Raw genomic sequence first — 142,443 nt, 5'->3', positions numbered from 1 at the left:
GCAAGATGGAACAGAGGGAAAGAAGGATTTTGGAGATGCTGATGAGGAACGTCAGGCCTCTTGAGCAAAATGATTACATTTTGCCAGTCTAAGTTTATATATTATTATTTTTTTTGCACTTCTACCTAGTGCTGGTGGATTGTCCAGGGAGAACCACACTCTTTGGTCTTTCCTAAATGAAATGTTCTGTATTACAAGAAAAAAAAAAAACTGGAATATAACTCACGTGCTATATTAAATTAAATACACAGCAGCAATTACACTAAATAGCTATAAATGTTATACATTGCTGGAAGTGACATTGCATTATTGACTAATTCTGGTTAAATGCTTTAACCTATTAAGGAGTCGTCTTGATGATGAGGAAAATGATGATGATGATAATAATAATAACAATAGTTTTATCAATATACTACATTTTAGTGATTCAACACATTACAGATACAGAAATGGCAATATTGAAAGAAGTAAAATTGCTTTCAGATACTTTGTTCCTTAATAATATATAACACCATTGCTTTCAGTAGCACTGTCCTGGTTCAAATTAACTCACGTAATCTTTTGTTCAGGGCTCAGTTATCACTTTCTGTGTCAGTCAGTGACATGAAAATGACCAAAAAAAAAAAACAAAAAAACCGCTTGATGTCTTTGCTAAGTTATTACCAGCCAGACTTCACTTCATAAATCAAGATACAGTTACCTGCTTCATATCCTTGTGTTCATCAATAATTCAGGACAAGTGATTCATAGGAGATTCAATAATAGCCTAAATGATGCTCACATCTTCTGCTCTAATCATTGGGAATATTGTGGATTTTTTACATTTCCAACCAGTAAATTTCACCTAAAGAAATATTTACAAACTCTGCGACAGTGACACTTGTATTCATCACCTGTACAACATGAAGTGCCTGCCACGTAATAAAAATGTATATATATATATATGTTCAAATGTGTGAGTTTTGTAAATTTGCAGGCAGTCAGAGGCCAAAGGGATCTTTTTTTTTTGCCTGTGGGCAGTTTGGTAACTCCAGTTAAACTTGATGCATTTTTGGACTGTGTGAGAAACTGGAGACCCAGGAGGAAACCTCACAACAACACAGGGAGAAGATGCAAACTCCACACATACTGAGCTTCAGCAGAGACTCGAATGCTAGTCCCAGAGGCATGAGGCAACAGTGCTAATCACTGCGCCACCCCGAGAAAGACATGAAACTGATATTTTTTAATTGTGAAATAGTGTATGATTCAGTGCACATGTGCCCTGTGAGGGCATCACGATGAGGATGCACCCCAGCCTTGTGCCCTAAGCTGCCTGGCATTTGGTTCCAACTGCCCCCTCCTGATCCTTCTCAGGATAAGCAATTGTGAAGTGAATGGATGTATCATATTCCTGTATAAATCTGGCTTTAAGAAAGAAAATATTACTGTTCCCACTCTCATTCTCAAAACTGACTTGGAGGATGAGCATTGTTTTTCAATACAATAGAACAAAACTTACAGAAAGGATGAATGAACAATCAATGAATGATCAAGTTCTTATTTACTGTAAATTCTACAGGATCTTTTTCTGATGAGTGTCCATCAGTCTATTGTCAGATGATGGTCATTTTTTTGGCAGTGGACCCAGGAATATAAAGTAAATACGACTGAAAAAGATTTCACATTTTATTTTCATTATACCGTTTCTGCTTTAATACTTGAAACTGAGCGTGGTTTAGCTCTTTTCAGTGCTAATGGCACGCTTGCCTGAATACTTTTACGCCAATTTAATGTTATTTTATCACACTACTCAGATGAATCTTTCATAATCCTACATGTCCCCATCACCATTATGCCTCCATAAAATGCCTATATAAAAATGGGAATCGTTTTCACGATCTAAAACCATTAGTCCTTCATAGCATGATCAGTAAAAACCATACTCAAGAATAACGTGATTTTTGAGAAACTATGCTCTGTAAATCGCCCCACAAGACCATAGCTGGTGTAAGTAATGGCCGCCCATCCAGCAAGGCTCCCTTGGGGCTCCTCTGCCTAGCATGTGGTGTCTCAGGTTGCCATTCTGTCCCAGCACATGCACAATAAAAGCAGCAGGCTGCAGTGAATCATCAGACTCCGTCCCAGACCCCCAGGACAGACCTGGAGCAGAGCCTGGGTCATTGTGCATGTATCACTCTAATGCGTAATTAGATACTGGACTATATACAGCCTCAGGTTTTTTTGCCACTTTATTCTGTTGGTTCGACCCTTTTCTTCACATGGAGCAAGATAGTTTCCCGCAAACTCCTCGCAAACTGTAAAATTTAAATGCAACGGAAAACAGAGCAACCTACAGTTCCAGTGAGGAACACAGGAAATACTGTTCAACTCAATAACTCAATACAGAACACCATTTCAACCCGTCAAAACGTTTATTGCAAAATTCAATTGACAAAAGGCTTATTTATACCATTTTATAAATATAATTTCTGCTGTGATTCTTAAATTTTCATGTATTTGTCTTTTTTATGACAGAATGCAGCTCTTAACTAGGATCAGAATGTCTCCACATCAATGCCAGTAATTTCTTATTTATTCATGATGTTCATTGTTCATTGCTTTTAAATCTCAGATACAAAGAATAAGGATCCAAGTCGAGACAAACTACCCAGTGGTCAGTGATATTAATAATTCAAGGCTGGTATACATTATATCTTGAGTGCAACTTGATTTATGTCTAATCAATGATAAATCATTTCTTCTGTAAAATAAAACTCTCATATGCCTGAATATACATCCATCCATATTACTGTTCATCCTGTTCAGGACTATGGAAGGCCGGAGCCCATGGGTGCAAGGATGGGAACAACCCAGGATGGGGCGCTAACCCCAGAACTGTTAAACTTCCAGCGGTTATTAATGGTAAACAGCTGCTGCTCTTTAATGAAGACTTTAAAATCGACACTGCATTAAGGAAATTTTAATTTACATATAAAGGCAACATAAGCCGACTGACAGCAGTGTCTGGGATCACAAGCTCCCCGCAACGTAAACCTTTCAGAGTGCAATGAATGCTGGGATAGCATGTGGAAAAAAGGGATGCTGTGACCGACTCGGGACACTCTGGGGTTTGAGATGTTGACCAACGGCACCTGGACCTTATGTTTTTCTGAAAATTTAGTCAGCATCACAAAAAAAAATAAAATTCTCCTTTCCACAGGTTGTGTGCTGTCTTCCTGTTACCACGCTGAAGTATACAAGTTTAATTCAGGCCTAACGATTCGGCAACGCATGCCCTGGGTTCTGCTAATCAAATATTCACAATTCATCATTTCGTATCAGCATGTCACGCAAAAAGAAGACCAAAAGAAAGGTACCTGCTAGATGGGGTCCAAGTAACAGGGTAGATACAGCTACACATTCCAGGCAACTCAAGAATGCCAATTACCCTCCCAGAACACCAGAAGGAAAATAAGCAAACCCCACAAAGAGCAGAGATGGGACTGGAACAGCACTACTCAAGGAAAAACTCAACTATTCGGAAAGCGTCAAACTGCAAGGCCAACTGTTCCTACGGTGGGAAAAAAAGACAGCACTCAGACAAAAAGGCAGTTAATTTATTACAACAGGAAAGTGTTCAAACAAGAGAATGTCTGGGACAGAATTAATAGTTCAAAACTGAAAGGAAAGAGGCTTACAGGTTTGGAAGACAGTAACATTCATATACAACTTAATACTCTTCTCCCTCTTCTTCGCCATCCATACTATCTGCTCCCACTTCCTCATAATCCTTCTCCAGGGCTGCCATGTCCTCCCTAGCTTCAGAGAACTCTCCCTCCTCCATACCCTCTCCCACATACCAGTGCACGAAGGCTCGCTTGGCATACATCAGATCAAACTTGTGATCTAGGCGAGCCCAGGCCTCTGCAATAGCAGTGGTGTTGCTCAGCATGCATACAGCCCTCTGAACCTTGGCCAGATCTCCACCTGGAACCACAGTAGGAGGCTGATAATTGATGCCAACCTTGAAACCAGTGGGGCACCAGTCCACAAACTGGATGGTGCGCTTGGTCTTGATGGTGGCGATGGCTGCATTGACATCTTTGGGCACCACGTCACCACGGTACAACAAGCAGCAGGCCATGTACTTGCCGTGGCGGGGGTCACATTTCACCATCTGATTGGCCGGCTCAAAGCAGGCATTTGTGATCTCAGCTACAGTTAGCTGCTCATGGTATGCCTTCTCTGCAGAGATAACTGGGGCATAAGTAGCTAGAGGAAAGTGGATACGAGGGTAGGGCACCAAGTTGGTCTGGAATTCTGTCAGATCAACATTGAGGGCACCATCAAATCGCAGGGAAGCAGTGATGGAGGACACAATCTGGCTAATCAACCTGTTGAGGTTGGTGTAGGTTGGACGCTCAATGTCGAGGTTCCTTCGACAGATGTCATAAATGGCCTCGTTATCAACCATGAAGGCACAGTCAGAGTGCTCTAGGGTGGTGTGGGTGGTTAGAATGGCATTGTAGGGCTCCACCACAGCTGTGGACACTTGAGGGGCGGGGTAGATGGAGAACTCCAATTTGGACTTCTTGCCGTAGTCGACAGACAGGCGTTCCATCAGCAAGGAGGTAAAACCAGAACCGGTACCACCTCCAAAGCTGTGGAACACCAGAAATCCTTGGAGACCTGTGCACTGGTCAGCCTGGAGAAAGAGAAAGAACAGTTTTGAGGAAAACCTAGAGGAAGGAGGAGGACTGGAAGAGAGTAAATATATAAATATGGTATAGGGCTCGGGGCGGCATGGTGGTGCAGTGGTTAGCACTGTCGCCTCACACCTCTGGGACCCGGGTTCGAGTCTCCGCCTGGGTTACATGTGTGTGGAGTTTGCATGTTCTCCCCATGTTGTCGTGGGGTTTCCTCCGGGTACTCCGGTTTCCCCCCACAGTCCAAAGACATGCTGAGGCTAATTGGAGTTACTAAATTGGCCATAGGTATGCATGTGTACGTGAATGGCGTGTGAGTGTGCCCTGCGATCGGCTGGCCCCCCATCCTGGGTTGTTCCCTGCCTCGTGCCCATTGCTTCCGGGATAGGCTCCGGACCCCCCACGACCCAGTAGGATAAGCAGTTTGGAAAATGGATGGATGAAAGGATGGTATAGGGCTCTCACCAGTTTGCGGACCCTGTCCAAAACCAGGTCGATGATCTCTTTGCCGATGGTATAATGTCCACGGGCGTAGTTGTTGGCAGCATCTTCTTTGCCAGTGATGAGCTGCTCAGGGTGGAACAGCTGCCGGTAGATCCCACTACGTACCTCATCTGAGAAGGAACAAATGTAATCATTAGCAAAGAGGCTAAGTTGGGTTCTACACTGACTCAATGTGCCCAGGAAGAGAGCTTACCAATGACCGTGGGCTCAAGATCCACAAAGACAGCCCTGGGCACATGCTTCCCAGCTCCCGTCTCACTGAAGAAGGTGTTGAAGGAGTCATCCCCTCCTCCGATGGTCTTGTCACTGGGCATCTGCCCATCCGGCTGGATCCCATGCTCCAGGCAGTAGAGCTCCCAGCAGGCATTGCCAATCTGGACACCAGCCTGGCCAACGTGGATGGAGATGCACTCACGCTGCACAACAGGGGGGAGAGAGAGAGTATGATCAAACTCTTTCAAAGCAGAGATGCAAACATTTGCCACGCTGTATTACTCAGAGTACCACAGCTTATGAACAAATAGAGCTGGGTGGTATGACCAAAAATGTATATTTTTTTTTTTTTTTTTTTTTAAGTATGACTGGGCGTTTACCACATTTTACAGGACACATTTGTTTTACATTTTTGCCACTAACTATTATTTCATTATTAGCCATTGCACCTATCCGCTACCTTAATGATAATACGTTTATTGGCTAACTGCATATAAACGGCTGATGTTAAGGTGTGCGCTGGCCAAGTTAACATTTTTCATAAGTGTTCAATAGTTCACTGCTGCTGGAACGCGAAATTTCTCATAAAGACCAGGCTGTCGGGTTTTAAGATGCTTCGCCAAGTTTGACATGCTACTTGACTTTGTTGCCACAACTTTGTAGCAGTGTTTGCATAGAGGCTTAATCGACATCCTTAGCCTTTCCATGCTCGTCCGCAAAATACTTCCAAATGGCACTTCTGCAGATTTTTTTTTTTTTTTTTTGCGAGGTGCCTTCAACTGCAGCATATTCAATGTCCGGCCAACTCGGTATGTGCGCGTTAACCAGTGTGAATGCGCTCAGCGGCTATTGAGGAGAGGATCTGCGCGATGGTGGTGCCGAGTGAAGTGCGGTGAATGAGCCAAAACCACACTGTCGGCATCAATAAGGGTGAATGAGTTTCTAATCAGATACTAATCAATAAAAGTTAGTATCTGAGAATCAATTTCACAACCCCAGTGTCTCATTTTCATCTTCCATTTCCGGTCTTTCGCGGGACATTTTTAGCAGAGAAGCAGAGAAAGAAGGTCCCCCTTGAAGTTTCCAGCTGCACCACTATCCGAACGCTATTTAAACCGATATTGCGGTATATAAAAAGGTCATATCATACTCAAACCGTTTTCGGTATGACCCGGTATACCGCCCAGCACTACAAATAATGCAAGTTGTAATTGGAGACATCTAAACCCAGTTTGGTGTTATTACAGGCAGGCAAGCTTGGGCTGTGTACACACCCCAATTCCTTTGACATTTTTTGCTTTCATGAGTGCTGGTGAGGGTGCTGTGTGGACACCCAACAACCTAACGCCCCTTAAAAGTCCCTGGACTACAGAAAACAGGAAGGCCTGCGCCACATGATTTAGCATGCCAGTGATCATATGCACCCCAGAGACCCGAATAGTTTCTGCAGTTAGAGGCCATACTTTGAAGCATAAGGTGAACCTGGTTTAAAAAGGCTGCCGTTATTCCAGTTACATGCACTTCAAACTTTCGGTATTAAGGAACATCACACCATGGATTACTCCAGGTACCACCAGGGTGGTATGTGGCTCAGTGGGTCAGACTTCTTTGCACAACATTGGAAGGTTTGCCAGTTCGAATCTTGTGTTTTGCAGAAATCACATTGCTGTTGAACTCTTGAGCAAGACCCTTAAACCCCGCCCCCCACAGTGCACTGCCCCCAAATTTTGCTCACAGTACATCTATAAAAGCAAACGAGAGAATATCCTAAAGCACTGCACAAGTGTAAAGCCACAGTGATATAGCGCTAGTATTACACATACATACCAAAGACCATAGAAATGTATATAGTGCTGCACATTCAACCATGTAAATTGATGTGTGACACAGCCTGGCATTAAGCAGTAACAATACTGCAATTGTTCTTTCCACTGGTAATCCCCTTACGGCACCTAAGAGTCAGCAGGTTTTAGCTGAACAAAGGCTTTGGCTGCAACTGCTGAGAACCAAATTTTTATAAAACTAACCCTTGAAGTGTTGCTCCATAAATCCTTCACCAAAACAATGCAGCCAGTTTTTAAGCACAAGCCCCATGACAAGAGCTTCTGGACTTTATTTCAGCCTTACAAATCTTTGAGGATTTGTGGTTTAAAAGCCCTCTTTTTTTTCCAGAATTTTTTAAAATATACATCTTGATTCAGGAATCTTGTTGGCTTAAGAATTGGCTATGATCCCAAAAACTTTACAGGCAATGAGCGATGTTTTATAAAATCACTAGAAGGCACAATTAAAAGTGACAGACAGGGCAATTACTAGATTGCAGGGTACACAGCCACTTACACGGGGTACCCTTCTCCCCTTAAATCATCCCTCTTGGGAATTAATAGGTGCAGCAGTATGAATGAAGAGCACTTGATCTTTATTAAAAGGGAAGCATTTTAAAATGTATAAATTTAGAATTTGCAAACATCTCCTCAAAGGCCATTTATGACCATTAAGTCAGATGGTATCAAATGTGAAAGATAATAAACGAATAGCTTTAGCATCTTCAAGACTTTCGACCACTACAACTGGCTGGATTCGTTTGCCTGAGGTGAGACAGCATACTGAACTGGAATCCATACTTAACTTGGACGCGCGACAAACTACAGTCGCCTATTTAGTACAGCACACGGAGAAAAGTGTACATGTGCTACATGTGTCACCGTGGACGGCGAAAGCGCGCTCATGTTCAACGTCAGCCGGCGAGCGAGCAGCTAACCGCCGGTAAACTCGGGTCACGGGGAGCACGTGATGTCGCAATCAGCGACACGGTACCATTCTTACGGGGAAGGGGGGGGGGGTGATAAGTTAAAGTTATGAAATACCGATTAGCGTTACAAGATAGGTGCGGCAGGCGAAAGGACAGCCATAAAAGGAGATCTCATCTCTGGCGCAATAACTGATGTTTAAAGAACGTACAATAATCCTACGCATTTGGAAAGGGCCTGGAATGCTAAACACGCACTACCGCGGACCGCACGGGGGATAGACTTCGGATACATCACCACTCTGAAACCGTAGTATTAATTAGCAATCAAAATTAAAAATAATCGAACAATTCACGTTTAACACAAAATAATGAAGATGGATTCACACTTACCATGATAAGGCAGAAACGATCTGGGGCGAATATGAAGAATTAAAACAACTTTTATATGCGACTCTCACTGAAAGACCGATTAGGAGTCTATAGTGAGAAGTTTAGTGAAGTAACTGGGTGGGGCAATTTATACTAACTGACAAGTTTTCGAAGAGGCGGAGCGAACTAAACTAAATTTCGCCCCTCCGCTCATAGCCCCATTCTATTGGTCGAAAGCAAAACCATTGATATCCGCTATTGGTCCGTTTAAAATTTTGAATTATAGTTGTCGACTTGTCGGAATGTACGTTGTCCGGAAATATTACCATTTACGTAAGTAAGCAGTATTTGAATGAAGAAAGCAATGAAATAGCTGGAAATGTCTGAAGCTCATCAGTAGAATCACAGCCTCGCTTTCCCTACTGTTTACCTGAAGTTTTCATCTTAAACGTTGGTGTGAGCGAATATTTTTTAAAGTTCTAGTGTTGCAATAATGTCGAGGGAGGGCCTCGAAGAGTCACATGAGGGCTTTTCGGTTGGCAGGAAACTGCAATCGTTTGACGGCTCTTAGAAAACGGGAACCAGAAGTAACGCCACAAAATGCTCTAGTAACAAAAAACTAAAATCTTAGGTTGGTTTGGGATAAATTACGCGTATAGCATGAAGTATCGCCTCAAACAGAGAAAGGCTAAAACAATGCGAAATGATCATAAAGGACCCCTGGGCATCTTTTGAAAGAGCAGGGGTGGCACCCTGATGTCCTGACTAAAATTACCCACTGCGGCCCTTTGAAATCTGTCCTCCTAATCATCACCTATATCTAACTGGTGAATTCTGTCCTGCCCCCTCACCAACTTAGGTACTGTGTGGTGAGCGTACTGGTGCAGAATGGCTGCCATTGCATCATCCAGGGGGGACTAAACAGTGGTGGGGGGTAGAAGTGGCTCCCCATTGGTTCTTTGAAGCACTTCGGGTGTAGTGAAAAGCGCGGTATAAATGAATATAAATGTAAAATTCATTCATTCATGTTGTCAGCTATCTTTTTTGTTGGGAAGATCGTTCAGGTGACTGTTCATTGTTAGGGAAGCAGCAAACGTTTTTTTTTGTAGTATGACATAATCCATACAGAAACGAATGTACCCGGAAATGCTGTCCAGCGGTCCATCAATATCTTCAAGTGCAGGATACACACCTGCATTCAACTACATTATACTTAGAGATCAAGTGGGTGTTTCACCACTAACAATGACCCATTTAAGTTATTTTACAAAGCAATAGCAGATGGAATGAAATGATCAATGAATGCATTTATAGATCATTTTTAAAATTCCTAATATTACATGGAAAGGGTAATCCTCCATATTTCGGACTGTGCCTTGTGTTATAACCCTGGATTTAATACACTGGACTATGTTGAGTTTCCAGTCCCCAGACCTCCAGCTGTGGCAGTCGTGTCTTTCTTCCCGCAGGTGCCTTTTGCTTCTTGAGGCTTCGGAAAGTTGCAAACAGGAAGGTAAAGAATATACACCTAAATTCTATTACCACTAAACCACAACTGGAGGTGGAAGGGAGGATTTTTTATTTAATTTTTTTGAAGCAGGTAGCATTATTTCAGTGGTTCTCAAAGTCGGTCCTCTGGCCCCACTGCCCTGCTTGTTTTCCAGCTATCCCTGCCCCACACACAAGTCCCAGCTGTCTTTCAGCTTCTGATTGACTGAACACACCTGATCCAGGTAATCAGCAGTGTGCAGGGCAGGGATAGTTGGAAAACAAGCAGGGCAGTGGGGCCTGAGGACTAAGTTTGAGAACCACTTCACTATACCAAGTATAAGAATTTATAAACAAAGGTATTGGAGGTCCTTTGTTGAATCTATACAGTCTGTATCACTTAAGTGAAATATTCATTATCTTGAATTATAATAGCAAAGTATACTCCAATTTAAAATGGGTACAGCTTTTTGTTGGTGGTTCCATGTTTTATTGGTCACCCATAAACATCCAATCACACAAAATAATTCATTCACATAGGACAAAGGGGCACAAAGATGAATTTATCTGTTCATCTGCTAAATTAATGCATTTTTGTTAAGCAAAGGACTGGTGGAATCAGAGTGCACGACAGTGTTTAGTAACTAAATTATTCAATTTCCATAAATTTTAATGTTGATTGCACACATAGTAAGCCAGTAGAGGGAGCCAAAGTTTGTGTTTTGTCGCTGGGTCATATCTGAGGAAGAACGCAGAATGGGTACGGCTCTATTGTTGCACTTACAAATAAGCATATACTCAAGTTCCAGAAGTATTTGTATAATTTTTGTAACTTATCTGTTTGTTTGTATGTATGTATTTTTATATGTAGTTTATTGTATTTATTTTCTCATCAAGATATCAGCTTAGACTGTTTAAGGTTTCATCATGCAATTATGACGGACTTAAAATTATTTATTCAAATAGACAACATGCAACAAAACTTAAAGACTGAAATCACATTTACGTTTTGTTTGGTGAAAACTTTGAATACAGTTACAGGTTTGTATAAGAACAGGTCCATCCATCCATCTTCTTTAACTACCTGTCCTATTCAGGGTCACGGGGAATTCAGAGTCTATGAGCACAAGGCAGGGAACAACCTAGGATGGGGCACCAACTCATTGCAGGGCAGACTCACACTCGCACACCATTCACACCTATGGGCCATTCAGCAACTCCAATGAACCTCAGCATGTTCTTGGACCATGGTGGGGAAACTGGAGTTCCCGTAGGAAACCCCACTACGACACGGGGAGACCCGGGTAGAGACTTAAATGCAGGTCCCAGAGGTGTGAAGAAATAGTATGAACCGCCGCATCGCCATGCCACACCCTACAACAGGTCCAGAGCAGAAATGTTAAGCGTTTTAAAATAGATATTGATGAGAAAAAAGTTCAAAAGGGTGGTGAGTTAGTATTCCTGAGTGGTAAGGGAGGGAGAATTCTCAAGCTGGCATGAGAGGTGAGACACATTGCGCAGGTTTTAGGTATGATGACGCTAAACCAGCAGGGCAATATGTGGATTATGGCAACACACTCATGAAACTTGCAGTATTGCCTTAATTATATTAAAGAACATGTTCTCATCCTTACGAAGATGATTACAGGGTCAAATGAGGTGAAGCTGGCTGTCTACATTATTATAAATGCTCTGCACGTGCAGGTGCTGAATAGGGAATGAGTCTTAACAGCATAATGAATTTCCTTTCACAGTCTCCCTCTGGAATAATGATATGCATGTAGAAAAGTGTTAATGTTTGCTAAAGAAGGTTGGGGGGGTGGTGCTGGGGGAAAAGGATTTGCACACCGATGCATCAAGAAAATGAAACCCGGCTCATGTGATCTACTGCAAACAGATGACATCACTGCAGCAAAATCTAGGACAAAGGGCGGTGGCTTGATGTGATTAAGGTGGGGAGGGGGGCAGGAGGATCTCGCAAGCTGGAATTCAGCTTTTATTTCCATGTTGTATCTATTCATCAGACACTGATTTTTGGCTATATACTGACTGCAAAAGCCACTCCCTGAAAACTCCATCTCACTCACTAGCACTAACCTGCCCTGACATTGTAACAGAATATCTGTTTGCATGAACAAGCTTTTAAGGATTCAGTGGTTCTATTTGTCACATGCATGGTATAGTCATACTGTAACCTCCAATCAAATGCAAATTGGTCAACTCTGTCATAATAAATAGTGAAAGCAAAATAAAAACATTGAAAGTAACTATATAATTAATGGCATAAATAAGGAAAGTTATAATGAAAAAAATAGTCTGCACTACACAGATGTACAACACATAACATTTTGGCACAAACTGTTTTTGTGATATAACAGGTCACCTAATATTCCAGTAATCGTTCACTTTATTGTCAGTGTAATAAGACATGTGAAAATGCAGGACACTACTCCATCCAAAACCCTTTGTAAAGCACAAGCTGAATAATAATTCACAATCATTCCATGGTCTTCACTCTTCAGAGGGGAAATATCAGGAAGATGGCTGTAACAGAAGACCGAATGATAGCATAATACATATAATTGAGTCTCCCTATATATAACATACTTTTTTGGCATAATCCTGATTTTCCCTGTGATGGGTTGGTGCCCCATCCTGGGTTTTTCCCTGCCTTGTACCCGTAGCCTCCAGGACAGGCTCCGGACCCCCCCACTACCCTGAATAGAATAAGTGGTTACAGAAAATGGATGGATGGATACTTCTGATTTTATTTTTTGATTTCTTGCTCCAATTCATCTTCATTCACCATGCAATACTCACTGTACAATACTCACTGTACAATGCTATTTACTATGGAATTCCAGCCGATACTTTCGTTGACCACCTTTGCACTGTTATTGTTGTTGTCTGTTATTCTTTATAATTGTCTAAATATCTTTTTACCTTCTTCCTGTGCTGATTCAGTTGTTAGTCATTTTTGTGGTATACTTCCACATTTTCTTTATTTTTTCTCATTTTTATGATGTCTAAAATCTACTGTAATATGTACAAAATAGTACAACCGCCAATTTTTCAGAGATGACCCCATGTGTAATATGTTATGTGGAATAGTAGCATCCAATCCCCACCTTCTGCCTGTGGGAAAAGTGAGAATGCTGCTCATTTCAGTGAAACATTCAACACAATCATTCCCTTGTATCATGACTTGGACTCAGCACTTATAGGTTAAAAGCTTTAGCCTTCACAAAACAAGGTCTTACAGAACACCTCAACCTGGGTCATCCATCCATCCATCATGCCAGCACTTCTGCCCCCTGGCCTCAGATCAACAGTCCAAGCACTGCTGGAAACAAGGAACCCAGGGAACATGGGTTCCTGACTAGATGGACAGCTCCAGGATGAGGTGAACCAGAAGGCAGACTCAGTTGCAGAGGAGTGAAGATCCCAGACCAGGAACCATCCTACTGAGCATGACTGTACTGCCACATACAGCTTCTACCCCATCATTAGGTTTGCTGATGACACAATGGTGGTGGGTGTCATCAGCAGTGGTGGTGAGTCAGCATACAGGACGGACATTCAGCAGCTGGAGGACTGGTAAAAGTCCAATAATCTAATTCTTACTGTCTTTTAATATGGACAAAACAAAAGAGGACATTGTTGACTGCCCACTGCACAGTGCGGGCTCTGCGATACTGTCGATCAGGAGCACCGAATTACTTGGCCTGTATTTTCTTCAGGTGCACCCGGCAGCTGACCTCACCCAGTCCCTCAATAGTGCCTTTACTTCCTATGGCGGCTAAGCTGGTCAAGTCTACCTCCCCCCATCCTCACCTAGGGCTGAGCAATAAAACAATCACGATAGTTATCGTAACATTAAAAGTTCAGTATGATTTGAGGCCCAACGCGTGACACATATCATAATGACATGACATCACTTTCTCTGAGACTGCTTGTCAGGACTGGCAATGGTGCATAAGTGCAGACACAGCGGTAAAAATAGGAATGGAAGGATTTTTTGAACAAATTCGAGAATACAATAGGGCAGGCAGGCAGGCAGGCAGACAGAAGACAAGTCAAAACAACAGGTCCACTCACTGGGGGAGCAGGTTCACTATATGGACAGAAGTATTGGGACACCTGGCCATTACACATTACATTCACATTTACAGTATTTGGCAGACGCCCTTAGCCAGAGTGACTTACATAAGTGCTTTATGACTCTGCAATGAATTTTTCCGACACTAGCTCAATAGGGACCCAGGCTATGAATACCATCTATCTGAATACTCTGTTGGGAAAGTGCAAAACTTTTTTTTTATACACACACACACAAGGAAAAGAGCTTAGAGTAAGAATACAGAAGTACTACTTCAGGTATTTCTGAAAAAGGAATGTTTTCAGTTTTCGCTTAAAGACAGTCAAGGATTCAGCTGTTCGGACATCAAGGGGGAGTTCATTCCACCAACTAGGTGCCAGGACAGAGAAGAGCCGAGATGTGTGTCTTCCTTGTGCCTTAAGGGGTGGAAAGACCGGTCGAGCAGTGCTGGAGGATCGGAGAGATCGTGGTGCAGTGCGGGGTGTGATGAGGTCTTTTAGGTAGGATGGTGCCAGACCATTTTTGGCTTTGTATGCGAGCATCAGTGTTTTGAATCGGATGCGGGTAGCTACAGGAAGCCAGTGGAGAGAGCGCAGCAAAGGAGTGGTGTGGGAGAACTTGGGAAGGTTGAAAACAAGACGAGCAGCTGCATTCTGAATCAGTTGGAGGGGAGAGATGGCGCGCAGTGGTAAACCCGCTAGAAGCGAGTTGCAGTAGTCAAGGCGTGAGATGACGAGGGACTGGACGAGTATCTAGGTAGCCTGAGTGGAAAGAAATGGACGTATCCTCCTGATATTAAAGAGGACAAACCGACAAGAACGATAAAGACTGGCGATATGTGAGGAAAAGGACAACCGATCATCCATGGTAACTCCAAGGTTGCGAGCAGAAACTGAAGGATGGATCAGGGAGTTGTCAAAGGAGATCGCAAGGTCCTGGAGGGGGGATGAGTCAGCCGGGATGTAAAGCAGTTCGGTTTTACTAGTGTTGAGTTTTAACTGGTGAGTGGTCATCCAAGATGAGATGTCTGCCAAGCATGCAGAGATCTTAGTGGAGACATGAGTGTCTGAGGGAGGGAAGGAGAGGATGAGTTGAGTGTCATCGGCATAGCAGTGGTAGGAGAAGCCATGTCAGGATATAACCTCTCCAAGAGATTTAGTATAGAGGGAGAATAAGAGAGGGCCAAGAACCGGGCCCTGAAGGACACCGGTGAAAAGACAATGTGGGGTAGATGTGGATCCATTCCATGTCACTTGGTATGTTCGACCTTCTAGGGAGGAAGCAAGCCAGCGCCATGCCAAGCCACCAATGCCAAGACTCCTATTACACCTACAGGAACTTTCATGACATCCTATTCTAAATCCACAGGCATCAATATGGAGTTGGTCCACCCTTTGCAGCTGTAACGGCTGCCACTCTTATAGGAAAGCTTTCCACAAGATTCTCCAGAAGAGCATTCATGAGGACAGACACTAATGTTGAACGTGAAGGTTTAGCTTGCAATCTCCATTCTAGTTCATCCTAAAGGTGTGTGATGGGCTTGAGGTCAGGATTCTGCACAGGCCAGTCAAGTTCATTCACACCAAACTCACCCAACCACATTTTGATGGGCCCTGCTTTGTGCAATGGGGCAGTCATGTAAAGGGCCTTCCCCAAAACATTAAGCATTATGAGTTCCCTTCATTGGAACTAAGGGGCCTAGCCCAACTCCTGAAACACAACCCTGTACCATTATCCCTTCTCCACCAAACTTAACAGTTGGCACAATGCAGTCAGACAGATAATGTTCTCCTGGCACCCGCCAAACCCAGACTCGCCCATCAGACTGCCAGACAGAGAAACCAAGCTTGTCACTCCACAAAACCCCAGAGTCCAGTGAGGGCATGCTTTACAGCACTTCATCAAACGCTTGGAATTGCACTTGGTGATGTGAGGCCTGCATGCAGCTGCTCGGCCATGAATGTACATTTTTTTGTGCTGGGGTTAATCCTAGAGGAAGTTTGGCTTTCCGCAGTTATTGAGTCAATAGAGCGTGGGCGACTTTTGTGTACTACACGCCTCAGCACTAGGCGACCCAGCTAATCTGTTTTACATTTAAAAAAATGTAAATATAAAAAGATAAGAGCGATGACTCCACCGTGTTCTTTGTCTCATTTTAGCGGAAACTTCATGCTTAGACAGAGGGTCAATATTTGATTGTCAACACTTACACATAATATACATGTAGCTCATAACCAGACATCTTTGTTTTCCTATCGTGTTACGTTATTAGCTAACGTCAGGGCTTGGTGGTGAGCCCTGAAACCGTAGGATTTAAAGCCTTCCTCTTATAAACATGCCACAGTTTAAATAGCGAACGTCTCCTACTTGGTGTTATTCCTTTGCAGTCTGCTGTACGGAGAGTAAAAATGCCAACAATACAACGAATACGGCAAAGACGTCTTCTGACAGCCGGTTTAAAAAAACAATTCCAACATCTGCTTATTGATAGACAATGTGCTGATTTGCACATCAAGCTCGCGACTTGGTCACACCCTAATTTATTAATATATGCGGACTCCGCCCACAATGCGGCAGTATATACAACAAAGCATCACGATGCTTTTCACTAGTTACTACGTCGACCCTTAGCCGTCGGGTAAAGTAACGTTATTTTCTTTCGCTGAAAACGTCAAAGAAACGGTCGTTTCTTTTTACATTATTACTTCAAGCAATCTAAACCCCCGGAAACATGGTGAGTAATTTAATGTTTTATGTAGATGTCCCACTTCATGTATTTAATACGTCCCTTGTGTTGAATTCATACGTGGCATTACAGTATGGCTTCCTACCTTTAAATTTTAATAAGATAAAAAAATGATAAACCCCAATATTAAGGCAGGATTAATTGCAGCAGAGCTGTAACTGCGGCATAGATGTGGCACAAAATATCCTACGCGCATTTTGGCGGGTCAGGAATAAACGCCCGTTTTTCGCCGCTAGTCTACATCTTTGTAGTAATTGTGAATTTTTATTAGTATAACTATTATTTTAAATAACGTTTTCGTGTGTGTGTGTGTGTGTGTGTGTGTGTGTGTGTGTGTGTACGTATAGCAGTGGGATGAGGTGCAGTAGAACCTTCGAGATAATCTCCCACATGTACTTCCTTAGAAGTACATACATATCACATACAGAAACACACACACATATATATATATGTATGTTATTAATGTGTATATATATACAATATATATATAGAAACGGAAGAAAAGCCTCTAGTCTCAAACCGGGACTTGGTCCGGTTGTGCTCCGCGTGGCCGTCGGCGCGCTTTCTCTACATTTTTAGCATATTTAAGTCTTTTCCTAAGCGATTGTCTCCTGCTCTTTGATCCCCCCCCCCATATTTCGCGGATCATCGTGACATTCTTGTCTCGTAACCGCTGATTAAAGCTTAAAAAAGCGAATAAAGCTTTTCTTCAAGGCGCGGGAAGCGCGGACTCACTCTGCACCGTGGCATATAAAAAATTACATCATTTTCACATAAATATCTCGTTTTTCACGACTGAGAGACAAAGGACCATACGGGGTTCACGTTTATTGTGCCAGCAGCTGATGAAATTTTGCCCCACCCTTTTCTATAGTTGGGATAACATGCCCTCGCCTCTAAAATGTGGTCTTCCATGTGAATAACGGGATGTAATAATTATATCAAACCGCTTAGTATATCAGTGTTTGCTCTTGGGTGTTAAAAGGAACGCGTTGATGTTTGGCTTTCGAAATTATAACGGGAATCCGAGGAATGCCGCGATATCCGTCGTCAGTCATAGTGCAATAGTGTGAACAGACGTCCTTGTGAATCAAAACTGCGAGCCCCATCGGTAATGTCCTGTTCTGTTGACTACTGGAAAATCCTTTTTATATGAGGGAAGAATGGCTCCATAAGTAGACTTTGAATATTGCGGGTTTATTTCTCTGCAGATCAGGGCGGTGCCTCTTGGAAAAAATTACTAGTCATTCATTTACTCAGCCTCTCGAGTAAATATAATTTGTTCCATACACCTTCCTAATGGCAAAATCAGGTGGTTACAGCGTAACATTTACAATGGAATGATTTATTTAAAATGTTTTTTTTTAACACTAACAGGAATGGGGTGGGATATGTTGGTTGGCATTTTAGTCACAGTAAAAGTCATTCTCAGTGTTTCCAAAGTGTGTAAAAGTAAACCATGAAAATGACCGGTTTCTTCAATGTTTTCATCATATGCTTTAAATTTGATGAGGAAAAATAATACAAATGTTCTATTTTTCTCCTCCAGCGTGAGTGCATCTCCATCCACGTTGGCCAGGCTGGTGTCCAGATTGGCAATGCCTGCTGGGAGCTCTACTGCCTGGAGCATGGGATCCAGCCGGATGGGCAGATGCCCAGTGACAAGACCATCGGAGGAGGGGATGACTCCTTCAACACCTTCTTCAGTGAGACGGGAGCTGGGAAGCATGTGCCCAGGGCTGTCTTTGTGGATCTCGAGCCCACGGTCATTGGTAAGCTCTCTTCCTGGGCACATTGAGTCAGTGCAGAACCCAACTTGGCCTCTTTGCTAATGATTACATTTGTTCCTTCTCAGATGAGGTACGTACTGGGACCTACCGGCAGCTGTTCCACCCTGAGCAGCTCATCACTGGCAAAGAAGATGCTGCCAACAACTACGCCCGTGGACATTATACCATTGGCAAAGAGATCATCGACCTGGTTTTGGACAGGATCCGCAAACTGGTGAGAGCCCTATACCATATATTTATATATTTACTCTCTTCCAGCCCTCCTCCTTCCTCTAGGTTTTCCTCAAAACTGTTCTTTCTCTTTCTCCAGGCTGACCAGTGCACAGGTCTCCAAGGATTTCTGGTGTTCCACAGCTTTGGAGGTGGTACCGGTTCTGGTTTTACCTCTTTGCTGATGGAACGCCTGTCTGTCGACTACGGCAAGAAGTCCAAATTGGAGTTCTCCATCTACCCCGCCCCTCAAGTGTCCACAGCTGTGGTGGAGCCCTACAACTCCATTCTAACCACCCACACCACCCTAGAGCACTCTGACTGTGCCTTCATGGTTGATAACGAGGCCATTTATGACATCTGCCGAAGGAACCTCGACATTGAGCGTCCAACCTACACCAACCTCAACAGGTTGATTAGCCAGATTGTGTCTTCCATCACTGCTTCCCTGCGATTTGATGGTGCCCTCAATGTTGATCTGACAGAATTCCAGACCAACTTGGTGCCCTACCCTCGTATCCACTTCCCTCTAGCTACTTATGCCCCAGTTATCTCTGCAGAGAAGGCATACCATGAGCAGCTTTCTGTAGCTGAGATCACAAATGCCTGCTTTGAGCCAGCCAATCAGATGGTGAAATGTGACCCCCGCCACGGCAAGTACATGGCCTGCTGCTTGCTGTACCGTGGTGACGTGGTGCCCAAAGATGTCAATGCAGCCATCGCCACTATCAAGACCAAGCGCACCATCCAGTTTGTGGACTGGTGCCCCACTGGTTTCAAGGTTGGCATCAATTATCAGCCTCCTACTGTGGTTCCAGGTGGAGATCTGGCCAAGGTTCAGAGGGCTGTATGCATGCTGAGCAACACCACTGCTATTGCAGAGGCCTGGGCTCGCCTAGATCACAAGTTTGATCTGATGTATGCCAAGCGAGCCTTCGTGCACTGGTATGTGGGAGAGGGTATGGAGGAGGGAGAGTTCTCTGAAGCTAGGGAGGATATGGCAGCCCTGGAGAAGGATTATGAGGAAGTGGGTGTTGATTCAATTGAGGGTGAAGGTGAGGAGGAAGGAGAAGAGTACTAAGGGTGACTGGCTTTCTGCTCTAGTACATCTCAGGCATGCTTTTTATTGGTCAGAAGTTTACATACCTTGGCATTTCTTATTAGTGTAGAGTAGTACTACCAAGTACTATCACATGAGTGTTTCACTCGTGACACCTAAATTGTAAACGAAATACTGCTTGTGTCATGTGTTGTAATATCCGATAATAACCGACCATTCTGATACTTAAATCTGGTACGTATTTCATGTGTTATGTTTGTAGTTTTCTTCTGACTGATATGCAATAAATTATTAAATTGAGTCTCATTTTTAGATTTTTATTTGACATTCTGTGATTTGTGAATGAGCACTAAGCAGCCTTACATCTGCATCTGTGTTTACATGCTTACATCTGTGCTTACATCTGCCTGGCAAACATGAAAAGCACCAGAAATCAGTTGTGGATTTGCACATATAATTAAACCTTTCAGCCTTGAATCAGGTCCGCTATCATGTACAAGTGCTTTTTGTCATTGCCGGCCATATTTGCATAGTTGACATCTTACAATCAGACTTTCCTTGTTCATTCTAGCCAGTATAGATTGTTTCCCCAATGACTGAAGTATTTTTTTATGTGTTAAACAGATTGTTAGCAATTATTCACAGGAAGTGAAGAACAGTTATTTGACTGTCTTGTGCATGCTCCACCCATGACTATGCAAATCTTAACCCTGCATCCCTCTACTGGCCACAGATACTTTAAGCTATGCTACTGTGATGTAGGGAAATAGAGATGACCCTTAAAGATTAAATCAGCCTTTTACACTTTCCGGCTAGGCAAATTTTAACGCATACTGAGTTCCATATTTCAATCTCTTCCTATTTAGACAGGAATTTATATAATTGGGGGGTTTCAATTATCTAACAATAATTTGCAATTGATTTTCCAGAGCATTTGAATAGGCAGCTACGTGTAAGGTTTATTCATTCATATGCTTGACATGATGTTGAACTACCAAAGGTGTCTGGACTGGAAACTGCATTTGACTGTCTCTATTCAAATTAGACATGGAAACAAAGATTAAGACAAAGATTAAGATAAAGTATGTACTATAACCAAAATGCTCATTGTAGGCCTTTTACCCAAATTAGCTTAGAGTGCATCTTATGGAACAATTATAACATTTAACTCTTGTTAACTTTAGATTATGATCCTTTCAGTTGGACTGCTAAGCTCCAATTCTGCAACTATGAAATACATATGATGTATTTAGTGTAATAACTCAAAAATGTCAAATATGTGCTATGAGACAAAATGAAGGAAATACAGGCAAATTATGAATGACATTGATTTTAGTAACTCTTAAACGTTAACTCCTCTGGAAGATAAAACTATTTACTTTTTGTTAAGGTCTAAACTATAAATAGGCTCAAGAGTAATATGAATGAGAAATAAGGATTGTGGTAAGTTCTTTGATATGTGGTGTGTTTAAAATAATTATCCTGCATGTTGGATGCAGAAGTAGGTGTGTCCCACTCATTCTGATTAAGATAGAAAGTTCATATTATTGTATGACTTTTTAGAATCACATTCAACTATATTCAAACATAGATTGGAAGTTTAACTTTGTAGCGTTTGCAAACATTCATATACAAATGCATATAAGTCAAATTAATAGAAACCGATTTTTTTGTCTTCCAGTTTTAACTGTTCTGTCAAAATTTACAGGAAGTAACAGCTTTGAATACAGACTGGCAGAGACACGCCTTGAGTAAAAAAATCTGTGTGCAATATGTTTTTGCATTTGTTTCTCTCACACAAGGTAACACAAACCTTTCATTAATGTGGAGTAACAGGAATGTACAGCAACAGTGTTTTCAATTATATAAAAAAAGACAAGTTTGAATAATGAAGTTTTTTATGAGTGTAAAATTTCTATAATAAAAAGATGTGGCACACACAATAAAATAAAAAAACAACATACGACAAGAACGTCAAGGTGTAAATGCCTGTTCGGTTTGACTGCTTTTTATGCTGTTAGGAAACTTAACAATAAAGCTGTATCATTTGCTAGATTAAGAAATACAGATTTTACTGAAATATTGTTTTTTTTTTTTTTTTTGTTATTTGTTGAATTTTCCTGTTGCTTCAAATACTTTAGGTTTTTCTGAAGAATGCAATAACTACTAAAATATTCATGTACTTGAAACACCACATAATTACAAAAGCTGACCCCAGCCTTGATTCATGTTAAATTTAATGATGATGTATTAGTTCACTGTGGTACCTGTGGTAACTTAATGTTTTTTAGAATATATTTATATGTATTGGGATTGAATAATTAATATTTTTGTCTAAGAAAGTACGCCCCCATGTGGCCAAAATAACCAATCTTATAAGCTGATTTGCTTTTCTTGAGTATTTTTGAAAATACCCTTCAAATGAATTCTTGTTCATGCAAATAAAAATGTAATTAATTTTTTTTGCATATGCAAATAACACATTTCCAAGTAGTTATGGAAAGTTATTGTGTGTAATTGTGCTACGTTACAAAGTTTTGGTCCATACCTCAAACATTTTATGTACCACAAATTTGTTGCTGATTAGATTCAATTACTGGGATGGAAAATAATTGCTTTCGCTCCTTCAGAAGAAGGATTAGAGAGGTGGAGCTGCAGAACAGTTCAATACACTGCAGATCTCTATTGGATCCTGTTACCAAGACCAGTGCTGCACTGCAACTTGATACGGCCTCCAGTTACCAAAACAGAGGACTTTTTTCCAGCATAATAAAGGTATAAGTGCGTTGAAGAAAATGTCTACAAAAGCGTATGTATTATGGGTATTTTCTATTTCTATTTTGCACAAATATTGCTCTGTTAAAGACTATAAAAAACATTGCTTGAAACATATCCTGCTCCATATAAAGCATTAAACTGATTATAATGACTCATGCAGAGCATACCTAAAGAAAGGGCAGGCAGGCACGTCAGTGCAAACACCTGTGAGTCGTCACCGTGGACAGTGGCACAAGCACAGAGCTGTACACTTATATCCAGCCGTGCTCAGAAAGACAAAACGCTAAAGGTCATTGGGCCTCCCTTGTACATATTTAATGTGTGTTTAATGTTAACCCTGGTTTTGTGTCAAATATTTTTTTCACATGCAGAATTAATAAAATATTGTAATCACTTGTTTTCTGGTGCTTCGATTAGGTTAATAAACAAAAAACGTTACATTGAATTTCCTGACTTAATATGCTTTTTCCATAAAGGTTTGTAAGTGAATCATGAAAGATCATTTGTGTGTGTAATGGTGTGTGCGTGTAATGGGCCCGTTAGGAATAGCTGCAGCGTGCCTTCTGACCCAGTTCACACCACCCCTCCCTGAAGAAGAGGCCGACTTTCCCCGGATGTCTGTCGGCTCAGCAGGTTCCACAGGAGCATTGGCACCGAGATTCTTCCAGAACTTTCCACCGTATCTTCCCTGAGTGGGTGGTATTCCTTGAAGCGCCTGTTTAGTATAAATCCACTCATCATCACATGACCTCAAAGCATGTCTATCCTACAGATATTCATCTATATTGAAGATAACAGCCTAACTATGACCTAATTTTGCAGGATTTTCACTCAGCTTTACAGCTGGAAAATTATCTTCAAGTACATTTATTTAGGATACTACAACGAATATATAACCATTTTAAAATTCCGTGTTTAGCACTATGCTACCTACTTTTTTTTTTATTATTACACTACTCTTTAACTTTGTAGCACTTTGAGATTGCTAAAATATAAAGTGCAATACAAATAAAATGTATTATTATTTATTATTATTACTGACCCTTTGTAACTGATTCTATAACGTTAAAGAACATTAGATTATCAAAAAATTGGTATATCAGGGTAGCATAATATGGCACAACGCAGCACAGATAAAGCTGAATGACATGGCAAGGCATTGTGGGAGTGGATGAATCACCTGTATGTGATTGCTACCGCACCAACCGCGAAAGCCAAGATCATGACCCCCAGGACCATGGCCAATGTGCCAGCAGAGGAGGGGCTGGGGTCTGTACATAAAACAAAACGTCAGACACAGCCTTGGCAGCAATACCATGGAGAGCAGGCTACCAACACTGACCGACTCCCAGTTCAGGCTACACTTGATGTTTCGGTTGATAGCCCATTCTTCACATTACCAGATCTGTTCATCTAATAATGAATTCCCATGCGGCAAGTACATTATTCCCCAGTGTCCCCCAGCAGACATAAATAATAAATAATGTTGTTTTCCCTTAGCGTGGGCACACACCTACAGTTACGCTGACTCTGGTGCTGGTAACGGCCAGGCTGACGTCGTTGGTCATGGACACGTTAATGCAGAAAACGCCGGAATCATTGAAGAACTGACGTAAAATTAGCTGGCACTCTGGGGAGGGAGCCACCGTGCTGCATTCCGTCTGCATTGGCGTGATGCAGTCTGCATCCGACACCACGGTGCAAACCTCGTTCGGCAGGCTGGTCAGGTGGTATTAATATACATATGTTAAAGACCTGAGCATGAAATGGACCAAATATGACAAGATGATAGAGGGCTGGGGCTGCCGAGATGATTTACTGTGGTAGTACAGCGGCTGTGGGGTCTCACCTCCCTTGGCAGGTCACAGTAAGATCCACAGCATTCTGCTCAATCGCGCTCAATGTCACGACGTTGGCCACCTGCACAATCTCCACGCTTTCGATCCCCTCTGGACAGGAGGAGAGAGAGAGAGAGTGTTAGAGGGAGGATGAGGGTGAATCCAATGCAAAAAGCTGAATGGAATGGAGACTGACTTACGAATAATATCTAGGTTGACAGCGAAGGAGCCGTAGCGGTAAGTGACACAGCTGTTATCAGTAGGCATTTCTGGGGCCTGCCTTTTGGCCACCACCACTGGCACTGGAGCCACTGCAGTGCCTGTCTCTACTGCTGCCTCCACCCCATTGGCCACTTCAGCTGCTGCTGTTGCTTCTGCTGACGGGTACAGGCTATGATGCTATTGACAACAGTATGGTAAAAAACCAACAAAGAAGTGTTTTGAGTGTGTATTACCTGCTGCCTCGAGTTCTAACCTCGATGTCTCAGACACTGTTGAGGCAGTGACAGAGGCCGCCGCCGCCACAGCTGGAACTGAGGCAGAAGGAATGGCAGGCTCTGCACCGTCTGCCTGGAGGATCTCCAAAGCAGCATCTTCAGCATTGACTGTAATGCCATCTCCGGCCACAGGGGCGGCAGTGTTAGCTGGCTCGTCTGGGGTGACGGTGACGGCCAAATTTCCAACAACCGGGGCTGCAGAGGCTGCGTCGTCAATGGCAATTGTGTCAATCGCACCAGCCTGGGTTGCACCTTCAACAGCTGGAGCAGGAGATGCAGTCTGGGCATCCTCAGCAGCTGGAATAGCATCAGCGTTGATGTCCGCGGCAGCTAGATTGGTGACATCATCAGCAGCTGGAAGAGAAGGGTCTACAGCTGCTGATTCGGGCAAGGCAGCCACGCCCTCACTCGCTTCTACTTCGGCGGGCTGCGCAGATGCACCCAGGGTGATGTCATCAAGAGGGACAGGCTCAGTGACATCCACAGCTAGGCCAATGTCATCAGCCTGCTGTGTGAGGTCAGGAGGATTCACTGTCAGGTCAGCTGTGGAAGCTATAATAACTGGAACTGTGGATGGTTCGGTGGAGTCTCCTTCTGAAAACACAGAGGAAACGCATCTAAGCAGCATATCTATTTGATGCATTCTTGAAATTTACTATGGGTTGGATGGAGTAATTCCTTAGTGGATTCCTGTGTCACCACTGATAGGCAAGTGTTCTTAAGTTCTCACCAGTGGTGGTTTGCTCTGCTAGAGGTGCAGAGGGCTGAGAGGTGACCAGGGCAGCAGTGGGGTTAGCAGGGGTAGGGGCATCACCTGGGGTGGAGCAACCAGCATTGGGAATGGATGCCTGTAGGACCACCTGAGGCTGGAAGAAGCCACTGGAGATGTATGTGTGAGTGACACTGAGTTCCCTGGAGATCAACGTGCCACTGCTGTCCCCGAAGTTCCAGGTGAAGGTGACGTCGGAGTCCTTTAGGTACTGGCTGGGGTCATGCAGGTTCACCGTGAAGGCGATGGCACGGTTCTGAATGAAGCTCTGATCTGCCTGATTCAAATCATTCACTTGTGCAAGTGATACCGTGAAGGGGATTTGATCTAGGCAGAGTGGGGAACAGATTTTAGGAGGGAGCTATAGTTCATCTGTTCTACAATAATACAAAAAAATAATTCTTCAACTCTGACAAATGTGCAGTGTCATAAGGAGTAGTAGTTTTGATGTCTACTAGTTCATGTTCTGTCCAATCAAACTATTGTGTGGCCTACCTGTGATGGAAAACCGTGTGATGCTGTAGCCCAGGGGAATGAATTTGTCCTTGCCACGGCAGTGATAGATGACAACCTCCATGTTGTACGACCCCTGGGCGATGTTGTCTGTGCCGATCATCAAGAAGGAGGAGGGACCATCGGCCACTTGCCAGTAACGCCCTGGGACAATAACACCCATGAGATAATGTGAGAGGAAAGGAAACCCTCTTCTCCCTCATAGCCAGACCAACTGAACACACAGGAACCTCAGGATCTGTAGTGGGCAGAAGATGTATTTAGCATCCTTCAAAAATAAAACAGAAAAGCAGCAGCTCACCCCAGGTTTTCCAGACAAACACATAGCGGGGTCTCTTCTCTGAAACCTTTGTAAAGGGAGTGCCGTCGGGAAAGACTCCACTCCAGTTCCCAGTGGTGTTTCGCTCTGGGTACACGGGCTGTCCCTGATGGTATCGTGTCCCTGCAGCATAAGGCCCAGCCCCCGGTCATCAGTATGTTGGGTTTGCAGGGAGAAACACGACGAGTCCAGCAAAAACATATTTTCCTCATGAGTTGACAAAATACAAGTGGGAGTTGAACATGCTGTGTTTGTTATAGTAACAAAAACATGATATGCTCACCTAGCAGTGGGTCACATGCTAAAAACAGACTTGGATTCAACAAAAAAGGACTTAAGACGTCGACATGAATAAGGGTAACGTGACCCTTGTTTCTCACCATTAATCGTACAGTTCTGAGCCCACACAACCTGTCCGTCAGGCTGCACGGTCTGGTTCTGTGGGAAACGTATGTCAATGTTGAAGGTGACCTTGCCACCAGATATGGTGGGTGAGTCATTCTTGGTATCAAACGTCACCTCTCCACCTGGTTGAAAAGATGACAGAGCAAATAATATGGAAGAATAATTCCCTTAAGATCATGTTTTTCTGGAAAATAGATTGAAATTAGATTTGAGTAGATTAAATTAGATACATTTCATTGATCCTGGGGGGAAATTTTTAAAGTTATTGACCCTGGAGAAAATTCTAGAAACAGGGAGCAGCAGATTTTAGACACTATGAAATATTCATTGACAGCGATTACAAAGCCATTCTCCATTTCAGCAGTTTACAGGTCAAAAAACTATAGCATTTATTATGACTAAATTGTTAAATGAATTTACAACCATTTGGACTCAGGGCATACTGATAACCCATAAAGCATGCTAAATAGATATCATCTATCATATATGGGGGGGGGGTGAAGTAATTAAATATTAACTTCCATTTATTCACCTTCTTGAATTTCTTATCCAATCAGGACTGCAGCAAGGCGGTGCCTATTGCATTATGCATACTGCACTTGAAAGAATGCAACCCAAACTGGGTGTCAAGCTGCCTTAAGACACACATGCATGTGACTGACTGGCAAAAGGGAAAAGGGAAGCAAAGGGTGATTTTCCCAATCCTCAAAATGTGAGGCAATTACAGGACTTGCTCACTCAGCCACCGATTTTTTTTTCTTTTTTTGCAGTAGCATCCAGCCGCAATAAGATAAAAACACGACACCGACAGAGACTGATCTGTAAATTATATTGTAACATGTGAAAATACACCTTTCCAGCAGTCTTTGTAGCGAGAGTCCCCGTTTTTCCACACTGGGTACATCCGTGAATTCCAGGATCGATATCGTGTAAAACTGGATTTAGTTTCTAAAAGAACAAGAATAACAAAATTCAGATTAGTCATATTTGTACTCCACTAACATGAGTATACTGTTTCAGAAAGTCCAATAAACTATTCTAAAGCATTCGTTAAAAGACCATTGTTTTTTAAGAGAGAACTTCATAAAATAACTGCCAAAGAATGTTGCAGAAAGGCTAATAGTAAATTGTGATCTAGATGCCAAACAATATATGCTCACTGTTCTCAAGCTGTTCCCATTTATTTTATACAGTTATTTGACCTGAAGAAGCTGTGTGTGTGTGTGTGTGTATGCTACCAGCACATTGGCTAGCACATAAGCTATTCCAGAGATTCTAACCTGTGAGAGTCACATGATCCCTAACAATCGCCCTCAATCCCTTTCATGTGATTATCAGCTGAGACTAGGCAGCCATAATCCTGATTTGGTGAAAGTCTCTACAGGAATCTCAGAGTCCTGGGGCTGTCTATCTGTGTGGCCCTACTTGCGTAATTAATTATGGGCGGCCAATGGATGATAAAATAATCAAAATGAAAATCAGAATGAGTCGAAGCCTTTTATATGTACAATAAAAACTAAAATTATGCGAAGAAAAAATACTTATGGATATTTACATATTTAACATTAGGGGGGTGTGAGTTTCCAATGTGTGTCCTGACCTCCTACTGAACTTTTCTGTGAGATTTACCCATCTGTCCCTCATGCAACACGGATTGAGCATATTCCTTCCTCTCCCCCTTTCAGCCCTAACAGCTGCCATTGTTGTGGTCATATTATATAATAAACAGAACTCATAAGCTGTTACAATACTCAGTATTAGTACTGTAGTGATTAATTGGTACCTACTGTTTACTCTTCTAATATACACATATTTTAAAATATGCAAACATTAAATGTCTTGTAAATGCCACAATTAATATACGGTATGTTGGTTCAACAGTGTAGCAACAGCTCAACAAGTAGCTATCAGTAAGACCTCAAGCTGGATTATCATACTGTAAAGTTCATTGAAACACACACCGGATAGGAAAACCTATATGCATTTATGGTTTTCACAAACACCATTTATTATTGCACTCGGCCATGATACATATATATCTCTGTGACTTTTCATCAAATAATACTATTTCAGATAAACTTCATTGTTTTCGGAATTTGAGTACGTAATTGTTTTTTCATATGAATACTGCATACCGAAACCGGTTTAATCAATTGATCTCACAATACACAGTTACTAAGTTAATTAAAAGGGCAATTTCCTAAAAAGATAGATAGATAGATAGATAGATAGACAGACAGACAGACAGACAGACAGACAAATTGAACCACCACTCTGGATTCAAATCCAGTCCATGAGGTTATGAGTTCAATGCAGATCAAAGTTTTTCAAAGAACATGTGACATTTACAACTGCATGTTGTAATATGAAATTGAAATATAAGCTAATTGAATGTAAATCACTCAACTTTTCTGTTTACTAAGATTCACATTTACTCAGGAATAACAAACCAAAATGATCTTCCAGGTACCATTTGTCTTTACAACCTAAAATGCAAGGCATTTGTTCCTCTGATCGTATAACATTTAATTTTATAACTAATAAGTAATTGTCAATATTATATTAAGCATTGATTTACTGAATCCAATTAAATGTCATAGCAAACTTACCGTATACTTTGCAATGTCTCCCAGGTTTATAAGCGGTTTACTCAGTTACTGAAATACCACATTCTATGACTGGGCCTAGCATCCCCCATACCATCATTTTCATATTGTTAGCCTGTTTACTCATAAGCTCGGCATTTACATTCATCAATAAAATAGTTCTGTGACCTTCCCCTTTCCAATTCATCTGCAGTCCCTAAATATATTTATTTATAATACCAGGCATATTACAGTTAAACATACTTACTTGCTGCAGCTGATGACAAGATGCAAGCAAGTGCGACAGCGGCAAGAAAGGTCCTCATTTTCTGTGTCTTTGTGCCTTAATGTTTCTAATAATCAGATGAAATAGTTTCCCTTTTCTGCATTTCAGCACGTTACCAAATCCCCTCAAGTGACTGATGTAGTCTGTGAGGTCCTCTTTAAAAGATCTGCAAAGTATTAATTAGCATAAACTTGCCCCTCACTTCTGACATCACATGATGCCTTCAACAAGGTACTTCCTACCCCTGTGGTTACCTGGGGGTAAAATACCACAAAGATTATTTGTCGCCTATAGAAATTACACCACTAAATGATAACTAGCCTAAAACTCAAAATATCCTACTAAAATGGATAATTTAAAAGTATAGATGGCTAAACGATTATAAAATATTTTATGAAACCAAAAAATATCAGTATGTTGGCACAAACAACTCCGAATTCATATTTTTAGTATTTTGAACCCACACTAACATTTCAGTACAATACTGAATATATAAATGTTGAAATTCTGCAATGGACTGGCACTTCTTCCTGGGTTATTCCCTGGCATGTTTTCATAGCGTATCGGAGAGGCTCCAGACCCCGGTGTTCCTGAACAGGACGAGTGGGAACGGAAAATACATGGATGGATGGATGGATGTTGAAATGCAACTTTAGAACAATCTGAACACAATAAAGACACTGAATTTTATTTTCAAATAAATAAAAGTAATTAAAAAAATCATCCACCCAACTTACAGTCACGTAGTCACAGAGTGTGGGGGCCTAGAGTCCATTCCAGACATCGCAGGACACGGACAGGAGATCATTCAATCACAGAAAATTAATATTATGGACAATTTAGAAACACCAGTTCATTCGATTGCAGGAGGAAACACAGGAAACACATAGAATCATGCGACTTCTAAATACACCATGCAACCTAATTAAGAAAACGCAGTTTTTTATTTATCTATATTATACATAAATTATGCATATATAAAACTGTCACATTATAATAAAAGAGACAAAATGTTATGTTTTATTGTGCTTTTATTTCTGTTAGATGAAAAATTCACTTTGGACAAGGAAAGAGACAACTTGAGGAATAAGGGCACCTAATGTAGGAGATGCACGGTGGAAGCTGATTGGCTCCCACTTATGACGTGACGCACCAGGAGCAGAGAAACAGCCCTTTCATTGATTTGCACACATTCTCTGGTGTGGGAATGTTGTGACAAAGGGGGATGATAGCAGAGTGACTTGCGTGATGGAAAAGGGAAGACAGTCATGTACGCCAAATGTTGGCCTGCCGTACTTGTGAAAGACCCCAAAGCTGTGCAAGGGGGGTCACAAGACAATGCTTTAAGAAGGCAGATCAATGGGGCCCATTTATTCCTCGCCCTGCCTGTTCTGCAGCACACACATTTCCCCCCTGGGCCATCGCTTAATCTCCCGACAGCTCATTGCATTCCATTAAACTCAAGCCCTTCTAATGTCTACACACAAATTAACTACATCTTCCAGCAGACATGACTAATAATACGCTACTTCAACATTAGATAAATTCAATATCTGGTCCTATTTGAAATAACAAGCATCAAAAACATACTAATTAAATTTTGTCACTTTATTTTTTGATATAATTATTATAGTTTGATAATATTCCGTGGTCTGGAATTCTGTAACCAAAGAATAACAAATGCTAACAAGTGAATGGGTGCCTTGTAAGGCATAAGGCAAGACTGCTTATTTTCAGTGAAAGAGAGGTCTGTTTGTAACTGTACTCCAGCAGGAGACCATAGTAAGCCCATCCATTTGGATGTCCTTTTCGGGGAAAGCAATTCATGTGACTGATCATGTGTTCTTTACTGTGCTTACAGCCTGCAAAATCCAAGCAAAGACACAGACTAAGCCCTTTTCAATACTCCGTGGCATGTATGAAAACTTCTGAATACTGTAACACAAACTGTTTAACAAATAATCAGTCATAGGGCACCTTCCAGTTTAACTTTATCGTCTACCTGAATGTGGATCTTTATGTCACAATTAAACTTTTTATTTAAAGGTAATAAATAACAGTTAATCAATTTCACCAATACAGGACTTCATGGGTTACGTGATAATAATAATGTCAAAACAGTAGCATGAGAGAAGAGAGAAGTGTGATGTTATTTTAATTTACACATAATTAATCTTCATTTATCCGGATAAGAGTGGATCGTCTATTTTGTGTAAAATCTCAATTCTTCTATCTGTTACTGGAACAAACTGAACTAAAGAGACTTAATCTTGAGAATTTCCAAGCGCATTTCGATTAAGCAGGATCAGGAATCTCTTGTGACTTCCAAATTCCCGGTATTTTGGCGTTTGAGAGAAGTTTCCCAGCATTGTTTCCAGTCGTAACAGATCTAAACGCACAAAAAGCTTCGTCAGTTGATTATCACACAGTCGTAGTATATGGTCACAAACAATTCGATTAAAGGTAAAATATATTATCTGTAGCTTCCGCCCGCGACCCAGTAGGATAAGCGGTTTGGAAAATGGATGGATGGATATTATCTGTAAAAAGGGCATAGATTTGAGCATGGACAGCAGGGACAAGTATTGTGAAGGTTTGTGTTGAGGATAACGCGAGGGTCGACGGATCCGTACCCGAGCGCAGCCAGTACTGTTTTTCATTCAAGTAACTTTTCGCGGCAGAGACTACCGCTTTCTCATTTTTAGTAGGCGGGGCTAATGATTTACCACAACCTTTCATTGGTTAAGGGACAAATGGGCGTGTCGCAGCGCCACGAAACCAACCCCATCACAATATGCCCGGCACCGCGAGCTCGGAGGGGCTGGAAGGGGGGGGGGTCACTACCCAAATCTTGATTCAAGGGGCGTGGTGAAGTCAACGCGGGAACTGGCGTATTCCGTTTCTACCGGTTTTTAGTGGGAACGGTGTCTATGTCTGAAGAAGTGCCTTTAAAAACATAAACATACGTAATGTTCCCTAATATCTTGATATTATCTTGAAGATATTTTTTGGGCTGAGGAGGAGGAGGAGGAGCAGCGGCGGTGCTTCGATTGCTCGGCGGGCGGAAGGATCCCGGTAAGGAAAGGGGGGGGGAGCGCGCGAACCACTGTCGGGGACATGGAGTCATTTCAAAAAGTGGAGAAGATCGGTGAGGGTACCTACGGGGTGGTGTACAAAGCGAAGAACAAGGTCACCGGAGAGACCGTCGCTCTCAAGAAAATCCGGCTGGACACGTGAGTGTGACTCCTGTCCTTCCCAATGGCGCTGCTGTCCGCTGCATTGGCAGCTTGTTGATACCGACAAGTTATGCAGACGTTTGTAACGGGCTAGTTGTACTGAAAATGGATTGAAGTGGCACGGAAGTCTTAGAGTTATTCTTTGGTTTTTGTATTAGATGTTCATCATGCTGGTGGTATTAGTGAGGATTAGGCAGCTGGACAATACGTGTGCCCATCCTGTAAATAAGATTCCTCGTCTGTAAGCGTTAAGTCAGCGGCCTATTGTATAGTTGGAAAGAAAGATGCTAACTTAAACAACTTTAGAGGCATTTTAACGCCACGGGGTCTGAGTTTAGAAGTGCCCAGCGCTTGGATTTAATAGTGAACTTCGCTGGGGGAACCTTTAAGGGGGGAAGCAAATGACCGTCTCACTTGCGTGCATTGCAGAATAGCTTCCCTTTCCAGCTAAACTTTGGGGTCAAATCGCAAGCCCATGTGTGCTTCTGGTGGGTTAGAAGCGGAGTACTGATGTTATTAGCCTTGTTTTGTTGCAGAGAAACGGAAGGAGTTCCCAGTACAGCCATCCGAGAAATCTCCCTCCTGAAGGAGCTCAGCCATCCTAATATTGTCAAGTCAGTGGCCGCGTCACGATTATTATTTTTTTCCATTGGTTAACGTATTGCTCGATGACAGAAGAAATCCTTGTTATTATTGACGAATGCGATGTTGTTTGGTTTTGTGAGTTGACTTTGTTTTAAAACACTTTACATTACGTATGCAGTTCTTACATTCCCAGTATTCTTTCCTGTAGGCTCCGGGATGTTATCCACACAGAAAACAAACTTTATCTGGTATTCGAGTTTCTTCATCAAGATCTGAAGAAATTCATGGACTCTACCTCAGTTACTGGCATTTCCCTCCCATTAGTAAAGGTGAGACCTGTGAAAATGAAATATAGAGAATAAAATAATGTCCGCTGTTTGGTGATCGGTTTGTTGTTGTAAGCATACTTCTGTTGATTTGCTCTAGAATAGTAAACAAGTCAACATATAGGATTGACTTGTATGGTAACCTGTCTTTCTGTTGCCAGCAGTGATTTGGTAATGAAGTTAACTTGAGTTGTGGTCTGAAGGTTGTTCCGTTATAGTTCACTTTTTGGTGCTGCATGTTGTGTATTACTGTCTACTATTTTCTAAGTTCAAAAGGTAACTGTGGTTTTTTTTTTACAGTACAGTCAAAAATGTAACATTAGGAATAATCATTATTTTTCTCTCTTCAGAGCTACCTCTTCCAGTTGCTGCAGGGACTTGCTTTTTGCCACTCTCATCGTGTGTTGCACCGTGACCTTAAGCCTCAAAATCTCCTAATCAATGCCCAAGGAGAGATAAAGCTTGCTGACTTTGGTCTGGCTAGGGCATTCGGGGTTCCTGTTCGCACCTACACCCATGAGGTGAGAAAGAAGAAACGATGTCTGGACTATCTTACAGATAATTTCAAATATTTGCATTAAAACATTATTAAACAGATGTTTAGTTGTTGGCGTGATGCTTACGGTTTCAGAATGTTTTGTCCTTTATATCTGTATTTGGGAATTGAGTGAATCTCAGCCCCCATCCCATTAGTGTTAAATTGCCAAACTAGACAGCCCTAGTCAATCTGCACAGTCGTGTATGCCGGAAAATGTTTTTTTTCTATCATGGATAGATTTCTGCCCTTTCTGTGCAGTAATGTTAAAGCTGCTGGCAATCTGTTTGTTGCAGGTGGTGACTTTGTGGTACCGAGCACCAGAGATTCTCCTTGGCTGCAAATACTACTCCACGGCAGTCGATATCTGGAGTCTCGGGTGTATTTTTGCTGAAATGGTAAATGCTCATTGCCATTTTGTGTTGTCCTTGGTGATGGCTAGTCAAACCAGTACAACTCAGCGGGGTCAATTTTCCCATCAAGTACTAAAGTAAAAAAAAACAAAAATAGTTACATGCGTTTCAATTAAGTGTTCTTCCCCCATCGGCGCGGCCATGCCCACCACACTTAACCCAAAAAAGGTGTCGCCCTACTAGAAGTATAATTAATTCATCAAGCTAGAACAGGGTGTTGCGCCCTTGATGATTTTGGCAACAAGTAAAACGTGCAACATGGACTATTTCTTTTTTATTGAACCTAATTGAAATCCACAGAAAATATTCATTTTGAAAATGAAAGCATTCCAGGAGCCTGCTATGCATAAATGCAGTCATTTTCAGGAAAACGAATCATCCATGTTAAAATTATGTAATTTATAGATCTGATTTAATGATCCCTCAACCATTTTCCTCGAATAGGCATCACCATTGCAGTTCTAAGATTTAAAGACATCTTATCTAGTTTTGTGTTATTTTGATCTTTCAACTTTACTACAACTAACCCACAATAGACAATCAGTTGGTATACAGTAAAATCCTGTTATATTTGACTGGCTTATAACAGAATATAGTCTATAACAGAAAAAGCATCGGACATAGCAGATGGTATATGATGGAATTTTGCTTATGACGGACAAACAATTTGGTCCCCAGGGCTGCTTTTAGCTGTAGTTTTGTTCGGCTATAACGAACATACAGGCTCAGCCTACAAGGTGCGTGGCGTGCCGGTGATATCCAGCACAGATACATAGTCAGGATTATTAATAGTCACGCATCTGCTAGGGAAAGTTGAATTACTACATGTACAATATAATAATCTATACCACAAGTGCGTGTGCTGGGGTGTGGCATGAGTAAATGGTGTCCTGTAGTTCTGGACATACAGCAACTCTGCATATAACAAACTGTTTTGCCAGGACCCTTGAAGTCTGTAATACTTTTACTGTAGTAAGATGTGTGTTCATTTAATTAGTTGTTCTTTATTGTCAGTTCTTTTACTCTGTAACTTAATTACAGCTGAGGCAAAATCAGCATTTTAGACAGTTTATTGTCTAACTAATTAAAAAAAAATAGACAACATTACGGTAATGAGTTTCTGGGAATGACTCATTGCATTTAAGAACAAATCTATATACTTTTGCTTTTTCCGTGTTCATTCAGAACAAATCTGTAAACTAGCAGGTATGCCAAGCCATTAGATATGATGTAAATATCAGCATTATTAGTAACATGGACTGGAGGTTTAGAATGCATTGCTGATAATATTGCAATCAGCTGCACAGTCACAACAAGTTTATATGCTACAGAATAAGCTGTGATGTATTATTCCAAACCAATTGTTGCATTAGTCGCTGCCACTAAAAAGCTACAAATCTACACAATTGCGCATAGGATGGTTACCAGTTAAACGAGCGTCCTGCTCAGGTAGTTCACTTGGGGTCCCCTTAACTAGGTTATGAAGTATATGTATATGTACAAAATTGCGGGACAGATCGGAATAAAACTGAGTGTTTCATGATCCACCCAGAAACGAGATGCATTCAGTGTTGGACGATTGACACGTATCAAGACAACGGCAACCCTGTGTTTCCCACTCTTGCAGGAGTGCAAATACATGCATTATGGCTTAGGACTGCGTGGACACTGTACTTCCTTTGAACCTACTTTTTACACGTTTTAAATGGAATCATCATTTTTTTTTAACCAACCAGTCATTTAGCCTAGTTTATTTCACCTATTAGGCATGTTGACAGTCAGATGTTACTTGAACCATGCCTAATGGTAATATATTTTGTTTATACGTAAATACTGTTGTTATGTAATTCTTATATAATATGAATCTTTGTTTGAATTGTGACATTTTCGAAATGTGTAATACATGTTGGAAACTTTAGTTTTTGTTACATGTTTGGGTCTTCTGAAAACTGCAGTATTGTGGCGCATAGTGAAAAATGCACTTAAGTGTAGTTTAAGTCAGTGGCAGAATGGGGTTAAGGGTCATTAACACGCGATGCCCAGATTTTTATGTTACTCCGCCGAAAGTGCATGCCTAGCCTGAGTGAAATTAAACCCCAAAAACTTAAGTCTGTGGGGGAATTTGCTTCAGTCAGAAAAGTGAATGGCTAAGTTGACCTTCCCTGTTCAAACAATCTTTTTTTACTTCCATTGGAGGAAGAAATAAGAAATGAATTATGTTCATTACTTCACTTTTACTCATCGGCTTGAATCACTTAACTGTACCTTTATGGAGTGTGACTCATTAATCAAGCTCTTTTTTTCTACCATTGTCATCATATGATTGCACTGACTTACAGCTAGTCTTTTCTTGCACCGTTGTTTGCCTTTTTGACCCACAATGCACTTGTCCCCCTCCCCTGCAACTGTGGCACACGAACACATGTCCTCAGAACACATGTGATGATAAAACTTGAACTTGATTGCTGCTAAAAACATCAAAATTAGATTACTTCAAATTTACTTAAGCATTACTTGCATGACAGCTGTCTGGTTTATTTTAGTAGGATGTGCTGTCTAGCTACAGGTTATTACCTGCTTCTCAGTATGCCTGTGCTTGATCTCATCCCCCCAGGTCACAAGGAGAGCATTGTTTCCAGGCGATTCAGAGATTGATCAACTCTTTCGGATCTTCCGCACTCTTGGAACCCCTGATGAGGAGACCTGGCCAGGTGTAACATCCATGCCAGATTACAAGGCCTCCTTCCCAAAATGGGCACGACAAGAGCTATCCAAAGTGGTTCCTCCACTCGATGAGGACGGAAGGGATCTGCTGGCGGTAAGCTGCATGAGGAATGTAGTTCTTTCTCTTTTTTCGTCTGTATAAAATGTTGACATCTCAGATGTCAGTTACGCATTGTATTAACTTGAAGTAGTTTTCACATGAACGTTTGTTTTTTACGATAAATCTTTACTAGAAAACAATTGCTTAAGTCCTGTTTGCATTCTATGAAACTGAGCATAACACTATTGTGCACTTTAGTTTTTAGTTTGCAGCATTGTTTACTCTGGGAGTAACACCATGGGTATAATTTGTCCTCTCTTTCTTTCTCAAGCAAATGCTTAACTATGACCCAAGTAAGAGGATCTCTGCCAAAAATGCCTTAGTCCACCGGTTTTTCCGTGACGTGACCATGCCGATTCCACACCTGCGGCTCTGAGAGACCAGCAGAGATTGGACACTCGTTGGTGGAGGAGTCTGTGCTACATTATCTGGACGCCCTCTGCTGTTTTTTATAACTGCTCAGAAGTGGACAGTTAGCCTTTTCAGAATTCAATGGACTACATTGGTGCCCTTTTACAGCGACTCAATTTCTGCAAATTTCTAGCTGTCATTTTGAATCTCTGGTTTTAAGTCTCAGTCAAGCAATAATTTTACCTTTTGAGACTGAGTGGAGAGAACTCGCATAGACTATCTAACATTCCACAACTCTGGTTCTAAATGCTCTTTGGAAGAACTCCTTGGGATTAGAAAATCACAGCCTTTTGTTGTACCGTTAATAAACTTGTATTTGGTAAAAGGGGGACAAAAAGGTTCATTTTAGCAATCTTCCATATTTGTCAGTTTATCTAGAAAATTGCTGATCAGTGTTTTTTTGCCCTTTTAGTACTTGGCTTTATGATGTAGATGTCAGTAAATGTTATAACTTTGTGGGGTAGGCACAGAAATACACAGTTCTTGTTTTAGTAAGTTTTGAAAACCATCTAGCTAATGTATAATCCTTTCATACAAAATCAACACATTGTACATTTCTCACTCATGAAATATGTTCACCTGTACAGTTTTTTTTTGTACGTATTATACGTTTATATTCTAAAGGTGGAATAAAATCAGTTTGTTCTCTTTGTAAGCGATATCCTAAGTTAAACTATTGTTCCAATATGCTATGCAGACATATGCTGTCTGTGCGTTATACTTCACACAGTATATAAGAGGAGCGTATCTGTGCTTAGGCTGCTGAGAACCGGAGCTTTTTATTTTACCCGCCTAAACTGCGTTCGCGCCAACCCCGTGACCGAAACTCGACGACGGCAGTCTGACGCCTAAGTAGGACTCTGCTTAAAACTTAAAAAAAAAAAAAAAAACTCCGTACAATTTGTAAATCTTAGATATGCGCTCTGATAAATAGTTCAGAGTGTTATGGACGCAGACTTCCACGCAATATGATTCCATTTGGCGGGTACCACACAACCATGGTAAACATAATATCTTTTATGTATACTGTACTGACTATTATGGGAGCAAGTTTGTATTGCGATAATACACAATGTAGAATAAAACTTGTTATAACCAAATTACTTTCTTGGATAACATCCAGACGCTTTACATGGTCCTGTACACCGCTAGGAAAAGCTTGGCCAAGCTGTAAGTTGGTTATCTGAGAAGGCGCCCAGTTACTCATGAGCCTCAGCTGTTGTCCCGTATATATTAGTATATTATCTTCTTTAACACAGTCCACGTCTAAGACGCTTGAAACGTGCGAAATATATACTGACAGTATGAAGTCTATACACAAAGACAGTTAGCCGGCTGTCATAAAGTGCCGGTGCTCCCAAGTGTCACCGCTAGTTGGCGGCTTACGCAACTTCCAGTCAGCATTTACCCGGCGCTCTTTAGCCCCGCGGGTTATTGGGAAACTGAGTGTTAGGACGTGGCAAGCAAAGCTCTGTCGCATTTGTCCCACTTGGGAACAATGTCCCAATGTTCATTCGCTTAGGGCAAATACTAAAGAATGGCTGTGTTCGAATTCAAGGGCCCTTTATATACACTTATACGTATGTTTTATTGTGTAGTAGTAGTGTAGTATCTCAGCACGCCTGGTTGTGTGTCGAATGGGACGAAGTCTTTCCTGGCATGAATGGTACGCTGTTTCACACATATCCGTGTGAGAGCGAAACTAAGGCTTTGTCAGAATTCAGGAGCTGCATCCTGCTAAGGCTGCATTCGAAGACTGTGTCACAGCAGCGTGACAAGGTCATATAATTTTGAAGGCTCCTTCAAATGCAGCCTGGAAATGAGTTATTTTGCCGAGATCCCAAGATTCATTGCGCGAACCTTCGAAGGACGCAGCCTACAAAAGTCCGAATACATGACAGCAATGCGACAAGGCTGTCCCATTTCGAAGGCTCCTGCCCTGCGGAGTATGCACCCGATGGATCCTTCGTATTCCAACGTATCCCAAGAGTAATTGCGCAGGAGTAAAGTGGGCGTATCCTGGCTAGGCGATAGGAGCGACGGTTCGTCACTCAAGGGTAAGGGCGGGAACAGCTGGTGACGTTTGACGACGCTGTGTGTTCGACCTTCGAAGAACGCAGCTTGCAAAGGCTACACTATCGGAGACTGCATCCTTTGAAGGATGTAGCCCCTCAATTTGGACACAATCTAGAATCACTTTACGTCCAATTTATCTCCGACTTTTCCTTTTGTGACGTTAAATGTCACATGTCCGGGATTTCGCTTTGTTTCATGTTGACATCTGCTTTCTACAGTCAGAATATATACTTTCTGTGTGCATATTTACGATGTTTTGACGCTTCTTTGCGTTCTGCCCCCGGTGTCTTTTTTTGCAAAGCAAAATACGGTCACCGTAGCACTGAAGCCTGGAATATATGCAATAGATGTATTAAGCTATATTGTCTATAGATAACTATTAGAAATGAAAAATGCAATGAAGTTAGCTTTTTATATGTATTAGTGTCTATTGAGATATTCCAAGTGCGTGCATGTATTTTTTTTTTGTATGATTTGGAAATCTAGAGGTAAGTCCTATAGTAGAGTATAGTCTTTGTACCATGCATGGTTTGTTTTTCAAAAATATGTCTATCAGGAAGCTCTGAAATAGTTGTGCTTAATGTATGTTAATACACACAGCATCAAATAAAGGTAACATACACATCAATATTTGGTTATAATTCTGAAACGGTTTTCAGGTAAACTAATAATTGCTGGGCAAATTTAGTACATTGCTTTAAGAGACATTTAAGTATTATTAACTTAAGTACCTTACAAATAACATGAAACAAAATGACAACTCAAGTACTTCATAGGAATTTAATAATCAAATACTATCATACAGAAATATAATTGTGTATAAATGTATATTTCTTTAAAATGCAATACAATTTTGATTTTTTGAATTTTTCAAATTGAAAAACATTTTTAAATATTACAGCCAAAAGGCATAGCCAACACACATGAATACATATGTGACACTAAAATGACAATTACTGTTGTCACAGATAACATCTTTATATAAAATAGCCAAACTTAATATAGTTTCTTGTTAAAAATGGCTTTTCCACCAGGCTGATTTTATTCCGATTTTATGTGACTGAATGAGGTGGGTCTATGTGACCAGTAGATGGTAGACTAGGTCTACATCTAGGCATCCAAAGTATGTTTAAAAGACTGAAACACCTTCCAGTGACATGTGTTCAAGATGTGTGGACTATCTCACCTACAAGGTGACCATCCAGATACTGATGTGCAATAGTGGAATTTATATTGCCTCATCAGGAATATTATGTCAAGCAGACTTACAAATTTATCTTTTTTAAATACACTTTTGCTGCCAGAATGTGCTGCACATAATGCATGAATTTTCATTCTGAAAATCATTACAGGGTACGCAAAATGGGGAACATATAATTAAAAACTAAGTAATGGAGTGTCTTAAATTACGTATTTCGCATAGAAATGTATCTGCACGTATCTTAAACCCATTTCAACCATGGTATTGCTTTGTTAAGTTTATAGGTAAACAAAATCCTCAGAACGGCAGTCAGCATTTTTCAGACGGAAGGTTATGTTAATGAAAATCATTTTTAGAGAAAAGCTGTCATGTATTGAATAACTTTCTTTTTTGTAAAAAATCACCAGATTACTGTCATACTGTTAGACATTACATGTCAACTCATTTTTACCAATAAGGTTTGAACACTTTAATAGTCACAGTGCAGTTATTTATGTGATTTTCTTAAAATGCTTTTTCTAAACAAATCTTTAATATGGTCTTTCCAGAATAGCAAAGTTGTCTTTTACAATTTTAATAATGTTTTGTTAAAGGCATAATAAGATGAAGAAGATATGAATCAATCCTAGGCTCGAAAAACATACCAATGAAGATTAGTTTTAGAACAACAAGTATATTAAATTATATAGTCAATTGCATTTAAGATATGTAGTGAACTGTAACCTGGTATTACACAAATTGTATGTATGGATTTTTGACGATTTCTGCTTAAGAGTATAGAATGCACACCAGTTCCAAATTTGTAACAATAGTAGGCCTTGTAATTTAGGTTCAGATCTTCTGGTCTTGCAGGAAGTCGAAAAATTCTATTAATACTTTTTTGGTGGGGTTTTTTTTCCTCTAAGATTTTTTTTGGATAAAATATTATGCCTGTCCAAGCATAAAACAATATGCTGTTAAGCTTTGTTTCTTTTCCGCATCAAATCATATTTTGAAAGTGAGCATTTGTTCCATTTTAAAAGTGAAGAACAAGTCTTCTATACACTTTAACCAAATACTAGGCTGTTTCAAAAGTAATAGTTACAAGAAGTGCATAATCAAAGCTAATTTTGTATTTTGTTTTCCAAAATAATATAATTGCTCCAATCATTAATTGAATGAAATGCAGCATGAAATTTATCAAAATAAGTGATATCCATACAGGTTTTTCTGCCAAGAAACTCACAAATATGTCTTCCTTAATGTTACCTCTAACCTTTAATATTATATTATATTTATATTATGATTCTTTTACTAGTCAGGCGACTTAGAATTTCTGATCCCCATTTTCATTTTTTTCTTTTATCTGTTTGAAGATGCATTATATCATTTTGGATGGGATTTCATGTTTTGTGGAAAAACTAGACAATTTCATTTAAGATCTTTCCCAGAACCCTTATCCCAAAATATTGTCATGAAATACAAGCCTAGCACTTCTTGTTTTATATACCTGTTTCACCCCAAATTCAGTTATCCATATATAAAAGTATGAGTTTTCTGTAGTTTCCAGTTAATCAAATTTCAATGGGTTTGTTGCAAACATATGCAATATTTACTGTTATTTTTATGGACTGCCACGCTATCTTACCTTGCCTGTTTTTTACTATTATTTTTAACACAACGGAAACTGTTGGCCACAGGGGGCTGGTATAATAGCCCCTGGTTGGCGGTAAATGGTGTTACGACTCTGCAGAGAGTGAGGAGCAAATTCAATTATCGCGGCAGGGCTTTTCAGTGCATGCTTTGTGTGCAGTCGGAAGTACCCAGCACCAAGCTCCTGGGGAGGCAAGCTACAATGCTTGTTGTGTAATGACAGTACAAGTTCAGTTCCCTCCCTTTCATCCCTTACATTTGGCATCTTTTTGCAGAGGAGGGTAACTTGAGGAAAGAGGACCATGTCTCTTCTATTTCAGAAGCTGCATCCTTGACCAGCTGCAAAATAGGCATAGCTGTAGTTCAGGATCAGGTGTTTCTCCAGTGTATCTGTGATTTGTTTCACAAATCATGTTCCACGTACAGTATATACATGCTATGTAATTTGCCGCTTCTTTTTTGTAGTATTTTAAGCTTTAAATTTGGATTTAAAAATGTTATTTTTAAGACATAAAGGTCTTAGTTTTTCTCAAGAACATTTAATAATATTCTAATGGAGCCACCCTTCAATGTTACTAAAGCAATTATCCAGAGTATTATATTTAATGTGTTTCAGTTAACTTGACCTTAGTGAACTGACAGGTTACATGTAAAAACTGGTCAATATTAACCAATGGATTTCACCACTGCAGCCACTCTAACCATTTTTTTTTTAAAAAAGCATGAACTGAATCTGTTACACTTTTACTGTGTGGATGTGTGTGAAGATCAGGGGTGTGGGGGAATGAGAGAGCGCAGGGGTTAGTATACACCAGATTTTGCTCAATACCCCAGCCCCCCTTAAACCCTCCACCAGAGTGGATTGTCCTTGAACGGGTCTCCCTGGTCAGGGATAATCAGTAGTGACAGGACAGAGAATAGTTCTGGCAGCCATGGTAATTGTTACAGAGAAGGGACTGTCACTCCGGCCACCCCCCAGAGAAGGATATTCAAAAAGAATAGGCCCAAGAGATGAGCTGGTACACCTCGGGGCTTTTGTGCTGGTTCAGCTAGGCAAGGCTGGAGCAAGCTATAGGGCAGGAGCAGACCTCATTGTTTTGTGTGTATCTGTGCCTCTCTAAAGAAGTAAACGGGTAACATTGGAATGTTTAGTTGCTTTTTAATATTAGAACTGTTGCAATATTCAGCATATAATTCTTTTCACATTACCCTAACACTGTGCATGTGCTTCTTGGATTCGGACACAGTAGGAGTAATGCAACCTTTTTCGAATTTAATTATTGTCGTGTCACTGGAGCATTACATTCCTTTCCTCCAAATAAGTGCTGTCTCACTCCAATTGAGCTGGTTAAATGTGAAAGCCATTGAATAGAAGAATCTCAATGGGACAAAATAAAGTATTGCAATAGTTCAGGAGTGCGGTTGGGAGAAAAGCACTCAATGTGTTAACATTCTCAAGAAGAAATGCATTAAGTTAGGTTTTTGGATAAATAAGAATCTTCCTTTAATTAATGATTTCATAGTTCTTTTAACTCTGTTTTTTGAGAAGGGAAGGGGTGGGCAGGATGAACACACACGCAACCATGTACACATACACACGTACACTCACGTACATACACACACAGTTGCTTCTCACTTGTCCGGCATTAGCCCAAGAAAAGCAGTCTATTGTTTGCTAGTGAAAGGCTCTTGTTTCAGCTTTGTAACTAAATCAAGAGCTCCTTCTACACAATGAGAACTGCACTGCTTCACTCCCCAGATTGTGTCCATTCGAGTGTCAGTGAGGTATTAACCCTGTTCCCCCATTGTTAGGCAAGCGCTGCTGCACCCTGCCCACTCTTCTGTTCCTTTCTGTTCTAACTACTGTCTCACAACTATTCTTTAAGCTTGAGAACCAGTTTTGCTCTTTAAAAAAGGTACGGACCATAGCAATAGTGTTAACCTGAGTTGTTTAAACTTGCTGTTTCACATGTGAGAGGGCTTAATTCATAATAAAAAAACAGTATTTTGTATCTTTATGTTTGTTTGTTGAAAATATTCATAACTGAGGCTTAAAATTCTTTTGATTGTTCCTTTTGCTTTTTGTTTTCCTCACATTTAAAGCCTTAACAGAGGATGGTACTTTACCTGCTGGCATCAACAGTGTAACAAATCACATAACTACTTAATAAATCTTTAAATCACTGAAAACATCAAATCACTGCGTTGATCTAGCAGCGTTTTGATTGAGTATTGGATATCATAATGTAAAACTTTTCTTTAATTTTGCTTAACATGATTACTTGATATAATTAAATGAATTTGAAGTTATGTTTGTTTTATGGTTAGGGATTTAAAAAGTTAGAAGAGAGCGAGTACAGGAGTTTGTTAACTCAGTGACACTGAGGAGCTGTCCTCTGGGTAGCAATCTGGTTTTATTTCTGCCTGCTGTGAGAAAAATCTCTTTTGTTCCAGGCATTGAATGCAACTTGCACTTCTTTGCTATTCTTCCTCTCTCACTCTCACTCTCTCCCACCCCCTCTCCCCTCTTCTGTATGATGTCATTGTGTTTGGGGTTCAGCCAGCTAACCCACTTTACAGCAGGCGCATTAGCAAGCTTCTGCATTACTGACAACCAGATACGGACCCAATTCAGTATACCAAAAAGAAGATAGAGATGTATGCTATTGGTTTTTTTTAGGAGGCAGAACTGGCAAAGCATCTGAATTGAATTTATCAGTTTAAAAGTTTTAGTTTGAAACAGGGTTTATTTCCAGTGTAAGCAGAGGTGCGCAGGTTGTGGTTTTATGCTAAACTTTGTTTTAAAGTATATGACTTGTACAGCAATAGCTATCAGTGAGCATATGAAAAGCCTTGGTACAGACATCTAGACCTACCTTGAAAGGAGAAAATTGTAATAAAAACAGGTTTATTTCTGGATTCTCATAATAATTTATGAGCCCTGCAAGGGTTTTGGATTTATAGTTAACTTGTTTCACATAACTTTCCATTACCTACAAATAAGAACAGTTACTGAGAAGTCGAATTGGTCTTTAGGTTTTAGTTATGTGTGTGCATGGGGGAGGAGTAGGCGAGGATTTTATTAAGTTGCTTGATATAAGCTATCTGTGGCTAATACATGTTCATCTTAGCTGGGTATCTCGGCTACGTGAAGATGGGGGATAATTCTGCTCCAACACTATGAATGTTCCCATCTTTTTACAGTTTTTTTTTCGTGAGATATGAGGGTTTGGGCTCATTGCAATGATTTTTGCCAGCTCGGAATAAATAACCCCTTCACAATAATTTGGTTCTTTTACTTGGCTATTGCACTCCTGTAATCAGTGAGGGTTTACTGAGATGGTGCCTTTCTGCAGCTGCAGTCTAGGCCAGGGTCACTCACACATAATAAAAAAAATCCCCTGAGGACCAGAATTCAAACGTAGTGCCGCTAAAGTGTTGACATCAAAATGTTACTAATGAGTATGGAGTTCTGTGTTTATTTCAGTAATTTCAGGTTTTCCTGAAATTTTAAACATTGACATTTTTAAGGTCATATTTGCATATTAGGTTTCCAAGATAAAGTTTACATGGGGTGCAGGCGGTAAATCCTTTAAATACATCTATACTTGCATGTACATTTTAATATTTAATGCTTGTTTAATGTGGATTTTGACATGTGTAAAGGTATTTTGTTGACTACATTTGTTCATTTCTTTTGAAGTTCATGTAACCTGTGCTGAGCGCCATGCAACAGTTAATTTTTATTTTATAATAGTCAAAATATTTTTATGATATGTCCTTAGTTTTAAAACTGGTTTAATTTAGAAAACTACATTTATTAATAGTAGAAGATTCAAATCTTCAGTATTCAGTATTAAAAGCAGTAGTAATACTAAACTACATGTAGATAACTGAGCATGTATTGTTAGATTAAAAATATAAATATTCTAAATATTGGCAATTTCATATGTTTTGTTACATGCAATGTTTAAATAAAACTTATAGAATGATACTGACAGTAGTACTGCATTTACTCAAGAGAAAGTTGTGGTTTGTTTTTAACATGACCCAACCCCCGTAGTACAGTAGATGTTTTTAAAATTATGTAATTACAATTTTGAGCATTTGAATTTCTTCGTTATGCACAGTTAGGGTTTCCCCTAGGCTTCTTCTCCACCCTTTTCAAATCCAAATCTCATTTCCTCGTGGGCTTCATTATGGCTTGTCCCTCATTACCACACCTTCCAATACTGCTGTCCCAGAGAGGAGGCTGCCTAATGAGGGGGCCCCTGGGGACAAGGAGGGACCTGGGCCACTGACCTGCCCGTGAATCTGACAGCTTCTGGGGATGGCAGCTTGTACTGATGTGATTGTTTAAATGACTAATTAAGAAGCCATTATTGGTAGAGCTTTCTTGCAGCTGGTGGTTAGGAATGAGAAGGAGGGTATATGAGAGAGGATACAGCAATATAGGTTTTTTCAACATATGTTATATATATATATATATACACAAACACACACATATATATATGCGTGTGTGTGTGTGTGTGTGTGTATATATATATATATATATATAGATAGATAGATAGATAGATAGATAGATAGATAGATAGATAGATAGATAGACAGTTAGATAGATAGATAGAGAGAGAGAGAGTATTATTTTGCCCTATCATCCAAATAGTGCATTAGTCTTACGTCTGAACATTTAACATATTGGTGTTAATGTTATGGGGTTTTTTGCCATTTATTGTGCCACTGTGTTATACACAAAGAGCTTAGCCGTGTATTTGCCCCCTGTAAGGGTCTTAATGGAACAATGCCTCATCATTGGTGAAAAATGCAATTTAATTACATGTACCAAGCAAGGTCCCGAGCTTCTCAAACCCTGGAACACAACCAGAGAAGTTAAACACTGGCTGTCAAGATCATGCACTCCACTAGACATTTTTTGTGTTCTTTAACGTTGTCTTTAATGATTTTTTATTATTTTTTTACAATTCGGACTTATTTACTGTTCCTGTTTTCTGTGATGGTCCATCTTGTTAAGGGTTTACACACAATTGTTAATGAAGCACCTCTTACAACTTTAAAGGCTTAAAAGTTCCCATAAGCAAAATTAAACTAGCAGTATCCTGTATATAGTATACTAGCAGTACTCTGGTGGCAGTATCCTGTATATATTTCTTAAGCGTCATTGAACTTGTAGTAGTAACATACTTTTTTTAATGGTAATAGTTTTCAATTGTAATATTTTTCCATAGCAAATCGGCAGTTGTTTAGACAGTTAAGATATATGCAGTGTGGTATACTTAAGACCATTTGCCAGGAAAAAATGTTTTCTCATTCTGTTATTTACAATGTCAGCTAGAAAAATAAGATGCATAGTTTCTGTCTGTCACTAATATGTAGGATAGGCGCAGTAATCATTTATGTTGCAGTGATATTTTACAAATAGATTTTAGCTGTTGCAATTTTTATTTTAGGACCAAAGCTCTTACTACTCAAGCTTAAAAAGATTTGACTAAGGCTGTTCAGCATATTGAAGCTGTTGCAGAGCACAATACCTGGCAGTATGACGAGAAAATGGCATAATTGGATCTTACCTGGGTGATCCAACTTTTTGTTACAACTGTATGATAAGAGAAGGAAAGATTGCCTGTGAAAGAGTGATTTTTTTTTTTTTGAGGATCTTTGGTTGAGGGGGTTTTGGAGACCGGTTGGGGGGGGGGGGTAATTCACTATTTTTAAATGCCTGTGACACATTTTGAATGAGGAGGAGTGTTGCTAGGGGCCAGAGGTGGAGTTGATGAATGTGTAGATACTGGCATTTTGATAGGGGTAATTTTGCTCTGACGGGGCCCAGGCGATCCCATGAATCAAAATGTGTCAGCCAGGCGTTAAAGATGGAGGGCCGCTCATTGTGGGTTTGACACCCACGTGAGGGGCTGGGGCTGCTGGGGGTCAAGTGTGACACATCATTATAACAATGTTGATTTAGTGGAGCTGCAAGGCAGCAGACCTCCTCCCTTAGGGGCATGGGGGTGGGGGTGTATAGGAGCTGGAGAATGAAGCAGGGGCCTGCTCTTTATTGGAAGGGTAATCATCCAGGAGCTTGCAATCCAATCCTATTAAACTTGAAAATCTTAATCATATCCTGTCTTCATTTTTCCAGAATATGCAATACATGGTAAAACAACTTAGGAATGATTTTAATGCTGGTAATGCGTAAAATGAGTTGCATTCAGGGTTCATTTTTTTTCTGTCAGAATTTGTGACCTTTAACCTTTGATCTTTAAGGTTGAATTTGTTCTCCGTAATGGCAAGATTAGTTTTGACAATCTGCAGTTGTGCTTTCGGGTCAATTGAAAACTGATTTTCCCAATTGAAATCACAGACTAGCTGTGTAGTGGTTTGAAAAGTGGGGGTAGATTAGGGTTTTTGTGTTTTTTTAGTAAAGGTTTTACTAATTGCAGTAATTTCTCAGCTTTACCTTGAACTGATTTCTGTTGCATAAAATTAATTTCTTTGTCATCAGCATGTTTTTGCCTAATGTCTAATTTAATGTTACTTCCAACCCACATGTTCCTTCAGTATTATATTGCCACTGCTCACTCATTTAACAAATTAAAATGCATAAAAATGCCTTCTCACTGTAAGATACATACCTATAGAACGGCACAATTAACTTGAATGAAATGCGACCGCATTTTATTATTTTACTTTTTCCATCTTGCCACAACTATTGGACTCAATATTAGTATTTATTAATTTGGGGCTCATTCATCTCAGTCAAACCAGTCTGGGGTTACATTCCTGGCCCAGCTCAGTGCCTGTGGTCTGTTAATGTTCTTTCCCTGTTATACAGTATTTCTTTGGTTGTCCTCTACTCCAGCTGAAGTTTTCAGGTTTTTTTCCTTAATTGCCTGATTGTATGAGCTGCTGTCCAGAGATGGACTGGCATCCTGTCATCCTATGAATTGGCTTCAGATTGTTGTGACTAATTGTATACGAGGTTATTGATAGTGGGTGCATGTGAAGAACAAATAATCTTAAGAATCGTAAAATGTTGATCACAAACGCTAATATATATGGAATTTATTTATATTATTCTTGACATGGACTGTTTGTATTCCAAGTACCAAAAAAGACTTTGGTTTGCTGATTGTGTCTTCTATATTTCACCTTTCTTAGTTATCTATCTCATACATTGACTAGATTATAACTATGATTTTTCGTAATAATTTTAATAATCCTGTAATACTGGTTTTCCACAGGTGGCAAACTGGAATTGTTTGAGTTGGTTGACCATTGTTAACGAGAAAACGAGACTGAAAATTATAACCAAATTCAAGATGCTGTGACAGTTAAATAAACAACATTGAATGCACTATACAATTAAATAATTAATTCAAACAGTTTTACATATTGCATAATTCAAAAGTCAAAATATATCCTGTTTTAGGGTATGTCTTTCAAGGAGGAATAAATCTATCAGTAAATTTTTATGAATAGGAAACATCCATCAATATGGATTCAGGGCCCACATTATTCCTTTCATCCCGGTGAGTCACGACACAGATTCGCAGTAAAAGCTGGCGACTGATTGAGAAACACTTCTCAATCATTACAACACTCAACATCTTTTTTCTCCAGTGACTTTTTTGAGTTATCATCTTCAATGTCAGGGAGTGCTTTCCTTAGCATTTTAAAAAATTTCAGAATTTGGTTGACATTAACTGACACATTGTACATTTCGATCAATATTCTGTGTTGTTTTACTAACATGATACTGATTATATACAGTAACATTCGTGTGTTTCAAAGGATTATACAAATCTTTATTTCAAGTTCTGATGCTCAGTTGAACCAAAGTCAAGTGGTGATTATTTAAATGCTTTTTAACATGTGCCTGACAAATTTTAGTTATTCATAAAATAAATTATAGATTTGAATTTATGTTCTTCATTTGGACAGTGAAACTGCCAAGAAAACCATTTAAAAAATAATCATAGTGCATGTTCCACACTCTCTGACTTGTGCTTTTCAAGCCAAGCTTTCTCCTTTTATCTCACTAATGTACCCATTTATTGAAAAAGGGCTGAGCCACCTGGAGCCATTCGGTCCCTGTTGTGACTATACTACCCTTTTTTATTGCGTTACACTGCTTATTATCCCAGAAGGCACTGTCTCTTATATTTTGTCACATGCTTTTGCCAGAACCTAAATCACTTTCTTCTAAAAAATGTAAATTTGAGTGGGGCGTTACTGATGAATTCCCCTGATGCAGCTGAACAGTGTCCTGCGTCTGTCCCACTGTCCATACCAAATAAAGACCATTAATGGTCCCTTTTGTATTACTTCTTGCAACTATAATGTAAATCGTAGGAAAGCATTGAGCCAAATTATTTTGTTAGCATCCAATGAACCTGTGAATTGCTGTCATTCATTGCCTTGCACACACACACACACACACATATATATATATATATATATATATATATATATCCAACATAATAGGTGCCAAATTATTCAATGCATTTCACTCCAATTCCATACATACATTTTTTTGGATGCTTAAGCTTGTGATTCCAAGTTCGAATCAATTCGATTTTAATTGTGTCTTCTTTCTTCTGCCTGCTTGCTTTTTAACTCTAAAGAAGAAGAGATGGCTTTGCTAGGTACCAAATAAAAATAATTAGAAATATACAAGTCTTACATTAAGTTGTACGCTTCCTCCTTTTCCAGAGAAAACAGTGGACATCCAGTTAACATGCCTTTTTGTGATGTTTTATTTCCTGATAATTATATTTATTTTATATTCTGATTTGAAAATAAATCATTATTTAAATCTGTATTTTAAAAAGTTTTATCAGTATGCTGAAACACCATTGATTTAGCTGTTAATCAATATTACAATACCAATTCACAGATCTGTCATTAGTTTTAAATGACTGTTATTAATTCAAACTGTTCCAAAATGGCTTTATGAATAGGGGCCTATAAGATTAACTCCGGCTTCCAGTGAGGCCCTAGATTTGATGGAATATTTTTCTAGGGAAATGAAAACATGATAGAAAAACAACTGAAGGCAGAAAAACGAACTGGGTGATCTCCAGGGATTGCCGGCCTGACATTCAGAATCAGATTGACCAGCACTGTATCAACACTGGCACCAGCCCAGTGCGAGACATGGGGATGGACCCTGCTGTTCTTTGAGAACTTGCCATGTGAACTATGGAGGCCCACAGTGCTTTTCAGTCACTGCATGGCTTAAGAAAGGCAGCTTTTTACTTGCTATGCTATAAAACTGCATCTGTGTCCAAAACTCTGCCTTTCTGTATCTTTTGCATTTGGAAAAATAAAGCATTGGTAGTTTCGCCATGTTATTCCTAGAAGTTATTCAGACGTAGGTGCCGAAAGCAGGTCCTCCCGTTGTATATTGTGATTTCGAAAACTTTCTGATGTTACTTCCTTCCTTTTTTCCCTTGCTAACATGACTTCATTATGTTTTTGTCCACCTGTTGTCTTTTATGGAATCAAACGTTCAGATGTTTTTAGTAGCACTATGTGCTTCACTGTTTATGTTTTTGATTTGGTTGATTTAATTTTGTATTTTACTACTAGTTTACTGCTAAACTTAAGGCTGCTATAAATAGCGACAAGAATATAGGCACAAATTAAAAAGAAGAAGAAAAGCAAGAAATCGAAAAATTGTTTGGTGTCGATATTTCTCACCCCAGCACTTGGAAGGTGGGTGCTGAGGATGAAGTCAGAAGGGTCATGTTATTGGAAGTGTGACCAGTGACCTGGAATCTGTCAGTTTGTTCATGTTGCCAATCTCTTGCCAGAACTCAGTGTGGTGGGGAACAGCTCGTGTCCTCAAGTAAACTTTGTTGTCTGTTCAGTGCATAGCTTTGTCCCTTTCATACAGCAGTATTATAAAGTTGGAGGTGTGGCTGGAAAGCTGAAGATGTGCTTCTTCCTGTAATTCAAATCACAATCATATGGTATTAAATGTTTTAGACATTTCTTCATATTTTTCAAATTAATATTTTTTTCTGGTTACGTTATAGGCAAATGAGGAAAACCTGAGGGATTAAAAATTTCCAAAATACACAATTTTCACCTTTCTATATAAATTTTGAAAGAAACGTAGATACAATAGAAATTTATCATGGTGAAATAATAAAAGTAAGATTATTAACATTGCAAATCCTCATGTGTTCATCTAATAGATTGGAATGACCAAATTTCTGAATGGAATGGAATATTTAAATCCTTTGTATAAAACATTTTTATAGTATAAGACTATAAACTGTTTTGTTTACATATGGTAATGCTACGCACCTCCACAGAACAATGTTTATTAGAACATAAAGGGAGGTGAATTACCTGAACTATAATATTGTTACCTTAAACATATTACCCCAGCCGTTTCATTACTTCAAACAAAAAATAATCAGAATCAGAATCAGAATCAGAATCGTGTTTATTGGCCAAGTATGTGCAAGCACATACAAGGAATTTGATTCCGGTAGATGTTGTCTCTCAAGTAGTGTAAAAAGAAAACAAAAAACAAAACAGCAGTGTGTAAGGATACAATGAACAATAACCAGAGCAAGTGTAAATACTATAAATATACAGTTACATTGTATTTGTAATTGTATGTAACATAACATTATTTTCATTGAGTTACAGTATATCTTACATTTCCAACAGTGCAGTGAGTTTAACGTCAAAATTGTTTAAGCAATACAGTCCAAATTATTGTGGAGGATATATTTGAAAACCAACAGAAATGTTTTGATGTCAACAATGGTTCTGAAACACAGTCTACCAACCAAATTTGACAGAGTGCAATATATGTGTTAAATTGTGAGATGCAAGCTTGAAAAGAAGTTAACTTTAGTAACCAAATTTATTATTAACTAAATAGAATGTCTACAGCAAGAAGGAATCCATGAAAAACAAATTATACTTTATTATACTTTAATAATTAAAACCTTTAAAATACTAGGTTCTGTTAGCCAAATATAATACATAAATGGCTAGTTAAATAAGGTACGGCATAAGCATATTTTCAGTGTATGAATAAGACTTGTATGAGAGATTTGATGTCTTTTTTATATGATTCTGCAGAAAAAAATGGGCAAGGTAAAATCACCATATTCTGTTACCTATCCAGACTGGGACAGTACAGCGAACCTAGAAATGGCAGAGATTTATGTGGCACTCCAGTGTAGAATGACCCTTCAGTGATCCAGAGTACAAGTAGAAGACAGAGAAAGAAGCTGTGATGTCAGATGTGATGCAGAGATGGAACGGTAAGAAAATTTTATATCACGATTATAGTGATTAAAATTATCACGGTAATCAGTATTATCACAGTATTGTAAAAAATGCGCTGAAAATATTAAACAAGTACTGACATACAAAGAATTTCAAGCTTTATAATGAAATGCACAAATAAAATCAGGACCAATATGCACTTTTTGTTTGCATAAACATTAAGATAATAACAAATGCGCATTGTAGTGATGTTATAATCTGCTTTCTAGTGTGGGCAAGTTTGAAGCAGTCGGTGATGTCTGGCGTGTTTTTAGCATCAAGCTGCTAACCAAGTATATATAGTTCATAGAAACATATTGGTAATTGTAGCAGAAAAAGATTCCATTCCAAATATTCCATAGAGTTTGACTTTGAAACAGGTTTAAAATGAAAAATTCCCTTCTTCTACGCAAAAAGGTATGGATGGGGAGGGCACCTGCAGATAGTATCAGAAGTAAATAATGATAGTTTGGTATAAAACATATTTGTGTTTTATTTATACATGTATTTATTTGAGACTAGGTAGCACTGAGTGAGCTACTATGTGTACATCCACTCATCCATCCATCCATCCTCCAATCATAAGGGGCTAGGAGTCTATTCCAGGCAGCTTAGTGCACACAGCAGGGGTGCACCCAGGATGAAAGTCCATTGCAGGGCACATACACACACAGCGACCCACACAGACACTCACTACAGGCAACTTAGAGACATGTCTGTGTTCATTTGACTGTTGTGGGGCCACATGATTGTTTTTTCTCATTTATGTCATAGTTGGCATCAGGCTTCTCTAAACTGTGGTGGGTGGTCTTAGTTCATTTGCATTAGTAAAGAGCTCTGTCTCCAGACTCATTTGTCTTCCATTGATTCGCTAAATTAGGTTGATGAGAGGCCCTCCTATCAGGTGGCACATTAATTGGGTCATGCTACATCCCATACGTGATCCAAACAATGGGCGCTTAGCACGAAACCTTTCAGCTCAGGCCTGAAACTCTCTTCCACCAATTAGCCTCCGGAATTAATCTGTTTCCTGTCCACTACTCCAAACCTCTGGATGCCCCTACCCACTGGCTGTGATTGGCTAACTTCACTCAAAAAGAGTGTTGGGAGATTCCAATTTTTGCCTTCTGAGAGACAAAAAAAATTACTGTGAAAAAGAACGCAGCACCATACTTTGTTTAGGCTAAATAAATGATTTATTGTACAAAAGGAAAAGGCTGAACAAGCAACAAAATAGAAAAAATACAGGTACACAACCATCATACTACCACATGGAATGAATTTTATCTGCACAACATGGAAGGAATAAAAGGAATAAAGGGGAAGAAACAGAAGCGGAAAACCTGTCTCAGCTTTGTATATTGTGGGTTCTATTTACACAGATGTTACTTTTCTCATATATATGAAAACACTCTCATACATACAATTATACATTTAAACAAGTGTCAAAATATGCAGTTTTATGAATTACATTACCAGTGTTTATAAATGATCCTGGGTACAACATGTTGTTGCATTTAGTAATATTTTAAGGTATTAAGTTCAGTAGTCCTTTCAGAATAATCTTTCATTGTATTGTCCTTTTCCTTTATGAACCTGAGAGCAAAATGACCCATTTATTTGATTGAAATTTTGAATAAAACCACATGTGAATGGCCACAGCAGAACACATTCACACACAATTAAAACTTTACTCAAATTTATTGGAGCAAGGATTGAGAATTATTTTGTGAGGTAGATATTAATAAAATGTATTTTTATTATATTTTGTCAATGTTTTAGCCCATAATTTGTTTCAGATAAATGTCTACAGCCCTTTTCCCATGTAGTGGGTCAGCAATCAGCATTTGACACTTTTTCCTTGAGTTACAGCACACATCATACCCCTACTTTGGCTGACAACACCTGTGTCGTATGTCATGTGCATGTGATGATCAAGACGTGTTCCTTTCATCGCTGCAACTCACACTCGCGTGAAAAAAATCAAGTAGACATTTTTCTGTTATTCTGTATTCCTCGGTTCAGAGGTGTGACTTCAGCACAAGTGTAAGTCCACAACAAGAATCCATCTAACAGACCTGTTCATCCAAGCATTTGCATCTTCAGGTGTCGCAGTTGGTATGTTTTGCGATTAAAATTAGGGGAAATATCAGGTTTCCGCTTCAGATGAATGGGAGAAAAGTATGACAGTAACAAAAGAGGAAATGTACTCACTAGATTTTCCACACTGTGTGTTGTCAGAAGCTCTGACAGCTTCTTTTTCTTCTCTTAAAATCCATAGTAAAGATCTTGTACTCAATCAGGTCAAACACAAAACAACACAACTCCTCGTATCTTTAACTTCCCATAGTGCAAAATTTATTGTTGGAAAGGTAGAGTGTCTAGAGAGGATTTTATTCCCCCAGAGATTTCTTTTTTTTATATATATATATGTCTAAAGGCTCTTCCTTTATCCAACAGCATAGTGCTTTCGTTTCCAACAAGGGATGTCGCCGCTCGTACATCCGAGAGACAGACTTCTGCTTTTCAATCTTAAGTTTTTCAAGCAATTCCAATATTCGCCATACCTTATGGGCCAGGACTTTAAAATGTTTTTCAATATATTTTTTTCTCAATAAAAATCACTGTGAAATTATATTCATATCAATATTATTGACAGCATTTCCAATTTAATCCAAAATAACTCTCTCCCTTTACTTATGAGTATAACAATTTTTCAGGTTTTTCTGCCAAATATTATTGATATATAAGATTCCCTGCACCACCGCCAGTTTTTTTACTCTTGGAATGTAGTATGATGTTATTTAAAAAGGTTTTTGTTATTGTTTTGGGACGGTAATTCTGCTAGAAGAGAGCCTATGGATATGCATTAAATGTCTTGCAGTCAGAGAGGCAATTTTTCAATTAACACAGTGAGGCTGGCTGATACACTGGTCGTGGGGCAGGGAAAAATGTAAATCAGTACTATTTGCATGCCCATATATATCCTGAACAATTAAAATATATAAAAGTATTTTGTATATTCTCTGAAACTTTGGAGGAAACTCCACCACTACGTTTTATGTGCTCAGATTGCCTCTTATGTTACTCATTCACAAGCTACATTCCAACACTTCTATGTGAACACCACTCCAGCTCCCAGCACTTTGAATCTAGCACCTTAAAATCTTTAAACCTAATTTTTAACTAGTTATTTTAATAGTATTTAGCCTAACAAACAGATCGAAAGTATGCCTATAACCATTTTTGTTTAGAAGCCCTTCAATAAATCATGATTTATTTTATAAATGCATTAGCTGGACCCTTGTCCAAACAGAGTGCAATTGGGGCAATGGTATGGTAATTAAAGCGCTTCATTACTAGAACGTAGAGCACAGGACTTGGCTTATCATGGCTTCTGTAGGTGCCTGCTTGTTTGGACTGGCATGATATGGATTAATGACTGGTTACCCCCAAAATCCATAGCCAACACTGTCATAATAAGCAAACAGCATAATACGGTAAATATGATTTTCATGATTCATCTTCAGCTATATTCTGAGTTTGGAATGAGTTTTAGATATTGAGTTCATCTTTTCAATATTTATTAGTGCCACTGCCCCTCTATTTGAGGAAATTCAGCTATGGCTGAATTATTTATACTGTTAAAGGGTTTCTTCAGCTACTGCTGTGTACTGAAGGAAGCCACACTGACCGTCCTTTTCTATTGACTTTTAAAGGTAGTGAAATAAATTTTTCTTTCTTTCTTTCTTCTTTTTTTTTTGTCTTTTACAAGATTACAAGTAAAAGGAGATCAAAGTAGCAGTGAAAGGGTACTTGGATTCCCAAGAATTTCACACTGAGGTGTAACCTGCATCACATTTGGGGGGGGGGGGGGGCAGAAGAACTGTCTTTGAATCTTTTGAACCCTTAAATTTCTGTAAATATAGTAATTAAATGTGTTTTAAAGCAATTAAAGGTCGAAAGAAGCATCAAAGAAGTCTAGACTAGTTTTGTGTGGTTTACTAAATTATTCTGAAACATTTTGGAAAACCTCTTAAACATTTGAGTGCCTTATCTGTTTGTCACTTCATATATACTGAATAGTTCACAGATTTCATACACAATCACGCTGTGTAGCCCCTTTCTACGGGGAAAAAAAAAAACATTATTTCTGCATGACATATATGCATTGAAGATTAAAATGCATGAAACCCACTTAATGTTTTGGGATATATGTGGTCTCATTACCAGAGGCAGGGCCTAGGATGTCACAAGATATGCTTGAGAACCTGATGATTCGTCTGAATGAAAACCCTCAGAAATCTACAAACACCAAACAAACGATGATGTAGCTTTGTTTTCCAGCTGCTCCAAGACACTCCCTTTGCAGTCTTCGGTAAATTTATCTAACAAGTCCCGCCTTTACTTTTTACTTTGCCGTTCTTATTTTTCCAGTTTAACTAAAACAACTATCTAAAACAATCTTTCTTTGCTTTATTTGTACTTAGCATCTCTTTCCGAGGCACATGGGGACAGGGAGGTGGGCGTCCATTGGATGCTTGGGGTGGAGCAAGAATTACGTTTGGTGTTCAGGAGAGCTCAGTCATGTTAGGTTGAGGGTATTTGATAGAGTTTAAGAACAACCACAACGGTCCACCACCATTCCAGGGATCTTGCCATGGATAATTTGTTGCTTGTCATTAAAGTAGAGCATGTTGATGGGTGACATCTTTGTAGGGGTGCAGCAAGGGCCAGCCGAACCACGGGGATTAGCATGTTGCACCAAGTGGGTATGTGGATACTTCTGCATAAACATATACTCGCACTGACCTGAACAGTAGTTGGCTTTGTACCTTTTGGGTGCAATGATCCAGTCCCAGCCAAAAGCTTCAAAATCCACTGTCAATGGGTAGCGACAGCAGCGAGACTCCGTAGAGTGCTCATCACAGTCCAAACCCAGGTTCCTTCGTGATCGCTTGGTTGTCTCCAGTACTTTCACCTCCAGGAACGGCTGCTGGAAATCAAGGGAAGAAGGAACAGGGAATGACGAGAGTCTGTTTAGAGATGTTGACATCTCACGATATACAATAAATCATGTCTTTCCATCACCTTTGTCCTAGCTTAATTGTTCAATTATTCATACAAAATCTGACATAACTTTACATTTGTATTATGCTAGGTTTAGCTACCTTTAATTTTTCTATAGTTTCAGCTTCACCTAATCAAACTTAGCATCACCTGTACTTATTGCCCACTTAGCACAGCACAGTATTTATGTTCGTCTGCAATAAGTAATAATGTGATGCTGAAGTAAATTTGTAGTATTATAATGCCTTTATACATGTCAGAAGGGTTGCCGAAATAAATGGTGTCAGTATTTTTAAAATAAAGTTGAAAATTTTACATTCATTTTTATCCCTTAACTACATTTTTGGTTAGAGTTGGTTAGCATTTAGATGCCCTAAGTTTTAGTTCAAGATAATTCAAAATAAAGATGAATGATTGTATTTGACAGCCAAAGCCATTTTGACATTATTAGTGTGACTTAAGCCAAGGTATGTGGCTAGTTAATATTTCTATTAACTACACTTTCATTCTCAGTTGTAAATGGTACATAAATCAATTTCTGTGTGTTTTGATGAGGTGGGATTTGTTTCTAAGAAAGAGACATTGGTAATTTTGTGAGAGGTTTCTAGGACTGCACATAATTTCAAAGTTGTCTAGAATATACAGCCTGGATAAACTTCGCGATTTGATCCAGCTGGGTAATTATAAATGTACATAATGGATTGTTTTGACCAAGGAGGATATTTGTGGAAACTGAGCCGGACAGATTAAAAATGAAAATTAAAGGAAAATAAAATTTTATTTCCATCTACCATAACCACTAATTCACCACAAGGTAACAGTAAACCTGGACCTTATCCCAGGGAAGAGGGGAACATCCTGGATGGGATACCAGTCCATCACAAGTCAAACACAAACACTGTGAATAGATCAGCTAGTCATGTGTTTTAGACTGTGGGAGGATAGACAGACAGAGCAGAAACTTCACAGCCCTAGAAATGGGAGGCTTAAGCACTACACACTGAGCCACTTAGGTCACATGAAATGCATACAAACAGACGCATCTGAGCTTCAATGGCTACTCTAAATGTGTAATTCTACCAGCTCTACCAACTTATAAAATACATTATACAATTGTGAAGTGTAATTCACAATTCTACACTTTATATTTTTCTACTAAAAATTCGCTGTAATACAACTGTATGATTTTTGCGTGTGAGTGTGTGTAGGTGCCCTGGGTTGTACTGGCATCCCATCAAGGGTGTCCCCCCCCATCTAGTGCACTGGACTGCCTGGGAAAGGATTCAGGTCTCCTGTAACCCTCACCAAGACAAGCAGTTAGAAGATGGACGTAGGAAGCACAGCTATGTGCTTTCAAGTGATTAGCATAATTATAATTGCGTGCAGCTGACTACATTAACCTTTTAAGAGAAGTACTTTACATTGGAGGTTGCTAGTTAGTTTTCAGTTGTTTTCCGCCCAGACCTCTTTTTTTCAATCAGTCGTGTAAGATTTGTGATGTGAAAGCTCATGGTATCTCACGTCACCACCTAGTGGAAGACTGCAACGTGATTGTAATTCTGTTCAGATATACCAGTTACCATTGTTTCAGTGACGTGGTATGATAGCACCTATTCAAGTAAAAAAAAAAAAAAAACTACCTTTAATTATCAGTTTTAATATGACAACACCTTCTTTTCTACCCATGCAGTTCTAGGAAGAGGATCTATGATCCTAGAATCAATATTAGACAAAAATTGACTTAGAAGCCAGTAAATTGAAAATAATGTAAGGGAACAACTATATAGGTGCAGGCAAATTATATATTTAAAATTTAATGTACATTTAATGTGTAGATATGCATTTAAATGCGCAAAGAACTATATATTCTACAATGTGTTAGGGAATTTAATTAGACTTTGCTAATATGAGGATAAATTTTGTGAATGTTTTGTGAATTTAAATAAACGCATCCATGTGTGCTACATTTGCATATGTCTTTTAATATACATTTATTAGCTGATATGAACAAATATTTAATATTCAGTCCAGATTTCTTTCATGCAGGTTTTAGGATAGTAAGAGACCCTAAAATTCTAATATTACAAAAATATCTTCCTCATACTTTCACCTTTAAAATAGCAAATGACAAATGCATGTATTCCTTCAAGGCTGTGTTTATAGGTTAATCTATGGACTCAGATGGTATCAGTGGAATTGCACACCTACTGAAGGCTTTGCAGAATTCTGACCTTTTGAGCATATTTTAGGCTACTTTAACTTTGACCCTTCTCTTAGGGCCCAGAGGTTTTTCTTCCACAGCATGTAACAGCAGCTTAGTAATGCTCTTATAAGCAAATTAGACTAATGGTCAATAGGGTCAATTCAAGTCAGAATGAGCTTTGATTTCTTTGATGAGAGAAAATCCAAGGAGTACCAGGGAGTTTACTTTTGTGGATTTTTTTTGTACATTTGTTGCTGGGTTTCTGGTCTCTTCTCCCACGTTTGAATAATATAGGCAGCTGCTGCGTGCTGCAGGCATTGTGTGGCTGTGCTGAGCAGATAAGTTAACGTCCCCGTGGAGCGTGAACTTTCAACCGCACATCGTCATGGGCCACATTTGAACATATCCATCAGATATGAAAATGCTCTGGCAAATCAGGAATATGAAATGGAAGTAAAAGTCATACAATGTGTTTAAGATTAAAACTATGACAAATACATGACAATGTAAAGAAGTTATAAACGGCAAATAACCACACAGAAACTACACATAAGCCATCTTTCTGTGGATAGAGTGCACACAGACTTAGTCTTTCAATACACCTTATACTTATAGGCCTACTTAAAATAGGATTGATGATATTTTAAATAGGTTTCTATCTAGTTTTTTGGTTAATCAACTGTTTGTATAGGAGGAAAAAAGACAAGGCAGACGAGGAAGGGACTGGATTTGTGAAACTCAGATGTCTAAGGAACAGGTCTGAGGGTCCTTACCAGCCCTTCTTCACCGGGTCTCAGAGAGGTGACAGCCAGATCATTGCCACTTTCGTCAAAAGCATTGATGTCGATGCCCCAATTAGTGTGTGGCTGCTTAAACCAGTTCTGCAGGACATGCTTGAAGTCAATACTCTGCCAGTGGCCAACCCGGGAATTCAGCTCAATCTTGAGAGAGCGGATTCGGATGTGGCGGCTGCCTTGCTCTGTAACAGGTTTCAGCCTCAGGATCTGCAGGTAGACGGTGGAGGTCTGCTGAAGTGGTCGTAGATACACCCACAACTGAGCCTTGAGAACCTTGGTGAACATAAGCTTGGGGCTAAACTTGAAGAAGCAACAGCTTGGTTTTCCATCCACCTGCACCAGTGGTTCCGCTGTTGAAGATAAATGGCAGTTAAGCGCAATGGTGCAAAAACATTGAGCATTAATAATTCAATATTAACTCAACCTCAAATTTTGAGCTTTATTGTGCAAACAAGTTTGAAAATGTCTATAGAATCTTTCTATTTTTCTCAGTGGACAGCTTCAATCTTTTATCAATGTATTTCAAAACAATATCAATAAATACATTAATCTGAATTTTCCTTAAGATTATTTGTAGCTCCTATAGTAGTCTATATTATTACCTTAGTGATGTTTTATAAATGTTACATATTTTAATTACTAGATGATGATTTGCACAGCTTGCATGTCCTTAATCGTTTATAAATATGAATATTTTAAATGTAGTGAAATCCCTTTGTCAGTAGTTAGACAGCAATGCTCCTTCTGGAACCGTGTACGTTTTGTCTTTGGTTCCTGAATACCCTGGAAAATGTACGACATCACCACAATACCTGTCCCGAGATTCTAAGGTATATTAAAATTGTAATGCATCTAATTACACTAAAATAAAATCCTTATTTTGTTGTGTAAGAAGACCATTAGAATAATAGTTATAAAACCTTGCTCAAAGGAAGCATTGTCAATCTCTTCTAAATCTGAGGTTGCCATGACAATCTGTCAAGGCTTCCTGGGTCAAAATGTCACTTTGGCATCTCGGCCTAGTTAAGAAATAGGGTCAAGGGTCAAAACTGTCAGTTCTTTACATCCCCAGGGGTGCTGGGGGGTCAGTCCTAATAGCCAAATTGAGTTTGAAGGTCAAGGTCGACTAGGTATTCAGTTATATGGCGATGTTAATACAGGTTTCGTTTCACAAGAACACGCCACATATTTTAAAAATATAAACTTCTCAGTTCTCACCTAGATCTAGCTAATGAGAAAGAGGAACAAGTTCCAATTCAGTCTATCAAAAACATTTAGATATATATTAGATAAAAGGGAAGATACACAATGTAGCGCACCGAGAATATGAAAGCACCCTGAGGACCAGAATGAGCCCTGGCGGGAAGTGACTGACACTGCATTCCTTTTCGGTTAGACGTACAACAATATAATGTTTACAAATCACAATTTCAATCCTTTGAAATAAGTTACATTATGGATATCAGTGCATCATTTGTAAAACAGGATGGGAAAAAAAATACTAATAAATGTTTATCATACTGTGTATAAGCCACAAATACATCAAAATAATATCAAATTCATACAACTACCAATATTCCCAGGGTATTGTTATACTTATCGATATCATCATTTTCCATTGTTTGCTAACAGTTTTATCAAAAATGGCTGAAAATTCCACCCTTTCATACAGCTAGTCCCCACAGTAGTCCTGATGAAACATATACAATCTTATAAAAACAATTATAACGTGTAGGTTTTTATTTTATATGCCCTTGGGACTTAACCTAGCAACATTCAGGTTACAAATCCATGTACTTAACCACCATATTGGGCAGTACAGGGATTCATCTACCCCTGACAACTATCCCAAGCTGGGGTATTAGCCGAGGTTTTGCTTAGAGCACCACCTTCTGGTGCACTGTTTTCAGAGCTTATGACAACTTTTCTCAATGGCAAGTTTATTTCTTCAAATGTGTATAAAGCTCACTATATACAGGATCTGGCACCAGTATGATGTAAAGTGTGGAGCCAACTGGACCTCAAAACACTTGCCAAAAGTCTTGCTTATACATTACCTTTGCAGTTCTTTGCTAGTAGGTGCAGTAACCATTAAGACTGACTTGCCTTTGAAACAAGGTGGGATGTTTCTTACATCATCGTGATACAGGTTTTACCACATAGGTTCTATTAGACAGCAGAAGTATTTATAAACACTGAACCAATTAAATCCTCCCACACTCTCTTAAGAGTCATTACATCTGTCCAATCGGTGCTCAATAGTTTCCTAAAAGCCAGATTGAATGCCAAGCAGGAAATATGCAGCAAAGCTTTTAGCAAAATCTCCAAAAAGTAAAAGATCAATATTTTCTGATAATATTTATTTATAATTATGCTGGTTTCTTTTCATATTCATTTCTTTTTAGCGGCCGTGATTCTGGCCTGTGTATTTACCAGAGACCCAAAGCATGGTCACCCTTAATTCTGATTACTGTGCATGACGGTAGATACAACACCTGAAATCCTGTGTGTGACTGAAAACCAACATGCGGTGTGACAGTGCATCAGAATGTATGTAACTATAGAAGCTCCAGGCCTTCCTTAAGCTGGCTGTGCCATAAGGAATACAGACTAGGCAACCAGGCAGCTATGTGTTAAAAGTCTACAAGGGATTTATCCCGAAGCTGCTTGTGTGACATTAATCTGTAGTGACAGACAGTGCAATTTGTGTATGGTGAGTTTAATCAACACCATAATCCTAGATGGCAACTCCTACAAATCTTAATTGCATCCTCTCAGTAACACATATTTGGTAGGTTCTGTGTGGACACTTAGAGTCAACTGAATGACCAAATAGTTCTTTTTTTTCCCCCAAACCAGCACTGAAAGGCAACACAAAGCATTGCATGTTATCTTTTGTTTGTCCTTCTTAGTAAAATGTTTTAATTATAAAAAACAGACATATGGTAGGGCTGTCATTGCAATGTTCATGTTTAAGTTTGCGTTTCTTCTTCCGTGTTCCGTCATCATGCGGAGTTCAATGGCCTTGTGCCTTCAGTAAGGCAGGCAGAGGAAAGGAACAGCGAGCCAACTGACTTTGAATAGACTGCAAAAAGAAACCGGTCACCTATTGTTAATGTCCGAAACGATGCTGCATAATGGAATAAGCAAAAGGGGATTCTATTTGCATATATATCTATATTTTCTTTTCTTAATGGGAAATGCAAATGTGCCATTTTGTGGAAAGTGTGCATTTGGGAGCACCAGTGTTGGATAAATGTGGCTCTAGGGTATCCCCCTGCACCTCAGCAAATTAATCATTGTGACACGTTCATGACCCCTCTAATAAGACAGGGGGCACAGTGCGCCCCCTCAACCATCCCATCCCACCCCAGCCCAACTCCCTCTTTGTTTCTCTCTCTGTCCCATGGGGAATGGAGAGAGAGTGAGGGAGGCAGGGATTGGAGAGGGGGGTAGCTAGAGATGGGGAGTGTGATGTTAGACCCCCTTATTCAGATTGTCCCCTGGGACGCTGCCAGGCACAAGACTCCTATTAGGGCTCCGTAGAGGAGCCCCCAAGGAGCCACAAAAGATATCTCCTAATACCCCTTGTTCCAACTGAGTGAGCCCTCGGTTCTGCTAGATAAAGAGACACACACGCACATATGCACATGGACACAGGGCCTCAACGCACTCTCCCAGGACGAGGGACAGGGGCTTAGAATCAAAACCATTGAAAGGGAGACATGCACAGTCCACAAAGAGGCAGATTCGAGATGCTGAACTGGACAGCTGGACCCGTGTCCTTTTATGTGTGACGTGATTCAAATTCTCCAAGATGTCTGCACATTTATCTGAAGACGCTCCATGAACAACGTAAAGTAAAACCTTCTGAATAACTCCTTCACACCAAGCATTTCGCCTCTAGTGGTTCCTCACCGTGTCAAACGTCATGGGGTTTTCTTTGACGATGCCAAAGCCCATGACCAAAACACAAAGAAAGATGTAGCCGTTTACATTTTTTGCCTCTTTGAGCTTAAATTACGAGGTTCAGGAACTGAATATTTCTTGTATTCTTTTGTTCTTTACTGAAGTGGTAATCATCCCTACCCTTGTTAATAAAGGTTTACAGAATTTCATCCTAGATCACTAAAGTATATTCATTGCACGCCACCACTCAGTCCAGTGCTTTCTGAAGTGAACTTAGTATGTGAGTTGCTGCATTTGGTACAATACCTCCTCTGTGTAAGCATGACAATACGATGCTCTGTGTTACAGGTATCTCTCACCTCCCTCTCTCTCTACCCCACTCTTCATACTTCAAAATGGGCCAGCCTTTCCAGGAGGGGGAGGAAGCCAAGGGGGCTCAGTAGGTATTGATACACCCTCCCTGTCTCTGCTGTGAATCGTGGTGCGAGCTAGGCCTCTCGATTTGTTGTTAAGGGGCTATTGAGCTGAAAGAGAATGTCAACATTTCGTAAGACAAAAACTCACACTGGCAAACGACGACACTTAATGCTCATTTTATTACAACATGTGTGTGACTGATGGTGATTGACTAAAAGAGAGTTCTCACCGTCTCCCTTAAAACCTGGGTAACAGATATTTATGTCCTCCATCATATTTTTGACATTTCTGAATACATTTAATTCCTTACCGCAAATGATGATTCAACAAAACACTGAATATTACATATAACCACATAATAAAAATGTCAAGTAATATTTGGTTATTAAACTTTGAATTAGATTTGAAATGGCAATAAAATTAGACACAAATATGTTACGTTAATTCTGCAATATCTGATTTCTGTTTGATCCATTTCCAGTAGTCTCACATTTACTTTAAAATTAAGAGCATAGCACTGGTTCTTCTTCTACAGATTTTTAATTTATTATGAACATTTTTAAAGCTCCAGATCACTTCTTAATTAAGTAATAATTTCCTATGTTAGTCATACATAACATCTGTTTTGCATTTTTAAGTACACCTATAAAATGCTCAATGATTACTCTCCCTGGAGAAAAGAATGAGGCTTCTTGTTGCTCCCAGCGGACTGTTGCATTAGCATGTTACTTAACACTGTAGACCGGATGGTAGTGTCTTAAACTTGCTTCAAAGCCAGTAAGAAGTGTGCTAACTGACAAGTGCATTCAAGCATTTAACAGCAGAACAACTACTGTGGGTCCAAGGTGCAATAATTAGGAATACTGAACGACAGGAGAGCCCTGTCCAAGGGGGTATCATTTTAATCAACCTTTGCTAAAAGAACATTATTAACTTGTGCTGTCTGTTTTTAATGTTTTTTACTGGGGAAGAGGTGTAATTTATGTTTGTATATTTCTTTGACTGGAAAAACGTATATTAGGCATCAGCAATAGCAATAACAATTATTACCCTGAGAAAAGGGCTTTATGGGGGAGAGACATGGAATCGTGGGAATGGGGAACACGACGCGGAAGGGGTGAGATTCCTGAAGTCACTGGTGAAATTTTGTCCAGGCTATTAATGGACTTTGGTCCCTTTGAAATTTTATTAGCCATAAAATTGACAGCATGTTGTGCTATTTCTACTGCCTGCGCTTTTTAAAGGTTTTATTTCTTTTTAAACAAGCCCCCAAACAGTCAGCACACAAGTTTATGTTTATTCTCTAATAGTCAGAAATAACTGAAAACGGACAGAGCAGGTGTTACCATCAAAAGCCTCCCCAAGGAATGTATAAATATATAAAAACCTCAGAGGCTCGTCAACTTGGCATGAATGCAGAGCCCTGCTCTTAGGAGAGCCGGACTTCTGCTGTCCTGTCTTTTTAGCGCTCTCCTCTTAATGTTTATGGTTCCTGCACTTTCAGGAAATGACCCTTTTATAGGGTCAACACTATAAAAGACTTGTGTTTTCTGTTTTTTTTTTTTTTTTTTTTTAGTGGGAGTGGTTGGTGGATGAGTGTGGGGGGGTAGTGCTGTTTAATCTACTACCGTTTCTCCTTTTCTGCCAAAGAAAGAGACCTGATGAGGTTAATTGGCTCCTCGTCCAATATATCACATTGCTGTGAACCCTGTGACCCTTCTTGTCAATAGGGGGGTTTCTCTCCAGTGTGTGTGGCTGTATGTATATGGTGGTGGTAGAAGGATGCAAGACTCCTTGCATTCCACTTACTCCCTGTTTCAAAAATCGAGGGAAATACGTTATTGTCTCATTCTTGAACTCCTGAACTCCTAAGGCACAAATCCCAACTTCAGCGTCAGTATATTGCAGATCCCAGGTTATCCCCGTGGATGAAAATGCTGAAAAACACACTGCAAACTTATAACCTTACACCTAGTATCAGTCATGCAAGAAGAGCTTAATAATTCCTTGTTGCTGTGAGATATGACCTGTAGTTCATAATGGCCAGTGCTGAGAGGACGTCAATATAATCAGGAAATATGAAGGACTGACGGGAGTCATATTTAAACAACACTTTTGTACAACAGCAAATTTGTAGCTTCTATCGAGGACTGGATTTTCATTCCTCTAAATAAAACATGCCCAGGCCTATTAACATAAGTCGTAATAAAAGGCCATTATATATCTCTTTATGTAGACATAGCTAGTGGGATATTCACCATTTACAGCTGTGGATCAGGTTCAGTCATAAATTAATGATAATCTTAGATAAAACTGCACCAAACTGTGTGAGCCTTCAATGCTTTTGGGCTACGCTCCTTGAGTAGGTTACAGTGCTAGGATGTATTATGAATAGATGCTCGATTCCAGGTGTGTGCTAATGTGCTACAATTACCATAAGCTGCCAATTACTGAAATCCAGAAGGGGAAATGACAAATTATCAGCAAACGTTTTCGAATGTACACAGTTCTGGCTGTTAAAGAAAGGGCACTGATGAGAGAGGAAGGCCTGGTTTTAACGCATGGACAAGTGACAAATGAGGGCCTTGCAGGGTCACCACCTCACCAGGGCCAATGCATAAGTTCCAAAACACTCAGCCTGCCTCCTATGGAACACCCATAAAAAGGCAATTTGTACAGGAGCCAGCAACAAACACAACTCAAACACATACATGCACATTTTACATATTATAATGAATGCATTTTTCATAGCTAAAAATATGCATTATATGATTTCTTTGTAATGCATGTGAAGTACTGTACTTTGCAATATTACATAAACGAAATTATGTTATAGATAAGCTCATTTTCATGAAATGTGACCAAATGCTACCCGTATATAATGTGACTGGTGGGTTTTTACCTGCATCCTGAGCCCACGAGAGTATTTAAAGGCATTGTCAGAGGGGATGGAGCGAGGATCATGCAGAGCAGTCGTGCTGGATTGGCCTGCTGGTGCTTTTGATGTTCTTTAACTGAGGACCAGAAACACAGAATTCTCCAGTGGGATCCATTACTGTGCCACAGGCGAGAATGCTGGCTCGCGTTCCCAGAAAATGCTACTGAACCACTGTGGTGTGTGTGTGCATGTGTCAAGGCAAGAATGAGGGGGATTAGTGTTGCAAAATATGGAGGTGTGATATTCAGCCACATATGTTTCCTTATATAACATCATGCTAACATTATTCCAAAGAGGAATCCTTGTAATGAGTTTGGGCTGAAGGCGAATATACAAAATTTATCAACACATATTATAGGGGGCTACTTTCAAACACTTTTCAATCAATTTATCTATACTAGTAGACGGTCACGAGCGTGATGAGGACAGCAATTCAGGCAGGCAGAAAAATACATGTAAAGGAACAGTAAAATACTGTAAAGAAAGAGCACAGCTGTGCTGCTTTCGAACACGAAATGCACCTAACAAAGGATAGGACTCAAATGCATAGAGAAGCGAGCCGAGCTTCCGCATTTCAGACAAGCAGAAAGAGCTGAGGGTGGTGGCTGTGGCCCTGAGAGATACGCTCATCATCACGCAAATGAGCAGAATGGTCATGCCAAGCAACACTGCCTTGGACTGGAAGAAATTATGATTGAGAACCCAAGGAGTCCTAGGCTGAACCCACAATTAAGTCCCAAAATCCTAGTGTTTTAATGAAGAGATGTTTAAAACTTTTTCAGTGATTATTATATTTATTGAAAAATGAAAAGGCCATTTTTACTTTTATACAAATTAAAACAGAATTTAAAAATCTCTTAAGGATTCTTATATGCAAGGGATATCACCAAGCTAATTTCAGTGTTGACTGCAATACTCAGAAATGTGGCTACAAAAATGTACATTTCAACAATAATCTAAACTCATTAGCCACCAAGAACTCAAGTTGTATCCAATGGGAAAATTACCTTCACTCACTTTGACAGCCAAGGACACAGGTGTATGATCGTATTGGTTATCCATTCTCATAACATAGGTAAAATGTATTGAATTCAGCATAGGATTTAAAGGGTAATGGTTCCTTATATTGCATGATCACTGATTGTTATTTCCTGCTGTCAAGTTAGATTGGCCGTCACAAATACGTAAGAGGAAATAATATGATAAGGAGTATATTTATTTATGAATAATCACCCAATAGCAACCTTGAGCTTACTCAAAATTATGTATAACACGGAATACTGCAGCGTTCTTTTTACAGTTATGACTGTTTATGCCAGCAGAATAATACCAACCCCCGCCCCCCCTTTAGCAATGAACAGTCATCTGTAAACGAGATGTAGCCTAAGGGTGTCATGAAATCTCACAAGGCAGTGGAACCGGCGCAAGTTCATTATGCATTTGAGAACCGGCACGACGTGGACTGTGTAACAATCGACGAAGAGGTTAGTTAAGGGAACACAAACCTACCTTTGTTCACTCTTGGAAAAAAACGGATTATTTGCTCGGCTTTTCGTCCGCCTTGTGCAGAATACATTACGTGTGTAAATGTTGTTGAACCCCAGCGATTCTCTGCTGAAAGGTCACACACTCCCCTCGACCCCAACTGTTTCTCGGGCTTTGTGTCCTCAATGAAAAAAACGAGCTCTGCCTATAAACTTCGCATTTAAAAAGGCAAGTGCTGTCGAGAGGGGCTGCTGCATGAGGAAACAATGGCAGCTTTTCGGACACACTTTTTCTCAGTGCGCGGAACAGCAGGGGATCCGGTTAGAGGCCGCTTATAAAGCGCTGATCGAACACAGCTGTCGGCTCTGCTAACATTTCTAAAAAATATATATCAGATACACAGTGTTGCAGCGATGCAACTGATTTTAAACTGGTAAATGACCCGGGAGCTTTCCATGATTTGTACCTTCTATATTCAAACACCTGTTTCTGTATTTATAATGCAATTATATAACCGTTTTCGACTTTAAAATTAAGATATGCCAATATAAAGATCACGTAAAACATCGCAAGAAAATGTACACTACAAATAATTACTGCGATGAATTGAATAAACGACAGAGGCTCAGTGCTGAATTACTGATATTGATTTATGAACTCGTTACCCATGCTGACACTGGTTCACTATTCAAAATGCGACGGTCCTAATTAGTGACAGTTTTTAAAACTAATCGGAAACCTTTATAGCTTCAAATTGTCGAACTTCCGTCACCGACTAGTAAATTAAAAGGAATGGAAGACAAAGGTGTATGTTGTTTTAAAGCTAATACGGAGTTTATGGTTAGGCTTCAGAAAAGCGTTTGTATAAGAGCGGTTTATGAATAGGGACCATTGATTGATGTTAGTGCGGGAGAAACTGTCTGAAAAGTAGCTATCTGGTATTGATGCCACAGATCTTACAGCGGATATTAAAGACCAACGAGCGCTCACTGTCAAAGGAAAGACAATATTTGGGCTGTGGACAAATTGTCAGCATTCACTAAAGCAGAGGAGAGTCTTCTCTCTCTGCCAAGAGCCTCGTACAGCATCCTTCATATATCCAACTACATGTCACAACGTCAGTCGGCCAGAGCAGCTATAATCACTTGTAAAGGTATTAATGATACCGTTTTGTGCAGCAGAAGCGAGAATAGCCTAATAGAACGCAAGTATATATTTTTAATAAGTAATGTTTGTCTGGAATGTCTTCTGAGTTTATTTAACTACAATTAATCAATGCAATCATAAAATGGATATACATTGTGCCATATACCTTTAGATGGTGATTAATTGGAATATTGATTTATCAAGTTCACAGTTCACACGGTCCATTCTTATTTTGACAGCCCTAGCAAACAGATGGCTTTGCGGACTGTCATTCATCTTAATAAAAAATTTAAATCATAAATACTATTAAATCCGCCCGACTAAAATCTACGAAGCATTGTTGTAATTATACATTTTCGACAGCGCTACATACAAATAAGATAAAGTAATTGTTATCAAATTTATGTCCACCAGCTTGCACATAATAAACTATTTAAGTAAGTTACAGTACTCACGCTCCGAAGCCATTGTTATAACCGACTCAGTAGTTGCGTGATACTCATCCTCTTCCATGAATTCATCCTGTGAGGAAGCGTCTCCCTGGAAGTCATGATGGTCCAGGAGCTGCTGCAGCGGGGGCGCTTTAGGGAGCAGCTGGTTCACCACCTCACGGCTTATGTTAGGCGCCTGCTTGAGCCGCAGCTTGCTGAGAATCTGGGATTTGATCGTCTCCAGTCTCAGAACCTTGCTCTGTTCTCGCCAGACGCATGCCGAGCACTCATGCGCACCCGTTTCATCTACCTCTATTAGTGACAAACCGGCTTCTGTGGGTATCTCGCTTGCTGGTGGAAAGAATAGGTGAGGCTCGTCACTCCCGGATAGTCCCAAAGAGATGAGGACCATCAAACACAACAAAAAGTTATATTTAGGCATGATGCTGAATGGCTGGTGTCGGTCTTCCTTGCGTCCTCCCGTTTTCTTTTCCTAATGCCTTGCTCCACCGTTTTTATTTTCTCCTCATAAAGATACCGGTGATCTGCGGCAATTCCAGTTTAATTACTTTCATGAATGATGCCTTACGTTTTAGTGCAGAAGTAGATGTTATTAGTACGCGCTCCAGCGTTTATCTCCTCAAATCACTCGAAATCAAATTCTTCAGTCTCTCAATTGAATTGGTTTGTTTTGGTTGTACCAACATGGAATAATGAAATCCACAACGTTCATATATTAAGATGAGTGAATGAAAAGTGTGCAAGCACGTCTAAAAAGGGCCGTTTATATATCACAGCTGCTCAGTGTCGTAATTCGTCTCTATTGGCTGAGAAAACACAAAAGGCTCTCGGGTCTGTCACCAAGTCAAGAGCGAGAGGGAGGGAGCATATGCGCGAGACAGAACGAGTTCGGGCGATGTTTTTATACACCGCAACATAAAAATGCCATAAACTGATACGCCTTTCCTCTCACCATATAGGCAACAAAAAACAGCACCAATGTATAAAATTGTAAAATATAATAAAATGAATTTACTCGGTAACATAAGACGCTGAATTGTAGTATGTCTACATTTATGGCATCTGGACCAGTGTGTGAGTCTCTCTCAACCTGTTACTTCATCAAGTTTGAAATTGATAAGACAAATCATACTAACACTTTCATTTCTAGCCACAGTATTTAGAAAAACAAATTAGAGTTTCAAAATTAGAATATTGACATCAAAATGCAATCCTCAGTTCAACTGGAATCTGTATTATGCCGCTTTAGATTACAATTCAATAGCATTTATTTTTACAATGCTGAACTTTGCGTCATTCATTTACTCGGTATGCAGGGTACAGAAGTTACGTGTATGGGTAAATTGTTTCTATATGTCATTGTGAGTAAAGAGGCTACCTATACGTAAACTACGAGTTTATGTACTTTTTCTGACAGAGATGTACATTGATCAAATTCCCTATTTTGGATCAAGTTACATTACTGATTTAAAATAGATAATTAATGGATTGATTATTATAATATCATCATCATTAATACGTATGTTCCAAAAGAAACATATTGTGTGATTAATATTTTACATATACTCAGATCCTGTCTTAGAGGTTCCTATTTGCAAATCCGACTAAGTACATTAGGTGGCGCTATTGTTCATATGGTGCAGATCATACACATTATGGAAAAGAAAACGGTTCCAGAGTTCTGTTCCCATAAAATTATCATAATATAGATTTAATTGGTTACAACATAAATACAAAGCATCTACGACATGCGCAATCACCATTAATGAATACAATGTAAAATGCAGGAACAGCTCTGTTACAAAAGAATAAGTGCAGTACACAGCAGACATGCATAAAACATTGAGAAAAAAATATCTAATTCTTGAACTTCAAAAATCTGCTTTTCCTTCTGTGGAAACGGCGAATATTAACACATTTAAACATAAATGCCTTCTTACCATTTTGAGGATTCTTAGTTTGCATAATGTCGGTAAAGCTAAATAATAATAATAAATGTAGGCTAATTGAAGAAGGATTTTTGGGAAATTTGTTCTTCAAAATTGTTTTCCATATGAGTAAAATATCCACCTACACGAGTCATGATGTCCTGAAGTACTCAGCCATTTTTTGAAGGGGAGCCACATGTATTTGAATGTCTCTCCCTGATAATTAGTGACTGTTTAACAGGATTGCACAGGAATTGTTCAGAACCAGAGAGGGGCAAATATGTCTCCCGCAGAAAGAATCCGTTAGACTTTGAACTCTTAAGTTATAAATAAACATCAGGACAAAAAGGATTTTTCTGGCACTACTGACAATGTTATTGATTAACCTTGGTCTTTGTTTTCAAGTTTGAGATATATAATTTATAACTTCCTACTTATGTTAGGTGTAACTACATAAAGGATTGTAATCAGGCGCTGTTCCATGTGGTTACTACTCATAGTGAATGCTAATTTCATTAGCCAGATATAGAAATAAAATATAAACTTCAAATTCTCAGTTTTGTACATCCAAACATATTTTTTTCTGGTAGCAAACCCAGGTGGGTGTGCCTAGTATTCAAATTCCTTTCCAAAGCAAAATTAGAAAAAATCTGAGTAGGATTGATAGATGGTGCAAACCCCCCACCCTCTGAACCTTAACACCTTCTGTCTCGATCAATGTGCTAAGCGGAATGGGGTTTTTACACTGTAAGACTAGAAGGTCTCTAAATTCTTACTGCATGTGAAGACTGAACACTCTACATAAAGGACATTAATTCCTTAATCACAAAGAAAATAATCAGTGAGTCACTGGCTGTAGAATAAGGCATAAAATGAATGCAAACAGATATTATATCACTGAAACCTTGGTTATAACAATTATAGTAGGCCTATGTAATTAAAGTATTAAGAAGCAAGCCAGCTTTGTTATAATAATACAGATCTGTATTACCATCACTAATTTATTATTTTTATCTGTAAACATTTATTTCTATAATACTAATATAGTCTGTTTTCCAGATGGTCTAATAGTACATACTGTGTATTTTCAAAATTAGTTTTCAGCACATTGCTCAGTGTTGTACCGTCTTTGCACTGTCTGTTTCTGTTTTGCACTATATGAAGGTTTGTCTGTTCTTACTGCTGTATGCAGCAGAAACTCCATGTGGAATCAAGAAAGTCAATTGTGATCTTCATAACGGTGCTCACTGATTTCTGATATAACTGAAAGAAGGAACTTTTTTACGTCAATAAAGTCAGCAGCCTGCATTATAGAAACCAAAACACATGCATACCTCATACATACTTTTTTCCTTTTTTTTTGTTCCAGCAGTTATGTACACTGTACAGTATAAATAATAAATAGTGAAGTCAGCCAAGACATAAATAATGAATGTTCTAATAGTACAGGGAATACAGGCCTATATTTTTAAAGGTTTCTTTTGGCTATGTCAGCGTGATTTTGAGAAATTAGAGAATACAGAGGAATTGGTACTGCATGGTATGTAAGAAACATTAACAACTCAAAGTTATTATTTCACATTGGAGAAGATGTACACTGCTATACTGTAGCTGACAATCAATATTAATTGTTTATATTAGAATACCAATTTCAATAAACTGTTAAAGACTAAGTTTGGATACTGTGTCGACATAAATTAAATCATTTGTATGAAATATTTTCAACCATTGAAAACAGCCACTAAAGCAACTGTAGACCAGTAATGTATAGCCACTGAGCGTCCGTGTCTACATGCACAGCGATGCAATCATTTATTATAAATTCTAGTTTTTTTTTAATGAAATTTTTAAGTTTCATAAATTAGCGAAAGCGAACATAAGTCTTCTACCGGCTCAGGACACAGACAAGTTGGATCAGCTTTATAATTTTAAGTAGAAGATGCCTTTCAACTCGCAGCTCTGTATTACAGCAACCAAAGCGTCAAAAGATACTTGTAAGTGGCTTTGAAGTTACGGTTATCCCCCTCTTTCCGGACGGCCTCTGCCATCCCACACAAACCGCTTTCATAGTCACAGGTTCACCTGAAATCCCTGAGCACGCTTCACTGCGGCATATTTTGTCGCCCTTATATTCGTCATTATCATAAAGCAAACTTGCGGGTCAGTCAACATTGTACACCGAAAACGTCCAAATTCCTTACATTTATATTTGTAAATGTACTTCAGTGCGTTGCATTCATTTCCCATGTAGGTCGCTGTGACAGATCGTGATAAGTGAGTTAAAAGTTTGAACTCAGTGACTTCGAACCACGTGCTTCTGTCATAAAATTATATAAGAACTGAAGGGTGACGCCCACCGTGTTAAACAGGCAACATGGCGGCAGCCGCTACGAGAGGACTGAAATGTAGCATTAGCCTTTAAGATCTTTGAATTGTTTTAAATCCCTGGTGAAATTATTATTAGTTTATTTTGATAAAATGGGTGAACTGCTAACCGTACCATGTCGCTATCTTACGTAACATTTCACCGTTTTCTAATTCATTATGATCTGATTGGTTTCTCTTTCTCGTATAGTGGTTTCACTTCTTGCACCTTATTAAAGTATCTTATTATTAAATTCTTAATAAACGGTCGGCATCTGGACCGAAAAGATAATCATCTCATTCTCTTATCATTAGAGAGCATTATGCAACACGTTCCTTATTCCTTAGCATGATGAATGAAGATTGTGTTTAATGAAAGTTCCTCAGCAAAATAATTACGTACTACGGAAGATGAGCGCCGTTATTTACAGTGCAATGAGGAGAAAGGAAATATTTTTCACATAACTCACTGAAGCGTCTTAGCTGGCGTTTATAGCATTGTTAACGTTATAGTCGTGTGATAATGTTTTCCTGGTTGTTATTGTTTCAGTCATTACAATTTACAGGCCCTGTACGCTTGTGAAGAATTATCAGTCTAACTTTGTCCATAGGGAAAAGACATGCAAATGAAAATATGCGTTTCTAAAAGGTCCTGGTGAAAGTGGGTTCACTAAAATGGCGCGCTGATGACTTACCGGACTCAAGTATTCATGTGAAACATCAAGTGGAATACACTGCGACCAAATATTTTGTATTTTGCAATACGTACGTTATAAGTGAAAAGGGTAACGCGTGTACTGGTTTTAAAATTGTAATTTAGTATGCTTACGTGTACGTATTCTGCATGTATTTCATACATATTCTATGCAATTTGAATTTTAAATTCTATAAAATGCCATAGGTATCCCGTAGATATGAACAGCTGATCAATTACATGAAATCAAACAGATTCTATCCTCCACTAAAGATTATGTAGCCAGCAACTGATCGTGAAGGGTAGAAGTAATTCAGTTTCAAGCTTCATGTTTTTCCAGAATCATTTGGAGATATAGAAAATTAATATTGAATTTATCCACTAGGGCGGCTCCACCAACTTTTGTGCCAAGTGCGTTCGGGGACCTGAAGAAAGATCTCAGTAAGAAAGGAGAGTCCACACTTCACCAAGAATTTGCTTCTTCAGAATTGCAGTTCATTGGTGAACCATGGAGTTACTCTGCTGCAGGGAGGGAAAGTAGGGAGATAAGGAAGCCTTTTCACTTCCTGAGCTGTAAGTTGTTTCCCAGGGAGATGACGTATTCAGCAGCGAAGAAAGAATGTCTTTAAGTTAATTCGCCCGTTGGCTCTCTGTGCTGCTACCAAATGGGGGGAATTTTATATTGGAGATCTCTGCAGCGGCTTCATAAAATGCAGGATGCCAATGTGTACATCGCTCCTAGTGAATGCCAATGACTGTATTTTTTTAAGGGAGGTTGTCTAAGGCCAGCCCCCCACACTGGTTTAGCTTTGCAGTGATGCTGTACCCAGGGTAGCAACCAGATCCGCTGCAGTCCAGATTCAGAAGCTGCTCCTTTAAAAAGTGACCCAGACTCGAGTCAGATAGATAATATATTTATACATTTTTCTTATAATGTATTAACTTGTAATTTAAGGGAAGTACGTTTTTCATTATTGTGAGCAACATGTTAATATAAAACACTAAGCTACAATATTTGGGTTACATTTTCAGATGACACATGAATGTAACCATTCAAATATCTTTTTCAAGTGACTTATAAGAAGCAGTTGTAATCATTGCGATAGGCCAACCGCCTCAATTTGTCTCTCTGTAGCTGGGTGATTTTCCTATCACTAGTGATAAATGATTCAAAATGTAAATTCCAGTTTGCTCGTTGCATCTCAGTTAGATGCTGATGTACTTAATATATGACACTTTCCATCTCAGGCCACGTCCATCAGTTTGAGCATCTACTGAGTGAGTATAAAATCAAACCCACAGGGTAACAATGGTCTAACTTCCGGAACGCGATATGCCTGCTTCACCCAAAAGCATATTTATAACAGAGATTTAACATAGATTTATGAGGAAAGGGAGGTGAGTATTATAATGTTTCATATAAAATTTCTCAGTGTAACTAAGGGATTATTTGACTGTAGAATCAATCTACTTTTTACTCAGCATTAACATGCTCTTACCGTAGAGCAAAGTTTGAGGAAAAAACTCTACTGTAATTTCCATCCATCCATAATGTTTGGATATGTTTATGATGAGTCTTTGTCAGCTACAATCAGCTTAATAAGCATGAAATGATTTGTTTTACATGGTATATACCCGAACTCTGTGGAAAGCCATTGATATAACATGCCTATTATCAATATAATATATGTGCAGTGGTGGTTTAATTGCTTAATGTGGGCAGTGGTGGCTTAATGGTTAGGGAAGCGCACTTGTAATTAAAAGATTGCAGGTTTGAATCCCTGACCAGCAAGGCACCACTGAGGTACCCTGAGCAAGGTACCGCCCCCAAGCCCTACTCCCCTGTACTAGCTGCCCCCTGCTATGTCACCTTGTCACATATGGGTTAAATGCAGAGGACACATTTCGTGGTCGTGCACTGTGTGCGTCAACAATGACAATTGATCTCTAAATATCACTAATGCTTTTAAACCCAAGGCCTTGTTTTAGAGAAGGAAAAAAACTCAGTACTGCCATCACCTGGCAAACAGTAACTGTAAAAAAAATCTCTACAATCTACAAAATATACACCATTATGTGCCGTAAATGTGTTTATTGCATGGTAGATATACATACTCAAAAGTAAATGGACAGCATAAGCAGCTTTTGAGAATTTGACTCCTGAAAATTCTGCACTAGTAAAGCAGGCTTTCCTGTGGAAATATGTTTTTTGCAATATCACAAGTTCTTAGGTACTATCCGCATTCTGTATATATCATAATTTATTTTGAAGGAATTATTTATATCCTGTATTCTCCTCCTTTTGTCGGGTTTATTATATTGTCATTTTTAATATCATTGTTACTGTTTCTTTTCTTTTTTTGTTAATCACTGACACAGCAGCAGCAAACTGTCTTATACACTATTTACTGGACCATTATAAGATTTCTTCAGAAAATAACAATCTATAAAATGTGAGGTGTTCCGGGCATGTCCCACTGGGAGGAGGCCCCGGGGAAGACCCAGGACACGCTGGAGAGACTATGTCTCTCGGCTGGCCTGGGAATGCCTCGGGATCCCCCCAGAGGAGCTGGATGAAGTGGCTGGGGAGAGGGAAGTCTGGGCCTCCCTACTGAGACTGCTGCCCCCGCAACCCGACCTCGGATTAAGCGGGAGATGATGGATGGATGGATGGATGGAACATCTCCGGTTGTAATTTATCTTGAAAATTATTGAAAATATAAAAGAATTAAAATAGTCTCAAAAGATGTAATATTCAAGTCAGTCAATACCCAAATATGATTGTGTCACAAAACAGAAAGCTCGGGAGGCACCCAGTAGTGAACAACACAGTTTATTCACAACCAAGCAGACAGGACTGGAATTAGCCAGCATTGTGGTTGTGGTCACAGAGTGAGATGGCCAAGAGCCAGAGGGGTCAGTCCCACATGGAGGGCTCACTGGGGGAAGCCGGGGAATCGGAACAGGATGGGAGCATGGCAGGCAGGACGGGTCAGGGACAGACAGGAGACAAAGTAAGCAGACTCAGTATGTGTCATTCACTGTGTGCAAGGCAGCCTGGCGTTTTAAAGGTGAGCGACAGGTGTTGCTACTCAGTCATGATGGTTTAGCGTACACAGAAGGGAGGGCATGACAGAAGACTACCCCCCCGACAACCGCCTCCTGGAGGCTGAAGAAGGCGCTGAGGGGTAGGCTTGGCACGGTGGAACTGGACTACCAGCAAGGGGTTGAGGATGTCTGCCACAGGTGCCACAAGTCACTCCATTCCACCAGGTACTGCAGCTTACCCCACTGATGCAAGGAGTCCAGGAGGGTCCCTCGATATCCCCTGGAAGGTGGGCCACGCCATATCTAACTGGTTTCAGGAGGGGCACGTGGAATGACAGCGAGATCCGGTAAATACAGGCCAGCTGCAGGCAGAAGGTCATGGGCCTGCCCCTGAAAGACACAGCATGGCCTAATGTGCTTAGCGGACAACTTACAACAGCCTGGGAGGTGGAAGTTCCTGAGGGAGAGCCAGCTATGCTGGTTGGACTAGAGGGCTAGTCTAGGGTTACAGTGGAGATGTGCCTTCTGCCAGGAGGACCAAGCTTGGAGTTGCCAGTGGGCTTGCCTCCACACAGTCCAGCATTGGTGATACCATTCGTATACTGATGGGACTGCAGTGAGATAGGAGTCCCAGGGGAACAGGGGTGGTTGGTAACCCAGAATGCATTGGAAGGGCATGAGGTCGGAGTCAGGCTGAGAATAGGAGCTTTGGGCGTCGCGAGCCAACTGAGATGGACTGGAGGCACACAGTAGTTGAAGGGTCTTTGTGACCTCCAGGTTTATCCACTCCGTGACACTATTCGTCTGAGGGTGGTAGCTGGAAGACATGCACACAGGGATTTTAAGGCAGGTGACACAGGCCAGTCCTGGTGGAATCTGACTTACTGTTGGCAATGCTAAGCAAACTCTCGCTCCGTTTATTCAAGGACCTGATAGCCCCCAGCAAGCTATTTGCATAACCAATCAACAAAGAAAGCATTTCAACAAAGAAAGCACCCCAAAGTACCAAAGAAGTACCACAGCTGGTTTGGCACTTTCAGTACTGGAACTTTTGGTACTGGTACTCAAGTGGAAGTCAACGGAAAAGTGAAAGTACCAAAAGCACCCTAACTCTACATTTTGGTTAGTTTGGTTGAAGCGGTTTCTCTGCAAATCTTGTGAAACCCAAAATTCGCAGAGTGATCAGTTCTGATTGTGCCAAAAGTCTACTAGAGAGAACTGGTTAGTAAATATACTGATCACAATATCCTTTGCAAAAAGCGTTTGGTGTATTCTGTAAGGTGTGGCTTTGGTGTTGGTTTTTATCCTTTAAATAAGGCATTTTAGATGATATCTTTGCAGATATCTTAACGTACTCGAGATTTTATCAGGCTTTTGGGGGCTGACTTAATTTATATTTAAAACGCTAAAGCCTGTTACAGGAGTATTTTTCATTTGAATTAGACATTAAGTGATCAGTTTATATTCACAGATGACCAATACTTTAATAAAAATAAGATTTCAATAAACATGCTGTTTCAGTTTAGTAATTGAAAAAAGTGCAGCAGCATGTACTCCCACACCGCCCCCCCATCAACCTTTTCCAACACTCAATAGAATCGGTTCTGTAAACTGAACCAAGCTTCCCATCACTAAGGCAGAACAGATCAGAAAAAACTCAGGTCATCTGTCTTTGCGTCACATAACCACACCTACTTTTACATTTACATTTACAGTATTTGGCAGACGCCCTTAGCCAGAGCGACTTACATAAGTGCTTTAAGACGCTGCGATGAATTTTTCCAATACTAGCTCAATAAGGACCCAAGCTATGAATACCATCTATCCGAATACTGTTGAGAAAGTGTAACATTTTTTATTTTTTTTTGTACACATACACACACACACACACACACACGGAAAAGAGCTGAGTAAGAATACAGAGTACTACTTCAGGTATTTCTAAAAAAGGAAAGTTTTGAGTTGTCGCTTGAAGATAGCCAAGGTTTCCGCTGTTCAGACATCAAGGGGGAGTTCATTCCACCAACTAGGTGCCAGGACAGAGACTTTTATCATAAATATCCTTTCAACTTACTTAAAATCATAAGATCTGATCTATATGCAGAACATTAATTACACTGTAGAGTCATATGGTTGGGAAGGAGATAGAAATGTTACCGTCCAGGTTAAAAATATATACTCACACAACTTAATTCTTTGGTTATCTTAACGAAAGGTGGAAAACACATCACCGATACCAAGTGTCGGATGGAGTGGTCAAAAGCACACAGCCACTGGACTGGAGAGTAGTGGGAATGTGTTCTGCAGAGTGACGAATCATGTTTCTCTGTCTGGCAGTCTGATGGACGAGTCTGGGGTGACGAGTGCCAGGAGAACATCACCTGCCTGACTGCATTGCACCAACGGTGAAGATTGATGGAGGAGGGACATGGTTGGGTAAGTGTGGTGTGGAAGAACTGTACTGGCAGGCACAGAGCCCTGGCCTCAACCCTACTTAACACCTGGAGTAAAACAGAGATTGTGAGCAGATCTGCTTTGTATCTTTAGAGTATTGCCATATATTTGGCAAAGGTGAGTTTGCAGCTTACGCTCCACTGATGTGGCTGGCACAGATACTAAAAGAGTAGTGTGGACGAGAAAGAGACGACAATGATCTCAAAACCATCATCCAGGTATCAAACTTCATACCCATGAAATCCTACTGTAGGTCATAGTGATCACTGAGAGCTGAGGTTAGACACCTTTACCAGTGAAAACTGTTAAACAAAACTGACATCAGGAACATGTGCAGAGACAGTAAGCCAAGCTAATGGCCACCAGGGCACCCTATAGAGACTCTCCCTGGAGAGCCCCCCATTATTCTCAGAAGGAACTGGTATCCTGGCAGGTCAGGAAAGCCAGGGACCCTCTTCTGCATGAGGAAGCTCCCCCTGCATTTAACACAATTCCTGTTTATGTCAAGTCATTGTCAGGAAATGTTTGCAATTTATCACTAGACAACAGTATAATGAGCTTGAGTAATGAAAAATCTCCCGTTATTTAACCAGTTATTTTTAGTTCTTTTGTTCAGTTCTCTAAATGCATTTAATTTAATGCCAATAATAGAACTAGGCTTTTTTGTACATTAAAACTTAGAATATAATATAAGTAATCATGTTTTAAATAATTTTATGTGGTTCGTCTAATTATATTCAGGATAACTAAAAATGTAAATCGTCTTTTGATACAAATTTGATTATTTATCATCACAATACAGTGACAAAGAGTGTCCGTATTTGCTTCGATTCGGGTGATTACCCTGGTGACGTTCACTTTCAAAAACGGAAATATAGAAAATGATGATCGAGGCTGTCGGCAGCTGCGCTGTAAACAAACAGAAAAAAATCTGTAACTTAAGTTTATTATCAGACCGGCATCAAGTATCGATGGCAAAGATGCCTACCTGCTTAAATGAAAGCCCGAGAAGATAGATGTTCTTCAGTAGGCCTATAGGTATTTACAAGCACTAAACATATCCTACTAAATTGTCCATTTCTAATTACAATAATTAAAGTGAAATACGACAGGTTGCAATTAAAATATTTTAGCAAAAGACACATGGACAAAAGTTGCGTCTTACATATGCTAACTTTTTCCAAATTATAATTTTTCTAGACGTATTAATGTTGGATTAGCATTCATTTCCTCTTTTCCGCATTCAGTTGTGTGAAAGCATTATTTTATTTTTGCATCGGTTAAGAATAAGTTAAATATAGCAGGAGTCGTACATAGCATGTATTTTTCACAAAATGGTGGGGATAGCATGTTGGCATTGCGGGGGGAAAAAATAGACCTTTTGTCACTGTGAAGCCAGTAACCAACGCTACGCCCATTCAGATATTCACATCTGGTCACCTCCCACTATCAGGGCGAAACTCCATTTCAGTCCTTCACCCGCGCCAAACTGGAAAGCACTGATACAGCAGCTCCTGGACGTGCAGTCACTCCGACTTTTAGTGCGACTGGAGCTTTGGGGTCCGTGTGAGGATGCACTCCGGCACCCTGAACACGCCGAGGCGGCGAACCCTCTCCCGGGGAAGGAGCGAGGACGATTCGCTGCGGCACATGATCAAGGAGGTGAGGCGGATTTCGGCGGAAGCTCCATTGCTTTGCATTGGTTTGTTTAAACCTTTGTCAGATGTTCCTTGGTTTTAGTGCCTGTTTGTATAAGCCATCAATACTCTAAATGGAGGATCACCGGTGAGAGGTTGTTTGGCTGCTGTTTTTGACCCACGTTCCAACTTCCCCAAAACTAATCGCTTATTTACGCTTGGTTGTATCTCTTGATTTATCAGCGCCTAGAAACTATTGAACACAAAGTCAGTTCACGCAATAGTTCAGTCCATATCGGTCGGTTTATTTACGTTACAAACCCAGATACTTCGTATAAACCTTTCACCTAAAATTTCCAGTAATAGAAAACAACAGAACATTCGCTGTCGTTAAAAACTGCCCTTTAAAGTTAAATGTGTCAGTTTTGATTCTCAAGAACAACATATAATATAGTCGATGTTCTCTTCAGTTGCGAAATGCTTTTCAACTAGTCGGTGCTGGTATGAATTTCAACTTTTTGTTAGTAGATCCGTGGATCTTTACAGATCACGTCCTGGCGGATGATTCATTTTTATTATGTTTATATCTGCTTACCTAGCTGGCAGTCATGGGAACAGCGGGGTGCGGTCAGTCGCTTTAGGAGATACCTCAAGCCAAAAAAAAAACAAGAAATAAGATGCATATTAAGTCGATGTAGATATATGGGTTCAGTATTACTTAATTTCTTTGTAGAATTATGTTCTTTAGCGGTATTTCCCTTTAGCGTATTACATTACTATATATTTCAAAATAAATTACGCGGAAAGTATAATGTGCGGCTGAATAAACGTGTTTTTCAGTTTTTTGCCAAATCCAACAATAACGTCATGCTGAAACTTGTTTTGTAGACGCAGATCTCACGGGGTCTGACACACTCAGCCCGAAATCTTACGTCATAGAAGTATCAGCGTCGCCAGTAAACGATGACCGGGGAATTACTTATTTTTTGAGTTAGCATTCCAGTCCAATCTGAGTATCAAGGTTTAGAAACATACAGTTTTCTACGTTATTTTATCATCCTTGTTATTGTTATTGCTCCTGCCAGAAGTCAGGAAGAGCATACACATCTCGGTGATCAGAGCGAAACCAGTCGGACTGCCTGGACAGCAATCTGCTGAATCTTTTGTTTTGTCAAGTGGATTAACTGTGTTTATAGTCATGGTTGCATTTTCAGTATGTAGGTATCTTCACAAGAGTTGCAGTGTTAGTTTAGTCCTGCTCACAACAGAACCATGTGGAGGGAGAAAGCTGGTGTTTCCTAACTTATGAGCCATGTCTGTTAATGTCCAGGTGAGATAAGGGCTGTGCATAGTAATCCATACTTGCCTATGCTGACTTCGATTGGCCCTAAGGACCGAGGCCTTTACAATCTGCTCAGTGATGTTTGCTGTCATCCTGAGTGTTGTGTGTAATTGTTGTGTATGATCTGTTACGGTCAGGCTGAAGGTTCAGCCAGGCGACTGATGCGAGCGGACAGTAGAACAAGCTCTGTCAAGAAGCTGGATAAAAGTGAAAGTCAGGTAAGCCACACAGTATGAGAAGGATTTTTTAAATCCTTTATCTTACCAGTGGAGGGTCTTCAGTACCGCCTTTTCTATGTCTCCAACATTAGAGTGAAGAGGATCTGATTATGAGACTTCCCGAGATGGTAAGCATTGCTTATAAATTGTTAGCTTTGTTCATTTTAAATTTAGAATTAGCGATTGTGATTGTAACTTGGGGGAATAAGTTTTTTTGTCAGTATATTTGAAGTTCCTTCTGTTTACCTACAAAGTATGTTTCAGAAACCAGCCTTTGAATATAACTGTTTCAGATGCAGTCCTGTTCTCTATCTGCAAAGAAGAATGTGGCAATAGAGTATAAAATGTCACTAGCTAATGCCTATAAATATATACAATATAACGATTGATTGTTGCAGTAGCTTCTGCTGCCATTAGAAAATTGGTCAATAGTTATCGTCATAGTCAGGCATTTTTCTTTTCTAAAAGAAGGAGAAGTAACCTTTTTTTGTCAAAAAAACGGAACATTAGCTGTGAAGTAATGCCCCGTGAAATCAGTGTTGTAATTGTTTGTTGTTTTTCACATGATCAACTCTAAAATACCCAATAACGCCTGACTTTTCGTGTTTTTCTGTGTTATCACGTCCATATGTGAATTGCCAGACTGGTGGCTCTTAGGCTGGGGATCTGTGCCAGCAATCAGAAGGTTGCTGGTTCAAATCCCGTGAATGCCCTGAGTGATCCTATTCCTTTGGGCCTTTGAGCAATGCCTTTAACCTGCAATTACTTCATCCTGGATTTGCGCAGTAATCGGTGTATGCTCCTTACCTCGTATGTAAATTAAGAAGAAAAGTGGCCATCGAGACTGCTAATATCTTGCTGTTATTACTCCATTTTTACATGTATTCTGTTTTTCCATTTGGTGATAAGTAATAAAAATAAATCACGCTGCAGTGTAATATTATGTGTGTGAATGTCAGGATATGAAATATATTTATGTCGTCTTGTAACTTACGCGCGGTTGTTCTCCTGAAGTTGGATCTCCAGGCGAACTACAGTGACACTCTGCAGGAGTTGCGTGGCCTGGAGCTCCAGCGGGAGGCTTTGGTGTTTCAAGTGGACTGTCTGCAGGATGCCCTCGAGAGGGCGGAGGAGATGCTCGCTGAGGCACAGCGGGAAGTTGGAGACACCAGTGCGGTATGGCGTCTGTGCCCCTTCAAGCAGCAAAAGCAATGTCTAGCTTTGCTTTAAAACCTGTGATGAGTGAGATCACGGCCAATATCATGCAGGGTCACCCACCACAGATCCATAAAGTAACCAACAAGAAGTAGGATGAACCAATCAATGACTGACGGAGCACAATAATTCTACCCACTTCACGTTTCAAAGCCTCTTTTGATCTATTACTACCTTTTAGGCAAAACATTGATCACTGACACCACTAGCATGCAGGAAATGAATTGCTAGGCATGTGTAGTATGTTCTATTTCAGGAGCTGGAGCGAGAGAGGCAGACCAGAAAGAAGCTGGAGGACACTGTGGAGGCTCTCATGCGAGAGCTGGAGAGCCTGAGAGCGGTGAGGGTGGAAATATAGCAGATGCAAGTGTACAAACAAAAGCACATAAGTAATCACTTAGTATTTGAATTGTTTGATTATGTGTAGTTTGTGAATATATCAGGAAGTTCTCATACTTTTGTATGTAAAGCCACAGAAAAATGATCATTTTTAGTGACCCTGAAATTTTCATGTTTTATCTATAATGTGTCTGGAATATATAATTTTAAACAAATATATTACTAGACAGTTCCCTGTTTGGAGGCATTTTTTATGGATTTGTTGTATACTGAGAATTGGTACTCTTCTACGTAATTAGTTCTGTTTTGATCTGACTTGAATTGAAATCTCTCTGCAGGAGAGTCAGGCCACACCAGGTGTGACGGATAGTAGAGGACATGCAGAAGTGACTGTAGAGCAAGACAGCAGCCCATCTGGCCTGGGATCTACACAAGGGACAATGGAATCTCCAGTGAAGAGGTCTTCAGAGACCACTCCAGACGGTGCTCTTCCTTCATCAGGGCCATCATCTGCCAATGAAGAAGGTAGTTCACATACCCCTCCATTCAGGGACGGACTTAAGCAGTCGTCAGTGGACTCTGAAGACTTGCAGACTGGAGTCACTGAAGACGGCCGAGAGAATAAGCTGACGGCAGACAGCGCTGTGACCAGCGAGAGCCCCCTTGCCAGGTTTCATAGAATAGTCCAGAAGGCCTTTGCTCAGTTGCCTACTTTAGCTTTGGACTCCAGCCCTCCCCAAGGTGGCATAATCGGGCGTTCCCATAGCAGTCCAGGGGCCATGCCTCACGAAGAGGTGCTGGCGGAGAACTCTTCAGACTGGTGTGACAGTGTGATTTTACAGGAATCCTTTCCAGGTGACGCCCCGTGTGAAGCACAGGAGGATATTCTTAATACTACCCCACCTTTGGTACCGGCAGAATCGAATGATTCTTCTCTGAGTAATCCTCCCGAGATGCAGAGGGACAATGCAGATAGCCAGGCAGGTCCTCCACCCAGCCCTCCTAAGGAACTTCAAGGCCAACAGCCTGGTCTTGATCCCAAGGGCCTAAAGAACCCTGAGCAGTGTACCTTGTCTTGACAGTGAGGTTCTCTCCTGGCTTTAGTGGAATCAGACAGTCTGGATTCCAATCTACTTGGCTGTTTTCCTGTAATCTTTGGCAAATGCTTTTGTTTTTCTCTAAACAAATCTGTACTTTTATAGCTATACTCAGCTTCTGACGAAGTCCTTTTCAGCACATACACATTTTTTGGGTTCACAGTTCTTTGCAAGGGGAAAAAAACGCTTACAGTGCACATTAGGTATTGACACCATTCACAAGTTCAGACGCACAACCTCAGGCAACCAGCCTGTTATCATGTTAGCCGTTACGTGGCTCCACACGCTGAGCTTCCTCAGACATTGCTGGATGGCATTGATTTTTTTATACATTGGCTTTTCCATATCCTTCACATTGTCTTTATATGTCTTAGTGATTATCTGCAGTCTTACCTTTATTGGTTAGAACTTCCCAAAGAAACTGCCTGATTAAAAAGAGAAACTTACATTAAAAGCATCATAGTATGTAGAGCCTGTACCCAGGGCTTCCAAGTCAAATTGGAGTGTGTTTCAATTCCCTAAGTCGTTTGGTAAAAATCTTTCAGAGCTACGTACTTCGTCTGGTAAATTGTGGCTAAAATTGGGCACCGTTTGGCTGGATGCTGCAGTGTCAGGACTCTGTGGGGTAGGTTTAGGGTGAGGGTTAGGGTTAGGGTGAAGGTAGGTTAGATCGCTGCCCAGGAGTTCTGCTTGTCTTTCGCAATTTATTTTACTTTGTTTACTTTTTGCTCAGAGGGAATTTAAGGTTCGGTAGAAGCTGTTGTTCTCATAATGGCATTATTTTTAAGTCTCTGACATTGCACTGGTAAATTTCAGACACAACAGTCTAATCTACTGTATGAGATGCGCAGAGCACATGTTATTGACAAATATATGAACAACATTGACTATTACACCACAGAGGACCCCTGTAATTTTTAAACAGTTTATGAAGAAAACTGTATCTTAATCGTGCTTATTTTTAAATAGGCCTCAGAAGAATAAAATGTTGAAGCACATTATCATTTTTATTGCACTCTTCTGTAAGTAAAACTATATATTTTTATCATACCAGATATTTATTGCTGTTATCATTTTGAAATTTGGTAAATAGCAACGTGAGTTTTAAAATTGCTGTTACAATTCACACAGTTCTGTGGGCAGGCTTCACCCACAATGCTGGCATTCTGCTGTAAAACAACATTCTGCTGAATTTGACTCTACGGCACGGCTGTGTGTCTGAGCAAACAGGAATGCAAACATGCTGAATGATGAGATTATATTTATTTAACTTAACATGGTTGTTTTCAATATGCAAGTATTCCTTTTTCTGCTCAGCATAGAAATATATTCTTGTATATATTGTATACAAGTATTTCTTGCATGCTTTACCAATACTAGTCTGAATACTGTTATTTTACTGTAAATAATTGTGTCAAATTGCTGTGGTCTTTACTGGTTAAAATAAAAATGCTTGAAGACACCAATGGAAAAACTTGTGATCCCAAGTGATAAGCCTTATTTATTCGGGGTAGGTGACAGGATCTTATTGTCACATGATCCATAGCTAGCTAACTTACGACAGAGCACTTAAGGTTTTGCTACTGCATTTATTTTAAGCTTAATGTAGTTCAGTGCATTTAAACATTCATAAGCATGGACAAAGCAGTTAATATAGAACAAATATATGTAAAATAATTCCAGTAATTGCCAAAACATGTTTAAGGTTTTTACGTAATCTGCTGTTGAAGACCTAATGGCTTTATTGGAGAAAAGCAGGTTATATAAAGAGCAGGTTATATAAAAGTATAAACACAAATTATTCTTTTGTTTTATTTTTTGGGACATCAAACATTTTTTTATATTCAATAGTTAATGCCTTAATTTTTCAAAAATGTCTACAGAAAGTCAATCCAACTGCATGCACCCATAATTTGGTTATGCTTTTAATTATTTTTACATATTTTGTGCTAGCTAATGTTTTTGAATTGAGCATCTTATTGAATAATGTTATTTTCAAAGGCAAGATCTACTGTTCCCATGTGTAATTATTGAGGTGGTAAAATTACCCTTTGCTTAAGCTTTTTATTTTTTTATCTTATTTTTTTGCTTTACTGAATTGGAGGATTACAATTAAATTTCCATTTAACCTGAAGAAAATATCCTGGCAGATGACAGGAGGAGCTATAAATGAGGACTGTAAGTGTGCTTAAGTGCAAATACACATCTAGGTTCTGCCTTTAATTCCTTTTATTAGTCATATCTACACCCATATGACTCTAACCTGTTTGGTGCCTCTGCCTTCAGTCAGGACTGTCAAAGACTTCTAGAGATTCTCTCATTACTGTGAACTCTGTCCTCAATTGACCATACTTGCACTTTTCCAGCATGTTATACTTGTGATGTACAAATATTATTCATTTAGGCACTAAGCACTCAGTTTTCACATAGCCAGCGACATTCCATGTGATTGTAAAGCATGTCGATTCAGCCCTTCCACCTGTTTTAAAGCCCCAAAATTATTGTGGAACCTGTGTATCCCCTTTTGAGTGGCACCCAGGTGTCCGTCCTGCAAGAAATTCAAAGCAAGGACCCCCCCCAGACAGGAGCCCATTAAGCAGGCTGCCTTCCTATGAAGGATGTGGCTACCTTTGATGGACCCAAGTTAAAGAAACGCTCCACTCGGGTATGTATCTTCAGTTCTTATCTCTTGTTGATCTTATCGACTTGGCCACTCAACCAAATGCTTATAGAGAGACCAAGTGTGTTTGAAGACCACGTCCAAGAAGGCGTGTGGCTTCAACAGCATTTAGTGTATCTTGGTGATGCCGAGTTTCCTGAACACCAAACAGCTCAGGGTGGGGTTGTTTGCTTCGTGCCCAGGCCTGTCCCTGTCACATCCTTCCCCGACTGTCTGTGTCAGAGGGTACCTGGAGAGCCCCGCCCCAGCTGGGCAGCAGAGCTCTGGCATGTAAAAGAAGACTTTGGTGTAGGGGGCATGATGTGAGACGCCTATATTTACTCCTGTTATACGTGCTCTCGCCGCCAAACCAGACACACGAGGTCCACCGGTCCGTTTCCTCCCACAAATGCTGGCCCTTCTCAGTTCCCACAACACTGGCCCTTGACAGCCTGACTGGGCTGGTTCAGATCAACACCTGCTCGAGGCCCCTGGCCCGTGACCCCGCCTGCACTGCCCTGACGATCGTCCTTTGGCAGTTTCTTGGCTGCAGAGAACAGGGAGACAGCAACCAGGACATGTTTACCTCAAGATCAACATCAAAACTGCAATTTTAGGATCTTTATGGTCACGGTCACTGCTAATATGAACAGACTGATCTTGTATTATATTTCTGTCAATAATTCTTTTACAATTCAGCTTGTAAAGCATGTTTGCCTGTGTTTCGTCACCGTTACTATGATGGATGCAATCAGAGTTTACACCGTTACTCTCATTTTCTCAGGCAGGTTCTTGCTACATTGCTACACATCAGAAGTCACAGGGCAACAAGTATTTAACATGCCACCTGAAAACTCCTGGGCCTTGAGCAAGCCCTGCCCTAGCATGGGTGCGGGAGACAATCGAGCTGTGAGCAAGCATGGCTGTATGTGCTGCGACTGTGCCATTCGCAAAACAGGTCTGAATTGACAGCCTAAAAGTCTATATGTTTGTTCAGTGAAATAAAAGCTGCCGGCATATTCCATTCTGACAGTTCCCATAATCAAACTGACATTCAAGTTAAGGGAAAATCTGTAAAGCTATTTTGAGATTCCTAAGTTACATTCCATACCTTATTTGGAATGCTTACTTTGGCAATATCCAAATAAGGCCTTGATATTTTTTATGGCATGGGTTTGACTACTTATAATTAAAGCTAACTGACCAGGACAACAAAGGTAGCAAACATCCCATAAGCCTCAATTTTCTAGGTTAAAGTCATATAGAGCATTCACACCTGCCCTCCTAGCTGAACGACTTAGAGTAATATTCAAGATTTCTGCTTCATTCCGACATGCTGACCTGGCAAGAGCTGAAAATGCAACAATTACATTGTTTAGTCTGCATATAATTCTGATATTTCTGGACAGCCGGTTAAGTTTAGTTGATTTTTAAGGTCTTACCGATGGCGAGGAAAAGGTCACGGACATTCACGCCAGTCTTTGCAGAGGTTTCCATGAACAGAAGGCTGTTGTCGTCTGCATAGACCTGAGCCCCCTGACAGAAGGGAATCTGAGGTCAGACTGAAGCCATTAGGTGTCAGTGGGGGCCTCACATGAGGGGCCCGACACGAATGTACCTCGCATCCCACAGCCCTCTCGCCGGACAGGTCGGCCTTGTTCCCAGCCAGCATCATTACAATGTTCGGGCTGGCCTGTCTCTGAAGTTCTTGCACCCAAGTCTTGGCACGGGCGAACGTCTCCTTCAGGTGACAGGAGGGGACATGTCACAGTGCACACATTTAGAATGGTTACATAAATGATAAGGCAGGTTTACAGAATGGATGTGGGCGGGGCTTCATGGCTGTACTGCATTGGTGATGTCATACACCACAATGGCTGCCTGGGCTCCTCTGTAATACATGGGGGCCAGGCTGTGGTAGCGCTCCTGTCCTGCCGTGTCCCAGATCTCAAACTTCACTGTGGTGTCGTCCAGGCACACAGACTGAGTCAGGAATGCAGCTTGGGTGGGGGAGCAGAAAAATTCCACATGTGAAAGCTTTGAGGACTACATGTAACACACGAATATACAGTGAAAATAACCCATAATTACAAGCCACTGGTTTGCTGGTGGGGCGGCATGGTGGCGCAGTGGTTAGCACTGTTGCCTCACACCTCTGGGACCTGGGTTCGAGTCTCCGCCTGGGTCACATGCGTGTGGAGTTTGCATGTTCTCCCCATGTCGTCGTGGGGTTTCCTCCGGGTACTCCGGTTTCCCCCCACAGTCCAAAAACATGCTGAGGCTAATTGGAGTTACTAAATTGCCCGTAGGTGTGCATGTATGAGTGATTGGTGTGTGAGTGAGCCCTGCGATGGGCTGGCCCCCCATCCAGGGTTGTTCCCTGCCTCGTGCCCATTGCCTCTGGGATAGGCTCCGGACCCCCCGCCACCCAGTAAGATAAGTGGTTTGGAAAATGGATGGATGGATGGTTTGCTGGTGCTAAGTGGAAGATGTCTACATCTACAAAGGAAGTGACCACACTTCTCAGAACCTCGGGTGCTTTTCCCTGACATAGCATTTTCTGCACTTTTTATGAATAATTATAATTTTTTTATTAGTAGTACTGGACCACTATGGCTGCAATGCTAGTTAATATACACAAGCTGTATAGTAATGTGATGTACTCTGTACCTCCGATGGTACTCTCCTGGTACTCCTGAAACTGGCCTTTGACAAAGCGCAACACCAAACTGGACTTGCCCACTGCGGACTCTCCCAGCAGTACCAGTTTGAACTGGCACAGTTTCCTGGGCTGAGGTTGGCTGTTCAATTGCAAGGGGCACCCTGCCATTTGGACAGGAGAATGCTGTAAATCTGAGAAGGGAAAACAAGAGAGTTCGAACTGGAGGACAGAAAGGAATGGAGACGCAACAAAAAGGATCTGTTTTGTAAAATGCAAGAACACAAAATAAACTGCCATGGATGCACAATCCTCCTAAATTTTATCATTAAGACTGATAAACTTACTTAAAGACCAGCAGGCTCCGTAAAATTCAGATAAATGCGCCTCCACCCTGCAACGAAGAACGCAAATCGAATAACTTCCCGAAGCGCCGCAAATTAAAATTCCAGGAAGAGGAGATTGCAGTTATTTCCAGGAGGCGCTGAAAGAATGTTAACAAAAAAAACAACGAAAAAAGTTACATAGTTTTTATTTACAGACAATTCTAATTTAAGAAGCTACTAATCTAAGCAGCTTCCTATTTACTATATGTCTGTCAGCTTCCAGGGAAACCATCTGCAAGATTAACCATGAAGCTAGCTAGAGTCGTGATGGGAAATAAACAAAGAGAAAACAATAAACCTTTATCTCAGCAATCGGCAAATCCTACCGATACACGACAAAAATACACAACTAGGTTTACTGACACGGGTTTAAAAGTTTTTTTATGGTATGTTACATGAACTTTAACACTTAACCATAACGCTGTCCAGATTTTTCATAACATAAATGTTTCATCGACCGAAGTACCACGCAATGCATATACTTATTACCGTTATCACTCGTGTTATCACTCTGTAGTCTTGGATAAAACAGCAATCTACACCGGTGTAAGGTTTAAGTGGAGGAGCGGTGAGTACATGTTTATTTACATACCGTGCACATAACACAATAATGCACATGCAGACACCTCCGACTGACATACGGAAAGTAACCGTACCAGAGGCATAAATGTACACAGAAGACACCTTATTGACCGCCACTGATCATCGGTTCCCCTCCCCCACTCTGTAAGCCCATCGAAACACGGACAGCCCCCCAGTCTGGACACAGGACTTTCCCGGTACCTATGCTGTTCAGAACCACACCTCACTCTTCGGTCATATCCCAAACGCGATACCTACCAGTGGGCCGCTCTCTCCGCAGCCCTGCGTCCCCGGGATCGCGCCTCACCGCGCCGCTGCTCAGCTGCCTCGGGCGTCCTGGGCTCTGCGCTCACGGACATCCGCCCTGACCAATAGGACGTGCCGCGTTTCTTCTATTCGCTTTCACGATGACGAGGGCTGTTGCTGCCATCTGTACAGTCGTGGCTAAAAGTTTTGAGAATGACACAAGTATTGGTTTTCACAAAATCTGCTGCCATAGTTTTTATGATGGTAATTTGCATATACTCCAGAATGTTATCAAGAATGACCAAATGAATTGCAATTAATTGTAAAGTCCCTCTTCGCTATAAAAACTAACTTAATCCTAATTACAGCTCTGCCACAAAAGGACCCACTGATATCATGTCAGCGATTTTCTCCTTAACACATGTGAGAGTGTTGACGTGGACAAGGCTGAAGATCACTCTGTCATTCAATATGCCAGATTGTTTGATTGTCACATACATAGTTATACAAAGTACAACATGTAGTGAAACGTATCCTGAACCGCTCTTTTGTGGACTGTGCAAGTTAAAAATCCTGTCGTGCAGATTGAGTTAGAATAGCAGACTGGATGCTTAAGAGGAGGATGGTGCTTGAAATCATTGTTCTTCCTCTGGTAACCATGGTTACCTGCAAACATGTGCAGTCATCATTGCTTTGCACAAAAAGGGCTTCACGGGCAAGGATATTGCTGCTAGTAAGATTGTACCTAAATCGACCATTTATCGGATCATCAAGAACTTCAAGGAGAGAGATGCAATTGTTGTGAAGAAGGCTTCAGGGCCCCCAAGAAAGTCCAGTAAGCGCCAGAACCGTCTCCATTCAGCTGTGGGATCAGGGCACCACCAGTGCAGAGCTTGGTCAGGAATGGCAGCAGGCAGGTGAAGACCCTCGGAGGATGACCTGATGTTGGTACAGGGATTGGACTGCTGAGGACTGGGGGGGTAAAGTCATTTTCCCCCCATTCCAATTGTTTGGGGCATCTGGAAAAAAGATTGTCTGGAGAAGAAAAGGGCTCACTCACAATTTTGTCTAAGAACACAGCCATGAATATAGAATGGTACCAAAACATCCTCCAAAACTCTCCCAACCATCCAAGAACAGTTTGGTGATGAACATGCTTTCTCCAGCATGATGGAGCACTGTGCCATGGGGCAAAAGTGACAACTAAGGAGCTTGGGGAACAAAACATCGACATTCTGGGTCCATGACCAGGAAACTCCCCAGACCTTAATCCCATTGAGAACTTGTGGTCAATCCTCAAGAGGCGGATGGACAAACAAAAACCCACAATTTCTGAGAAACTCCAAGCACTGATTATGCAAAAATGGGCTGCAATCAGACAGGATTTGGCCCAGAAGTTTATTGACAGCAGCCAGGGCGAATTGCAGAGGGCAACACTGCAAAATATTGACTCTTTGCACAAGCTTAATGTAATTGTCAATAAAAGCCTTTGACACTCATGAAATACTTGCAATTATACTTCAGTATAACATAGAAACATCTGCAAAAAAGATCTCTGAACACGGAAGCAGTAAACTTGTGAAAACTAATACTTGTTTCATTCCCAAAATATAGATGGTCTTCCCTGGGAATCAACTGAAATATGTCAACTCAATACTGCAGTCAAAATAAACACGCCTGCTGCAATCGTGATATTTGTGCTGACTTTGCAATACAGTGTGGAAGCTCCATTACTGGGGATCACAGCCACATGTGACTAAGAATGAGAATCTTTATTGACCCTGGTGAGCTGAGCTACATTCTTGCTGTATTGAGCGTCTCCCGAAACTGTTGTGGAGACACAGACTAGTCTTTCTCCAGTAATTATGCACCTGGCTGATGTGTGGCTTTCTGATTAGAAAGTTGTTGGTTCAAATCCCATGATCAACTGACTGATTTAATCAACGTGGTCTTGAACAAAACCCTTAACCCCCAACTGCTCCAAGTACTTTTCAATTGTTTGTTACTTTGGCAAAGAAATGTCCACTAAATAGATGAATGTAATTATATTATTCTGAATTGCAGAGGTTTCTCTCCTTGATTCCTATATAAAAACTGCAACCAGTTATTTGGTCAGGGAGACCAGATGAAATACTGGCTGCCCAGCAATAGGCCCAGTTTATGCCTTAGATATGAGATTAAGGCATGCATTTAAAATTCTATTTTCATGATTTTCATGCTTGTTTGCCTGAAACGGACCCACTTTTCGACATTGATTTTGGACAATGGAATCATTTGTGGAGGTGGCATGGTGGTACAGTGGTTAGCACTGTTGCCTCACACCTCTGGGACCCAGGTTTGAGTCTCCGCCTGGGTCACATGTGTGCGGAGTTTGCATGTTCTCCCCATGCCGTCGTGGGGTTTCCTCCGGTTTCCCGGCGTCCAAAAACATGCTAATTGGAGTTGGTTTAAATTGCCTATGGGTGTGCGTGAATGGTGTGTGAATGTGCCCTGCGATGGGCTGGCCCCCCCATCCTGGGTTGTGTGCCCATAGGCTCCAGACCTCCCGCGACCCAGTAGGATAAGCGGTTTGGAAGATGGATGGATGGAATCATTTTTTAGGCCAATGAAAAATAACACTGATTCAAATGGGAAAATATTTGAATCAGTGCAGACACTGTCTGCAATATTTTCTAAAGGAAACATAAATAATCTAATTAAATGTACTGTACTGAATTTAATAGATCAATCATCATGTTACACATTGATTCATAATTAGTAAATATTTCATTTTCCTTGAGTGGCATGGCAGTTCAGTGGGAAATACGGTCATCTCATATCTGGGTTGGAGGTTCAAATCACACTGCTGAGCTCTGTGTATGCGTATGTGTGTGTGTGTGCGCGCGCACGTGGAGATTGCATGCTCTCCCAGTGATGGGGGGATTCCCTCCTGTAATCCAAAAACATGCAGCTAAACTTTTCCTAATTGCCCATAGTGCGTGAAAGACTGCCATGCAATCCAGGGAGCACTCTTTATCCTGTCAGGATAGGCTCCGGGCTCCCGTGACCCTTACTGGGAAGAATGGGAGCCGTCCAGATCATTATGTGGTTTAATCAAAATGAAAAACCGGCCCTTTCAGTATAGTTAGTGCAGACGCTGTACGTAACACTCCAGCGCGGTAGGTGGCGGTATCGGCATTTAAAACTGGATTGAGGCGCCATTAGTGCCGTAGAGTAAGTGGACGGAAACGTGTTTAGTGTAGTTGGCGCTGCTTTCCAGTTAAGAGGTAACAGGTGAGTTAATTAAAGAAATGATTTATGTGTGAAGGACTAAGACAGTTTGGTGCAACGTAAATGCGACATTTATTTCTAAATTGGGCTGTTTACAAAAAATACACCGTATGTAACTTGATAAAATGGCTGTGCTTTTGAAGCAAGACGTGGTGCGGACCAAGATGACGGCGCTATATTGTTAATGAAGAAGAAGGATTCCCTTGTGTTTTTAATAATCGGATCGGCTGACTATGTGTGCCGGTATTCCGGCATTATCTCTCGGTTGTGACTCCTGGTGCTCGGCGCGCAGCGGCCTGGCCGCGTGAGGAATCCCTCCGGATCATTGAATTGATTTATTAATATGACGACTTTAAGGATGTCTGTTATAAACTATAAACAGTAACTGCTATATTTTAAAAATGGGCCCAATATGGTAGACTTTGAGAATGGACGTTGCAGGTAATTCTGCAGTTAAAACTAAAACGGCCCTCCGCATGCTCCCTTCCTCTGACGGACCTAGGCAAGGTACTACGGCCCTGAATCAAGGCCAGCAGTTGGCTGTAACTGCTGGTTTCAAACAGAGGCCAAAATTATAGCCTTTCAATGGTCTGTTGCGTTTCCCCTGTGTTGAAAAGGGGAAATCCAGTTCAGTTGGAAGGAACACTTGCCATTTTAAAGCCCTCGATTTTCTAGTTGTAATCGAACATGTTCCACACTCTTGGTGCAGTGCTCCTCACCTCCACTCTCTCCACACTGTTCAGCTGTATAAAATTTTCCTCATTATTTGAATTCTTTCTTTGCGCAGATATCCAGCATGTCCTGGAATCGGATTACCAGTGGCAGCCGTTGGCTCTTCATCACGCTGGGGCCATGCTTGAAGGGATGGAGGACTGAAGGCTACACTGATATCTGCTTAATTGTGTAGTTTTCCTGAATGGAGTAAAAGTTTAAAGTGGTTTGATGCTTTTCATTGGCTTTCCTTGTAATTTCCGTATATCAGCTTTAATATTAATCTGCATGTTTGAATTGACTAGTTTCTTTGGATGTCTTTTGGAATAAGATTATAGGTCAGTAATGAGGTGTGTGTGTGTTTTAAAGGTACAGCATGGTGCAGCTCCTCCATAGTGGAACAAAGCAAATGGTGATTTTTTTTTTTTGTATTTTTTGCATGTAGTGTTTAAATAAAGCACCATTTCTGAAACTTACTATTCATTTATTGGGCACAATTAGTATGCAGCCCTTTTTAAGGGATCCTGAGCTGGTGGGGCTTCTCCCCGCTGTACATAGTGCCAGCAGAAGGTTTGCTCTGTGACACCCGATACACGTCTTACAAGTGGCTTAACGACTTAATCTTTTTTTTCATATTTATGTGTGTGTATACATGTGTATCTTGTCGGCAAATACTTCAGTAAGTCTCTCTCATTTCCTTTCTTCTGTATACACCCTAAATATAACTGGGAGGAAGCAAATCTTGTTGGTCTGCTTCCTGTTTACGGAAATCTTTGATTGGCCACTGTGTCTGAAATGAGCGCTGGGGTTGATGTGGTTGTGTATTGAAAGGCCACCTTCCATTTAGTTCGCGATGTTGTTCTTTGGCGCGCCTTGCTCTTGCACTAATGAGACAGAGGGGGGCGCTTCTATACTTCTGAAGGGAGAAACTAATGAAAAGAGCAGAGGGCCTTAAAACTAGCGACTGTGAGAGCAGGAAATTTGCTTGCCTGTTTTGGCTTGTTTAGATTAGAAAATTCGCTCTGACTGTAGAGCGTCCAATGATTGAGAGTTAAACCAAATAAGTATGTAAGTAAAATGTCATTAGTGACCAAACATCATTAAAGTTCTCTGTAATGTCAGTCCTGAATGTTTCCTTTTACAGATTATAGCATTTAAAATATAATGGACTGCATGATTAGTATGCTTACATGATCAGTATATAATCCTGTGGGCAGTTTCCTGATAAAGGGACTTTTCCTGCAATAATTCAGTGAAAGTATCTTGTTCAAGGGGACAACTGCATATGTAATTACATCTAAAATGTGTGTGTGTATATAATATGCATTTGCGTGCACACACACGCGCGCTAAATGTGGAAAATTCTAGGTTCTTTGGCCAAAAAGATGTATTTCATTTGAGGCTGTCACGTGCCAGTGGTTTGTTCTGCTTCTAATAAAGTGGTCAGATACGTGTTTTTTACACTAATTTGTTTTCTGATCTGGCACCTAAAGTAGAAACCAACAGGTTGGGAAAACCAGAATGTGGCGCACGTTAATGGAGAATTTTACCTGCCTTCATCAATATTCAAGTTGCTCTGCGTGATACGGAGTCATTTAAGGCGGAAATGAGATTCCTATCCGGGAAGCTTCTGTAGGTCTTTTAAAATGCGTTTAAAACATGGTATTGATGTTAGTATTAATCTTGCCATCTCACCAACTAGTAACGTTTCGCCTTAACTGAGTGTTAGGGTCAGTTACAGCTTTAAGGGAAAACTGGCTGGATCAAAGACTTTTAAGCACAGTTGCTTTTTTACTAATGAAGCTGTATTCTGTCAAAACCAGTCAGCTTGTAAAGACAGACGTTTGGCTGTTCGGGGTGGGAGTCGTGCTCTTTGATCCGCGTTTGCTTAATTACTATTATCCATAACTAATCTTTACATGTGACCAAAATTTCGCTGGTTCTTATGCACCTTATACATAATTCTTTTGGGTTAGTATTTAAAATGCGTGACCACTAAGTACTAGTTTGGTAAATAGTAAAAACACAACTTTCTTCCACAGTGGCACGGGATTCGACCGGAAAGTTTGTAAATACTACAGGCGGACAAGCGGGTGAAGAGAAAGCCATGCAGATAATGTTTTGCCTGTTTGTTTTATGTCGCCCAGTAAACCTGGCAGCACTTTAAAATCGCACAGTTTCCACCCGTCCAGCGTCCGTTAGAAGGAGCGCGATGGGCTTTTTAACATCAGCCGTAAGCGGCCGCGGACATCGGTTCTGCCGCCGAGCGCTGGGCGGCCAGTGCGCTTTAAAGCCATGACATCACCTTTCCTGCCCAGAGTCTCCCGACGCGGAAAGACCTCCGAAAGGATCCCAGCATAAAGGGGGGAAATGCAGCTTTTTGAGCAGTAACAGACTGGGGCGTTCTTTCTTTCTTTCTTTCTTAATGTATGCGCGGAATGCGCAGTTGGGGTTGTGCCTGCGCCGTTATTTGCACTCCTTCCACGCTAGACTCTGGCAAATGAGGTTGGTGGGGCTTTTTGTTTGTTTATTACCTTTATTCGCGGATTGTAATGGGTGCGCGAGCCGCGGCTGCGGCTCTTCGCGTAAAGATGCGGGATACGGCGCGCGATCGGAAACCACAGTGCGGCGGCTCCCGCATGTAAACTCACAGCCAGCAAAGAACGGCAGCACTGGGCTTTATCCGCAGCGAAATAAGCCGGACCCATAGGTGAGGGCGTTGTGGTTGCCGCTTAGACCTGGACGTTACGCGTCTGATGGCTGCTTCACCCCGGGGATGTTTCGTAGCCCCCACGCTTTCCAAGTCCCCTCGCCCGGCAAGGCGCTGCTTATTTTTATCCAGCAGGCCTACGCTTGCCGCTACATTTTTTTTGTTGATTTAATGTTATCCAAATGACATTTAAGTACCAAGGGCCAGGTGGGCTTCTGGTCTCTGTAGGTGTGAATGCGGACCGTAGCACTACATTGAATGTGGATGTGCATGTTTGCATCCAAAATTAGCGCATGTATGTGCAACTCTTATATATGTGTGTTATTAAATAGTGAAAATGACATGGAAGCTGGACAGCATAGCGGTTCTGTGGCATTGCCTTAAGCTCGCTACCGGCAGATCAGTCATACCATTGGTTTTAAAAATAGCAATAGATATTTCCCCTCCTCTTGTTTTATCGAACAGTAATATCTCTGTTACGGACTACTGTCCTCTTCCAGCCGGACTCGGTCATGGAGATTTTACCTGATGCACAGCGAGACAATGGAGCCGGATGTGTATAAGAGAGACGGTCCGTGCATGTGTGTGACCCCGAAAGCCCACATGCCCCGTGTGTGTGCAGCTGCCGCCGTTTGAAAGCCCCTTTACCCACCATAAAGGGAAATGTGCCTTCGCTGGTTTATTTTGGAGTCGGTGGATCGAGTTTTTGATTGCAAATTCACACGCACATTATTCCTTTTGTGTGTTTTTTGTGCACATATCAATTTAGCTTTGTCTGCACGATACATTTTGTATCATTTCAGGCTTTGGGACAAAAGGTATAATATTCCGCTAAAAGATTTAATAGTGGGCTTGTCTGTCCGCAGGATGGCGTCTCGATTTTATGTGTCTAACTTCTGAGCCTGGGGTGGCCTGGGACGCCACAAAATGAGTTTAAATATTTCTGTCAATGATGGTATAAAGAAACGTTTATGGAGAGTGGATGGTATGGTATACCTCCTTTATATATGCAACACATGCGTTCTTAGTGACTTTTATTATAAGATAAACATAAGAAGACACTGTTTTGGGTCGGAACGGCATTTCTGCGCCTGGGTTACCTCGTCCTTGCCAATATAGGTGGTATTACGTTTTAATTCGTGCATTAATGGAAAGGACAGCTACAGTCTGAATTTCTTACTTTGTTGAGCTATTTTTAGTACATAGCAGCCATTGAATATCTCCTTCTTCTTAAAATGGGATCTTGTCCAAATATCTGAGTAAATTCAGTGTATTTACATAATATGTGAAAGTCAGTGGCAAAGAGAGGAAAACAGGTTCTGATGCTTTTTTCTACTAGAAACCGAATTAAAATATCTCTGCTATAACACAACTGGTGTTGGGGGGCTGGGGGAATAATTAATATCTTGGCGATAACTTGAGTATGTACAGCTCAATTCTTATGAGAAAGAACACGAAGGCACCTTTAAATGCTGTGCTAATTGCTAACTCCCTGCTGTGGCACAAGTATTTGTAAAAGCAGGGATGTCTGTTACACTAAACTGGCAGTCGGCAGACAGCTCTCCGCTTCCTCCCTCCGAATCCTTATTGCGCCTCGTTATTTCGAGGCTGCAACCCCCTTTACATGCCAAGCAGTGGGTGGGCTCTTGGGGTTTCTCTACTGTTCACCCCACCCGTGCCTTCTGCCACAAAAAGAAAAAAAATGAAATCAGGGAGCAGTTCAGTCGAGGCGTCGTTGCCGTTTGTGTGGACTTGTTTACTATCCTTTGCTGGGAGGGGGGTTAATCTCCCCCCAATATAACACAAAATTTAAAACAGAATTAGAAGAATGAGATGCCCCCCCCCCCCAAAAAAAAAAAAGTTTACAATTTTTAGATGCTGCACGGTGTTATTTTTTAATTTTTTAAAGACATTCAGATGTAGTTTTTTTTTTGTCTAGATAGCACATTTGTCAAGGCAGTCTGGCCTACTGTTTTTACAAGATTGGTTAGTACCTTACTCAAAGGTAAAACAGCAAGCCTTCTTTCTCCTTCTGGGGCTTGAAGCAGCAACCTTCTGTTAAGTCAGTGTCCATAACCTCACTTCTGTAGTTAACATGTAGGGTTTATTTTCATGGAGTTCTTTTGGTATTCATAGGTTACTTCAAGGTCGTACTGCTCTGGTGTGTGTTATGTTAGCTGATGTGAACGCCGCTTCGCACGTGTGCATTACTGATGCCGTTTATCCTTGTTAAAGAATCGTCATTAGCATCGCGCCATGGTAATTACACTCACCCCCCTCTCCATCTCCCCAGCACACGTAGAGGTTTGCTGGCGATTGGCACTGCCTGTCCTGCCTTCCTCCAGATGTTGACTGATCCCTCCTGTTCCTCTCTGCCGTTACTATAGCTCTGTGGAGATTTTAATTATTGACGCAACTGCAGCACGCAGCGGCTGTGCTGTCGGGTGCGTTTTAAGTCTTTTATTTGCTTCTATTTATGGATTCAGCCGTGAGTGTAGGACAGGAATATGTCCAAAAGAAAGTTGAGTAATAGAAGTTGCTATTTTCTCTGACTAGTGGTTTGCTTTGGGGTTTTAAGGGCATTTGGGCTTTAGCCCTTGGGCTAGTCATTGTGGTGCTTCTTGCAGTGGAGGAGTGTTCATATCGCGATGGGTGTAGCTCAGCTGCTCAAGTGACGCTATATTGATGTCAGGGGATGGCATATAACTCCCATTGTATTTATGTTTTTTAAAGCCGCTCCTTGATCCATAGTAACGATCCATAATCATGGTGAAATCTGAACATCTTAATTGTTATTCGACTAGAAGACTTTGATATGAAAACTGTAACTTCTGCTGCGTAATAAATGCTTTGCTTTTAAAAAGGCTGTCGGACTAGGAAGTGGTTTTAGGAAGCATGTATGACATTTTGGGTTTCTGCCCTTTAAAACAAAAAATGTGTCCATCCTCCCTCAATAAATGATATAGAAGTATGGTGCAAATTAACATGTTCCAAAATAACATCTTTTTTTTTTTTTCCTGGTGGCGAACCATTCTGTGCAGTCAGTGATTCTCAAGAGCTGGGGAATCGTTCCTAAGGTCTGTTTCATTCTCCTTTAGGGTTAGAAACATTGCGATTCTGTGTTTAAATATGTGGCACATTTCAGTATCTTTGATTAGTTGTTGGAATGAAGATTTTAAAAATATCTGAATGATGGAAAAACAAAGAACAAGCTGGCTTCTGGCAAAAGAAGCTGGCGCAGATGGGTATTTTAGTCCCTCACAACGATATTTATACAACGATGACAAAATGCTCTTAGGTATTTTTAAAAGCCTTTCATCTGTGCTTTTATTTAACATGTGATTTTCATGATCACACTGTAGAAATATAAAATACAGCACGGATTTGTTTGCCCACTGTCCAGTGTTGCATGTTGTATAGCACGGGAAATTAACAATAACAATTATATAAATATCTTTAGACAATTCATTCGTAGCATGTCTGGGATAGTACAGCATTGTGTCTCACTTATCGCACTTCTCTTTTATTTGCTATATTGGTACACTGTTCTGTGAATCATAATGCATTATGGGAAATAGTCTTTGCGCATTCAGCATGTTAATAAAATATGAACTGAAATCTGCTGGCTTGTGGTTGATGGTACCCTGTCTTCTTCCAAGTGACTTTTTTTCCCCGCCTGTTTAAGTAGTTTCTGTTTTGTATGGTGATAAAAAATGTACAGGAAGAGATATGAAATCTAACTTGGACCGTCTTCGTCGTCTCATCTGTCATTATCCGCTGTGTTTGTTGGCAACACAATTCTGCCATTATGCTGAGAAATATATCCTGCAAATATGCTGTCTAAAACCGCATCCTAGCCCTTCTGCATCAAGACGGCAGGGAAGGCGAATAAAAAAAAAACAACGAACTGCCAGGTATGGAAGATGGGAATCGTAGCTAACAGGTGTGAGGGGTTTTTGTCTTATTAGGAACGCTGCAATATTTTACACAGCTGCGCTGGATCCGCATTTCGGCTCCTTTAATGGCAATAAAAGCACCGTTATCTGCGAACTGCACCATCCGCAGCGGAAAACTGCAGCAAAATAATAAATTAAGGTGTAGTCTACTTAATAAACACAACCTTTGAAACAGGCCTGTCTGTGTTTTGTGGGTTAGTTGTTAGTGCGTGTTTATTTGTGTGTTTACTCACGTGCAGGCACACGTGCCAACGTGTCATTTCTTAAACCTGCTTTGTCTGCCAGATGCCTGACCTGCTTTGATCTGCAGACCCAGCAGGATGTTCTCCATTTAACATCGTGTTTCACCCATTCCTTCTTCAAAATTGTGGATCTACTGCCATGTCCTTCTAACTGTTAGTTCTAAATGTTATTTGCACATCGTTAACGTTGGTGTTTTGGAGAAGAAAGGGAGTTTTGTTTAAACTTGCCAGTACCGCATGTAATAAAACTGTAAAAAAAATGTAAATAAGCATTGTATGAAATTTTCGTTAAAATGAAGTAAATGCTTAGTCTGTAAAGAAAAGCACAGGCGTGACATTACTGGTTCAGGTCCTGTCAGGTGTCCTAATTACTTCAGGTATTAAACTGTGCGATGTACAGCGATAACCGTCTCCTATCATAGTCAGTGTCACTGGAGGTAGGGGGTTGGCTCTGGATTCTGTAATGCAAAGCATGAGGCCTTTGTGCACCTTGGATGGGATGTAGGTCAGTTTCATACACTCTGGGCAATTTAGAGGCTATTTTGGCTTAACTGCATGTCTGTGGTTAGGCTGAGGAAAGGATCTATACAGCACATAGAGGACATGCAAGATCCACATACAGCACAGAGGTGTGACTGGAACCCCCAGCCTGAGAGGTATGAGGTCATCATGTTGCCTCAGTAATGTCTGACAGCATGATTTGATGGCTTGTAATCTAGCTTGGATCAATGTTTCAAGAAGAATTCGGTATTCATGATGAACATAGTATGAAGAGAAGCTTCAGAATAGAATTTTGTTACTGCGTGATTAAATCTGCAGCGATTGCGAGATGGTTTCCCGTCACACTGTCAGACGGACATGCTTACTGTTAATCCAGTGGCTGTGTTTGTGTGCAAGTTCTTCAGCAAGGGTTTACCTCGTTTACCTTGTATTTGTATGTCGTGTGACAAACAGAAAGCTGAAACCTTACAGTACCCAGAAAAAAAGCTTTTAAAAATACCTGGGACGTGTGTCCTGTAGATTTGTGTGCTTAGTAAATTCTGCATTTTCCACTAAGTCAGTCCTTTGGTGGAACTTGGTGGTTCTCAGGGTGATCTGGGGAAATATAGATGTTCTGTCTAAAATCAAGATTATGAGAACATTAGTTGAAAATACAATACGATTACTGTGTTGAGATTGAGTCACTTTCATTGTATTTACTGGATGCCCTTTGTACTGGGGACATGGAGACACAGAGGTTAGTGTCGTGACAGAAAGGAGGTTGTGACCTCACCACTCTGACACACAGAGAAACCCCCTTTGTCCTTTGCCCTCTAACATCTTATGTGGAATGGGGGGGGCAGTAGTTCCCTGAAGCTCTTCCTCCAGATGCTTGTTGTTAAGTCTGAAATGGTCCACACTGAGTTCAGCTGACAGTGAGACCCGGAGCTCCAAGCTTTTCTAAACGTAATACTCCTGTGCTTTCAACCCGCTCCGCCCCGAGAAGAGTTTAAGTGACACAACCGTAAGCTTTTCAAGAACAGAGACACACGGAACTGTGGGCTTTACTTGAAATTCTCGGGTTGTCCATTTTGTTGACAGTCATTTGTTTGAAGACGATCTCCATGCTGTCCCAGTCCTTCCATTTGATGGTTAGCACTGTGCCGGGCAGGTGCACCCTGGGTAATGTGGCTAAGCCCTGCTTTTGTGGTGAGAGTTTGGATCTTTGAGGACGAGTGATCTGCACAAACGCAGGCAGCCCTGAACATCTCAGGCCCCACAGGCAGGCACTCCATCCGTTCCCCCATCTTCCTCTTGCCCTCTTTCTTTCACCCCCCTCCCTCCCTTTTTGGTTGCCATGGTTCTGCATCTGAGGACTGATTTGGAAGAGGTCTAGCATGTAGAAATATTCCACAGTTGCCTCCTGGAGCAGGAGAGCGATGCCTGGAACCCAGTGAGGTGGGGGTTGGACCTCCCACAGATGCTGCTTTGATTTTTCGCACACAGGGAGCCCTGTCTCTATCTGCATCGGAGTCTCTTTGTGGCACAGCTGGCTGGGATGCACGGCGTATAATTACCATGTTGATGCAAATGCAATAATATGATATTAGGTATCGGATCTAGCTTGAGAGAGTTCAGAGGAATAACAGGGGGATGCTCAGCTTCAGCAGAACCAGTGTCAGCCTCCCATTTCGAAACCGTCTCCTTATTCACAGCTTGTCTTGTAGATGGAGATTTGATAAGTGGTCTTGCTATCGTACTGAGTGAATTGTCGATGCTGGTGTAGGTACTCTGAGGTCTGGTATGACATGATAAGAGAATAGCTATGTTATATTAAAGACTGTGAAAGTATTTGTGCATTTTTCCATGAATTGAGGTACATCTGCACATTATCGCTGTGAAAACTGCATAGCTTCAATGCATCCAGTGACTTTAAAATGCAAAACTGGGTTTTGATGTTCTTGGTGTGTTGGAAATGAGGGCGTTTTGTTTGTACTAGAGAGAGTTTTATCAATAACACGTTTGAAGGGGACTAACCAGCTATGTGGCAACGTAGGGGCTTGGTGGGTAGTTAGTATATACTCACGGGTTACCTATGATGTAACCTACGGGTTTTACAGGTATTTTTCTGATACCAGTGAAATGAGGAAACTCCAGTAATGCAACTTCCAGGTCCGCTGGTAAGCGGCTTCTAACAATGTATAGGTGAGGAGGGGAGATTTTGCATACTAGACTTCCCATGCCAGTATACCTGCAGCACTCAGTGGCAGAAAGTCGCTGCCTCAGGGGTGGCAGTGCTACGTCTGCAATATCTATATTTCTGCTAATCCTGGAAACCATCTGCTAGCCAGATAGCCAACTTATTTGTTAAAGGCTTGATGTCTTGTTCACTTTAGCGTATTAGTGCGTCGTGTCGGGCCCTTAACAGGAGGCTGATAGTGTGTCTGCTTTCCTACTAGCCTCACTCAGCTATCTGGTTTAACCCACTGGGAGTATTATAGAAATTCCCTTTCTCGCTATGCAATCGGATTTCAACAAAGAGACCAACAAAAGCACAAGTGTGTACTATGTCCTCAGAACCCCCCCCCTCCCCCCCCAGGAGTGACATGTGTAGAAGTCTTGCATCTGTCACGTTCAACGGTCACTATAGTGTAATGGCTCCCCCCAAAGTCAATACTGTGCTATTGCTGTGTCATTTTAATAACTTGAATTGCTAACTATGAATAGGCTTTACTCTGTCTTACTGATCTTTTCATTCCTGAAATGTGGTCTTGGTAGCATAGCCTGCGGGAATGGAACAGGCCCAGATGTAATTAAATTTGATCGAAAATATTTAATCTTTTACTTTCATTAATGGAGTATGCAAATGAATCGAAGACATCTTTGCTGCGTCGAGCTTAATTCCATTTCTGCTGGGGGGGGGGGGGGGGGTTAGACTTAGGAGAGGGTGGGGAGACAAAGATAAAAAGCTGAAATAATTGGAATTATTTTCCACAGAGTGGGTTGTTGGACGTCCTCTGTGGTCTTCAGTGAGCCTGTCTTAAACAGGCCCCCCCCCCCCGGAGATGTGTAATCCAGAAGACCAGGTAGTCACCAATTCATGCTGTATTGCTTAGCGACACTGGCATGAATTCCTGGCGGACTGGGATGTTGGGATGAACCGGTACTCCCCCCCCAACCACCACCCCCCACCCCCCCCCGCTCCCGTCTTGGTCCAATCTACTGCCTCGGCACAGCAGCCCCTAGAAATCCACCCCAGCAAGTGACTCAACCCAGATCGGAGTGTTGAGCTGCTTGATCGTAAAGTTGCTGCACCAGTCTGACCGAAACACGGACCCTGCCAGCCACGCTCACATCCTTCGGTTAAACGCTGGGGAACTGAGGCTTGAACCGACCTTAAATTTAAATGTAGATCCTCCAGAAGTGGTACAAGCGTACATGTGCCAAGTCTCGCTCTTCCTGTACATGTCTGCTGCATGTGGCGCTCAGATGAAATGGGGGCGTTCCCACCCGCACGGCTAAGTCCAGACAGAACAGCATTTTCATTCCACTGCTAAAAGGGTCACTGTACTTTCTGAAACATCTATTAATTCGCTCCATAACCTCTCACATGCTACAGTATGTTATTGCTTACAGATGTTGCCCCCCCCCTCCGTACCCCGCCCTGATGTGGATATAGGCACATAAGTGTTTGTGTAGGTGCTGCTTAGTCTAGGAGCGATAGCGGTTTGGGGAGAGGTGCAGAAAATCTCAATAGCTTGACTTTATTTGGTCATGTCTTGAAGCCCAGGTGAAACGTTATTATTTTTCTTTCTGTAAGATTTCCAGCAGTCATGTGAAGGTAGTTCAGCTGGAATTTAGGTAGGCAGATGCACTGTAAACACTCCACCCTTATCTGGTTGGAGGTTAGGCTCTACCTGAAGAACTGGCCTTATAACTGCTAGTTTATTTATTTATTTTGTTTACAGGCTTTTAGTCAAAGGTTTGTTTATTAATTTTTTTTTATCCCAGACTCCATGTAAAGGCCTTGGGTAGCCGGTGTGGGATGTGAGCGGTGCAGGCCCCCTCCGTGATTGCCACGTGGAGAAACTCACAGCTGTGTGTCCTCCTCCCCCAGCTGGAAGCTGTTCTCCTCGCGTTCGGCACTCAGACAACACAAGGCCCCTGTCTCGTTGTTTTGGAGGGAGAGGAGCAGCGCTTGCTGCGATGAGCAGACGTGTCAGGGGCTGGATTAATGGTGGTAGCGGGAAGGAGGGGGGCGGCTTCTGTTCTGGAAAAGCAATACTGAACCGTGACGCGGTTATGGCAACACATTCAAGGTGTGTCCTGTCACACGGCAGCATCGCGAAAAGTGTAGCTACATACAGTAGGTGTTGGTTAGGTGATCAGAGCTAGAAGGAGCTGGTATTTTTGGATGGCATACTTTTTATAAAAAAATATGAATGCAATCCTGGATTGATTATGATTGAATAATATGTGACACATATTCAAAACGTTGACTAAGCATTGTCCTTCCTTTCCCAACAGGATTGAGGTGGTCACTGAGCCAACCAGACTCATAATCATACAACGACACACAGCTAACAACCTACGAATAGTAATTTACCTTTTACCTCAGGCTGATCAGTCATCCTTTCCATATATTCTGTCAGGCTTTCCATTCTTAAGAACTAGTAGCATTTACGTAAACACAGTTTGATTTACTTGCTCTTGCATTTGAGTAATTTTAATTAAGAGGTACGGGTGTTGTCCGTGAATGTGGTGTCATATTTGGGAAGCTCGTGGCCTGCAGGCATGGACTGTTCCCTGGGGAAGGGCACTTGTGAGGGTCTCCAATAAGTGTATTTAAGAGTATACATGCATATTGAAGCTCTTCTGAAGTTCTCTGTCTGCTAATTCTTAGCATAGACTCACTTTATAGATCTGTAAAAGTTTAACTCTCGTTGGCTGGTGTTCTGCTTTTAAAAGGTGTGGTTTATCTTGGCAGACTTCTGCTTCGAGCGAAGGGGAAGTCATTTGACAATCTGTTGACTGGATCCTCAAACGTTAAAATGAATCCAATCTAAAATATCACACCTGCATCGTGAACAACAAGCCTCCACAAACTGCACGGTTGTGATGGTTTCCGTTTATCTGAGTCACATGTTGCCGGGTCAGGGGCTCCATGCCATTCAGAGTTGGGCTCGTTCCCGCAGTTTCTCAGTAGTTTGTGTGATTGGAATAATGTGCTCTGGGAAAAGCTGTAAGAGGTTTCGTTCTATTTATAGTGAAGAGAGTTTTTCAGGGAATTAACGGGCAGAGCGATGTTGCAAGTGCAGCGGCTTTGTTGTGTCAGGCCTCGTCACCCGCTGGCCTCTCGCGTTCCCAGTTCCTACCCCAGCTGGGAACGGCGGCTCCCACTCGCGCCGTGCAGGTAGCGAGGGAGAGAGAGAAGCTCGGGGCTGGCCTCCCCCACGGCTGGCCTCCCCCACGGCTGGCCTCCCCCATGGCTGGCCTCCCCCACGGCTCACTCTGCTCACTATCCACGCACTGGACTTCGTGTTTGCTTGAGGCCTGAGGCCCATGCAACCAGCACAGTTTACTTCTGGACGAGCCCAAGCAAGCAGCAGGCTGCCCTTGCATAGTGATGTGACTCATTACTGCCTTTATTCTATGGTGAACTGAATGGAGGGGGGGGGCAGGGGTGACCTTCTTGGGTTTACTGTCACTGATTATCAACACTCAACCTAATGAAGGTCTTTATGCTGGTTTGTTTATCGAGAGAGTTTAGCTCCGCCCAGGTTCCCTTTTGTTCGCTGTTGCCCCGCTGTGATTTACACCCCAATCCCTTCCCAGCTCGGTGGGCAGAGGCTCAGTCAGAGAAGCAGGATTAGCCGGCCCCCCCCGCGCTGATACCCGCGATTTATGGCCCGTAGAGCTGTCCGCATCGCCACAACGGGGTCTCTGTGCCTTTACTTTGATTTACACTGTGCTTCCCCAGATGCTGGGGGAGGGGGGCAAACCGGTGCAGGCAGAGAGGTCAGAGGTCACCACCACGGGCCCTCTGTGCAGATCCAGAGAAGAATGGGATTCAGGATGGAAAGACAACATGCCATCTGTTAATGAATTATTTTAATCTGAGATTCTTCTTGATGAATTATTCAAGTTGTCATCAAAAGTAGTTTCCTTCCTCCCATCCATCTCTCGGCCTGTTTCTCCCTTCACGCGCGCGTGTGCGATTTCCTCCGGGTGACACGAATGCCAAATGGCACGACACACGCGGTGGTGTACATGTGTGTGTGAGAGAGATTTTCCATCTGTGTCTCGATTAATTCTGTTACTTTGCTACCGGAGTGTCTAACTCCTCTCTGTTACAAGGCCAATTAATATGCATTTTACCTGTAACTCTGAGCAGATCCCTTAAATATTCTTTTAACTCAGAAGGCTCCTTTTTTAGTATTTTTTCACTCATGGTGGAATTATCGAAGAGTAATGGTGCTCGTTGAAATGTGATTACTGGTCTAATGTAAGATTAACAATATCTGGCAACAAACCGCGACACCTACATGGACAGAGCAAGATGAGTAAATGCCAAATACGCTGCATCCTTCCCCTCTGTAGTAAAACTTAGGGCTGTCAAAATTAGCACATTAATCATTGCGATTAAAATATTTTACGTGTTAAATTAATGTAATTAACACTGCTGCGCTTTGTTTACTTCCTGTGTCGGGGCTAAAACTATAACACTGATGCCATGAAATTCTTTCTAGCCGGAGGCAATAGACCTTGGCGACCGACGTCATTGCGCAGTGCATTGTGGGGCAGATGATGTCATCGCGCAGTACATTATGGGGCGGAACCGCTATATTGTGTAGCCACAAACCAAAATAAACCGGCAGACTTGTCTTTGTGCTATTCATTGTACTGCGCACTCTTTGCAAGCATCTTTAAAGTTTGTCAGAAAGAAATGACATTGTACAGAGACAAACTCCTACCTGACAGCAAAGTTCTCTGATTAAAGATGCTATTAAACAACGGTGTCATAAATTTACATACGTTGTGATTAATCTACATTAATTTTGTTATTGTTTTTATATTTAAATATGCATTGACAAGCTTAATCGTGACAGGTTTTTAATCACGATTAATTCAGTGCAACATGCGATTAATTTGTTTATTTTTTTAATCGATCAACAGCCCTAGTAAAATTATAATGCTACATTTAGAACCTTTTTCTTTTTTTTAAACAGATTCACCCAGGTCACATATAATGAGGCAATGGGCCTTGAGTTTGACACACTTGCATTTACTACAGTAATACTAGTAATTTTTCTGATGCCGTTCCTCTCAGGAAAGGACGTTTCAGTGGATGACAGGTTCTGCCGGTTTGAAAATTAAATCTTTAACTGCTGTCTGTGTTACATTTGTTCCATTTTCCAAGATGGCAGTTGAAGGTAGGAGAGGTTGTCCTGTTGGGTGCGCGGCCGTTGGCTCGGGTGTCGTCTAACAGCTGCAAGCCCTTGAACCGAAACATCCCGGGGGGGGGAGGGGGGGTTGGCAGGTTCGCCACTGTTCGCTAAAGGACTGCCTCGCCGCGTGTGGACCAGCAGCCATGGCGAAACACAGTTGCACCCACCAGTTCAGCGTTCAAACCCCTTGTCTGTGCCGTGAGCCGTTCGTCTCGATCTTGTACATCGACTGACTTTACCCAAAGAATGGATTTTTAAACTAACGATTGGTGCTAAACCTGGGGAGCAGGTGCTTGTGACCTGCAGTTTGACATCGTGGACCACATGCAGTTTCCACCCAATACTTCTCCACTAAGGAAAGCTGTCAGTGATGGTGCTCCTGGACCATCAACAGTGTCTGCATGGTCCTCATTGTCTTTGTAGTTTGATATTGGGGGGGGAGGACTTCATAATTTTAATGCAAAGGACTGGGGGTGGGATTAATGAAGCCAAATTATGGTACATGTCCCCCACTGGCACCTACACCACCCATTATATTCCACACTAGGCTGTGCATCATGGGAATAGTGGCAGATTAGCCTGAATTAAGAATTAAAAATTAGTTTTTTTTTTGCCACCTGTGTTCCGTAAAGTTTAAACAACCATTTACTCAAATTAGACATGCAAAAGCTGTTTCCACGGTGACTGTAACTGACGCGACGTTCTGTGAGGTCTCCTTCACGCGCCCGGACTTGTCTGATGTTCCGTTGGCCGTTTTTTATCTACGTTTCCTTTCCCTGTAAGTTTACGGCCGGACGTGTGATTTATCGCCGCTGCAGATGGGCAGAGGTGCAGATGCCGTCCGTTCCTGTCAGCACTGCATATTTAAGGGCCAAACTGCATGCGACAACCTAAGCAGCCGCCGCTTCCCGCAGCAGAGAGACGCATTAGGCTTTGCGGAGAAAGCCGATTGTCAGGCCTGTGATCCTTTCGCTCAGAGACTCACACACACACATATACACACACACACCCTCCCCACCTCACAACCAGCAGCACTTTGATCTTCGGCCCAGTCGTCTGTCCTGTTCTTATTTACTTATTCATTCATATTCACACACACACACCCCCCCCCCAATTTTGTCACGCCCTGCTTCCGAGGTCCGGGGGTAATAACAGCTGAGCGGAATGGAGGATAAAGGTTTGGGCCCGGATTCGGAATATCAGCGTCTTGCAGACTGAGCCAGGTTTGGCTCTGGAGGGCTACGGATGGGGGGTGGGGGGGTGACGCTCTGCCACCCCCCCCACCCCCAACAAAGAGCCACTTCATCCCTCTTCGTGCCCAATCGCTGGGAGGAATATAAATTTCAAAACTCATTTAGAAAAACGTGCCCATTAACGACTCTGTGGGGATCTTTGTGGCAGAGAGCCGAGGGACCGTCACGAAAAGATCTGGACCGGAGGGGGAAGCTGTGTTTTAAAGCCGTACCCTCTGCAATGCGGGGGGGGGGGGGGGGGGGGCGCTGGATGTGAGTGGCTTGAGTTGGAAGATGCTGGGTTCATTTAGGGTGAGCTGTGAGTTCAGTCTTGGCAGACATGCAATGGATCGGCGGCGATACAAAGTCTGTTACACACAAGTCAACACCGCTCAGTCGTGTGTGTGTGTGTGTGTGCGTGTGTGTGTGTGTGTATGTGTGTGTGTGTGTGTGTGTATGTGTGTGTGTGCGTGTGCGTGTGTGTGTGGGTGGGAGGAGTGGGGTGCTTCTTTGTATACATGTTCATTTACTGATGGACGTGACGCCGATCTCTGGTGCTTGTATCCCTGCGCCCGTTCATTAAGCCATGCACCGGCAGGGCTGGGCTGTGGGGCTGACAGCTTGTCCCTTTGTGGGTCTGTTCAGCTGGCTGCTTGAGGGAGGGGGGTCACCAGCTGTCTGTGTTTATTACATCACTGTGCTGATTGACTATCGGGGAAGTGACGGTCACCTCCCCCATACTGAGATACGGGGTGCGCTGCCGTGATCCTGGGGCCCCCATCCTCTGTCTGTAGTTTTAGTTCACCATGTTTCAGGAAGAATACACTCACCGATCAGAGCTGGTATTCATTTGCGTCCCCCCCCCAACTTCATTATAAATTCAGTATATGGGTTACAGTGTAATGCAGAGATTATTTCTCCTCTTTACCACTGGACTCCATGCTTTAATGTGGTAGTTTTATCTCCCTACAGCAGATGAACTGCAGTATATTGTAGTTCTAAATCTCTTCTGCTGGAAGATTCACACCATGCTGCACCCATCCCTTAAGCCCCCGCCAGTTGTGGGACAAATCCTTCAGAAAGGGGTCAACCGGCCCGACGTGCAGGATGGGGAGAGAGACACGCATGTAACCTGCCGTGTACACGCGTGTGCAGCCACGCCCTGTGGATTACCAGCCAAGGGTGGAATGTCAGAAACAGGAGACCAAAATATGAGAATCTGGACAGTTTGAGACAGTTTGATTTCCCCCCCCCTCCGGTTCTGTCGTCATGACGGCACAGATGCGTGTCTCTGCTCCAGTGTGGCTGATGCTCTTTGCCACTTGTAGGATTCAACGTAGGATTTAAAAAAAATAATGGTCTTGGTCATGTTTACCAGGCATCAGTCGATGTTAGTTTACTGAGGTTGAACGTAACCAAAATGGTTCTGTTTCCCGTGTGTGTGTGTGTGTGTGTGTACCTATCCTTATGGGGACACAATGTCCCCATAACATGATAAATATCTGTTTTTTCCCTTTATTTTATAAAAATCAGTGACTGCTATGAAAAAACTAAAAATGGGTGCCGGGTGGGGGTTAAGGTTGTCATAGTTAGCGTTAGCATTTTTCCCATAGAAGTGAATGAGCGGGCCCCATAAGGATAGGTATACCCTACGTGTGTGTGTGTGTGTGTGTGTGTGGCAGTGGTGTGGGGGTAGTGCTTCGTTCATTTAGTGCACAAGTTCCAGACTGCCGAACGTGCAAAACGTGGAATTGCAGTTCATTAGCGTTTACGAGCTCCAAGCAGGACGTGCGGCACATTCTTTTTTATTAGGCTCACGCTTTGAAATCTGGCACAGATTTGACAATAAAGCTGACGTCATAAAGGAGGTATGTTATGTCACGGGGGGGGGGGTGAAGAAAATGTGCCCCCCCCTTCCCCAGTTAAGCTGAAACACGCCTTGAGTTCTTGCCTTAAATGTCTGTAAGTTTGCCTCATTCTGGGCCCAAACGTGTAGGTGGATAATTGATTCATTACGTCCTCGTCCAGTCATGCTGCCCGGTGGATGCATTCAGCTCCCTGACTTTTGTCTTTCAAATACTTTTCTCCCAACCCTTGGTGTCTTTATAGAACTAGAGCCCTTTCTGGATAATTGCAGCAATTCTGAGGAATTCTTCTTCAGTGTAAATGGCGTGGGGGCCCTGGCTTGGCCGATTGCTTTGTGTGATAGTTTGTTGCAGCTTCGGGGTGGGTCTCCTTTAGGTAGGTTTGTGTTGGACAGTCAGAAAGGTGCCTTTTTGTCATGGGCGAGCGGGAGCTTTCAGCTCGTCACACACACACCAGTGCACCACATTTCTGTCCTCTTTGATTGGCTATTCCTAACCCTTCTGTCACGCTCTGTGGGTTGGTGCGGGGGGGGGGGGGGGGGGGTCTAGCGTGGTGCCCTGCTGCACTTTCTGGATGCGTCGGTCCGGCCCACCTGTCCGGTGTCACATGCTGTCTCGACGCTGACCTCGCTTTTCAAGACACAAATAAACTCCTCCTCCTCGCCTCCCCTCCCCCACCAACCCCCCAAGGTTTGGTAATCAGGTGGTTCGGTTGCCCAGATCACAATGGAGGCAGGTGATGCTGGCTTACCAAACATGGATTTTTACTCCATGACTCTGTTGAGCATGATTGCTGGAATTGAAAATGGCTGCTTGCCTTGCTACCATCTCACCAAATCCAAAATGTATGATTTCTTTTTGCTTCCCCTCGTCCCCCCATCGTGACGCGTAGCGCAGTCCACGGTTCATGTGATGATGAGCAGGGCGTGAAAATGCTGGCGGCGGAGCCGTGCGCCGGGCCCGTGGGCCGGCCGGATTTCCTGCCCGATCCTTTGGCTTTGTTCCCCGCCTGGCATTGTTCCTTTTGAAGCCGCGGCTGCCTTTTGTGGTTTCACCGACCCCGGCAGCTAAAGGGTTAATTTCAAGCGGTAGCGTGAGCAGTGGGCGAGGGGGGGGAGGGAAGAGAGGCTGGAGGGGGGAACCCACAGCTGTTGTAGTAGGCAGGGCCTGGCAGTCCAGGAAGCTTGCCTCTCCCTCTCTCTCCCTCTCTCTCTCTCCCTCTCTCTCTCTCTCTCTCTCCCTCTCCCTCTCTCTCTCGCGCTCTCATCTCCGCCACTGGAACAATGGGAGACATGGCAGCCTTTCCTGTCGGCGCAGCCACACAGTTTGCTGTAGGAGTGCGGCGGTAATTTCTGTGCGGCGTGCAGAAGGGCTGGGAGGCGGCTGGGAGGCGGCTGCGCGGCGCTAACAGGGACTGTTCTCTCGGCTTGGCCAGCGACTCGGCGTTAGAGCAGCCTGCTCTGCCCATGCTGGGAATCGCAGGTCTGGGCTTCCAGGACACTGCTGCCGGGGGAGCCGAGAGGATAACGATGCGGAGCTTGCAGGAGGAAGGACGTCGGCGTTAGAGGAAGGAAGGTACCGCTTGTTTCCATGAGCGTTGTGAAGTGGGGTGTCGCTGTACGTCCCCCGCGGTGTCGGTTTGGGCCCGGCCGCCGTGGTGTGTGTTACATTTATATCTGTGTGTTTAGGGAATTTACGGCCAGATTCCTGCTTCCAAGCTTGCTGGGCCTGTCAGGGTTTGATTGTGGTTGTGGCAGGCGGCATTTTGGGTAGGCAATCGGAGGGAGACGGGATGGCTCAGGGGCAGGGGGTCAGGAACCCCCCCCCCCCCCCCCCCAACACACATCGTCAGCACAGCCCCCCAAAGGGCTGGTCATAGAGCTTCTGCCCCTTAAGAATGGGGAGTGTGGGGGTCATAGCTAATTAAGGGTACATTTTCCACTGGGCTTCTTCCCACCTCATTAAGCACTCAACCCCCCCCATAAAGACAAATTTGCATCCTCTTGTCCTTGTTCGGTTCTGCTTCACAGCAGCATGGTTGCTGAAACCGGTAAACTCGCATATGATGTTCATGCTTTATCTGCTTATTTCGGTGCTAATCACATGGCCGGGTAACGCAGCATCCAGCATGCCTGAGGTTCCTTACATTCCTTTAAAATCTCTACATCAGCGTCTTTCCCTTTCATTTTGTCTGGGGATACTGTTTGGCCGCGGTGATCTGTGACTGAGTCTGTAAGAAGTGCTTGTACTGTATGCCCAGGTCAGTAAGATTTCCCCAGCTTTCGCTGTACCTTACTGGCCACGCCAGTGTTCCCCAGTTAGTTGCAGGATAGGAATGCGTGTTGCGTCGTATGACAGGTGTGTTGAGGGGCGGGGGGCAGGATCTGCTTGTACTTCCTGCCACTCCAAAACCGGATTGGCCCAAAGACTGCGCTCTGGTGAACCTGGTGACGGAAGAATGACTCTGAATCAATACGAACAGGAGTAACGAGAGACTCTGGCCCGGCAGCCGTGAGATCGGCCCTCTAACAGAAGTCCTGTGGATGTCGGGGATGCCAGAAGGACCCGCAAGTGGTCCTTGTGAGTGCCTGACTGAAAAAGAGCCCTCTTTCCATTAGGGTTAAACAGACTGTAAAAACAAAGAAGCTGCCACTTAGTACTGGATTTATAATTTGCTTTTGACTCTGCGGTCAGGGTCAGTTTAAAAACAGCCTCTGGTTTGGCTTGGATAGAATTTTCCTTGTAGAACTTTAGCTGCCTTGGAAATGCGGTTTATTTTCTAGATACTGTTCAGTCAGGAAGAATGATTAGATTAGTGAAACTCTGTATGTGCTGTGTATATATATATATAGCCTGAAGTATCTAGAAAGTGTGTTAAAGGGCATTTAGTCTAACGAAAAGGTTTGTTTTGAATTGTGTATCATTATCACTTCAGTTCCAAATTCGTATGGAAAGATGAGAAAGATTTTTAGTGACAAATTTTTTTTATTTATTTTTTTTTTTTATGATAGAAGCTGCAACTTGTGATTTTACCCCCATTTTGATAAATGTCAATCCAGAATTGTCATATGTAATTTCAAAGTATACATGTAAAATGTATCATGAGTTAGAAAAGACGTTAATCCGCTCTCAAGCACCACAACGATGTTTGTGGCCCATGATTTCATGCATTTGTACACTGATCAAACAAAATTTCGCACAGCTGTGCATTAACTCTGACACTGTGACTTTCACAGCTTTTAACTGAATCAAATTGTTTATAATAGAATCAACCAATCATTTCAAACTAATTATATTGACTAATTTGAACTTAATTTCTTAATCTGTGAAGTCTGAGGCATTTTGCCACCATTAGTTCTGGATGTCAGGGCTTCTGTATGAGATGCATCAAAGTTTAAAATGACAACCTTTCCCAGTACAATGTGTTAGAATTAGCTCCCTTAAAGTGGAGGTTTTAACTGTAATGTGACGTGGATGTAAATGTGCTGTTTCTCCCAGGCAGCTTTGTGAGGCATCTGAGGAATGGAAAAAGGTGCCTGTGTTTTGATATCAGTGCAGAAGGTGTTCCAAACTCTCTCTGCATGAATCCTCCCCCCGGCCCCTTGCCGGAACCCCCACCCCAGTGCATGGCACGCCTAAAGACTGAATGTGAGTGAATGTGCCTTGACTTCAGCTCCAGGTTGGTGTATTTCTGCCTCAGAACCCCTGAATGACCTTGTAGTTCTCCTCCTCTGACCTTCATTCCGTTCAGAACGCGCTGCGTTTTGCACATCAGCTGGACAGTGTTGGAGGGTCAGCAACAATCTTTTAAGTCAATTAAGTCTACTGTTCATTTTCCTTCTGTGGTGCCGTTCATCTGCATTTTTTTCTCTCCTAATTCTGGGCTTCTTGTGGCTCCCATGAACATTCATCCCGAGTCCCAGGGCCGTTAAAATGTCGCTGCTGTACGACTCGGCCCGGGGGGGGGGGGGGGTTGCCAGCCGGACAGACCCCCCCCCATGCAGCTGGGGGTGCTCCCAGGGAACAACGGCACTTGCACCTTCCTGATAATCTAATTTAGGGTCACTGTGATCTGAAGGGATCAACTCGCCCCAAAGCGATGGATAGTGTGGGTTTAACCCCGGAGCGGTTGGAGGTTCTGAGGAGGCTGACGTGACATGGCAAAATGGAAATATATTAAATTGCATTCTTGGGGTTTCAGTTTGTAATTAATTCCTTCATTTCTTTTTGTGTGGTTGAGTCCACCCTAGAGACTCAATCCTTTTTAACAGCAGTGTTTAAAGTAATTAGTGTGTTTGTTCCCATTATGAAATCAAATGAGTGAGTGAGTGTGTTTTTTTTATTTATTTTTGCTTTGTCTAATTAATTAGAATTTGTTTTTGCTGATGATGTGACAGTGGTATGGTTATGCAGTCTTGTGTCCCTCGGTGTCAGTAATGCTCTGCAGTCTTGTGTCCCTCGGTGTCAGTAATGCTCTGCAGTCTTGTGTCCCTCGGTGTCAGTAATGCTCTGCAGTCTTGTGTCCCTCGGTGTCAGTAATGCTCTGCAGTCTTGTGTCCCTCGGTGTCAGTAATGCTCTGCAGTCTTGTGTCCCTCGGTGTCAGTAATGCTCTGCAGTCTTGTGTCCCTCGGTGTCAGTAATGCTCTGCAGTCTTTTGTCCCTCGGTGTCAGTAATGCTCTGCAGTCTTGTGTCCCTCGGTGTCAGTAATGCTCTGCAGTCTTGTGTCTCTCGGTGTCAGTAATGCTCTGCAGTTTTGTGTCCCTCGGTGTCAGTAATGCTCTGCAGTCTTGTGTCCCTCGGTGTCAGTAATGCTATGCAGTCTTGTGTCCCTCGGTGTCAGTAATGCTCTGCAGTCTTGTGTCCCTCGGTGTCAATAATGCTCTGCAGTCTTGTGTCCCTCGGTGTCAGTAATGCTCTGCAGTCTTGTGTCCCTCGGTGTCAGTAATGCTCTGCAGTCTTGTGTCCCTCGGTGTCAGTAATGCTCTGCAGTCTTGTGTCCCTCTGTGTCAGTAATGCTCTGCAGTCTTGTGACCCTCGGTGTCAATAATGCTCTGCAGTCTTGTGTCCCTCAGTGTCAGTAATGCTCTGCAGTCTTGTCAGTATTATAGGTCACAATACATAGATGAATCATCCCTCTGCTGTTACATTTTACCTGTTTTTTGAGAAGCTCTTTATAGTGGATGGTGGTTCTGATTGGCCTTGTTAATGTAACACACTCTTCCATGATGGTCACGTCTGGTTGTCTCTCGTTGCTCTGTGTCACATTGTCGACAGGACACATGCTGGGCACTCTGGCCCCGGATCCCCTGCCGTGGAGTCCTGCTCGCTGTATCACACAGCAGCTCTGCTGAGTCAGAGCAAAGCAGGACCACACTGCTGCCTCATCAGGGCACGGAGGGTCTTTGAACTGGTGTCGAGGGCCAGTGGAGCCGTAATCACCTATGAGTTTATATAATAGCGGGGAGAAACTGTACAGTACAGCTGGGATGACATCATTCCGTCCATCAGTATAATTTTATCTGCGGCTTGTAGCTGATTTGAGGCTACATGCTACACAGACTTTGTGTTTGACCTTCTGTTTTCTCCAGCGTGGCGTTTCATTAAAAGGGGGGGAGGGGGGATAGACTAAACATGAAAGAGTGGCGTTAATGTTTGTCTGCTCCCTTGTTTGGCACATTGACTTCTGGCTTGATTTTGCAGTCTGTATGCAGTTGGCTGTTGTACGGATTCTGTCTGGTAAAACCTGGCACTTCACTGCGAAATGCAGGAAGGGATTTTGCGCCCTGTGGCCTGACAGGCTGGTTACCCCTCGGACAGCCCCTGTCCTTATCAGCTCGTAAGAGATTTTCATCATCACTGGAGAACCACACGGTTCAAGAAAGGAGAGCGGTGAGACAAATGTGAAAATTATCCTAATTTTTTTTCCTCTTCCCCTGCAGGTTGTTGCTCGTCAGACAGCGATTGCAGAGAGATTGGTTGAGGGTCGACATCACCACCTCCATCTGTTCCGTTCTGAGGAAAGCCAGGTGCAAAGGTATGGGGTCATTCTAACTGCTACACACACACACACACACACACACACAAGTGCAAGAGCTGCAACCAACCAAATTGTGCGTGACACGATGCTCTCAGTCATATAATAACAGGCAAAACGCACGTCCATTCATGAAAGCAAAGTGAGAAGTCTGTCGATAGCGCGAATGCCCTGATATCCAATGAATCAATAACCAGGCTGGTTTTCATCCTCGTAAGTCCATTTTATTTTACTCTGAAACTCAAGAAATATCAGGGGGAGTGGAATGGAATGGAAACCTTTCTGCTTTGTTGCCAGTGTTTGTTCAGGCCTGAGAATGGGCTGGATTGCCGAGTATTGATTGGCTAAAACGCTTCGCAAGCATTAGGCGACCTTTAATGTGTCTAAATCAGGACACCTCTTACCTGTTCCTACACTCCTGAGTCCTGCAAGGACATACCTCAGTCAAAAGTAACTATTTTTAGCAGTGCCCCCTTCCATTATGTTGATATAGTATTCGTTGTTTGTTTTATACCTTGTGACCACTAGTAGGCGCTGTATTCTTCAGAAGACCAAGACTGAGCATATTGACATTGATTCTTGGGACATGCCTTCTCTGGTCTGAAAACCCAGGATGGTTCTTAAAAGGTCCTGCGGCTTTGCTTAACTGCCTGATCGGGTCATCCTGATCGGGCCGCCAAATGCAGTGCCTGTGCCTGCCCCCCCACTGCTGGAACACACTCACCGTGCGAGCCCAAGCGTGATTTGCGCACTGTAATACCTGGGCTCCTGCAGTGGCTTGCGACTCATCCCCGGAACCCGGTACCGCCCCTCCCGCGTACATTTGGAGGAGCGTCACAGTGTGGTCCGCGTCTGCTGGAGGAGAGTTTCACCTTCATACCATCCTGTCCAGGCTCATTCTTACCGCCTCCTTCACCGAACAACCAGTAATGCCTGACGTGTCTAATTACTGCTACTACCTTAATTACTGCTGTTATTATTTATAATTAGGAAATCAGATCCAGGGAATATGTGACGTAAAATTTATTTAGGAAATATCTGGAAAATTACCTAATGGAAAGACATCTATAGCAGTAATAAAAATGCTCGCCCATAGGTGTGAAAATTCTCTAAAGAATAACTTATTTTTTCCTGTATCACACCCACTAGTGTTTTCCTTTTGCAGTTAGTCAGCAGTATATATCTACAGAAGCCGTGGTGGTTCCTGCTGAACTGCTCCTAAGTGCTTCTCCCACTGTGGGGCGTGGTCCCCCGGGGGGCCGCCAGATAATTGAGAGGAGGTCACACGACGGACTTCCAGGATCAGCCCCCCCTCCCGCAGGCACATTTTATTGTAAGGAATGGGCTGGCGGGATTCCTTGGCCAGTGCGTCTTCAGGCTCCTCCAGACAGAGGGTTTGAGAGCCGCTGGTCTAGAGAACTGTGTGACTGAACTGTTGGGAAAGATTCGGGTGGTGTTTAGGGTTAGGGGGGGTTAGGGTTAGGGGGGGTTAGGGTTAGGGTTAGGGGGGGACATGAACCACACTACAGTTCGGGCCCAAGTCCATCCAAAACTGAGAGAAGATCAGATTATTATGGTAATTAGATTATTACAGTAACAATGCAACACTATACATAAGGTGCCTTATTTCTGCTTTTCAACTCACTATCGTTTGTTTAATATTTCCTTTTATATATATATATATATATATATATATATATGTGTGTATATATGTGTGTGTGTGTGTGTGTGTGTGTGTGTGTTTCTGTGTGTGTGTGTGTGTGTGTGTGTGTGTGTACAGGATTGCCTTTCAAGGGCAGCCCAAGGGTATAGATTATTATTGTTAATTTCTCTTGTTCTGACACTTCTCTTGTTACTAGCTAAGTTGTATTTGTGTTAATATTGTATTGTATTTTTACTTTGTTGTCCTGGGCAGCACCTCTGAGTAAGCATGTAGTTGCAGGTGTGTGTATCACCAAGCAGTTTTTTTGTGACTAATGAACATGACAGGGATGGGGGGGGGGGGGGGGGGTGAGCATTTCACTGCCCCAGGTGAAATGTAATGTAAGCATTTCTACCCTCCTGCCATTGGTGTTGAAGAAATACCACCAGAGTTGCACTTATTTTTTATATTATTACCATTAATAACATCCTGAACATCCAGCTGCATCAGCCAAGCTTTTCCTATTTTTTGATTAAACTCACAAGCTGCCTGTTTTATTTGTTTCACTTTAGTAGTTGCTTGTGTAAGCGATGCCACCGGTGATCCAAGCAGGCGTCGGTTTGTTGCCTTATTTGCAGGTGAGGATGTCTGAAGACAACGATCCCAGAGACTGTGATGAGACATTGGAGTCAGAAGAGGGCGATGTTGAGCCGTACCTGGAGGAGCTGGGGAGTAGCAGGGAGCTGCTGGGGAGGCTGAGGGAGCTGGAGGTGAGCGTGGATCTCGGGGGCGACGCGGTCTGACACCTCTGCTCACAGAGGGCCCTTAGTGTCACGCCAGACTGCACTTTCTGTGGTACTGAGTGCAAATGCAAACTACATCCAACTGGGGTTTGAGTTTCCCAAAATATAAAATGTTTTTCATACAAAGAGGCTCCTCTCTAAATTAAGACTTCAGTATAATGTGTGCTGTTTTTTTGAATAGGGTATTTTTTAATTATTTTTTAAACGGTTCCCTTTAATTAAAGGAAGAGAAGACGGTTCAGGGGGATTTTTTGAGCAATTGTCTTTTTCACTTTTGTGTCATTTGGATTTGCATACGAAGCCAAACACGACCAATCAAACGTTATGGAACAGGCTTCATGCAAGGATAGTGATGGATTTACGCTTTCCTCCTCTGTAGACTGTTAAACAGGATGCATTATAGGGGAGTTTCGCTATAAAACAAACTGAACTGAGATTTCCTACATTTTGTCCCTCTTTCTATATAGTTGAACTATGCATTTGACCATTTACACTTCACAGCGATAAGCACATGCACTGATATGACGTTTAACTTGTACACAGTGAGGCCAGACATCAAAGATCCTTTTGGTTAACAGGCCTCGATCTGCCAGCACTGAAATGAAAACCGGGGCCCAAAGGCTTTGTTTATTGTTGGACATACAGTTAATGAGATTCATCCTGTCTGTATTTAGTGTTTTCGCCACCAGTGTTGTTCCACCCACTTGCGAGGGCGGCCACTACTTGCCTTTTGGGTTTTTGTAATAAATAGCAAAGAAGTCAACTAGGAATTTTATTTTATTTTTTTATTTGCTGTGGGATTGTTTTGTAACGTGTAGTACGTATGAGAGCATCGACAGTTTTATCAAATTTCCCAAAATATTTCTGTGGTCTCTCAGTTAAAAACCTTTTGTCTGTCGATCAACATGATATATTTATAATAACTGCTTGGCAGTACTTTTAAAAACGTTTTCTTAGCTTCCGTAAGTGTAAAATGGTGAGAGCTTGATTTAAAAAAGATCTAACCTAACATGAGTAACTAACAGAAGCTTCATCAGGTTAAGTACCATCACCTGCCCTCAGTGGGTCGTTAATGTCTATTTCATTTGAACTCACGTGGTGGTGTAGGTTTCAAATTTTTCATGCTTGTCCACTGAACTGTGTAGCGTTACGAAAAAGTGCTGTATTGAATTTGTGTTCAAATTTATGCAGCTCTATGCCACAGTGTGAATGACTAGAGGAAATCCCCAAACCGTCTCCAGCCTCCTGATGCTATCGTGTCTCTTGGGGGGACATAAATCCGACATTGCTTCTCTCTCTAGCTTGTTATTTTAGATGAAGGTTCACATTGCGTCGTTTGCATCGTCATTGCTATGTTCCAGTAGCTAGCAGCCCATTCTGCTCTGACTTCAGCAAACCTTGATCCACAAATACAGTATAATCCTCAACAAGATTACAATCGGCGAGTGTTCGGCTTAGAGTCCTTTGACTTTGTGGCCGTCAACTCAAGCTGAACATCAGAGTCTAATTGGCTTGTCTACCTTTCTAAAATAGCTTCCAAAGTTATCTAAAAAAAAACGCCTGCTCTGTATCCTTTATTGTATTTGATTTCAGGCATTTTTGAAACATTCAAAGATAAGTGAATGGAAAAGTGAAAGTCATTTGAAAAAATCATGTCGCTACTCTGCTTGAACGAGGATTTTGCTAAGGAGTCCATCTGTTACCCTGCCCAGTTCTTTTTGTTTTTATTATTTTAAAAATTGTCCCGTCTTTGTGTTATGGTTGCCTCTGGAATTATCTGCTGTTATTTTTTTGCTTAAAAGCTCAGCTTTTTGTGTGCCGGGTCTCACACCTGTTTTGAGAATTGGGAAAACTGTTTTCTCTCCGAGTTCGAGACGCTCAATGCTGCAAAGACATTCTTTAGTTCCACCTTAGTTCCCTCTCAAATTATCTTCATTAGTCCATACAAATTCTCGGTCCGAATGTCCAGGGAAATCTTGGTCTCACCCAATGAAAACAGCTTTTGGAAGTAACCCAGATTAATGACTACTAAAAATATTATTAAACAGAAGGTCGTTGTTTCAGATCCCAGGGTCGGCAGAATCATTTCACCATTGGGCCCTTGAGCAAGGTCCTTAACTTCAGTCGCTCCAAGGACTGTCCTACTTTCTCAAAAAAAAAAAAAGAAGTATGTTGCTTTGGATGAAAGCATCTGCTTAATATATAAACCGTAAAATGTCTTTAATAAAAACGATTGATTTTTCTCCTTTCCCGACCTTCACAGGCAGAGAACTCTGCATTAGCTTTAGCAAATGAGAGCCAGAGAGAGGCGTATGAAAGGTGCCTGGATGAGGTAAGTGTGCAATAGGCTGATGCGCCTAATTAAAGGTGTGTGAAGCGAGTGTACCCAGCTTAGTGTTGTTAATGTATCTAATCAGCCTTCTTAACTGTGGTGAAAGATCATTACTTTCCTTCTGCGTACTAATGGTGTTTCTAACACATTTTTGTGTGTCTGTTTTGTTTCAAAGGTGGCCAACCATGTTGTACAAGCTCTACTCAACCAAAAGGTGAGCAGCATGTAATGTTGCCCATTCTCTAAGTTCTATTCATCCTCCATCTAAGGGTGAAAAATCCGGCATCTTGACGCTCTTTCTGCAGCTTAATCCTTGCTCAGGATGCTTGTCATAGTGCTGGTCAGTATGTGGTTGTTTGCGTTGAACGGGTTTAAAACTCCGACGTATTGCATGTCTGAGTGTCCGAACGAGCAGGGTAGGGCGTGGCTCAGTGGGCTAAGCCTCAGTGCCTGTGATCAGAAGGTTGCCGGTTTGAGCCGTGCCTCAGTACATCTGTGCGTCCTTGAACGAGGCCCTTAATCCCCAGCTTCCTTCGTGGCAGGTTAGGGGTGAGTAAGTTGCGGGAGGCATAAAGAGAATTTCCCCACAGGGATCAATAAAGCGTCAGTTATTTTCGGGACCAGTGAGTGACTCAGCAGGCTAAGTCTCTGTGATCAGAAGGTCACTGGTTCGAGCCCCAGCTTCGGCAGAACAGTCGCATTTCTATGGTCTCTTGAGCAGGGCCCTTAACCCCTAGTTTCTGGGGTGCTGAATGTTAGCTGACCCTGCGCTGTTACTCCCAAGCTAATGATGGCAAGATGGGGTCAGCGAGGAGAAGCTTTCCAATGTACCTTTACTTGTGCAAATGGCAAATAAGGCATGTTCAATTGTTTAATTCTTACCAATCCATACACAAAGCATTAGATCTTCCACAAAGTCTTCAGATTTACAAATGATAGCTGCTCCTGAGAGGAGAAGGCCCTCTTTTCTCCTCAATGACTTTTTAAAATGTTTTATTTGTGTGCATGTGTACTAGGACCTGCGAGAGGAGTGCATTAAGCTGAAAATGCGGGTGTTCGATCTGGAGAGGCAGAACCGGACCTTGACAGAGTTCTTTCATCAGAAACTGCACAGCCAGTTCAGCACTGGACAGCAGGTGAGAATCTCCAGCTCTGTGTGTGTGTGTGTGTCTGTCTGTCTGTCTCTGTGTGTGCAAATGGAATGCCTGTATAAAGGAAGGCTCTCTTTTGTATGGCTGAAACTCTGACTGTGTTCCTTTTGGCGGGTCTGGCTCAGTAGCTTAGAACTTAGTGCCTATGACTGGAAGGTCCCTGCTCACGTCCCAGTGAGTGATTTCACCATAGGGTTAGGATCAGGGTTAGGTTTAGGTTAGGTTAGGGTTAGGTTAGGTTAGGGTTAGGGTTAGGTTAGGTTAGGTTAGGGTTAGGTTAGGTTAGGTTACGTTAGGGTTAGGGTTAGGATAAAGCTGCCACAGGCCCCTTTGTAAAGCCCTTAAGGGATCGTCTGGCCCTGTTTTCTAAAAAATGTGTGTGTGTGTGTTTTGCTTTAGATAAAAGCATCTGCTCAATAGAATGTAAATGTCACCTTTTGCTGAGTAAATATGTCGGAGGCTTGTCTTTGACTTAATGAATTAGCAGTGAAGATTTTTAAAAGGGTTTCGGCTCAGAGCACAATGAGTCATGAGGTCTCAGCCTTGGTGCTTGTGGCTGACCCTTAAGGCCAAAGGAAGGCGAAGGTTTTCCCACTAGTAAAGATGGCCGCCATTGCTGGACTTGTTCGTTTAGTGTCCCGCTTGAAGGCACAACAGCGAGGCTGTTTCTGCATCCATAACCAGGGGCCTTGATGTCACTAATCTGATGGTAGCCAACGTACCGCTTCCCACTTATGGTCCCCAAGTGCAGCCCACAATGTAGTAAGAAAGCAAATGTTAATTTTTACAGCTCAACAGAAGGCATGCGCCATTGTAAAAATATCCTGGACAAAAGGTTTAAATGAATTCAGCTAATTGCTTTAAAAAAAGTTTTAAAAAGTAAACAAAAAAAACAACCGTGGTCATTAGTCTCAGGATGCTTTGTTATAATTGAACTGCCTTTCTGTGCTGCTCATTATGCGCAGATAAATGAGCGTGTGGTTGAATGTAAAATGCAAATTAATGGAAATGGTGGTGCTGCACTTCCAGATTAGCTGTCAATTACAGCTTCAGATGTCAGAAAACTAAAAAATGATATATATACTCCTCTGTGCCGGGATAGTTACTCGCACAATTTGTGCAGTCGAACTATACTGATGATGAAAGCCTTGGTAAACGGATAATTGAAATGATTTCTTTGCCTCCCCCTGTTTTATGGTCTTTGTCATCCTTGAGATGGTGTCAGTGAATCTGTCTTTAAAGCACTCTGCAGTGACACCCCCCCCTTTCTGAAGGCTGGGCCACCTGCTTGCTTTTACACCATATTAGCATTCCCTGAACTCCCTGGAGATGGAAAAGGCGCGCGAGTCTGTCGCGGGCATTTGAATACGGCGTTTAAACCCGACACATTGAGACTGCATTTAGCATCAGTCCGTATTCCATCCGTGTCCCTGACCAGGAGGTAGTGCAGTGCGCCGGGCTGGGGTTCGCCCTCCACGGGGTGCCCAGTGACTGCAGGGCACATGCACTGTTGTACTCAGTGGGCAAACTGCGTGTCTCTGAACCTCGGAAGGGAACCAGAGGACGTGGGAGGAACATGCAAACACACGCGGGCAGTGAATGTGTGCGAATTGTAAATCGAACCCCCAACCATGGAAGTGCTGTTTTGTTTTTTTTTGTTTTTTTTGGGGGGGGGGGGGGGGGGGGGGGTGCAGAATGTGCTTTCATCAGAAATGAAAGTGATTTAATATGTTTGCTGTGCCGACATCCAAGGCCGTCTTTCCCGGCCGGGGGGGGGAATCTAAAAAAATTGTAGTCATTAATAATGAAGGTTGCTGAGTGTTTTGTTTCAGGTTTTTAATACTTTTTTAACTTTAGAATGCAGGTTCAGGTAAGAGGGGACTTGGGCCTGCAGGTTACTGAGCTGGCCTACCTGCGTGTGCCTGGGTGTGCCTGGGCGTGCCTGGGCGTGCCTGGGTGTGCCTGGGCGTGCCTGCGTGTGCCTGGGCGTGCCTGGGCGTGCCTGGGTGTGCCAGGGCGTGCCTGGGCGTGCCTGGGTGTGCAGACTCTCTACACCTGACGTCCATAAGTCTGTTAGCACACATGGGCTGCTCTGGGGTCCCAGGAGTCCCAGGATGCATCCTGGCCAGATTGGTCACTTATCTTTTTACTGATCATAACTAGAGCTATGAGGCTTCCCACGCGGTGTTGAATGAGTTACCTGGGTTTACCTCTTTGTTAGACCTGAATCATTAAAAGTGGGGGCTATTTTGACCAGTTAGAAAGTACTGAAGATAATTACAATTTCACAACAGCTCCTGCCCTAAATTTAAGCTGATACTGTGTGCCGCTTGACAACATATTGCCAGCCAAATGAGATTCTGTTACACTTCTTCTCGTTATTTATTGTTTGTGAATGTTTGCTCTCCCTCGTGATTCTGAGCTGTGACTGGCATGATGGCAGTGGAGCCCGTCTGAAATAGGTTTCCAACACTCAACATTGTTCACACTTCGTAGCATAATGAAGTACCAATGTAGGGCAAGTATATTATCTAAAATATTGATGGGAGGGTTTTGGTTCAAGCATGTAGGGCTGTTTATTATTTGAATCATTGAGCTTAAGGCCTTTTTGGGTCATTGCCGAGCATTCATGTTTTACCATTGTGTTGTGCTATTCAGTATTTTCAATAGCAAATGCGTATTTAATGTGTTGCCTCCCTCACGTTTCAGCTGCCATCTGAACTGCACACAGAGCACAACCCTGAGCTTCTACCCAAAGGCCCAGACAAGTCCGCCGCAGTGCAGAGCGAGGGGCAGGCCAAGGTGAGGGTCAGGTGACCTGTGATGCAGAGGTCAGGTGACCTGTGATGCAGAGGTCAGGTGACCAGTGATGCAGAGGTCAGGTGACCAGTGATGCAGAGGTCAGGTGACCTGTGATGCAGAGGTCAGGTGACCTGTGATGCAGAGGGGAGCATCTCCAATGCTTGAGAGCACACAGACTTCTGGGGTTTGACTTCTCAGCCGAGCGCCTCTTCAGGTCCCTGCTTGCCTCTGTTTCCTTCTGAAATACCCTGATCTCATCCGCCGGTCCCATCTCAGGGGTCTGGGAGCCATTCCTTGACAAATACGAGTATAACCAGTCGGCTAAATCCGTCTCGTCGATGAGAAGGCAGCTGAGAAGGTTTTTGCTTTATCCCTTCTGCTCCGGAGTCCTGTGTTAAGTGCCACTAGTCTCCATTCTCCTCTTTAGACACATATCCAGTGTCAGGTTGACACGACCCCCCCCTCCCACACCCCCCACCCCCCGCTCTTAGGGTAACCTTTCATCTTATTATGCAGCACTTGTCTCCATCTCAGGAGTCCGACTCTGGCGAGACTTCGGCCATTTGTACATGTGACAGAATCTAACCTCTGCGGGTCATTGATTTTTAAAGAATCTCCTCGAATTGTGCAGGATGAGCTATGATACTGTGTCATGTTATATGATTTCATATACTAGCCAGCTAAGCTTCTTATTATCCTCATAAATCTTGCCTGGAGACTCATTCGCTTACTTACTTTCATTAGTTTCCACACTTTATCTAAAAAACGAATTGGATCTGAAGGACTGTGGGTTTCTTTTTCCATGGTGTGTTTGAGATTCATTAGAGCCACATTTAGGTGAGGCAGATGTAGACAGGTATTGAGTACTAAGTGGGCATTTCCCTCACACAGGTCACTTTACTGTGACAGTCTCCAAATTATACAAAGGAAAGGGAAATGTCAATAGAAATTGTATTCATTTTATGTTCCTTTCATCTGAGTGTCTTTTCTGTTTCAGACCAACGGGGACTGCACACCAAACGGCACAGCAGACACGCGAGCCCCCTCTGCATCAATGGAGGCACTCTCCCCGTTCTTTAAGAAGAAAGCACACATCCTCGAGGTCCTCCGTAGACTGGAGGAGACTGATCCATTGAAGTTCCACCCCTATCCCGGCCTTCCTGCCTATTACGACTTCAGCCAAGCCCTGATCCCCACAGAATCTGCCCTCGTCCCTGGTGTCGTCCCCACCCATCAACACAAAGGACCCCAGTCACATTGTCGCCATTCCTGCTCGGACTCTGACATCCATGAGTATGCGAATGGCGATAGGACGCTTCCTGAGGACCACGGTCTGGAGTATGAGGGCTGCCAGTCTTGTCTTATGCTCTCTCAGAAGAGCTTGGCAGGTGTCTTAAAGTGTAACCACGGTCACGTCACTTCGCACCCAAGCAGACCAGATGACTTCAGCTGTGGCAGCTGGCCGGAGGTTCAGGGAGCCTCTGCACAGAGCACAGACTCACAGGCCACCGTGCCAGCAAGTGAGAAAACGGACCCAGCATCCAGGGCGGAGAAGCCAGATGATGTCCCACAACTCATGAGCACAAATCCCTATCTCTACTCAGGACTCAAAGATGCCACTCACGCCGGTGTCGCTCATCAGGAGACAAGCCTGGCCGCGACGTCGGCAGAGGCCAGGAACGTTGACCTCAGTGGGGAGGGCGCTGAAGAGCAGCCCAACTTTACCCACACGGTGCCAAGGGAAGAGACCCAGAGTGAAGCCTCCAATCCGGCCGAGAACGTGAATCTCGAACATTTTCACGACTTGAATGCAGCACAGGTTGTCGGAACTGAGCAGTGCTATTTTGAAGTGGCTGCAGAAACAAGTGTGAAGAGCAGCTTGCTTGCAAATACCCCAAACGCCCCAATTCCCAAGGTTCCTGACGGCTCCACGATTGAATATTGTGAGCGAGAATCTAGAGAACAGATTTGCAGCGAGTTATATTACTCTCCTAATGAGGCCTCGCGTTCCAAAAAGGTAGCGGCTGATTCTTACCCCCCCCCCCCTTCACCCGAGAAGAACAGCATGGTGCAGCAGCCTCCTCATGAAAAAGCCAAGCTTGTGCTTAGTCCAACCTCCTTCAGCGAAGTCAAACCCTCACCCATCTCCTCCCCATCTAGGCTGTTGAGGTTCCTGAAGATTCCGTCGATTGGCGAGCGGGCGCAAGCTGCCAATCCGCTCCGCCTCAGCCCCCAGCTTACTCGCAGTTCCAAGATCCCCTGTCGAAACAACTATGAGGTGCATCATTCTCCCGTTCTGGCTCGCAAAGCCACCACCACTGAGAGGGAGAAGCAGCCTCAGTCATCCAAGGTTGACTCCTACCCATCTGCACATTCAGCTCCAACCTCCCCACCGAAGCCAGAAGATGACTTGTTGCCCATTGCCAGGGAGATCAATTTTAGTGGTTCCTCTGTGCCGAAAGCCTGTCACAGTGCCAAATCGGCACCGTCTTCTCAGCCTCAAAGAGGCTTCCAGAAGGTTCCTCACTATGAAAATGTCTGTGATGTTCCTACTTCCTGTCACCTGGATTGCTCCTCCCAGTGTTTCGAGGGAACAAACATACCCCATTTTCTCCCTTATCCACAAAATGAAACTTGCGTCGATAAGCAGCCCAAAATACAGGAGAAGAAGATTGTTAGCCCGTCTTTCAAGCAGCACAATGTGTCAAGCACAGCTGAGCAACCCTGTGATTTCTCTCCCCCAGATCTAGAGACTCAAACTGAGGGCACAGTCTGGTGCGACCTCCATGATCACCACAGCCTGTCAGCATCTTCTGCTTCCCAGAGAGCTCAGAGCAGCTGTAGCCATCCCAGCATATCTGACAGACACGAAAAAGTCTCCGAAAGCTCCTCTAGGACTTCTGAAGCTGTCGTACTGCAAGATGGGGCTCAGAGAGGTGATCTGGCCTCCATTCCTAAGAAAACAGTTGCTGTGAAGCCACCAAGTGAATCTAGTCATCACCTATTTAAGGAACGCTTGGCAGCTCTTGGAAAGCTCAAGACCACAGAAGACCTGATAGTCACTCAGCCCGCAGATAAGAAAGACGCACAATGTAATGCTGGAAAGGTTGTGTCCCCCAGCATTGGGGAGAAAAGTAAAACCGCAGAGAGGCAGAGTGATCGAGGCGTTCCGGAGCACAAACTGCCAAAACACACAGACTCGCTGGACGGTAAGCCGTACCCCAAACCAGGGAGCCTTGCCACCAAGTCCCCTGCACCATGTCCGTCATATGAGCCAGGAAGCAAATCCTTAACCACCAGCTCAGTAATTCCTAAGGCCGAGCTGGAGACATTCGGATCCAAAATATATGTAGCAAAGGCAGAGGGTCCAAAGATAAAGGTGAACTTGCCTTCTTCAAGCCCTGATCCCCCCCAGGTGCTGCGTAACTACATGAAGTGTAGCTCCACCCCGAATCCCCCTTACAGTAGCAGAACTGCTCCCAGCCCGCAGAACAGCCCCACCAAAGTCCCATCTAAATCGCCGTCCAAAGCCCCTCAGGCTGCTTCCAACCCAAGGCCGACTAAACCAAGCCAGGATGACCGTGTCTCTCAGAAGCCATCGCCGCGGTCAGAGGACAAGAGCAAGTTCACCGGCAGCAAGAAGAAGAGCCCGGCCTGTATGGAGAGCGCCCCCCCAGGCCCCATTAAGTCAGCAGAAGCCATGGATGACCGGAGACCCTTTGTCTCTGCTCCTCAGTCCGCTATTGAGCAGAAGGTGATGAAGGGCATAGAAGAGAACATGCTGAAGCTGCAGGAGCAGGACCGGGGTCACGCGGCCGAGGTCAAGCAGAAGGCGTCCAATGGCATCGCCAGCTGGTTCGGCCTCAAGAAGAGCAAGCTACCGGCCCTGAGCCGTAAGCCTGAGGCCTCCAAGCTTAAGATAGGTACGCCCTCTGCTGGCAAGGAGGCCAAAACGGCTGCAAAGAAGAAGCTGGAGGCTGAGAGTCTGAACATCTCAAAGCTGATGGAGAAGGCCGAGGATCTGCGGCGTGCTCTGGAGGAAGAGAGGGTTTACATGAACGGGGTAGCCCTGGATCGGCCTGGCAGAGGTCACTCCTGTGAGGTGGTGATGGATCAGTGCCAAGGGCAGCTGTCTGTGATGTACAGGGGCGTCTCCTCTGACAACTTCATGCAGCAATTACTGAACCGGTGAGAGAAATTTTTTATTTTTTTTCAATGTATAGCTGAATGTGTCGGGCATATAATGCAGCACATAGTGAAGTAAGGGTTTGAACCCCCCTGAAATCTGTTGTCTACCAATGAGAGACGCAGCCAGTTATGAAAAGCATGAATTCAAACCCCCCCTCGAAACGGGAGGGGACCCAACCCCCCGAAATTGAAAAATGTGTTTCTGGCTATGGGCGGTGATCTCATTACTTTTGTTAATCAGCTTGCTTATACTCTTTGTTTTTGATATAGTGTGGATGAGAGGGACCCGGGCCATTTTGGAATCGCCTCCCGGCGCCTTTCCTTCGACTCCAAAAAGTCGAGGCCCATTTTCAGCCATCAGAGGAGTGACATCAGTCATACTAAGAGCAGTGGAGAAATTGAAAAGGTATGACAGAGTATATAGAGCGTAAGGATTGGCAGCTTAAGCGACAGCCCTCACTTATCAGGGTTTATCTGATTTTTCCTAGGGCTCAGACCTGATCAGTAAAGATGTCCAATCAGATGAGATTCTGGCAGAATCCATAAATTCTCAACACTTCACAGGTAAGAAGCGGATTTAGTTTTTCGTAATATTTAGGAGTTTCCTTTCGACTTTGTAATAAATCAACGCTGGTGAACTGCTGCCTTCTTTTTCAAGATGAGGGTTGACTTTGTTCAAGCTCAAGGCTGAGAATTCTACCTTATTCTCTTAAAAATGTGTAATTAAAATTAATTAAAAGTTTAATTTCCGTAAGCTTCCCTGACGTCTTACTGTTATGATTGCAGAATGAATCTTGAAGTGGGAGCAGAATGTTTTCTACTGACTTATTTTTTTTGTCGTTGAGCTGTTTCGATGCCAGACACATGTGCCTGTTTAATTTTAGTATAGAAACTGCTATCATTTGTGACTCTGTTAATGCTTTTGTTGAGTTTTCAAACTACCTGACTGGCATGAGTTTGATCCAGCGTGTTTATTTGACAGCGGTTTCATATCGCCGGTGCGACTTCTCTGTGTAACAAACTGAAACAGAAGCAGCCTCTGCCTTTACTAAATGACTGTGACACTTTCTGTTCTTTAATAGTATAGAATTAAGAAGACTAAACATGGCAGTTACTCTAGAAAGCTGCGCTTTAAAACCTCTTCTATTTGGTCATAGGTACCACGTCTGCTGGAGTTCCCATGCAATTAATGTTTATTTTTTTATAACCTGAATTTTTCATATCGAATAAAATCAGTAGCAGAAAATGTTTTTTTTTCTCTGTCTGTGACAGTGACCCTAAAATGGGTGAGCGTACAGTAACCATTTTATTATACTACAGTGGTGTCAAGGATAATAGCTGGATTAAAAGTTTATTTAAATAATTAAGGTCAGACTTTCGCTGACAAGACATTAGATGGGCTGAATGGTGTCAGGAATGCAGGAAAGTGAGGAAGAGAGAAGGGAGCTGTACAGTTAGGGTGGCATTCCTGCATTCCTGTATTCCTGCATTCCTGTATTCCTGCATTCCTGCATTCCTGCACTCCTGCATTCCTGTATTCCTGCACTCCTGTATTCCTGCATTCCTGTATTCCTGCATTCCTGTATTCCTGCACTCCTGTATTCCTGCATTCCTGTATTCCTGCACTCCTGCATTCCTGCATTCCTGTATTCCTGTATTCCTGCATTCCTGCACTCCTGTATTCCTGCATTCCTGCACTCCTGTATTCCTGCACAGGCCCAGTGCTGAAACACAATCCGCTAGCTGCAAACCAGGTTAAAAAGCAGACATCCGAGATTCTTCACATATTTGCTTGTACTTGCTGTTCACAGCTGAGCGACATGCTTGGGACCAGACGTAGTTCTTTTACAGCTTAATTCTACCTGCTTGAAGTTGTGATTACGGAAGAGCGCAGGATTGACTATTTGAATATGTCTCTGTGATCCACACCCTTTCTTTACGTTTACGTTTCTCAGTAAAACTTCCCATCTGTGTCCCCTCTCTAAGGTTCTGGGTCCTCCATGCGGACCCTTGACAGCGGCATCGGTACCTTCCCTTTGCCGGACTATATCAGCGGTGCGGCATTGAAAAGTGTCCCCAAGGTCAAGTCCCAGGGGGAGCAAGAGATCTTTGGTCCCCCAGGGAAACTTGGACTCGTGACAAAGGTTCCCCGCAAAGCTCACACCCTGGAGAGGGAGCTGTCCTCCCTGGAGGAGGTGGATTCGTGTAGCTTGTACAGCTCGGCGCTGGAAGGAAAGAGCTCGGTGGTGCATCTGTCCGGCACAATCCATGAAGGTGTGTACAGCAAAAAAAGAACTGCGATCCTTTACGCTGTTTCTACCTGATGATGGGAAAATTAATTTCTTTAAAAATTGCGATGCTCTGTGAAAGGCATTGGGGCAAAGCGCAGACAAGACCTCCTGAAATTGATTAAACGTGGGTGTTATGAATTTAAAATGTCCCTCTTTCTGTGAATTTGCCAATTTCTCGCCACAGCACAACTGGGACAAACCAGCCAGTGGTTCTTTGTCTCTTGACAGATGCTGATGACTATGGAGCGGATGTACAGTCTCCGCCCATGAAGAACTGGACCGTCCCCAACCTGAAGGCTCCCACTGTGCCAGCGGAGGTCTACCTGGGCGTCAAGGAGGAGATGGACCCAGCGGGGCAGACCCCCTTCCGGAGGGTGAGTCAGTTCAGAGGCGCTTTCATCAAATGCAACCCGATCCTCGGACACCCCCCCCCCCCCCCCGGACAGTCCCTAAAGATCAGTGAAATGAAACACAAGTAACTTTCACATTTCAAATCAAATTCCAGAAGTAATCAAATGGATGGAAGCCTGATTAGTATAACATGTTACAAAATGAATAACAAATAACAGCAATTAATTATATTATTAGTAATATTAATAAAAACATACAGACGCCACCAGGATCTGCACAAAGCACAAGCGAACTGAGGGGCTGCTGAGGGCCCGGTGGCCACAAGGGAGCCCCCCATCTCAGGAGCAGGAAGGGAGCAGAAATCTCGAGTGTCTAGGAGGGAGCAAAACAGTGCTGGGGGTCCTTGAGGCCAGTGTTCCACAGCCCAGGGAAGCAAGGGAGGACATGAATGCAGGTCCTGGGCACTCGCACTGACTGCCTACACTCAGGGCAAATTAGGGTCAACACAGTCAGAAATGGGAACTTGAACCCATGGACCCTGGACGTATCACTGCACTGACCCTGGACGTATCACTGCACTTTCTGGGGCATCTCGCAAAAACCGAATTGCTTCTGTGTTTGCTGCGGACAGGCTTGTGTCACAGAACGGGGCCAAGGGCTCGAAGGAGAGCTGCAACTGGGACCAAACCAGTATCTTAGCACTGCAGTGTCATGGCCAAGATGACAACTTGGGGTTTTTCTGACTATAAATGAGAGCAATAAACATGCCTGTCTACTTAGGGCAGGTTGCTGTGGAAACTGCAAGTGAGATTGACCAAAGCGAGAAGGAATCATGAATTTCTGATTGGCTGCCTGTCTGTCTCTCTCTCTCTCTGAATGGACTCCATTATCAGGCTGTGGTTGAAATACTCCGTAAATTGTAGCTTTTAAAAAATATTTTGAAGTGGGTCTTTCAAAGCCTCCTTATCTTACCGTTTTTTTAACCTTAAGTTCTTTGCATACCAGCAAATATTTCACAGGCTTTTATTTTTTGCCTTTTCAAATTGGATTCGCCCACCCCCCCTCCCCCCGCAAATTGAAAAGAGAATTCTTACCGGGAGCTGCTATTGTCTTCACATGGTTTTGTGTAGATGGATTTAATCGGAAAAGCGTCAGACTCCACGTTTTCACTCGGGAGGGAGGGAGACGGATGTTCCACATGTTCCTGTTTCCATTTCTGGGGTGTAATGGAAACCAGAACTTGTAAAGCCCCAGTAATGGGCACAGGGATGGGCCACGATTCAGAGAACGTCAGGAAAAGGCCGGACACTGCGGCCCATGTTGTGTGTCCAGGGCTGGTCCAACTCTTTTCAGGGCCTTAAGTAAAATGTGAGTAATCTCATTGTCATTTGTAATCTTCCTTCCCATTCTGACAGGGTGATGAGATGGGGGGGGCCTGGGGGCCACCGGGCCCTATGTAGCCGCTTAATTAGTTTGTGCCTTTCCTGGTGGAAACTGTATGTTGTTTCACTTACTCCTCAGATATGACTGGTTCATGGCTGCTCTCTGACGCTCCTATTTTCGCAGGCGATGAAGGCCTGTCCTCCGACACCGCGGGACACCGACCCCGCCAGCTTGCCGCTGCCCCCTCCGGTCTGTCTGGCCCGACGTGGCAAGAGCCAGACCCCCATCGCCGCAGAGATGAGCAAGGATGGAGGGCTGGAGCTGATCAAAGAGCAGCCAGATGACATCCTGTCCCCCAGTCGGCCACAGACCCTGGAGACTCCTGAATCGCTGAGCGACTCTCTGTATGACAGCCTGTCCTCCTGTGGGAGTCAGGGATGAGGGGAGACTCTCAGGCTTGTGGGGAGGGGCGTCCGGGAGACCGCCGTTCAGCGGGCCGCTGCTCAAGCACCCAGAGCCGGCAGTGTGGTCCTGTGACGTCAGCCCCCCCCCCCAACACCCACCACTGCCCATTTCTCAGAGTCTGGCTGCTGGGTAAAGAAACCCCCTCCCTCCCCCCACCCCATGCGTTCACAGAATTTCTGAAGATGGACAAACTGGCCTGGCTGTGATCCCAGCCGGAGGAAGCAGACGGCCACCAGAACTGTTTTTACAGTGTGCTCACACACGCACACACACACGCGCACACACACACACACACGCGCACACGCACGCGCGCGCACACACACACACACGCACACACACGCGCGCGCACACACACACACACACACACACACACACACACACACACTTCACCGCTTCATCTAGGCATGATTGGCATCCAGACACACTATTTTTCGGAGCAGCCTGTCCTGGAAGTGCGCTACCGTTTAGCTGCAGGAGACGCGTAACACAAATGCCTGCTCTCCTCTCGGCCACGAGGGAGCCATTTATCTGAGTGTTTCGTTCACAATGGAGTCACCTCAGGAAAGTGGGAGATCTCATCGAATTATTTACATCTGCATTGATGCGCAGATTTCACAACAATTACCCATAAAGCATTGGGCAGACTATAAAAGATTGAAGCCAATACTCCCAATGTGTTTAAAGCATTCTTTTTTATGATGATGATTATTATTATTGTTATTATAATTATTATTATTGTTGTTATTATTGTGTTGTTGTTGTTATTTGTTATTGTTTATTTTGTAACATGTTATACAAATCAGGCTTCCATCCATTTTATCACTTCTGGAATTTGTTTTGAAATGTGAATGCTACTTGTGTTTTTATTTTGTTGATCTTTATTTTTTAACTTAAATAATAATAATAATCTTGGTGCAGAGACGCTAACTCTGTTTTCTCCAAAATAAAGAGGTCATTGTCAGGAGAGCTGTGTGGTTCCCTGTGTTACATTAAGCTTGGGACTCACTGACGCACTGGTGACAGTTGACTGAAAGGTAAATTTTGGTTGTGAAATCCATCTTTATTGTTTTTCTCCCTTAGAGGGGGGGGGGACTTGAAAATCTCTCCAAGTTGTGTGGGTGTACCACAGGGTCGTGGACTCCTGGTTTAAAACCAGTGACCTTGTGTAGCCTCTCCGGAACAGGCTGACTGGATGCCGCATGCTGAGCAGAGTGACTCCCTGCGGCACTTCATTGGTCAGCAGCATTACAAGCGTGTCTCGCTGCATTCGCTCGGTGTGGTATTCCTGCTACTTCCAAAAGTAATTCTTACATATGCCCCTGCAATTTCATTTAATAAT

General features: G+C 42.2%; 8 protein-coding genes, 1 long non-coding RNA gene and 1 other non-coding gene across 18 annotated transcripts; 6 read left to right on the top strand and 4 right to left on the bottom strand.

The window, feature by feature from the left end:
* Window positions 1-3,585: 3,585 nt before the first annotated feature.
* LOC125723519 (tubulin alpha-1C chain-like) lies at window positions 3,586-8,707 on the bottom strand. The gene is made up of 4 exons (XM_049000168.1): window positions 8,548-8,707; window positions 5,386-5,608; window positions 5,154-5,302; window positions 3,586-4,687 (listed from the first exon to the last, which is right to left on the bottom strand). Exons 1-4 carry the CDS (start codon window positions 8,548-8,550, stop codon window positions 3,713-3,715), a joined length of 1,350 nt encoding a protein of 449 aa, XP_048856125.1. The 5' UTR covers window positions 8,551-8,707; the 3' UTR covers window positions 3,586-3,712.
* Window positions 8,708-16,690: 7,983 nt separating this feature from the next.
* Window positions 16,691-20,219, top strand: LOC125723568 (tubulin alpha-1B chain). Of its 2 annotated transcripts, XM_049000294.1 has the most exons (4): window positions 16,691-16,847; window positions 18,409-18,631; window positions 18,715-18,863; window positions 18,960-20,219. In XM_049000294.1, exons 1-4 carry the CDS (start codon window positions 16,845-16,847, stop codon window positions 19,938-19,940), a joined length of 1,356 nt encoding a protein of 451 aa, XP_048856251.1. In that variant the 5' UTR covers window positions 16,691-16,844; the 3' UTR covers window positions 19,941-20,219. The 2 variants fall into 2 exon arrangements, with proteins under 2 accessions (XP_048856251.1, XP_048856250.1); XM_049000293.1 differs by having other exon boundaries at window positions 18,715-20,219.
* Window positions 20,220-20,225: 6 nt separating this feature from the next.
* Window positions 20,226-30,029, bottom strand: pmela (premelanosome protein a). Of its 4 annotated transcripts, none has more exons than XM_049000289.1 (12): window positions 29,892-30,029; window positions 27,891-27,986; window positions 27,014-27,160; window positions 26,616-26,756; window positions 26,297-26,458; window positions 25,763-26,128; window positions 24,991-25,626; window positions 24,736-24,912; window positions 24,547-24,646; window positions 24,211-24,416; window positions 23,878-23,968; window positions 20,226-23,412 (listed from the first exon to the last, which is right to left on the bottom strand). In XM_049000289.1, the coding sequence occupies exons 1-12, from the start codon at window positions 29,947-29,949 to the stop codon at window positions 23,271-23,273; spliced, it is 2,322 nt and encodes a 773-aa protein (XP_048856246.1). In that variant the 5' UTR covers window positions 29,950-30,029; the 3' UTR covers window positions 20,226-23,270. The 4 variants fall into 4 exon arrangements, with proteins under 4 accessions (XP_048856246.1, XP_048856247.1, XP_048856248.1 ...); XM_049000290.1 differs by having other exon boundaries at window positions 24,736-24,909; XM_049000291.1 differs by having other exon boundaries at window positions 24,991-25,623.
* Window positions 30,030-32,733: 2,704 nt separating this feature from the next.
* cdk2 (cyclin-dependent kinase 2) lies at window positions 32,734-38,894 on the top strand. Its single transcript, XM_049000158.1, has 7 exons — window positions 32,734-33,142; window positions 33,682-33,759; window positions 33,939-34,059; window positions 34,407-34,577; window positions 34,888-34,989; window positions 37,619-37,822; window positions 38,100-38,894. Exons 1-7 carry the CDS (start codon window positions 33,027-33,029, stop codon window positions 38,202-38,204), a joined length of 897 nt encoding a protein of 298 aa, XP_048856115.1. The 5' UTR covers window positions 32,734-33,026; the 3' UTR covers window positions 38,205-38,894.
* Window positions 38,895-55,011: 16,117 nt separating this feature from the next.
* Window positions 55,012-77,326, bottom strand: LOC125723510 (growth/differentiation factor 11-like). Of its 2 annotated transcripts, none has more exons than XM_049000156.1 (3): window positions 72,882-77,326; window positions 62,508-62,881; window positions 55,012-59,457 (listed from the first exon to the last, which is right to left on the bottom strand). In XM_049000156.1, the coding sequence occupies exons 1-3, from the start codon at window positions 73,297-73,299 to the stop codon at window positions 59,077-59,079; spliced, it is 1,173 nt and encodes a 390-aa protein (XP_048856113.1). In that variant the 5' UTR covers window positions 73,300-77,326; the 3' UTR covers window positions 55,012-59,076. The 2 variants fall into 2 exon arrangements, with proteins under 2 accessions (XP_048856113.1, XP_048856114.1); XM_049000157.1 differs by having other exon boundaries at window positions 55,012-59,454.
* A 7,458-nt stretch (window positions 77,327-84,784) lies between these two features.
* si:ch1073-456m8.1 (uncharacterized) lies at window positions 84,785-90,688 on the top strand. Its single transcript, XM_049000155.1, has 6 exons — window positions 84,785-85,028; window positions 86,483-86,563; window positions 86,656-86,691; window positions 87,578-87,739; window positions 88,035-88,118; window positions 88,456-90,688. Exons 1-6 carry the CDS (start codon window positions 84,939-84,941, stop codon window positions 89,194-89,196), a joined length of 1,194 nt encoding a protein of 397 aa, XP_048856112.1. The 5' UTR covers window positions 84,785-84,938; the 3' UTR covers window positions 89,197-90,688.
* LOC125723512 (ras-related protein Rab-5B-like) lies at window positions 90,456-95,911 on the bottom strand. Of its 2 annotated transcripts, none has more exons than XM_049000159.1 (7): window positions 95,759-95,911; window positions 94,880-94,926; window positions 94,544-94,726; window positions 93,722-93,873; window positions 93,492-93,614; window positions 93,316-93,409; window positions 90,456-92,420 (listed from the first exon to the last, which is right to left on the bottom strand). In XM_049000159.1, exons 1-7 carry the CDS (start codon window positions 95,857-95,859, stop codon window positions 92,296-92,298), a joined length of 825 nt encoding a protein of 274 aa, XP_048856116.1. In that variant the 5' UTR covers window positions 95,860-95,911; the 3' UTR covers window positions 90,456-92,295. The 2 variants fall into 2 exon arrangements, with proteins under 2 accessions (XP_048856116.1, XP_048856117.1); XM_049000160.1 differs by having other exon boundaries at window positions 94,880-95,016; window positions 95,759-95,902.
* Window positions 95,912-98,934: 3,023 nt separating this feature from the next.
* LOC125723513 (uncharacterized) lies at window positions 98,935-100,199 on the top strand. The gene is made up of 2 exons (XR_007386919.1): window positions 98,935-99,019; window positions 99,804-100,199. It is a non-coding gene; the product is annotated as an uncharacterized LOC125723513 (long non-coding RNA).
* LOC125723663 (small nucleolar RNA SNORA2/SNORA34 family) lies at window positions 99,529-99,664 on the top strand. Its single transcript, XR_007386962.1, has one exon. It is a non-coding gene; the product is annotated as a small nucleolar RNA SNORA2/SNORA34 family (small nucleolar RNA).
* A 1,508-nt stretch (window positions 100,200-101,707) lies between the features above and the next one.
* Window positions 101,708-142,110, top strand: LOC125723508 (nck-associated protein 5-like). Of its 3 annotated transcripts, none has more exons than XM_049000152.1 (13): window positions 101,708-102,232; window positions 123,602-123,696; window positions 125,977-126,108; window positions 128,405-128,473; window positions 128,649-128,687; window positions 129,490-129,609; window positions 132,334-132,426; window positions 133,424-136,614; window positions 136,885-137,020; window positions 137,103-137,178; window positions 138,601-138,888; window positions 139,134-139,279; window positions 140,823-142,110. In XM_049000152.1, exons 3-13 carry the CDS (start codon window positions 125,983-125,985, stop codon window positions 141,078-141,080), a joined length of 4,542 nt encoding a protein of 1,513 aa, XP_048856109.1. In that variant the 5' UTR covers window positions 101,708-102,232; window positions 123,602-123,696; window positions 125,977-125,982; the 3' UTR covers window positions 141,081-142,110. The 3 variants fall into 3 exon arrangements, with proteins under 3 accessions (XP_048856109.1, XP_048856111.1, XP_048856108.1); XM_049000154.1 differs by lacking the exon at window positions 101,708-102,232 and adding an exon at window positions 104,383-106,351; XM_049000151.1 differs by lacking the exon at window positions 101,708-102,232 and adding an exon at window positions 118,838-119,235.
* Window positions 142,111-142,443: the final 333 nt, after the last annotated feature.

This window comes from Brienomyrus brachyistius, unplaced genomic scaffold (assembly GCF_023856365.1).
Source record: "Brienomyrus brachyistius isolate T26 unplaced genomic scaffold, BBRACH_0.4 scaffold50, whole genome shotgun sequence".
In the NCBI taxonomy this organism is placed as follows: domain Eukaryota; kingdom Metazoa; phylum Chordata; class Actinopteri; order Osteoglossiformes; family Mormyridae; genus Brienomyrus; species Brienomyrus brachyistius.
The sequence above is the reverse complement of the archived record's forward strand: the minus strand, read 5'-3'. Positions and strand labels throughout refer to the sequence as shown.

Coding starts and splice junctions, on each gene's coding strand:
- pmela (XM_049000289.1), bottom strand. CDS start 29,949: ATGAGGACCTTTCTTGCCGCTGTCGCACTTGCTTGCATCTTGTCATCA. Junction 27,987..29,891: donor CTTGTCATCAGCTGCAGCAA/GTAAGTATGTTT, acceptor TTGTTCTTTTAG/AAACTAAATCCAGTTTTACA. Junction 23,413..23,877: donor GCGGTAGCAATCACATACAG/GTGATTCATCCA, acceptor TATACTAAACAG/GCGCTTCAAGGAATACCACC.
- si:ch1073-456m8.1 (XM_049000155.1), top strand. CDS start 84,939: ATGCACTCCGGCACCCTGAACACGCCGAGGCGGCGAACCCTCTCCCGG. Junction 86,564..86,655: donor TGGATAAAAGTGAAAGTCAG/GTAAGCCACACA, acceptor CTCCAACATTAG/AGTGAAGAGGATCTGATTAT. Junction 86,692..87,577: donor TTATGAGACTTCCCGAGATG/GTAAGCATTGCT, acceptor GTTCTCCTGAAG/TTGGATCTCCAGGCGAACTA.
- LOC125723568 (XM_049000293.1), top strand. Junction 18,632..18,714: donor TCTCGAGCCCACGGTCATTG/GTAAGCTCTCTT, acceptor GTTCCTTCTCAG/ATGAGGTACGTACTGGGACC.
- LOC125723510 (XM_049000156.1), bottom strand. CDS start 73,299: ATGCCTAAATATAACTTTTTGTTGTGTTTGATGGTCCTCATCTCTTTG. Junction 62,882..72,881: donor TATAACAATGGCTTCGGAGC/GTGAGTACTGTA, acceptor TATCTTCAACAG/CGGAACCACTGGTGCAGGTG. Junction 59,458..62,507: donor GACCCGGTGAAGAAGGGCTG/GTAAGGACCCTC, acceptor CTTGATTTCCAG/CAGCCGTTCCTGGAGGTGAA.
- LOC125723508 (XM_049000152.1), top strand. CDS start 125,983: ATGTCTGAAGACAACGATCCCAGAGACTGTGATGAGACATTGGAGTCA. Junction 128,688..129,489: donor AAGCTCTACTCAACCAAAAG/GTGAGCAGCATG, acceptor CATGTGTACTAG/GACCTGCGAGAGGAGTGCAT. Junction 136,615..136,884: donor ATGCAGCAATTACTGAACCG/GTGAGAGAAATT, acceptor TTTTTGATATAG/TGTGGATGAGAGGGACCCGG.
- cdk2 (XM_049000158.1), top strand. CDS start 33,027: ATGGAGTCATTTCAAAAAGTGGAGAAGATCGGTGAGGGTACCTACGGG. Junction 34,060..34,406: donor TTTCCCTCCCATTAGTAAAG/GTGAGACCTGTG, acceptor TTCTCTCTTCAG/AGCTACCTCTTCCAGTTGCT. Junction 34,578..34,887: donor TTCGCACCTACACCCATGAG/GTGAGAAAGAAG, acceptor TGTTTGTTGCAG/GTGGTGACTTTGTGGTACCG.
- LOC125723519 (XM_049000168.1), bottom strand. Junction 5,303..5,385: donor TCTTGAGCCCACGGTCATTG/GTAAGCTCTCTT, acceptor GTTCCTTCTCAG/ATGAGGTACGTAGTGGGATC. Junction 4,688..5,153: donor TGGACAGGGTCCGCAAACTG/GTGAGAGCCCTA, acceptor CTCTTTCTCCAG/GCTGACCAGTGCACAGGTCT.
- LOC125723512 (XM_049000159.1), bottom strand. CDS start 95,859: ATGTCCGTGAGCGCAGAGCCCAGGACGCCCGAGGCAGCTGAGCAGCGG. Junction 94,727..94,879: donor CGGAGCCTGCTGGTCTTTAA/GTAAGTTTATCA, acceptor TTCCCTTCTCAG/ATTTACAGCATTCTCCTGTC. Junction 93,874..94,543: donor CCAGGAGAGTACCATCGGAG/GTACAGAGTACA, acceptor CCCCCACCCAAG/CTGCATTCCTGACTCAGTCT.